Raw genomic sequence first — 144,179 nt, 5'->3', positions numbered from 1 at the left:
GCCTGAAAGTTTTCAAATGCTTTTACACTGACAACAAATGCTGGTTATAAATCTGCCCGTTGTCTCCAGATGTGTCTGCGCCCACACAAATGCACAGTCATGGCTTCTCGTTTCTGCTCCAATCCCTGCCCAGCTACTGTCGAAGCCTGACAGCGCACAGAAAGACGTGATCATCTGACGTGACGCATCCTGTATTTCTCGGAGCTCTTGTAGTGTTGCACAGCAATCCAAGGAAGATTGCTGTTTGATGTTTCTCCACATGTTGCACAGGAGAGGGAGACGGCCCTGGTTTGAATTTATCAATCGCACAAAACTCACATTTCTAAAATCGCTAAACGATTTCTCGTCACGGCTGAAAAATGAGGCAGAAAAAGGGGCACAAGCTATGGTCTGAATTTGACTTGTTATTTAAAGTAATCTCTGCTCTGCACAATAGTCGTACATCAAGAATTAAACTTCAGAGATGGATATAATCTGTACAGCTGCAGGGCACGATTATTTCAAATCAGCACAGCAAACACATAATAAAAAAAAAAACTCAGCACAGCATACTGTTTGTAGTTGTCAAAGTTGAAGTGTTAGGAAAACAGACGGCATATATGCTAAACATGAAACAAGACGGCATCTTACACTGAGCACAAAGCATCGCAAACCATTAAACAAGTGTCTGTCAATTTCAGACCGACACAGTTGTTGTGTATTCCAACCAGCGCCCACACTGATCAAATAAACGCACTCGTGAGCACCCATGGGTGTGTCGGTCTAAATTAGGTGTGGTCAGGCACATTGTTGCCGAACTGCTTCATGAGAATATAATAAATAAAAAATAAATAACTGGATTTCACTTTCATTTGAAGCACGCCTTATCAAGATAGTAACATGTGCCATGGTGGTGGGAATTTGGTGAACAAACGACATACTAATTGATTTCATACAGCAGCATACGTGATCCGTCCATCTCTCAAATTTATATTTCTCTTCATGTTTTTATTTTATTTTTCTGAAAACAAGAAGAGAGCCGCATCAGTGCTAACGAAACATTTGAGGAAGAAACTTTGAATTTGAATGAGAAAATATAAACAGTCACAGTCCGACAGTTTTTTGCAGATTGCTTTTCCCAGTGAGGAGGCTGCAGTCCCCAGTTGCTTTATTTGATTTCACTGGTTTGTGGCCAATGAGATGAAATTTAATGCAGAAAAATGTTTGGGAGCTGGGAGAGACCAAACAACAGCTACATGAATATTGGTCGCCAGAAATACATTTCTGCTGGGATGATAATATCGCTTCCTTTCTGCTGCAGGACCCAATTGTTTGCTGATGCATTAGTTGCAACAATTTGTTATAATAAAGGTAAATATCTGTGTTTCTGACATGGAGGCGAGAGATTGATTAATGCAGCTTTAATGACCAAAATCAATTTGTGTCTCCATGATGCCCTCGGAAACTTGTCCATCACCACTGCCCAGCTGGGTCACCACCGTTTGTGTTACGTTTCAGCATGTGGAACATTGTGTTGTTAAGCAGCAGTGATGATCAAATTACCCAGTTAGACGTTTTCCACAGCAGTATTCAGAATGAGTTCCATCAATCTGAATACTGCTGTGGAAAACGTTTTTTTGCTCCTCCATACGTTGAATCACTCAAACATGATTGTTGATTTGAAGGGCACAGTTAAATGCTGTATGTTTCTCTATCAAATACGTGTCTATAAGAAATCCCACAGTGTTTAGTCTGTATTTGATCAGATTGGGCCCCAGCGGCGCTCGATATGTCCAATATGGCCTTGCTGTGGATTGTTGGCAGCGAGACAGGAGACATCCACCAAGTGCCTTTTAATTATGTCAATACCTCTACCCTTGTACTTTGGCAGGAACCTCCTCTTCATCACTGTGTGGGCTGATCTCTGCCTCTCGTTCTGTCCTCCTTTCCAGAAGGTTAACTGCCTGTAAAACCTGAACATTTCTTATTGTCATTCGTGATTAGATATGACCCAGATTCCACTTAAAACAACATCTATATGGCGCCAGGGAAACTTGCTGAACCCAAACCCTGCATGGACATGAACACAAAAGTATGACATGCTGAAGAAAGGCATGATAAACAAATAGGTCTACAGCTTATAGTGTATATAAAAGATGACTGCTGCCCATAAGTGAGGCCAAATTGTTGGACGTTCACCACAGTGTTGCCAGATAAGAAATGTAGCAGCTTTATCATATTATCGTATTTTGCGGATAATTATCATATGTGACTGGAGTAGAGATGGGATGCTCAATACCGACGTTTTGAAGTGGTGTCTAGATTCCGCACCGCAGTTGTTTTTGAACACTGCTCTATAATGTGGTTAAAAACAGTCATGTCACATGACCATGGCTAAGTGGTGCGTCCCACTATAGGCATGAGCCAAGGGTATGATTCTTGAAAGTCAACGAATCATTGCATCAGATTATAGAGCAAAGTAAAGTAGATTTCATGTGATTGAGCAGAAACTGTCGTCGTGCCCGCGATTCACGTTCATCCTCACAAGCATGATTGGCTGGAAAGACTTCATGTGAGAAGATCTTTATCTTTATCCATCTTTATCTAGAGTCTATGGTCACCTCAGAAAGAAGGGGAAGACACGTAAACGCCGACAATTAGTTAATTTGTCTTTTGAGGAAGTTAATAAAAGCTGTCACTTATTTAACCAACAGTAAAAATAAAACAAACATCCCACTGCCCATTGAGGATTTCAGGGATTTTCAAAACAACCCTTAAAAGAATTCAACTCATTCATTAGTCACATTTCATTATGTATAATAACAATGAACTTTATTTATACATCACTTTTCTCAACATTGTTACAAAGTGTTTTACAAGGAAAAAAAAACCCATACAGATAAAATGACGATGAAACAAAGGAACATGAGCAGAAAGATTAAAACAATGAAATCAAATCACTTGAACAAAAAGGATCAATGAGTTAATAAACCCCCAGAGATTAAGTGTATAATCCCATTTCATTACTTTTATACATTCAACTTTTCAATTACATATAACCAAGTGTTTTATTTCTTTAAGAAAGGCCAAATTGGATTTTATGTATTCTTTTATGATTTTAATCAGGATTGTGGGAGTGGGTCGGGGCCACGGGTCTGCCAGGAACGCCTGAATCTGATCCCAGGGAGGAGGGAGGAGCAGGTCAGAGGAGCAGAGGGATCACAGAGAATAGAAAAGAAGGTGAGACAAATGGAAGGTTCATCATGAACCTAGAAACGTAGAAGATTGGGATGCAGCTCCATCACTCGTTGCCGGGTGGCTCTCCTCTCTCTCTCCGTCAGGTCTGCAGGACACAAACTGCTACCCATCACTATATTATGAGCTTGTTGTATTGTACGAAGCTTTGAGTTTCTCAGAGGTGAGTATCAGAGGAGAGATGTACAGGGTTATGTGAACTGTGGGTTGCTCAGGTAGAGGATACAAAGAACGTGTCCGGACTAACGATCCTGGGATGGAACAAGACAAGCTTTAAAAAAGTTCCGAAGTGGACTTCGGAGGAAGTTTGTGAAAACTTTCTAATCTTATTATTGGCAGCCGAGCTTGAGTTTTACTCATTGGATTTTTGTGTAGTGTAAATTATTAGTAGACGAAAACTTACTGTACGTTGTTTGTTAATGAAAACTGTAGTTGTCGTCATGCGAGTCGCTACGGATGCATTTGCATTCACTTGAGTAAAACAAAATCAGCTTTTGTTGTGAACTGATGACAAATCCGAACAAAATCAAACAAAATCCAAAGAGATGCTCGAACATTTACTTTGAGAGTGTTGATGCAATCATGTCCCTTCTGTGTTGTTTGATCCAGTTTTAATTTGGTTTGGCTTTGAGACATTTTAGATAACTGGTGTCTTTCAGTACATCTGACATCTTTACAGGAAAACTCATTCTCGTTTCATTCATTCACAATTCTCTCCCCTGCCTCTTCTAATCAGCCCTTGGGTGTTGGTTGATTACAGTAATCCAATGACATTTTGCCATGATCTCAATGAGCCAATCATATTGATGCCAACAAACTTTAAATCTGTTGATTCCAAACAGTAGACGTGTTTGTCGCCTCCTCTCACTTTTCTTCCATACATTTTTTCTTTTCATGTATTTGATGCATTTTGAGGCCACAGCTGTCGTCATCTTTGTTTATCCACAAGTCAAGACTGTAGCTCAGTAATTTTATGGAGAAGTCACCCAAGTGGATCTGAAAATGAAAAGTCTGCAGACTGTTAAACAAGCAGCGTAATCAGACATGCAGGATGGAGGCTCCATCTGCAAATCAGAGTAGAAAGAGGCTTTCAAATAGGAGACATGGAGTGCAGGATAATCACCCCGATGGCATGAACATCCAACAACATTCAAACCACTGACAACACACTGAAACGCAGGCATGCAGAATATTTTCTTTCTCTGTCCACAAACTATTAACATCAGTCCTTTTATGCAAACTCACTAGACGTAGTAGAATAAGTGGAAGCACATTCTGATATTCAGAACAAGGTAACTCTGTATTTTTCCTGTTCTCCCACCTTAAGGGTAGTGAACCTTTAGTCAGTTGTATATAAAAGAGAAGACAGTATACATAATTTTATACAAGGCAATAAATCCTGGGGAAGTTTGACTCTCTCTGAAAACGAATGTCCTGTGGGCTGCCCCGAAGTGGACGTGGGAGATTGTTGCTTACATGATCCTGTTCAAATTGATCCTAAATAAAAACCACCATAGTAATTGATACATTCGTGTAAGCTCTTGATGATGGGCGCTGGTGATGATGTCATCATATTTCATTATGCATGGTGAAATGAGTAAATAGGCATATCTCGAAAACTGAAAAGTGCACACAAGTTCAGATGACTTATTAAAATGTTATGAACATTATGGTTCTATACTTAGAAATCATTTAAAACCATTTTTAATGTCATGTAGTATTGTTTATTGACTTATCTAACCTTTTAGCTTGGGTTGTAAATAATGAAAGATTTGAAGAAACTTCAAGAAACTAATGTATGTTATGTGATTTTTCTTTCATATAAACTGCACAGCATGAGTAGCCATACAGGTGATCCATTAAATGTTTTCTAATAATCATAATTCGATGGAACATGCTGTTCTGTCACCAAATATCTATGAAAAATAAATATTTGTATGTTTGCAGCCCCTCAAATGTGATGCCTTACATTTCTTTGAGTTATCGAATACCTGTTTACTCTCCACCTCTAATGTCACATACAATCATATATAAAAACATACACTTTTGTGTAAGCACTCACGTGGGATTAGTATAGATGTTAATGATTTACATTTGTGTGGAGAATTGGAGGTGGATTGTTTGGATGAAGGAGTGGTTTACTTGCTATTCCGTGTCCCATTGCTTCTTTTTAGTATGCAGTGCATTCCTCTCTCTACATTTCTGCATGATGATGCTGACACTCTAGATAATGACGCGTAATGTTTTTCAAACACTTCTCATGCTTCAGCGTTTAAAAAAAAATCCCCGGCCAATGTTCTGGAACTTTGTTTGGTATGAAATTGAAGTATGAATTTTTTTTATTGCATCGTAGAATTTTTTCTCGGTCATCACTTATCAGGCCCATTGAGTTCACTTGAACAGCTCATGAATGTTTCATTCACCTATGGTGAACCTGGGGGAGAACATTGACTGAATTACAAAGTGTCAAAAAAACATTGGCAGAACATCAAAACATTTGTTCTCAGATGCACTGGATTAAACTCACATCAGGAGTCGTCCCACTGACACGGAGCAGTAATAAGAGATGAGCAGTGTCACAATCATCTTCAGCAGCTGACACCTCGGCTCCCGGGTCAACATTCACATGGATACGTAAAAACCAGTGTGTAGGATTCAAGGGGATATATTGGCAGCAATGTAAACCTAATATTCAAAATTATGTGTCAATCATCTATGCGCGTGAACAATTTTCATTATTATCCCTTTATATCAACATCAAGAGCTTGTCCTCCTCCGCGCTGTGTTCCATGTTGGACCATTCTGTTTCTCCAGTAGCCGAGAACTGACAAACCGAACGCTCGCTCAAGTGAGGCCCTTTCCTGTTTTCAAGTTTGCTGAAGACGACCTTAGTTTCTCCTACACACTCGGAAAGGAAAGATAAGGGGAAGGGTATTCGATGCTGGTTGTCACAAAATCCTTCACGCCGTACCTTAAAGACTATTAACATGAATCAGCTTTATAAATTATAACACTGTCAAAGTATGATCAAAACACATCTGCATTTCCAAGCAAAAATTATCATTCAAGAAATGACCTCTGATCTCATATTAAATATGTATTGCTGGTTTTGTAATTGGGTTAATACAACAGTATAATCCTTAAATATAACAGAGCAGCAGGAGGATTGATGATCATGACAGATGAAAGATGATCTTATCTCATCCTAACAGCAGTGAAATTCACATTAGCCTGTGGAGCCCAATGTCCTCAGCACTGACTTTGCAAATTTAAGAGCGTTCTCACTTCATCTAGATGATTTACTGTCTGGAGTTTGTCTCAGTGTGTTCAGCCAGGAGCTCTCTTCATTGCATATTTATTCCCGTACGACATTACAGCTGCAATAATCCAAATTAATGTCTTAATAAGGAATCAAATTATAAATGATGGCAACGTGGTGGTGAACCACACGATTCACCACCGGAGTGCAGTTCCCTCCAGGTCTGCCGAGCATCTTTCAGTTCGATGTTTTAGATCTACAGGCCCCTGCTCTTTACTTGCAACGCTGCCCCCACAAAAGAGAAGAAGAAAGGAACAGGGTCTATTTACAACCATGTGAGAATCATCACAGGGAGATATATTTAGATAGACATTCAGGTGAGGTAGACTGACGAGGAACAAAGTCTGCATAGGAAAGAGACTGTGGTGGATGAATGGGTCAGACACGGGACTGTCAATCGAAAGTTGATGTTTACTTTACTTTATTGTTGTTCTATTCAGTTATCAGTCGCAGTTTGGCCAGCACTAGGCACCAGAGCTACTTGGTGAGGTTAAATAAACCCTTCCACAACATTAACCACTTTCCGGAAAGAACATCCCCCCATGTGACTCATTGTCGTGATCCAGGAGAGACTGAAACCTGGGTGTAAACAGCCACACTGTCTGTCTGTCATAGGGTGCTAAAAGCATTGTTGGCTATAGACCATAGACTCCAAGGCGGCGTTAGCATCTGCCAGTGAAGAATGCATTAACCTTAGGAGTCCCTGTAGTACTGCAGGTGTTTTGAATTATTGTGGTTGAGGATGAGACACAGTTTGTCATGTTTGTATCTGAATGTCAGAAACAAACTATTAAAATTCACTTGAGGCATTTGGTCATAAACCAAAGCACAGGACTAAATTAAAATGTTGGTTGATTACTGTTCATACGGACGGGAACATTAATGTTTGTACCAAAGCTTGGAGCTATAGCCTTGTGTTTTTTATTCTCCTTTCACGAACAGAGGCTTCTCAACAGCTCTTTGATATGAACTAAGAGAGCCGAGCCGTACTTCTCTGAGATACGTTCTTTTGTATCAGTGTGCCCACATTTCATCCTCCGCCTGATCTTCATGAATAATATCCCCACGTTCCCCTCTACAAGAAGGGTGGGGGGGAGGGGGAACTTCTCGCCCTTCATCCATTGATATCAGAGTAAGCCCCTGCCCAGTAATAATGACACATTGTTCCTCTCAGGATTGTTTATTGTGTATTTGAAGATATTTAATACAACCAGCGAGTGTTTGTGATCACTACTAAGACGGCTTTTAATTTGCGACCTGTTTTTGATAAATTAAACTTTCATTCAGGCTACGCTCCAGTGTTTGGGGTTGTCCCCTATATGGAAACTTTTAAATAACCTCAAACTTTTTAAATTGCAGAGTTTGCATGAAATGATAACTAGTTATCTGGCTGACATTAGTCTCCTTGTCCCTGCTTGAATACTGCTGAAGCACACGATTCCTCTTTGTGTCAAACACACAGTAGTGCATGAATTGCATTCAAGACAAGGCAACTTTGTTTGCACAACACATTTAATACATTCAAAGTAAAGTAGATTCACTGACAAAGGGACATGACATCACCTAGTGTATTGTTTACAATGCAGATTATTGACATTAGGTCTGGCAATACCAGTAATTTAGTCCTGCTAAACCACACATGCAAGATGGATTAGACCAATTCGATTGATGGGGTATTGAGTTTGATCAGATCAAAATCTATTACATCATCATTATCCTAGTGGTTATTTTTCAGATGAACTGAGTAACCCCTGTCCCCTTAAAAAAAAGAACGAAAAAACCCCAACAACGAGCCATCTTTTTGAACGGCTCTCAGAAAGCACCGGAGCCATAAGTTCTGGCTCCCTTCAAAGAGCCATAATTCACAACTCTATCTCTGTGATTCTCTGGCGACATGTCCAGGGTGTTCTCCACCCGATGCCCACTGTCAGCTGAGATTGGCTCCAGCCCCCCCCCCCCCCGTGATGTAGTAGATAGTGGATTGATGGATGGATCTGTTGACAACCTCATGATGGTGCTGGAGTAAAATACAGGGGGCCAACGAAGTCACTTGGATACATTCTCTGGAAACCATGAATGTCTGTTAGGAATCAATCCCCTGAGTTACACTATCCCTTGAGCCACCCTACTACAGTGACTAGAAAACATTGCACCACTTTTTTTCTTCTTTTTTCCTCCTTCCACAACTTTGTGAGGAAGACTTGACCCCTTTGCTATTTTCAGCCATCATTTGCATGTTGAAGAGTACCTCCGTGACTAACAGCGATGACTTGGTGCACGTATGAAGTATGGATATCCTCTTCAGGCCTATAATGTTCTTGCTCACATGTACTCTAACATGGAATCATCATGCAAATTCTAAAAGGGGCAGTTCAGGAAGCCGAGGGACCACTGTACATTCATAAAGGGTCCTTTAAAGAGGTCAGGGGCTAATTGGCTGTAAATATGGAATAATCGTGAGATTTCACGAGTCTGACACTTACATGTGCCAGATCCAATGATGCATATATGAGTTCATGCCAAACTCATCTATAACGTTGTTAACCTTTGAATGCAGGGGCTGAGATGTGCTGCAGGATGAAAACTCGCCGGTCTGAGCCCATCTGTCTCACACACTTATATTTACTCTGAAACTGTCTGGCGCCGCAGACAAACCCATTCCCCAAACTGCCTGTCTCCTGTTTGCTGTGCGGCTCCCTGCTCAAATGCGGCCCAGGCAAAAAACGAACAGTCTATCTCTACCCGTCTCTGTCACAGCAGGAACATTTAATTTGCAGGAATAAAGAATGGCTTTAACAATCCGATGAATCAAGGCAGGTCTCGAAGTGTGTGCACAAAGAGACTTTTACTCTGAGCCTCTGCCGGGAGTGTTTCCATACCTCCCTTGCTACAGTTATAGGAGGTGGTTTCCATGACAATGATGCACTGTTGAGGGATAAATGAGAGGGAGCCTGACAATTATCTTTCATATATCGCCACCCTCCTCCTTCTCCTCCCACCTCCGGGCAATAAACGCCTCTTGATTGCTTTTGTCGCGGTGTGAGCAGGAAGGGAAATGTTTAATTTACCATCATGACGACAGGACGCAGCTCCAGAGGAATATGCATACACACATGTTTTCAAAGTGAGATTTCATTTGAGTTTTACTTTTATTTAATCATGTTCTTACTTTGCACCAGTAGATCCTGAATTCCTTTTGGGTTTGTACTTTCATAAGAATCCTTAAATAAGCTCAAAGTGGTCTATAGCCTGTACCATGCCGTGGTTAACAACTGGAAATGTAAAAATGTAAAGCCGCACTAATTGATATTTTAAATCAACTATGTATCAGGTGACTGTGTAATGTGAAAGGCTATAGATTGACTTTGATATAGTTTATAGACAACACTATAGTCTCTTTAAGCTCCCTGTTTCATGGCTTTTATGCCATAATAGAGAGAAAATCAGAGCTCAAAGTAGAGCACATGTAATGGCATTGTCAGTTGTATGAAAACACTATTAACTATTCATTGATTAATGTTATATATACATAACTTTGACCGAGGGGTCTTTCAATTAAAACTATAAAAAGTCCTATTTCGATGGGATCAGGGATCTGTCTTCACCACCATTACTGATGATACTCTACCGAACGTGACTTCATGTTATGGATGAGGTGATCTGTGAAATTTCTTTCATGCTACGACATTAATAATTGTATACAGTAGAAGGAAAGAACAGCCAACTGGGTATCCGTGTGTTTTCCTTCATCATATATTGTTTGCCACAAAACAACTTGAATAAAATTAGGGATTTCACTGAGTTTGAACTTTATTGGACACATTTTAGATAATGTAAGTACACAAGTCAAGAACATTTATAATATATATAGGTCAAGTTGTTTTTCGAAATTTTTAAGAAGAATTGTTACATATTTTTCTTTACTTTAGTGTGTTAAATAGGTTTTTGCGAATGTAAAGGTTCTGCATAGTGAAACCCTAAAAGCCCAAAGCCCTTGGTTAACGCAGCTCCTCTCCCTATCGGGAAAAACTGCGTCCGGAGCTCCTTAAACATCGACTACTTCCGCATCATTGTGTTGTCACATCATGATGCAACCTTTGACTCGTTGGAGAGACCTCCTATGTCCTTGACCCTCAGCAAGAGTAAGGAAAGACCTGATTTACAAGGAAGAAAACGTAGAAACACCAGAAAGAGCCACATGTGAGGGATCCCTCTCTTAGGACTGAGACTTGATGGAGAAGTGCAACAGATGCCACGAGAAGCAGGGCACGTCAACAAAATAACAATATTCAGAACCTTTTATGTGAAAAGATAGCGTCTTACATAAATGGTGAGGTGTATCAATGTTTTTATTTTTTTTATACAAAAGAAAAAGTCTGACTGACGATTGTAATGAAAAAGGTATTGCATCGTAGCAGCCACAATGACGATCCAAGATAAAAAAGAAACAATTAATACAAAACAGCTTTACCTGTTCCAACACAAGTCTTCAACACAACATAAGTAGAGATGAATTCTGCTCCCCACAGTTTGCCTCTTGAGAGCTCTTGACAGAGAAAAGTCTGATTTAGAAAAATTTAATGTGGGGAAAATGGGTCACAGATTTTCAGGGAAAACCATCTACTCGGAGGAGGATGTGGAGAGCAAGGAAATGAAAAAGAATTGTTGAGAGTGGGAGAGCATGAAAGGAAGAGAGAAAGAAGAGCGAGCGAGGAAAGCATTTTCACTTTGCCATCAGGTATAATTTCTATACTCTTGACAAAAGTGTCAAAAGCTTGAGAGGACATCAGGCAAGATGAATAGTTTGAACCTGTGTGTGAGCGGGAGGGTGGAGGAGGGGAGATGAAGAAAATGTGTGGATGAGAGAGAAAGATAGAGGGAGATTGAGATGAAGAAAGCGAGAGAAACCAAGAGAGAGAGAGAGGAATACTGGCAGTGTCCTGTTTGAAGAAAAAAAGAGAAAGAAAAAGCTGCAGGTTGAAGGAAACAAGCCAAATACAAATGAGAAAAGAGACACTCACAGAGGCTGGTTCCAGAATCACCACTATTACCTACCTCACTACGTAGTGATGACTATATAGAGAACTGCGTGGTGAGCTCATCGGAAAAGAAAAAAACACTTCTACAACCCACCAGTGATTAGTCAGTGGTTACAGACACAACCAGAGTTAGAATTTGAAAGAAAAAAAAAAAAATGAAAATGGAGGCAAACCCTGTGGGATAATGGTGATCACATTAGTTGGCCATCAACCACCTCAGCTGGCCACACAAGTCTCGCCTAGGGATCTGTCATTAAACCTCCCCACAGGTGTCTGGGTGAGTGATTTTAACCAGAGTAAACAGAACAAGATTAATGGTGTGAAATGGTAAACAAGGGCCACTGAGCCACTGGAGCAACGGGGACCGTGTCAATGCAAAAGGTTATTCATGTTTGGGAGGGTACAGACAATGTCTCCATCACTCTCGTTGTGTTGAATCATGCTGTACATTGATTGTGTGATGAATTGATATAGTAGAAAACACAGTGTATTCAAGAAAACTGGAGCAGAAGGAATATCGTTAATGATTCACAAAGCAGATGTCTCACTCGGACACATTACCCTGTGACATTTGTCCAGTTTTATTAAACCCGGAGACTCAATGAACCAGAGGGAATAAAAAAATCTGTTGCTGTAGCAAAGTTAATCTAAACGTTTCATCATTGTTCCTGCAGATTTGACAGAACTGATGGGTCCAAATCAATGGGAAATTTAGGATGTCTATGCTCAGCCTGCACTTCATTACACGGGTCAGCGTTATTTACCTGTGTACTGCCTCCTCTGTCCTTCCCTCCCTCCCTCGCTCCTCTTCCTCCTCCTCATGTTCCAGGACAGTGTTTCCTACAAATACTCCACCACACAGTACAACCTGCTCCCACTCAGTGTCACCACGAGGCAGTTCCTCCAGACTCGCACAAACGCACAGTGCCTCATCTATTTCCCCAAACCGAGATCTGAGCGTTCCCAGAAGAACGAGGCAGGGAATGTGGAGTGTTGGTGTTGGTTTCATTTTCTTTCCTTTTTTGTTTTTAATTGACCTAGAGCTTGGGCAGATGAGAAATAAAATAAAATGGATACAGAAAGGGAGACGTGGCCGTGAAATTGGTAACGTCGTAAGAAAAATGCTAGACTGCACAGCAGATATAAAAACTGAAGTCCCAGGAACGCGATGAGAAGAACAGTCAGTGTGAAGTATAATGAGTCCTCAGAGACATTGCTTCGTTTCAGCAGGAGCGGGAGCCGGATCCAGACGCACACAGAGTCTGACTGAACAAACATGAGAGTAATACTTTATTCAGTAGAAACCTGTGAAAACACCTTAATCTACATCACGGCATCACAGTTAACATGGTTAACCTGATGTGTAAATGGAAGCACACTCTCAAACTCCTCTCTGCAAATAGTTAATTGGTGGAGTGCAAGTGCACTTACTCTCAAGCTGTACTTAGTGATCATAATTTTGAGATACTTTGTACTTCATTTATAATTGTGTGTCCATTATTTGCTGCTTTATATTTCTTTTCCACTAAATTTAAAAAAAAGAAATTTTAAATGTTAAAGCAATAATTCACTGCCTGCACATTTCTATCATCAATCATAATAATAAGAGTAAAATGATCTATAATAATCTCACCCTGTAATAACACAGTGTGCTGGTCCGTGTATGAGGTAAAACGATCTGCAGTTGTGTGCCTCATATATGAAAAGATGTCCCTTAGGGGGGGTATTGCCCAATTGAATGGTCTTTAATGAAGATATAAATGACTGTTGATGGGTGTGCTCTTATTGTTTGATAGTCGATGCTGTCCAAAAGCTTTGAAGATGAGCCCTCCCCGTCTGCATTTCTTTATTTCCTTGTTCAGTTTCCATTGTTCAAGTTGGATAATGGTAAAAAACAATCAGACTTTGTGTTACGCTGAATTGTCTCATCTACATTCCATACACCGACAGCCCAGGCAATCGTTAACAGTGTTTATACACCATCAACATTTTTCATTGTGCGGCATGACAACTTCAGATGAATTATACTTCATGCATGGACCCCTTCTACTCAGATGGTGATTGCATTGCATTTAACTTGTATTGGCATATTGTTGACTTTTTGTGAACCAGCTAAAAGCCGAGCGAAGTGAATGGAAAGCAGCTTTTTGCCTTTTGTGATAGATAATCATATTTAGTACCTTTCTTCAAAATATTCGGACCCACTAATCAAATTCCTCAAAATTGTTCTTGAGCGACGAATGAATTCCAGGGCTAGAGGACAGATCATTGTGAAATATGACTGTTTCGTATGTTATGCAGTCGATGTCATGGTTCAAAAATATTTTGTTTTAGAGGAAATAGTGAAAAGGTACTTATTTTGGCCAGATTTAATTTAATATTCTGTCCAACCAACGCTACAAAGAGAAAATAATTGAGTCTCTGAAGACGTCGGTTTGAACCCAGCAGCTCTGTTACCTGAGCAGCTCGGCCTACAGGGTACTGAACATCTGAATCATGTTGATGTTGCAAGAGGAGGTTGTGCTTCTGCCTCCTCCATGTTTACTCACAGCTGTTGGAGCAGGGAATGTCGGCCCACAGAGCGAGGTGGAGACACGGGACTCTGGATTATTCTGCCTCTGACAAATGAGGCAGAACAGGGCTAATTCTATTTGAGCTTCACCACTTGAGTCAACTTTACAGCCCAATTAGCTCGGTGAAACGAGACCAAGGTACAGTAGAGAGAGGAGGTCACACAGCAAAGCCACTTAATTCCTACGGTAGCCTTGGGACATCCTGATATTAATGTTAAGCTCTCTCGGTGAATCCTGGAAACTCTACTGGACATCAAATACAAATACAGTTATAAGTTCTGCATTAACAGTCAGAAAACGATATTTCAGCGGAGGAGAAGTTATAGCTTCAAGGTACAAGTAGAATTACCACCCTGCTGTTGTATGTCTCCACCCACCAGGTCAGTGTCAGTCCCTCCAGGTGTCAGTGATATATTGCATTCACAATAATATATAGTCACTGTGACCTTTGACTTCTTAACAGTGAAATAAAATTGGTTAAGTTTTGACAGTGACAACTGCTCAAATTTTTAAGACATTTTGGAAAAAGCCGTGTAGAGATATGTTTAAGAAGTCATGTTTTGTGAGGCCACTGTGACCTTTGACCCCCCAAATCGATCTATCAATTAATCTGTGAGTGCAAGAGAAGAGAAGTGCTGGATTTGGAAGGATACTCTCTTGGCGTTCTTAAGAAAACAAGTTCACAAGGCAAGAAGGCAAAAGGGTTTTTTGAATGACGACAGTGACCTCGACCTCTTAATTCTAATCAGTTCAACCTTGAGTCCAAATGAAAGTTTCTACGAAATTAGTAGAAATTCCCTCTCTGCATTCCTGAGTTATTGGAAGTACGTACTAATGTACGTATGGACAGAACAATGTGGTTATAATTTTACCAACACATTAAGAGTTTATAGTATGTAAGTCATATTTCTGTCAATGGCTATCTTTTATAAACCAATTTAAAGTATATACAATTATTATTATAAGTATTAATAACAACTCTTGGATTACCTGGTTTTGATTTTTTTGTGGGGCAACACATCTGAATCAGAATCTAATTAGAAACAACTAATTAGTGTCTAAAGCTGCAGTCTTTATTAATGATTTATCCATATTTATGATCACGTGACCAGTTTTACAGCACAGTTACAAGAGTCCATTGTGGGGGTCTCTCTAATGCTGGCCATGAAGACAAGCTAAGTGTGATGCTTATGCTAGCTTACAACTGATTTATTAGGCTTGAGTAAATCAATAATTCACCAAAAATAAAACCACTGTTAAATGGTTTATTCATGCAGCTTATAAAGCCTAAAGAAATGATGCCTTACCATAAAGTGGTAGCATTCTCATCACACATGTAAAAACACAGTAATTATTCTATCTCTCTTTCTAGAAAACATAAAACTTTGAGTGATTTCAAACCTTCGTCTGCCAAACAGTATTGTGCTGAAGAATGACAGTGCCATCGAATTAAATCTACAAAAGGCCGGCTGATAGACATTGTCTATTTGGTCACGATGTGCTTTTGCGTTTCAGCTGCTCGCACTCAACTCTCAGATGTCATGGTGTCCTTAAACATGTCAACAGGACAAATTTAAGAAATTCAGAATTTAAGAACATCAATCCATCCTTGCTGCTGCAGTATCACAGATGATAATGTAACTAGCACAAGAATGAAGGCCCTGGGGGGATGACCGTGGTGATGTATCCGTACGTCCACTTAATAAAACACTAAAAATTGGTCTGTTCTTGCAACAGAAGCTGGCTCTTCATGTAACGAAGAAAACTTTGACAAAAATAAAAGTAATAAATATATTAAAATGATCTCAGGAAAGTTTTTGAATCTTTGCAGGGGGATTTTTGTTATGATTACTGAGATCAAAAGGGAAACAGCTGCCTGGGAGGAAAATCAACGATCTTAAAAAACGCTCTGGGAAAAAAATTCAGCAACGATGTAACTTGTGCAATTTGTAAAATTAAATAGACAGAACCAAATGAAACCACTGCGATGAAAGAGAAAAATGACAAAATTTGCTCAGAGCAAGTGTAAATATGAAAACAGAGAAATCAGAGGAAGCACTTGCATGAATATAAATGAACCGAACAAATATTTCACTGAATATAAATTACTTTTATTGAATTTGTTTTGAAAGGGGACAATTTAGTTTTAATTAGGTTTATTTCACCAGGAATTGTTCTCATTATTAGCAGAGTAAAGGGCTTCCTGTAATTGCTGCTATGAACACAATCAAGTGAGACAAGGTCATGGTTACCGTGGCCAAATAACAATCAATAGACGTAACAAACCCATGTTAATGTAAAAACATTCTCCATTTCCCAGTTTAATGTATACAAGAAAAAATCATTGAGTATCGCAAGAAGAAAATTGCATTACCATTGTTCTCCCACAGTGACAGCCTCGTTGTTCGACCTCAGCGTTTATGTTGGGGCACTGAGCGGGTCGGGCCAGCGAGAGAAATAGTTGTTCTGTAAAAGTGGTTTTACCACATGAATGGTAATCATGTTGCTGTTGGTTGCCTGGCTACCGACACTTGAAATCTGAGGTTGTGGAGAGACAGGAGAGGGATTTCTTCTTTTTTTTTTATCCTCTGGGTTTATTCTATTTCAATGCTGTGGATGATGAGAGCCGCGCTTAGACAGAATTTTATCTTCTTTTGTTTTGTTCATGACATTTGTTAGTGTACTCAAGTATCAAACATGCTCCAATTTCCAGGTAGGAATAGCTGAGAAAGAACCCACACATCGATGACATATTTTGCGCTCCTTCGAAAAATCAAACATGCCCGAGTGAAGTTTCGACCATGCAGGAGAGGTTCAAATTGACTTCATGCAGTTTGATGTGGTAGCCTGAGGCCTCGGAAAGCTCCTAACGAATGCCATTATTTAACTATACAGCAATATCTACATTCCTCACCCATTAAAGAGCCAAGCAGAGTTCAATAACAGCCACCAAGTTAGAGAAACAAACACACACTGAAATCAACAACCGCTCCAGTTAGATCAAACCAGCATTTTCATCTAATATGAACTGAATCAAGAAGGTGATGATGAAATTGTGATCATTACGCTTGAATAATCCAACAACGTCAATGCCTTCTCAGTTTGACATTTGTCTTCTCTTAGAAATAGTCCAGTCCAATAGTTTTAAGCTGTAAAGCAATATATATTTTGATGAATATAAGTCAGGCAAGGTTGCATAAGTGCAGAGTGAAGGGGTTTGGTATACTGGCTTTGACTGGTCCAAAAATGTTAAATGATCCATTAGCCTTTTCAATTACTACAGACACTGTGAGTGTTTGTTCTGACCTTAAAGATAAGAGAGATCCACTAGATTTAAGGATTAGGTAATTAAGGACAACACAACATTACTGGTTTATTTATGACTTCACGTTTTACTCTGGACAGTTATCACAGCTGTAATCATTCAATGTCAAAAGTTTAAATACAGTTTCCCCTACTAACATGGAATATGTGGTTGAGTGGGATTGATTAGACAACACAACAAATTGTTGGATTATGTTGAATTGTTGCAAAAACATTGGCAACCCAGTGCTAGAAAATTCATGTAAAGAACATATACAGCAAATTAATTTGACAATGTGGACATTAGATGTGGGCATTATGATTTGAACAAATTTGCTACAGAGTACTAGGGCCATATTAAAGGAATTTTGGGGGAGCTTTCGAGAATAATGTTGTAGTGTTACAAGAATAAAGTTGTAATTTCTAGAGAAAAAAGTTGTAATATCTTGTGAATAGAGAAAAAGAGGCAAGGGGAACCTGTGATCGTCAGATTTCAAAATCGTAAAGCAATTTAATTGTTTCTTGAGAAATTACAAAACTCTCATGAATAACATGCAGATGTAACCATCATCATCACGACCTCGACCAAACACTTCTCCCACTCAAACAGCTTCCTTCAAATCTGTGTTGATCTCGATAATAGACAAAAGACGAAGCATTTTATTATTCGTGAAATCTAAACTTAACAAGATGCTTCACACTCCTCATTGTAATGCAGGCGACAGGCTGATCCTCTGATATTCCTCCTCTAACACATGACACACAGCCTAATTTTATGACTTTATTCTCGTATTTAAAACTTTCCTGAGATCCACCCAGTTAAAATGAAGGTAGTTTAACGTCATTACCTAAATTAACAATGTCCTTTTTTCATCTTATTTATATTCAGGGGACCGTGGGTAGCATTGACCAGCGGAGGCCTGAATCGTTTGTATAGAAGGAAAGTTCACCTGTGGTTTGACAAGACAGAGAAGTACACTTTGAAAGAAAGAATTAGAATTAGCAACAGTCATTTTGGGTGTTGTTTTTTCGTCTCAGTGGATCAACAATGACAAATGGCCACAGTCAGTCACACTGATAAAATGCTTAAACCGGCAGCTGGACAATTAATTGCTGTATTTGTCGGTCCATAGTAAATAAATCTAATTTGAAGCTTATTTGGATGTGCTGAGCTTGTATTAGTCACTGTGACAGACACTAAAAGCTGCCAAACATATGTGAGCGCACGTTTTAATTCTTCCTGTAATGATCTTTCCTACTAAAGTTGATTTATGGACTTAGGCTTAGTGCAGACGTTCACGGGATGTTTGCAGTGGCATTTAAGGCTCAGGTTGGAGACATCGTTCTTAATCTGAAGAAATACCACGAAAAGACTAAAGCCAATAATTCACTGATTTTAGTAACAGAGAAAACATATGCAGCCAAAACCTGGTTTATCAAATATCTCTGCTGTATATAACTATCAAAAACAGTAAATCCATTACACAGCTTGCTAAATACCCACTCACCAGCTCTATTGCTATGCAAGAACCTCAGTATTGGACAATACACAATAGTTACCTCCACCAAAGGAGATTATGTTTTCAGCCTTGTCTGTTTGTATGTTTGTTTGTAAGCAGGATTTTGTTTACAAAAGCGTTTACTGGGATCTCAACAAAACCTGGTGGAAGAATTAAACATGGACAAAGAAAGAGGAAGAATATCACATTTTTGAGATGATCTGGACAAAGGCAGATCCCGTATCTTTATTTTATCACTGTCATTAAAATTGCGGCATTTTTCAGCGTTGACCTTATTTTTTCAGAGAATAATTAATGGATCTTATTTAGATTATCTTCCATATACAAGGGAATGATATTTATAAGTGTGTGCAATTTGGTCTAAAGCCGAATAAAAATCCCCCAAGGTAATGGGGTTTCATGAGGGGGCTACTTGGCCCCGGTGGAGATAAATTCTACTATTATAATATTAACATGTATTTCGGGTCAAGTTAAGTTTAGGTGACTCAAATACTTGATCAAGACACACATCAAGATCATGGCTCTGGTTAATAATGCAAATGTATATTAAAGGTCTGTTCTCTCTCACATGAAACTCCTTTAACACAACCTTCAATCCCTTGATTTTCACTTTGCATTTGCACTGGATGCAAATCAAAAGAAGCAGAGAATGGACGTAATTGCTGAGGCTGCACCAGCACATAAAGTGTGTAATAATATCTGGATGAAAATGCACCATTTTCCCATTAAAAACTACAGTGTCTGGCTGTTTTAGAAAATACAGAATGTTTTTTTAAATGACGATTTAACAGAAACACAGCAATCGTACACTTGTAACCTTGGCAGAGAGCGGTGTGTCCGTGTTAGGTAATGTTTGCCTTCTACCTTGAAACCATTTTGGCAGCGATGAGATAAAACTGGCTGATGAATATAGAACCCATTTCTCCCTGCACCTGATTGGTGAAAAGTTTAATTTATTTGTTGTTAAAACAAATTTCAAGGCAACAGTCCCCCGTCTTCTGATTATAGTTTTCATTTTCATTTATATCACTTAAAACATCCTGACAGGCAACCGTTCACAAGGCGTCTGCGTCCCTGAGAAGAAAACACTCCAACTCCATCATAGTCATCGGTCACCTCCGACCCTTCTCTTCCCTGACCCTAAAGCTAACCCTACTGTCGGCAAACACGCGGATGCGGAAAGAATCAGTGGTCACATCCTCTCTGAGTTCTCCCAACAGAGACTCTGCTCCATCTGTGGCTGGATGGTGGGTGCAGGTGGGTGATTTCCCTGTAAATGTTAGTCAGTTGGCTGCAGAACTTCAGAGCTCTGCCAGGTTTAGCTGCTTATACCCTGCATATGGATGTTGCTCTGCTGCACGACCGGACGCCATCTGCAGAGTGTCAGCCGTCCTTCTGTCAGTGTGTGTGTGTGTGTGCGCAGTGAGGAGATTTTTAGTATGATTGTTTGTGACGGAGTTGGGGTTTGCTTGAGCTTGAGGATTGTGTTTAACTTCCTGATGGACTCGTCGGGCGACAAATTGTTTTCAGACTCCTGTGTACATTCTGTGACAGGATCCTCAGCCTTCCTCTCTTCTCATCATGATCACACCGGGCGGGAGTGCACACATTGGTGTGGCCCTTTTTCAATTTAATTTCAAGAAGCAGCTCGGGCACAATTACATCTGTTTTACCGTGTGTTCAGACGGAAATCAGAGTCAACAAAAGGACGGAAGCACAGCTTCATTTGCATGCAATACAAATGTTTATGTGTGGGTGTCATGATGCACATAAGATCACAGAAGGTCAGCTGTTTAATTCTTTCCCATACCCACCACTCTTTTCAAACATTGTATTGTGTGCTTGTTTGCTTATGTATTATGTATTATAAGCAAACAAACGCACAATACATTTGTGTCTTATTATTAATACATTTATAAATATCCTTCAAAATAATTTATAATGCTATCACTATAATGTTATGCTCTTAAAAGGTTCAGTGTATAGAATGTAGTGGCAAAGTTGCGTGATGCAGCTGAATACCCGTCACCTCATGACAGAGAACCTGTGGTAGCCATTAGTTGTCATGAAAACTCAAAGGGTTTTTAGTTTGTCCAGTTTGGACGGCTGTAAGGAAACATCATCGTGATCCACTACGGCTGACCAACACAAACGGTGGAAGGAAAGACAGCTAATTGGCTAGGACTGTATTTTTACTTCCTCGTGGGTAAAAAGGATTTGATGCAATTAAGAGGAGACCAAAATTAAACCTCCCGTTAAATTGAAAATAAATTGTGAATATAACGAGGTTTGTTGGAGAAATTTTGGATGATGTAAATACACAAGTTAACCAATATAGACGTTTTTAGACATTTTAATAAAGAAATGTTACATATCATATCGTTTAAATAAAAATGTGAATGCAGGACTTAATCTGATTTGTCATGAAGTGTTGCAACTGACTTTCACTGTCATGAAGGATCCACCTCGGCTGCTAACAGTCATGTTTTTAAATGTAAATAAACATTCGCTTTAATTTAGTGCAGGATGTAGAAATACTGCATTTTGAGCAAATAATAACAACTAAATTGCATTCACATGACATGGCCCAGGTAATGACTTTGCAGCCACTCCACCAGGAGATAATCGTGATGACTCATGTATGAATCATGCAAACTAATGCACATATATGAAATGAACCGGCACACTGTGGATCTGCAAAGGACGGCTAGGAGACCGCGGCAACATATCAGAAGACGGGAGAGAACAAGGGTCGTCCGGAAAACCAGCTGATGAGGGTCTCGTTCAACCCTCACCTCCTTTCCGCGCAGACCATAATGGATGTACGTAAAGAATGCGTCACATCAGAGCATGAGCAGTGTAGAAGCAACGCAGGTAATGGAGGCCACCCGTTCTTAACCTCGCTCCCCATTACAAATCCACTCAATGGGCTATTTCTGCCGCTGCATGCACAGGGAGAAACACATACAGAGGAAAAACAGAACTTAAAACAGATATGTGAGGACTAACGAGTGGACAACAGCGGGTTGTTGATGGGCTGGGTCCATTATATCTTCCATCATGTGTTGTTGGGTGTTTGTATAATTCACGCGGATATGGCGGGTGTTTTTTGTTTGGAGGTCAAGGTACCATCTGGCTAGCTGAGATAAAAGATATATATATATATATAGAAACATATACGTTCCACCCTGTTTCATTCTTATAGGCAAAAATCATAATCTGACACTGTCATAACAAACGAGGTCATGTGAAATGTTGAAATAGGATTTGATGATGCTAAAGAACCCATAGTGTTAGACCTTTATAGTTGGATTTTCCTTGTTTGTGTAACCACAAGAAATTGAGAATATTTCACACCACCCATTAAAAAAAAGATTTTTCATTATCCATTGTTTCCATTGCTGTTGCATGGCAGTGAAGAGTTTTCAAGTCTGATTTTTAAATCCAAACAAGACAATGAAAGCCAGCATTATGTTTGCTGTGATAAACTCCCTCTGTCACACAAGGTCCCTGGAAATGACATTTTTATCCGTCTTCAAAAATCCACCTATCCGCCGAGTGGAGGTTAAATACTTCATCACCATCACAATATTAAAAAAGCAACCTTAAGTTTATAAAAAAATATGTATCTGCACACTTTGGTCCAAAGCAGGTAGAAGACAGTTTGGTTTAAAATGGTCATTTTCATTCTCACAAACAACCCCTCCTAAAAATACCAGGAACATGCGTGTTCAGTGCAAGTCTGAGAGCAGCAGAGAGCAGGAGGATTGAAATGTACACTCGATGGCTGTGAGTTGTCTACGTTCACAGACGTGCAGGTTGGATTCACATGAGACAGTCAGGAGTGCCGCAGTCATTTCACATGCTCAAATTGTCAAAACAAGAGATCTCACGGCAGACTTTTATTTTGACTGACTGGATTGAATACGTGGCTTCGAAATGTAAACACTAGAGGCTGTTTCACAAGTATGTTGCTGTTCCCTGATTCCATTCAAACAAAAGGGCGCACCTGAACAATGATCCTCTAATACACTTTCTCTGTACACAAATAGAAACAGAAACCCAACACTACACTACACAAACAAACACACACACACACATACACACACATACACGCAAACTGCTGGGCTGGGTGGTAATGTGTAATTGGAATTGACATTGTGAGTAATGGGACGTGGAGGACGGATGTCGAGCCGGATCTCTCGCCACCGCTGTGCGACACCGCTGCCACGGAATGCAGGTGCGTAAATCAAACTGCACAGCGTGTGAACCACAAACCACACGGGTTCATGTGGAGCTTCAGAGCGCCACGTCCAGGATCACAGACATCTGAACAGCGTGTTCATTTACGACGGACGGTCAACAGTGAGCGTCCCATAGAACACTGAGTCTTTCCTGTCCTCGGTATCACAGGAAGTGCTGCTGGAGATTGTTTCTTTGCAAGCAATAAAACAGCAGCAGTTAATTTACACCTGCAATTAATAAGTGTCTAGTGTCCACAATGGCATTCAATCTGCATCCATCCAGGACTGGTCACATCCTGCTCTCGATAGTGTGGGTCCAAAACTCAACCAACACTTAGAAGATGTATGTAAAGAGGAGGAAGAGAAGAAGACTGCAGCCAACCCTTGAGCTAATTTATTTGCTTGCTTCTCGATTGCACTCGTCCTTATTGAATATGGAAGAGTGTTGAATCCACTAGCTGAGGACTGAGGAGAGGACTACTTCACATGTTTACCATCCAAAGGCTCCAAGCTGCCAGGCTGCTGGTTTGCAACCTTCGCCAAGAAAGGTTGCAAATTGTTGAATGTAAGCTGATTTCACACAAAACTACTGAGTGGATTACTGAGTAACTTGCTGGAAGGATGCAGTATAGGTCAGGGAAGAGCCCGTTAAATGTTGGTTCGGCCAAAGTTATTTATTCAATCTCTTTAACATCGCAAGAGAGTTTTGTTTTTTTCTCAGAATAATCCCAGCTGTGGGATAACATCTGATATGTTAAAGGAACTAATATTTATGAGTGTGTGCAATTTGCCACAGTTCCAAATAAAAATGTGGATATATAGCTAAAATGTTAGACCTGGCTGAAGTACGCTCACTACTTATGATAGTGGAAATAACGCTGTAGTTACATCCACTAGAGAGGTCATGTCGTTTTTTTGCGTTTGTTTGTTTGTTTGTTAGCAGGAATATGCAAAAACTATGGTTGGAGGAAGGATGGATCAGGAAAGAAGAGTCTAGCAGGTTTTTCGTTTTGAGCATGTCTAGGCCCTGAAAAAGCCCTAAAAGGGAAATAGAAATCCTTCGAAATACAATAGGGCCTCCCACCGTTCGGTGCTCGGCCCTAATGACTGGACGAACAGTGTTGCAGCTGTGTGACCTTTTTGGAGCTAAAGGGGTAAAAAACTGATGTTTAAATAGCAACATGGGCTTTTAACAAGTGAGAAAAATCGGTTAAACTCCTAATGTTTAGGTTGTCGAAGTTGAAACCCTCTGACTCATTCCACTGTGGGGCTGCGTATTAGTGTCAGCAGTGCAGTTGGTTTTTTAATTTCCATGGCTGTTATGCCCTTACACTTGCACATACACACAGTGACACAAGTACTTAGAGAATTAGAGTAGATTAGAGCAGACCTCTCCTGACACGCAGTGGGCCTCAGTAATTACACATTTGCCTCTCTTTTTGTAGCGATGGCTGCCGAGGACACAGTCTGCTGCAACTCCTCCACACAAATCAATTAGACTATTCGTTTTGGAGCCGGCTGATGGTGCTGGCATGTCTTTAGACGTGTTAACAAGAAGAGACGGGTCAGCGTCCATAAAGTCCTGTAAGAAAAAAATCAGGCTGCAAATGAGAACAAGCCAGATTTAACATGACCTGACCCCCGGATACGTTTGTTAGTCTTTCTACATTGATGAGGCAATTTCCCAGGCAATAATTCATCCTTGTTAAGTGGTCTGATATTTAGGACTGTGTCATTTGGTGGATTTGATTGAATCTAAGGGAACTGTTGGGCCTTGGCGGAGGTATGCTCTCTACTGAGTCCCATTCTGGTTTCAAATGCATTTGTCCCCAAAATTAAGCAACGGAGCAAAAGAGATCTTGATGTTTTTGTAAAAACATTTAATATCTTCATGAAACTCTCGTAGGACCATTATAATAAATAATATATTGTATATACATTAACCCACGTACATCACATGCACAGGGGATGCATCGGCCCCTTTTGTATTCTTGTTTCATTAGTTCTCATCTTCGAACTCACGACAAATCAAACTAAGCATCATATTTGTTTAACAACCTGTGACGTCACTCCATATTTTCAGACAACACACAAGTGTGTTCTTTGGCTTCTAAGGTTGCAGGTTCATTTTCCGTCAGCTTGCTAACCCTTGCTATCGTGTCCTCCTGTCAATGGAGAGGCTCAAAAACACATCTTGTATTCACAACACTGATAAAAATGTGAAACATGGCTCCTTCCTCTAGTGTGCCCATCAGCAATCTTTACATCTGGATGCTTCAAGTACGTCCTTATGGCGCTGCTGCCGTTGCTGTAGACTCTTCGCCTTAATTTTGTTCCCGAAGACTTTGATGAAAAATACTCGTCAATGACCTTTTTACCCCACGATGAAGACATGAAACATCACCAGTAGACTTTGCTTTTACACACGTCACCAAAGCGTTTGAGAACCACCGTATTTTATCACCACTTAATACAGAAGTTTGTTGTGGCTCTTGTACAGGAATAACAGTTTTTATGACAAAGGGCTGACTTAAATTGAGTTTACAAATAAAAACAATATTTTGGATCGTCGAAAAAGAGAGGAAACAAATTCCTACTCTCAGCTTCTGGTTCACACTTAGAGGCAGACCTAAAAAACAGGCATGTAATTCGATTAACACCCTCTGACAACATGTTTTGCCTCAGGCTAAATTTAATCATACAGTTCTGGAAGAGCTGTTTTTAATCCCGTTTAACATTTAGCTAAAAGTCACTCTCTGTGGGAAGTGAACAGGCTCAGATGGGGAACCCATGTGTGGGGATTTTGTTGGATAATTGTAGAGGCGAGCAATATGTTTCCTCTTGGGGGCTCTTTGGACGTTTTGTACCTTTTGTCGGCCAGTAGCAGCCCGGCTAATTGACTGCGACATATGTTGGAAATCAACAACAGCTAACGGTGTCCTCGATTTGTGCGGTCCATTCTTCCATCATTCGATTCGCTAGTCATTTGTCACTTCCGGTCACTCCATCATGTCCCTGCTTCACCGGCTCCCTACGTAAGTGTTCAAGTGATGCAAATCATGAATGATGATGGTCTTTATCTTTTTCACAGACAGCAGACACTGTATATGTCAGGTTGGTGTGTATATGTCTGAGATTCTGCCCTTCTATGCACATAAACATATTCATGGCCATATGCTGAGGCAATATGTGTGAGCCTGTTTAAACAAGCGCGTGTCACAGAGTGAGCCACTGAGCAAAGTCATAAAGTGCCCATTAACTTCTGCTTTTCTTTTCACCCCCTCACAAAACAATGTGCAAACTCGCAGCGTTAAGTGGGACGGCAAGTGGCAGCCATTGTTTACATTACCATAAGTGTGTTACAGACTGAGTGGCCTTTTGCTGCTCATCCCTCCACCTCTTCATAATTATAAAACGCTTCTGTGTCCGCATAATGACGGGAGACACAGAAGGTCTGGCTCCATCCAAAGGCAAGAGAATCTAATCCAACACCTCCAAAGTTCATCCTTGATTGTAGCAACTATTCCAGGGTGATCTTATTCTTAGAAATACATTAAAAAAAAAAGGACAGAATGTTTTATTCAGTGAGCATTAAGGGTGCTTTTGGGCAGATTTTGTAAACTTGAAGTGCTTTACCTTGTATCATGTCAATGGATTACAAAAAGTGAAACCGTATCCACAAACAAAAAGGAATAAAAGGTTCCTCATGCTCTTTTTCATCAGATATATACTGTGAGAAAACATATGGATGAAGATGAATGACAGAGAGAGAGAGAGAGAGAGAGAGAGAGAGAGAGAGAGAGAGAGAGAGAGAGACCATGGATGGGGGGGGGGGGGGGGGGGGGCTCTCTCGTCACTGAAAAAGAGGATAATCCCGGCCGGCCCTCTGAAGGGTGGACACACAGTGACTAATACTGTTCTAGGTGCACAGAGAGAGCACTGCATCACGTGAGCACACAAGCTGCAATATACACAGCAGTTCAGCATCCCAACGCGAACACACACACACACACACACACACACACATTCACGCAAACTGTAGCCTTGTACATATGAGTCTTATTTGTAGTGCCCACCAACTGGAGACATTACCCACTAATGCTTGTAATTAGGGCTCTTTGATCAGGCAGAGCGAGCACTCAATAAGTACACCGTGTAGTACTAAAGGAGGTCTGTGTGTGTGCTGGGTGAATGAGTGGGTTCGTGCATTCACTGATGTGCTTTGTCTTCCCTGCTGCATGCCGCTCAGCACAGAAAGGTTAAGAGTATAGTAACGAATCAAAGTTATTATGAAGGGACAGGTTCATGTGACAGAGTTTCGTAATATTGAGGGATTATCCAAATATGTTAAAATCTCACAGCAGCGAGGGTTTGTGGCTGAAATGTTTGACTAAGCCGTGTGGTGCAATGAGGAGTTTGGAGGGAACGCGTTCAGGTTGGAAATGAAAGACTGTCTGAAGTGTCTGAGTGCAACACGCACTGCTGGAACTATGTGCAGTTTGGTTGTTGTCATCAAGCTGCAAAAGCTTCTCCGTGCGCTCAATATTTCACGGCGGCGTTCGAGGATCATCCATCATGAGCCGCAGCCGAATGATGACATGTTTCTGTAATGTAACGGCCAAATAAACTCTGCGATGGAAAAACTTTCAGCATCACCATCACCGCACCTACGTGATTCCGAAGCCAAACCCAGCTGCCTCTGCCAACTGACGGTCAGACCTAATGGAGGAAATGCACAGGCTGTTCAATAAGTCACTGAAACAGCCTGATGACCATGTTTCACTCATTTGCATATGGACGTTTCTGCTTGGGTTTACACTCACACTCCAGGAGCACAAGACTTCCTGATTTGCACCAAATGAATAGAGAGTCAACCAATTAATTATCTGAGGTTTGAATCAAAACGGCAGCATCTGTTAAGAGCTGAATTAATTTGAATACTGTTTCAGAAAGACTCTGTATTATAATGTAGTATAGAATTAGGGAATTATTGAGTCATTCAAACAGAAAAATGATGAAGTCGTTTATACAGGCAGGTCAGAACAATGATGTTGCATAGGGCTGTAGGTTCCCTGAGTTAACTGGATAATGGAAGTAGACATTTTGAGCCAAGCTAGCAACATTGTGTCACTCCCCAAATCCTAATATATTTGATGATCTTCCTCATTTGATGAGCATCCTCATCCTCTGGCCAAAACGTATTTCATGCTATAGGGAGCTGTGTGGCCCAGGGGGTAGAGTGGTCATTCTCCAACAAGAAGGTTGCGGGTTCAAACCCCACTCTTCCCCATCTGCATGCCGAAGTGTCCTTGGCAAGATACTGAACCCCTAAATGGGACCTCATAAAATGTTGAGTGTTGTAATTGTAAGTCGCTTTGGACAAAAGCATCAGCCAAATGACATGACATGTAATGTAACCCACTCAGCTACGATATTGTAAATATGATGAGCTTGTTAGCGTGTTGATATTTAGAATTTAACCAGCAAAAAAAAAGAATAAACAAACTGCAGTGCCATCTGTTATTGCAATTACAAGGCCGCGGATACATTCTAAGGAGAGCCTTTGTTTCGACTTTTTTCTCAGGTGCATGAGGAATTTGTGTGATTCGTCATGATGCCTTTTCACTCCATTGTTTAAAAGTTTGAATTGATGAACAGAACAACTAAATTCTTTTGATTGTCTAGACTGTTTGGAAGAAAAAAATAAAAGCGCGCCATGATGCCAGGTGCTAGAGGAGCGTTCATGGCGGCCGTGAGGGGCACATGAGGACATGTTCCAGAGGGAAGGTGAGGATGATCATCAAACAAAATGGGATTAAACTTCCTGTCCAATTATTTCACAACAAATTTCAGGAATATTTGTCAAAATGACATTACAGTATGGTTGAAATCTTTCTCGTTGTGGTTGTCAACAATCGACAGCTCACTAAGTGCTGGAACTGACTGCTGACAATTTTTAAGGCAACAGGGTTTGAAATTGCTTCGACTTTCTGCTGAGTTTGTCATCGAACGGCAGTCAGGCACAAAATTAACAAATCTACATACAGCATCTTCTACTTTCACTTTTAGGCTCAGTTAAATCTGGTGAAATTGGAGGGTACAACTGACTTTAACAATGTAATTTCCTTATCACCACAGGGACTTAGCAGTTGGGCCCCGTCTCTCACTGCGCAGGTACGCAAATGTCCCAGCATGCTCAGAAAATCATTTAGACACATAATTGGAAGGACTAGCCAGGCTATTGCCAATAATGCCCCCATAACGGTCTCTCATCTCTTTAGTCACACAGGACAGATGAATAATGTCTGACAGTTGGCTTGGGTAGCCACCTCCAAACACCTTGACATACATTTTTTTTTAAACAATGACTCATATCCCCGAAGGAGAAACAAGTGTGAAGAACCTCTGATGGGATGCTCTTATTATTGATGCTCAGCGGGCAAGTAAGCCGTGACACAGAAGAGTGATTTCAGTCACCGATCTAAAATAAGTTGTAGATGGAACAACAACAAAAAAATGTATTTATATATTTATATCAGTAAAGTGTTTAATTTGACAGCGGAGAACTGTCACTGCAGGCAAACTGAGGTTTCATCTGAGGACACAGGCTCAGCAGCATCTGCAATCATCCTGCTGTCATTTTATCTTCTTCAGCAAATCACATATTTGCTTATGGGTAACCTAAATACAACTAACCCAATTGTTGAGTGACTGAGAACACAGGGTAACATAGCTGTAATCATATAATGATAAGATGACACACCTGAACAAATCCTGGGTGTGTCAGAAAACAAACAACAACTCATGACCACATGTTGATTCACAAAATATCACTTAGAAAAACTACTTCGGAATTCATCCTGAGCTTTCAGGTGCATCTAATGACTTTCATTGACGAAATATTCATAAATAATAATATATGATATGATAAATACCATGAGTAGTGTATTTATTTCACACAACTCCCTATAAATCAAATTTTCCTATTCTCTAACTCAAACTACATTATACTGAGTTATTGCAAGTGATAAACCCATATTACTTATTATATGAACTGTGAATACATGTATAAATGTGGCTAAGGGTTGATTTTACAACACATTGCTGTGAACGTTACTCAAGTAAAGTACATCGTTTCCAGAATAATTTACAATGTAGGACAAGTTTTGTCTGAGGCATAAATCAAAGTGGAAACTGATGAAGTAAGAGTTGTGCTGCCGCCATCTGCTGTAGGACGTTTAGTACTGCAGTTTGCCACAGGAGGATTTAAACAGACACAAACAGCCATTTAAATTACATAGTAGCACGTCTGATGAGCAACGCTAACAAGTATGGTACATATTTACACTAAATTATCAATGAGAAGTTATCTACCTGTCTATCTATCTATCTATCTGTCTGTCTGTCTGTCTATCTATTTATCTATCTATCTATCTGTCTATGGTACGGGTTTGAAAAGAACCAATTCAATCTTGGTTTGGATCAAGGGGTGGATCCAGGACTTTTTATGTTTTACTTTCTTTAAAATTGTGATGAATAGGACGTTTATTTTGACACTTTCCTCTGATTCACCACAGAACAATTCACGGATCTCGATGAAAAAAATCAGGGACATATAAAAGAACTGATTGGTGCAGCTAGATTGAATTTAAGGACACTGTTCAAGTTCTAGTCTGGTTCTATTCTATTTGTATTTGTTTTTCTTATTATTACTGCTGACGTATTCATTCATTCATTCAAACGCCACAGACGTACAGGACCATTCAGTGCTTTTATAGATTTTTATTGAGGTTCTCTCTCTGTCAATACAAACATTGCTGTTTGACATGTCTAGAGTGTAATGGACATATGAGTTGTGTTCAACCTGTGGCTACAAAAAAGCTCAGCAGGCTAAAGCCACCTTGAAATCATTTCAATCCAATTTGCTTTATATTCTCTGGTGATTACTGGATCACTTGGTTACCGTTGTGCTCTAGGAGCAGTATTAGGGATTATTCATGGAGAGATGCTCCACATGTTTACTCCTTGGTTTTCATAGCCAGAGACTCCAAGGCAGTGAAGATGGTATGTGGTGTCTCCGTCTCCTCCAGTTTAGCCCTGGCGCAGATGAAAGGTGGGACGTAATCCTGGGGGTTAGTGTTGCCCACGACCCAGTTGAAGGTGCTGAAAGATGAACAAGAGTTTCACTTTGTGAGAAAGATGACTGAGTGATGTTTGATGTGGCCAATACCACAGAGGTCAAGTTTCATGTTCAAAGTCTCAGATCAACGACATGCAGGAAGGGACATTTCTGGTTTGCAGACTACAAACAGCAGAGTGTGTATCCTGTTGCAACATTAACGTTTTGAATTAAGGTGATTTAATATTTGTGTGTGTGATCACAAATTGTGGAACTGTTGACATGTTGTTCATGCTGTTTGTTTTTTTAAATGCTCACGATTAGATCGCCATTCATCATCATCAATTCTCAATTTCGAATTATTTTAATCTGATTATTATTCTTATTTCTCTGCAAATCACTTTAAATTGGCTCAGTAAAAACGTTTACTTTTTATATCGTGATGATAATATTGTATATTTAAAGTTTTAACAGCTTGGAATTAAATATTTCGTTTTTAAAGGAACGCTGCTAAAGGGTGAGTGTCAAAGGTCGGGACAGCAAAGTGTTAATATGAACTTTAGCATTGTGTTGAACGGTGATGTTAAGTATTCGCTCCTGTGGTTTGTCAGTAAACGTTCTCACCTGATTGTCATCCATCCAGATGCTGGAGTGTAGGCGTTGTAGACCATTGGGATGCAGCCAATCTCAGTGAAGATAGTGGTATACTTGCCTGAGGGCAAGAAGTTATATGTGAAGAAATTTACTTTCATAGAAATATGAATTTGCTCTTTTCTTAGCTTCATAAGAATATTTAAAAAAAAAAAATTGTTCATAACAAGCATCGAAAAAGAAGTTACAATGAATAAATGTTTACAAATTATTCAGCAGAAGTGGAAATAAGTGGCATTATTTGCTCCGCTACTAAGCCCAGCACCGCCCATGGTGTCATTACTTAACAAGTTGAAAAAGGACATGAGAAATTATAATTTAATGAACAGCTAAACCAATTCACTAATTGTCAGCAGGCCTTGTCTCTGGGCCAGCCTCCAGGGATCATCTGGGCTGGGCTCCCAGTGGAAGGTATTTGTCATACTGGTTCAGGTTGGGAATTGCTGATCAAGCAAGGGAGAGATACACACATGTTGGACTTCTAGATTATGACCCTGTCTGAATTTATAGCTTTCAGTTGTGGCATCATCATGTGGGACAGCATGTTAAAGGCTGGATGTGTTGTCATCAGCTACAGTCAATATCTGTTTATTTTAAAGATAATAATATATTTTAATTGTACAGCTATTTCTTTAACAAAGTTAGCAAGAGCTTTAAAATAGTATAAAGCAAAAACAAAACAACAGTAAAATGATAAATGATAAATCCTAAAATAATTCAAATTCATCCAGAGATTGAAGCTTTTGTCTTTTTCTTTTTTTTTTACAATGTTTAAGTAGGGATTTAAAAGCAGTAACAGAGCATTTCTGATCTCAGCTGGTACAATTCATGAGTCAAGAGTTTGGTTGCTGGTAGTGCAGAGGTTCAGCCTCAGGGACCGATGAGTCCAACATAACCATATGTATGTCAAAACAGAGACAGATTTCTTTATCTAGGGTTCAATGGTGCCTCTTACCGTTGTTGGGCAGGCTTCCATACCAGTTGTTGACCAGCACACCCATTCCCCAGGAGGAGGAGGAGCCCATGAATACCTGCGCCATGAGTTTAGCATCAGAGGGCACGTGCATGGGAATGAAGGCGTCGTCCAGCATCATCTTCTTGCATGTCATGTTGCTCCAGTCAATCTCATAATAGACTTTCTGAAAGGATAAAGAAAGGAAACGAATGATCAGATCTTCCCATCTTTGATGCCTGATGGGTAAAAAAATGTTTGTGAATGAACCGTATCCTTTTTACTTTCCATGTGTACAGTTTTGGTCTTTAGCATTGTGTTGTCTACATTGTGCTTCATTTGCTGAGCACTGAACAAAGCTTTCTGCAGGAATCTGTTAGTGGTTGTAGTAGTTTTCATTTATTTTTTCCATTTATTTTCTAAATTAAAATGATTATTTGTTATTTTTAATTGACAAGCACTGATTAAATGCAGAATTGTAATAATCAGTATTATTGTCATACTTTGAGATAAGCTGGGGACATGTAGAATGTACATGAGACAGAAAGCTTGTTTTGTATGTAGTGTTTTCTAATTCTTTGCTGTTTCTGACGGAACCGGTTGATTAATCAGGGGAATAAATTAACTGAAAACAATATTGATGATGAATTGCTGAATTGTTTGATTTTAATTTGAATCCACAGCTTTTCTCTCATATCAATGCAAAGTTGTTAATGTTGGGCTTTAAATAGTCGGTCACACAAATTAGTGATAGGAAAAATAAAATAACATGGGGCACATTTCACTTTTTGTTTATCTTTAGGCTAAATAAATAAATAATCCTGTGGATACATTGATACTAATGCTACTATTAGTTAGTTGCAGCCATGCCTTGGTGTAATATTATTTTAATCTGATGTGCCGGGAAACAATGTAGAAAATACTTTGCACAAACGGTTAAGCGTGTAGCAGCACATTGGCATCAGTGTGTGCACTGCTAAGTGAGAAAGATCAGAGTAGAGACCATCATTTGTAGTTGTGGGACTGTATTCCAGAAGCAGAGAATGTAAGAGGTGATGCTGGGAAATGTGGGAGGCGTTTCTCAGCTAATGGGACATATATCTATGTACCAGTTAAGTCTTGGTGAAAGATGAACATTTCAATTTTCTTTCAGTCTCAGAGCAAAGGTGGAAAGCACAGTCCACTGAGTGGGTCATTTCTTCAGGATTAAATACCTGGTTGAAAAGCATGAGCTGGTCCACACCATAGGTCTGATTCCCGTTCATCACATAGTTTCTAACCCGCATCCTCTGACCATAAGCATCGAAGTTGATTGTTCCCGTTGACATTAAGCTGCCGTTGCCACTCATCTGAAAAATAGAGACAAAGAGCAGAAGAGTGAAGAGAAAGACGATACGTGGACACGGCTCCACCCACAAGAGAGACAGGTCAGGGACTCACCACAGAGACGCCTCCACTCATCAGCGGTGGAGAAACTGTGGATGAGGAAATCATTGAATTATTAAAAAGTCTGCACATTTGGTGATTTCATATTAGACAGAAGAAGAAAATGTATATCACCTTCTTGCCATACACCTTGAATTAGGTTACCTTAAATACTAGCTTTAGGCTCATATAACAAAATCAACTTGACCTGCACTCTCACAATATGCTTCAGGTGCTGGTCCCCAGGGTTAGAACACAACTTGGCAAAAAAGAGTTTGAATATGCTGCTCCCTCTCCCTGGAATGAAGGATCTCAAATGGTCACGTATTGTTACTAATAGGGATTTCAAGTCCATTTTAAAGGATGGAGAAAGTAGCTCCTATGATCACGGTGGAAGTTTACCTGAGTTGTGTATGTAGTGCATGGCAGCTGTCTTTGTCGGTTTGTATTGTGTTTACGGCTGTAGCAAAGTTTTTCTGCCTTCTTGGCTAATTTCTAACTTCAATGACACTTTTACCTGTTTAATTGAAGGATACATATACATTTATGTTTACATTAAGTAATAGGAGAAGATGTGGATTTTACTTTTAATTCCAAACCAACACTTACCTGTAAAATCTACAATCATTAATTCAGCCACAAAGAAGAGAAACTGTACAATAACAAACTGCCCCCTCCCCCCCTCCTCTCTTATAGACACTTTATTTCTCTCTTTCCTCATCCCTGAAGCAACAGACAAACTTTTCAATTCCCTTTTTTTTAATTCAGTTTCACACAAGGCGAGGACATGATGTAAAACTGCAGACTGAGTTTTCCTTTTACTCACCGCAGGGTTTGGGATCTTGGGCGACGGCAGCTGCCAGCAGCAGGCCGAGGCAGGACAGCAAGCTGATGAAGTTCATGATGAGGAGGTGTAGGAGCCTGCAGGAGGAGAAGCTGTGAGCGCTTTGGTTCCAGGGAAGGACACAGACCTGCATATATACCTGCTGGCTGAGCCCCCCCCCCCCCCCCCCCAGTGAAGGCAAACCATACCAAATATTGAACCGCCCCCCTATGTAGAAATTGGTTGACATAGTGATAAGATTATGCAATGCATCAGATGTTAGTTTTTATGTTTAAGCTCGTGAGATTTTATGGCGATGATTATGTTTGCCCTTTAGCCTGAGCAAGTGCAGTTTTAGATGCTGTGCCTAACGCTGAATTTATATTAGCCTTGGTTTCTAACTGTATACTTTTGGTCAAAAATAATCCACACGTATATATTTAACTCTTAATAAAACATATGTTCTGAAAATGTGAATAGATGGTAGAGGCACTATTTTCACTTTTGTTTAAAATGCCCTTACGACCTTTTACCTCCACCAAGAGTTGTTTCTTAGCACCATTATGCAAAAACGACTCAAACAATTTCCATGAAATTGAGTGGAGGGATGGAGCATGACCCCAAATGCTCCATCTTTTTCCGATGTAAGTATATGGAGATATTTTTAACTAATTGGTTTGCTTTGCATGTAGCATTATTCTACGTGAAACTTTCCTTCAGTTATTTTCACACCTACAAATTGAGTGCCTTGCTCAAAAGCACAATTCCCCACTATATTTAGGTCTATATAACTGAAAAGTGTCATATATTTTTATGCCAGTGTTTATTTAATTATGTGTTGTTCTTTCTAAATAATGTATGTGTTTGTTTTGTTTTCTTATGTCCTCACATCAGAAAACATTCACACGTTTTACAGAAACATCCATCTGCTTTCTTCTCAGCCTTCAGAGCGGCCGTGTGAGCATGTGAGGTGTTTACTTAACATGTTTTAAAATAAACACTCGTTCCTGCCAGGTTTCCTATGTTGTTGACTGTCGTGTGAATTCCTTCTTATGTTAGATGGCTGCTTAAAGCTGAGAGCTTCAATTATCGGAAAACAAACAAGATATTGAGAGAGTGAACAAAGTAGATTAGTTCCTTGACATTTCTCTTGTTTCTGTGTTCACTGATACAAATTGACAGTGTGTGCAGGGTTTGTGCAGATGTCATAAATATCATGGATCATGTGAAAGTTGTTAATGTAATGGATTACAAGTTGAGTCATAGTCAGGTGCACTGGTCTTATCTGCAGGTTCAGAGAGTCGCTGAGATACAGTCAAGTCAATAATAACAGTGATAGTAGACATTATATTTATGATATAATCAAGACGGATTATTGACACAAGCTGTGATTTCATATGGATTCACGATTCGGTCGAAAGTTAAGGAATTTCTTGAAATGGCCTCCATGATCTCTGCGGGAATCTTTCATGTTCCCTCATTATTCATGAAATTCAATCAGACTAACTGAGAAGATCTGTCACAGTATGATTTCTGGATGATTTTCCAATTCAGAGAAAACACAAATTGTCTTGTTTACAAATCTAAGTATTTGTCTCATCATTCATCTCAAAAAAAATGAGATGAATGATGAGACAAATCTAAGTATTTTCTTTGTGATGTTTCATTTGGTTGAACATTTTTCTTTTGAATCACACTGAAACCTAGCTCAAACTAAAGTGGCACAAACCTCAGCTGAGGCTCAACTCCAAACAAGATGCTTCAAATTACACACACACTGATTTCAGTTCCCCGAATGTTTCTAATCTTTTCATCAAGACCCATTAATTGTTCCCTGGGAAATAAGTGAAAATGTATCACAATGAAAATTATATAATACAAATGTAATATTCCTGGATCCACACCAACATTTAATAGGGTCTTCCGACCTGTACCACATCCATCCAGCGCCTTTCTGTAAGTATGTCTTGTGTTTTTGTGTAACCTTACAAACAAACCAAAACTTGACTTTAATTGGATTTACTCAAATCATATTTGTAAAAACTGACACTAGATTTGACTTCTTCTTCTTCTTCTTGTTTTTATTGTTCTTCTTCTTCTTCTTAATATTCTGTGTATATTAAGTAATGTTGAAATTACTGTGGCTGCAGCTTTTCACACAGTTGTGTCGATGGACTCGTTTTAATTTATGGTTCTCCAAGGGTTGCGCGTGTGAGGTATGAAACCGGAAATGTGACTCCGGAAAGGATGTAGTTAGTGGACCAATCACAGCTTTGCGGGCTGCGTGAGGCTTGCGTAGCTTTGTCGTATAGTTACAAAAATTGGACAATGCACGCAAGCATCTCTGAAAACACAGAAGCATGCGCCGGACTTAAGTGCATCAACCCCGAGGGTGCAAACTTAGAACGAGAATCAAGAAAGCAAAATTTCTTTAAAAATAGAGCAAAACAAAGCTGTATAAGTAAGTGACATTTAAGTGCTACTAAATTGTTAGTTTTTTTTTTTATATTATATTTTAAGACATTGATGCAGCCAATTAAAAATGGATGGCGGGCCGCAGTTGGCCCGCGGGCCGTAGTTTGAAAACCCCTGGATTAAAGGAAGATTTAATGCCTTTAATAAGGTAGGAGTGATGCTCCGGTCCTATAATGTGCTTTGCTGTTTTTGACCTATAATTGATATCTCTCCTCTTTCCTTAGCTTGCTGGACATCTCCTCACAACCCACAAGTTTGTTACGGAGCCAAGCAGACACATCATCAGGTAATTTACCCAACTGTATGTTCCCTCCTGCTTCTAATCTTCAACCATCATCATCATCATATCAGTTTGTTGGTACCTGCTTGCAAAAAAAGCTCCATAAGGATTTGAAGCCCTGATCCACGAATTATTCCCTGGTTATTGGTAAAACTTTAAAAAAATTCCTATCCCACAATGTCAGAAGACAGTGACAAAAAAACTCCCTAGATCCACCCCTTTGTCCGTGTATCCGTACATTTTCCCAGTGTTAGAAGACAAAGATATAAGGGACTGACTTTAGTAATTCAGTTATTGATGAGAATTATATTAAGATAATTATACTCAGCCACTAGTGGCCACCCAGTGAACTGCAGCTTGTCCAGGATGTTGCCCCATGAATTAAAGGAAGATTTAATGCCTTTAATAAGGTAGGAGTGATGCTCCGGTCCTATAATGTGCTTTGCTGTTTTTGACCTATAATTGATATCTCTCCTCTTTCCTTAGCTTGCTTGACATCTCCTCACAACCCACAAGTTTGTTACGGAGCCAAGCAGACACATCATCAGGTAATTTACCCAACTGTAAGTTCCCTCCTGCTTCTAATCTTCCACCATCATCATCATCATATCAGTTTGTTGGTACCTGCTTGCAAAAAAAGCTCCATAAGGATTTGAAGACCTGATCCACGAATTATTCCCTGGTTATTGGTAAAACTTATAAATATTCCTATCTAAAGACAGTGACAAAAAAACTCCCTGGATCCACCCCTTTGTCCGTGTAACCGTACATTTTCCCAGTGTTAGAAGACAAAGATATAAGGGACTGACTTTAGTTATTCAGTTATTGATGAGAATTATATTAAGATATTTATTGATATCGTTTTATTGCCTAGCTCCGTGAACTATTTGCAAACTTTGGCCCTTGATCTTTGTCCACTAAAATCCAAGGGCGGAGTGATATATCAAGAAATGACACATTTGTTTTTATTGTAAGTTTAAGTATTTTCCCCTGAGTGATGCTCGGGTCCTATAATGTGCTTTGCGGTTCCTTTGACCTTTAATTGTCATCACTCCTCTCTCTCCCTGCTGGACATCTCCTCACAACCCACAAGTTTGCTACGGAGCCACAACAGACGCATCATCAGGTAATTTACCCAACTGTGTGTTCCCTCCTTCTTCTTCCACCATCATCATCCTATCAGTTTGCTGGTACCTGCTTGCAAAAAAGGCTTCACCAGGGGCCTAAAGTCTCTTATTTGAAGCCCTGATCCACAAATTAGTCCCTGGTAAAACTTTAAAAAATTCCTATCCCCCCTTTACTACAACTGAAAGGTTGGCTGAGCAGCTCGGGCAGCTCGGGCACAAAAATAGGTTTTTGCAGCTATTCAGCAACTTTTGTTTTTTAACAGCTGTGGAATCTGGTGCAGCATTTGTTGAGCGTATCAGAAAATCATTTGAGTTTCTCTGAATTAAACAATGAAACATTAATGGCCATAAGAACCAATGCACCAAAGTATCTGAGCAGGGTTGTGCCACCTACTTTGTAGATGGTATTTATCTGATTCATTTTTTTTTTTATTAAAATATTACATTCACATTTCTGTAAAGTTTAGTGAAGTAATTCAGGGTAATTTTTTCAACATCAACATTTATGCACATTTTTCTCAGGAACCGATTGGAAAAAGTTCCAGACAGTGTCCGTATCAACTGACACAGACATTTCAGTTCTCATCGTCACCGACTTCTGATAGATCAGCAGAAGGCCAAGGACATTATCTGACAGCGTTCCATTGGCAACATCAAGTTTATCAGCGAACTCTTTTTGAAGCTCAAGATGCAAACGACGCACGCCATGCATGACTGTGTGGTCAAGCTGCTGAACAACCAGGACGAAGAGTCTTTAGAGTGTCTCTGCAGCCTGCTCCCCACCATGGGCAAGGTCCTTTACTTAGCGGAGGCCAAGGTGAGCTGGTGGAATCTTAAATTTATTTTATTACGGTCTTAGAAAAGGTCTGAAGGGCTACAGATTGAAAGCTTCGAATATAATCTACAGGATAATATGCGGCTTGTTTCCCTTTCCAAAACTAAATATTAAGAGAAATGTCTTGTTTGCAGGGATGAAGATGTGATGTGAACTTTTTGATAGCAGTGTTTTTGACATTAGTGCAGCCGAAGATTAGTTCATGTCTCTGCTTTCATCCCAACAAGATGTATTCTTCTGCACGTGTCAAATAAGTGATTTAAGAGCTGATTCTGATTTACATGGACACAGATTCCAAGACTTAAAAGAGAAAAGTTCATCTCAGGCGGTCAGGACTGTTCCAAATGATAAACTGGACAATTGGTCAACTCTGTAGAATAATAATATCTGCAACCTGCTGTCTGGTAGATTGAATGGAGACATGCTGTACATGAACTTCATGTCTCAAATTAACCATCTCTCTCTCTCTGTCTCACCAGCCTCAGATGGATCAGTATTTTAAACAAATTGAAGAAATCGTCAAAGAGGGAAAGATGTCATCTCGGATACGATTGATGTTGCAGGATATCATAGACCTGAGATTGGTGAGTCCTCTGTTTATGCCAAAATAACACAAGCACTGTGTTATTATAACCCACACATGCTCCTAAATTCTCCTTACCTGTCAAAGATAAAGAGCAAAGAAATCTGTTTAACAGTATAGAAACTGTCTGATTCAGGTTTGAAGTCATTGTGGTTCTGAACATTTTTTTTTCTTCAGCACAACTGGGTGTCCACAGGACCCGAGCAGGGTCCGAAAACCATGGACCACAAGGAGGCAAAGATTGAAGAGCAGGAGGAGCCGCGAAAAGTGCAGGAGCACGGGCTCACTGAGGACACCGAGAGACAGCCAGGTCAGGCCTGCAGTCTAAATCCTCTTTAAGGCTTAGAATCACATCGACACAGCTATAGTGACTCAGGAAGCCAGTCTGTAGACTTCCTGTCCCTATAACCTGTAGAGATGCTTTTGTGCCCAACAGCAGCCAGGAAGCCCCCTCACTCCCTCCCATCTGCTAGCTGAGCTATAATATTTCATCTTGTAACGCAGCAAGCCACAGATACAGTCAGAAATGTCACTCTGTCTGCCACTTTCACAGCCGTTTGACTGCACTGTATTTCCTGTGAACTAATCTTAAACCTGTATTTCCCTGTTTGTTTGTTTTTTGTTTTTTGTGTGGGTGTGTCTCCACAGATCCAGAGGAGCAGGGAGATCAGCGCATACAGAACGAGGAGCCCTGGACCACTGTGCCTAGTAGGAACACAAGAAGGACCAACGACCTCAAGAATATCTCAAAGGTCTCCAAAGTGAGACGAGCTGTCCGAGGCTTTGACACAGATCTTACCATTCTACCTTTTTCTAACCTTCTACTGTGAGGATTGTACAAATGCACCGCATACAGGAGACGTGAAGCTGCTATTTACTTTCTGTCCCTCATAGTTGATTTGCTCATATTTCTACATTGGAATCACAAAAACAATATTAAACAAATTACCATGTGGTAACTGGTCGTGTTCCATGGAACCTTAAATCGTTGTCAGATGTGACCGCCGGGTAAAATCTGGAGAATTGGCTACAGACTTCAAAAATTTAAATTACTTGAGCTGAAATTTTGATTAAAGATAGTTTGATCCGAGAGATTTGAAACGTTCATTAGAATTAGATTAAAGCTTGAACCTAAAGCAGCGTCAGGACTTGCTAAGATTCTGCTGTATAATCAGAAACAGCTAATATTTTATGATATTTATACAGATATTTATACAGATATTGGTAAACAAGTTTCTTAGATAAGAGAGGGTATCCTAAATGATATTTATGTTGCCTTACTCATGAAACTCACACAAACTTAAACACTGGAATTGAAAATCTGTTACTTTCCTTTCTTCCTGTGTAAAGCTTATAAACCCTAGGGCGCGGCAACCACCACCCAGTAAGATCATCGTGAGACAGTCTGTTCAACAAATTCACAAGCTAAAGATATCAGAGAAGGCCCGGAAACCAGATGTAAAGAGGGAAAGCCTCCCAGCGCAACCAATTTCACAGGGAACAAAGGTACGACCAAATATACAGAAACTGTAATCCACAAAGCAGTGGGCATACATAGAAATTACATATACAGACTTTTCTGATAATTAATGTTAGTCTACGTGATGGAAGATTTTCAAAGTATTGGATATTCCAGTAAAAATGTTGTTTAAATCTGTAAATATAGGAAAATCATTGTGAGTATTTAATTTCTGTATTACTAGTAGCTTTACAACAGGACTAGTTTTTCATGTGGAGCAAGAGATTGGTCTTTGTGCTTGATGACCTCAGAGTTTAAGTACCTGATATGACCTATTCCCTTCAGGACCTGTTCAAGATGGTGCACCGTATCCTGCACAAGCTGACGCCTCAAAATTTCAACCAGCTGATAAAGCAGTTGATGGTCTTGAACATCGACACGGAGGAGCGGCTCAACGGAGTCGTGGACATTGTGTTTGAGAAAGCCATCAACGAGTCCAGCTTATCGATGCCCTACGGGGAGATTTGCTGCTGCCTCGCCACGGTAAGCAGTTCACCTAGTTGAGCAGAGAAGTGTCTCGTCTTTGGAACGAGAGAGTCTTGTGTTTGTAACGTAATTGTTTGAATTGGACTCGGAGAAGTACATAAATATAGCTTTTTCGTAAACTGCCGCATTCATCAGATGCAAAAAAAACAATGGAGGAATTAACTGATCTTTTAACCATCTACTGGAGGGGTGTGCACACAGTGTCTCAATAGGCAGTCAACCCCTTGTTAAATGTTTATGCAGCAAATGGATCAATTGGTTCATATACAGCTCTGCCTTGATGCAGAATAATGCAGTGAAAAGCAACACAATTCAGTACAGTGTGATGATGAGGTTTCATTGTTTTGATGCCTCTAGAGTCTATAGACGACACACACACTATTTATTAAGGAGTTTGAAAATCAGTCACAAATAATCCTTTAAAACACAATTTATTAAACGTGCATATCCTTAATTATAGACTCTATTAACAAGAGTTCTAGAGAAACCATTACATTTTCTTTCTGCCATCGTTTGGTAGCATAACCTTAAATATATATTAGTCATTAAAATCCAAATAATCCAGATACAAACATTTTAATTTGTTGATATATAAAAACAAATGTTAAACCCGCAGAAAACTTCAGGGTTAGTTCATTGCTTAATTTTTTTTATTGCTTATGTTCACAACTGAAATCGTTCCACTTACTGTTCATGTGCAGCTCAAAGTGCCCATCGCTGACCAACCAAACGAGACAGTGAGCTTTATCAAGCTGCTGCTCAGCCGTTGTAAGAAGGAGTTTGAGAGAGAGAAGGAGGATGATGTGGTAATTAGGGTGAAGCAGAAGAAGCTGGACTCTGCTGCAAGGGTAAGTGTGACGCCGGATCTTTACCGAAACTTCTTTTCGTTTCTGTTTCAACTCTGTTCAAGAAGTTTGTTTTCTTGGTTCCATTAGACGGATCGTCACCGACTTCTGCTAGAGCTGCAGAAGGCGAAGGACATTATCCGGCGGCGTTCCAGCGGAAACATCAAGCTCATAGGCGAACTGTTCCAGTTCAAGATGCTACCGGCGCCCGTCATGCATGACTGCGTGGCCAGGCTGCTGACGAACTACGACAGAGAGTCTTTAGAGCGTCTCTGCAGCCTGCTCACCACTATCGGCAAGGACTTTGACTCAGAGAAGGCCAAGGTGAGCTGGTAGTAGTACATTTGACATAAATCTTAAATTAATTTTATTACGGTCTTAAAAAAGGTCTGAAGGGCTACAGATTGAAAGCTTCGAATATAATCTACAGGATAATATGAGGCTGGTTTCCCTTTCCAAAACTAAATATTAAGAGAAATGCATGAGTGCAGCCGAAGATCAGTTCATGTCTCTGCTTCATCCCACCAAGATGTATTCTTCTGCACGTGTCAAATAAGTGATTTAAGAGCTGATTCTGATTTACATGGACACAGATTCCAAGACATAAAAGAGAAAAGTTCATCTCAGGCGGTCCAGACTGTTCCAAGTGATAAACTGGACAATTGGTCAACTCTGTAGAATAATAATATCTGCAACCTGCTGTCTGGTAGATTGAATGGAGACATGCTGAACATGAACTTCAAGTCTCTCCCTCTCTGTCTCACCAGCCTTGGATAGATCAGTATTTTAGGCAGATTAAAAAAATCGTCAGAGAGGGGAAGATGGCGACTCGGATACGGGACATGTTGCAGGATATTATAGACCTGAGATTGGTGAGTGGGTCTTCGCGATTTTTCTTTCATTTGCACAATTGTAAAGAGTCCAACATTCAAGTTCTTCAAAGTAAGATGGGTTTTACCATAGAGATTTATTTCACCATATCTGTCTGATGACCAGGAACATGATACTATATATTCTGGTCACATACTGTTCAATGAATATCTACACTGCTGTTTTTAAGGAGTTATTATGTGGTTCTGTACATTTTTTTTTTTTTTTTCAGAACAACTGGGTGTCCAGAGGACCCGAGCAGGGTCCGAAACCCATTTACCACAAGGAGGCAAAGATTAAAGAGAAGGAGGAGTCGAAAAAAGTGGAGCCTCAAATGGACAAGAAGATCCAGCAGGTCTCCTGGGCTCAAGTCATAATGGTGAAGGGCAGCGGTGGAGGAGCCAAGGCCGGTGACTCAGGTGAGGTCACATCACATGACTTTCAAAGCTGTCGGATCACTGTGCAGTTCACACTACATGACCTGCTGATCAGGAGTCTTGTAACTGTTTCGAGTTCACGATGGAAGGGTGTCACACACTTCACAATGTTTCGACTGTTCCGCTCTGTTTAGCTGTAGTTGTCACTGATTCATCTAAGACAGTGGTTCCCAAACTTTTTACAGTCTCGTACCCCTTCAGACATTCAATCTCCAGCTACGTACCCCCCCACCCCCCCCCCCCCACGCACGTATACAGCCTATAACACTTGAAACTTTGAAATTGTCAGGGATTTCAGGACTTATAATAATCGTAGATGACAAAATAATGTCATCTACGAAATTCTTAAGGATCAATTAATCGATTGTCGATTAATTATGCCCATCCCTAGTTTTGACTAACGGTCACTAACCTACCTGTAACTTTTTTTGGCAGTGTAATTATTTTTGCTGAATATGGGTATTTTTGGCAATGCGAGTTGGCTATTCAGAACATTTAATATTGCATGATTATTTATAGCTCAGTTTGAAAATGTAATGGGCTTTTTCACTTTGAAAACGCAGATAAAATGTTCTCCCCACGTACCCCCTGAACCACTTCGCGTACCCCTTGGGGTACATGTACCCCAGTTTGGGAACCGAGGATCTAAGATATTAAGCCTGTTAGAAATCTGGGAGTCCGATAGTCTTTCATATCTATTACATTTTACGAGAATTTCCTTCATTTTGTTCTTAAAAAGGTTTTAAATTTAACTTGATGAAACCCTGATATAAAACAGTAACAGCATATCCTGTATACGGAGTCAGGTGAAGCATCTTCCTCTTAACGACTGGACCTTGACTCTGCTCACCCACAATCGCTATTTTTCACTTAATCTCTCTTTAAACGTTTCATCTCTGCGGGCCTCAACCGCTTCTCAGCGCTTCAGTCCAGCCCCTCACCTCAACCCTCCAACACTCCTCAACAGGACCCAGACGCCATGGAAACTCTGGGAAGGTATGAAATGATAACGCTGTCTGATTTGAAGGATCCTGTTGGTGTTAGGTTTCTCTGAAACATGAGGAGAGTGTCTCTGTGATGCTGATATTTATCTCTCCTGCTAGCAGGATATTTATAACTCTGATTAACTAGTTTCCATTGACTTAAACAGAAATCGGTTTTGTTGTAAGTGTTCTGTTTTACTTCTGTTTAGGTCAGTGATGATAATTTGTAGTAGGTTCCAAATTGGTTGAAAAGCTTGATATTCAGAGTTTCTCATTTACACTGACATCCTTCCTGACTCTTTGTTTATTCATCCCCCACCTGTCGTAGCAATACCGGAAGAAAGCGCAGGAAGCCGCTGAGCGCTGCACCTCCTTTGTCTTAGCCTGAGCCATTCACCAGACTGTCTGCACAACCAGGACATCGTCTGCGCACTGCATATCTGTATTAGACATAGATCATATTTTTGTTTTAAATTTCAAGTTACTTTTCTTTTTCTCTTTAATTTATTAACAATAAAAGGTATTTAAAAATGCTCGTTCTCATGATTAGTTCTTTCCATGGTTTGGTGCTTAGAGGGGATACGACTCAGTGTGTATGTGTGTGTCTGTGTGTGATGAACTGAGACAGTTGTGTGGTGTTGGAAGTTGCCGTAGCATCGTCAGAAGACCTGTGGGATCAGACCAGGAGAAGCAGCTGAGCGATGAGCTGCCGTCGCCTCAGGATCAACAACACAGGTTCCACTTGTTTGGTCTGTTCAGTCGTCGAAGCCCAAACAATCAAACAGCACCGTGTCGTTGAAAGTGTCTCAGCAGCTTGTCGCCTCATATATTTCTTATTTGTACCATCTTTTGTATGTGTGTATCTAGATTGTGTGTTTATGACGGTATGACATGGATGAGTGTTGTCCGGCATTATGTGATTACATGACCACCAGATCGCCCAGAACACACCCACTGTGAACATGGATACCCGAGACCTATTGGTTGACTGATGATTCAATTTATTGGCAATTATTTTGGTAATTCCCAAGCAATAATCTTGAACTGTTAAATATGACTGTTTATAATTGTTTGACAGGTATTTTCCAGAACTGAATATTAGACCCAAAACCCTAAAATATTCAATTTACAGATGAAATAGTTGCCCATTAGCTCCTGATAATTTTTGTTTACATTTAAAAACCATCAGAGCTCAGAGGAATGACGTTGTCTCCCTCCAGATGGTCGGTAGGCTGACTTCAGGTCAGTGTCTCCATCGCAGCACACGCCCACGTTCTGTCACAAAAGCTGCTTTATAGGTGCTTTTGTCCTTCACTGACCACATCATTCAAACCCTGAGTGTGGGAAACTGAGAGGCTTTCTACACACACCATCAGACACAAGACGACACAGCTGCTGCATCTGGACACAAGGACAACTTCATACATTCAATCATTAATGGAAAAAAATGAATAATGATATTTGATATGATATCTGATGTTGATCTCTAGTTTCCTTATATTTTCGGCTATATATGGAAAAATGTATACAATATTAAAATATCCATTTGCAATCATTTGATGCAAGCGTTTCATTTTTTAAGGCAAACGGCATTTCTCATTGTGAGAAACTTGTTTTTTTTCTGTCTGTAGCTTACACAATATGTGCAGCACCCTTTAATCGTTTGCGTGCCGCCACGCCCCCCTGCCCTGGATCGGACTGTTGACAGTGCGACTCAACCGCGTCGCTCAGGGTTGGGGGGCGTGGCAGCTTGGTGGTGTTCTGAGGGACGTGGCGGCGTTCTGAGGGACAGCTGGCAAGTCAGGGCTGAGAAGTGCAATACAGTGGGCCATAGTCCATTATATTACATTACATTTCATTTAGCTGACGCTTTTATCCAAAGCGACTTACAATAAAGGCCGGCGCATGGTTCTGCAACTGCGGCTGTAGCTTTTCACACAGTTGTGTCGATGGACTCATTTTAATTTATGGTTCTCCAAGGGTTGCGCGTGTGAGGTATGAAACCGGAAATGTGACTCCGGAAAGGATGTAGTTAGCGGACCAATCACAGCCTTGCGGGCTGCGTGAGGCTTGCGTAGCTTTGTCGTATAGTTACAAAAATTGGACAATGCACGCAAGCATCTCTGAAAACACAGAAGCATGCGCCGGACTTAAGTGCATCAACCCCGAGGGTACAAACCTAAAACAACGAGAATCAAGAAAGTACAATTTCTTTAAAAATAGAGCAAAACAAAGCTGTATAAGTAAGTGACATTTAAGCGCTACTAAATTGTTAGTTTAAAAAAAATGTTTAATTTATATACAGTTAATATTTTTAGTTCCAGTTTGGACTTCAACATCACCAATTTGTATCATATAAACCTGAGGTTATAAAGCAAATAGTAAATCTCTAGGTCACCCTCACTTCATGCTGGCTAATGTAGACATTTATATTTCAGACCCTTTTTATCCTGAGTCCTTTCATACTTTCCATTTGTCATTAATTACACTACAGAGGTTAGATATCGTCTAATGGAAACAATCAGTGGAAACAGATATGGATCATAAAAGCTGTGAGCTCAGCGTCAGGTGCTGCTCTTTATCTGAGGATTTATAGCAGTTAATCAACAACACACAGGAAGTCCCACATTAGATGATCAACAGGTTGGAGGTGATGACTTCTGGTTTTTATCAGTGACAGTGCTGAACGTCAGGATGTCGGTTTGATCCCCTGAAGAAAAACATAAACCTACTTTATGAGACCACTGTGGCCTTGACCTCCGGCTAACATAATGGTATCTGTTTACCCTTGAGTCCGAGTGAATGTTTGTCCGACCAAATGTGTGAGGATTCAGATTTACATTGACCTTGAAAAATTGTGTTTTGATTGGCTGTTGCCGACATTCCCTTCAGTTTGTCTACTTTGAATTCCAAACTTTTTACTAGATAATTTCTATGTTGCCAGCTGATTGTTAATAAGTGAGGTAGCACAATTAGTTTTAAGTTGAGGGGAATCAGTTAGCACTGGATCTCACAGAGCCACTTGCACATTATGGAAATTGTGTCCTGTCAAAATGTCCTAGATAAAGTATTATCAGATGTTTACTGTCCAGTAAAAAAAGGGTTTTAGAAATATTTTACCAAAACACGGTCGTCTCTGAATAAAATGCGGGGACAAATATGGCGACGCCTGCGAGCTAGTTCTGGCAGGCAACTCGAGCTGCGCTGCGCCAATCATATTACATACATCATGTGACATACATCATGTGACATACCTCAATCTCCACAACCATCTATAATACACACCCACCTTATCAGGTGGTCTATTTAACCAGAGAGACATTTCCCATCAACCCCTCTTGCTCGCACTGCTGCTGCAGTATTGCTACCTGTTGCTTCAGCGTCTCAGCGGTTGACCAAGTGACCGTCGTTCCTCCGTGGGTCGTTTTCTCTCTCAATCCGAGTGATTCCTCCGAAATTTCGGCTCGGTCCTTCGAGATCCAACTGCTCCCTCACCTCGGGATGTTGTCCCTCGGAGGCAGAGGAAGCGCGCCTGGATCCGCTGGGGCTTTCATCCTGTTTTGTTATTCCGGAAACATTCAATTATATAATATAATATATATATGTGGGTAGAGTGGTCTTCCTCCAACCAAAGGTTGGTGGTTCAATCTTCAGTCTTCCCATCTGCATGCCAAAGTGTACTTGGGCAAGATACTGAACCCCTCAAATGGGCCCTCATAGATGTTGAATGCACTACTTGTAAATAACTTGACTTTCTTATATAACTTCTGGCATGCAAGGGTGTCGCAACGGACGGGCCATGTGCTATATTTGTCGCATTGCACATGCCCGAGTTTGAGGGATAGGAAGGGAGAGAGATGGCTCACTCCTCAGCTACTTCCATCAGCACCTCCGGTAAAACAAAGTTTATTACAGCTACACGAATAAACACACGCTATGAGGTAACTAACGAATGATCGGCTATCAAATTCGCGGGCAACTATTTTGTCTTCGCTTTGTCGACTACGATCTGGTCCACTTTGAGGAAATAAATGTCAGAATCTACTGTTGGTGGTCATAATCTACTTGTGGTGTGAGAAACTGTTCACAGACACACTGAGCAGTAAATGTTTCAGGCATCTTTGCAATTAGAACTTTTCTAATACTTTAAATAATTAAAGTAACATTATTTTGCAGCATAAATAATACAAATTAGGTTAACATTGTCACCGATATAATGCTACAGCTTTCTCAAAAAGAGCCAAGATGTGGCATATCTTTAATGGAACAAAGTTTTCAGCTGACAAACACAGGGAAACTAGTCTGTTTTTTCACCTGAAGAAAAAAAAAAAAATATTACCATCGGCCAGTATCGAACGTGGACATTGGGTTGTTATTCTTTGTCGAGTGAGGCTCTCATCCAACAACAGCACAAACTGCCAGCCTTGTTGATGTCATCAACAAGCTGTAGCTCTATGTATGGTGCTATTCCGAATTTGGTTATGTACCCGGGTCTTTTCCGCAGATGAACGTCTTGGCGATGTCCGATTCGGGAAACCTTCTTTGAAAATTTCTGAACATCCTTCATTGGATGTGAGAGAGTGGTGGTTTAATGTTGTGTCGAGACACCACAACACTTCTGCGCGCAGCGTTGGTGTAAGGCCTGCACGATTATGGCCCAAATCATAATCACGATTATTTAGATCAATATTAAGATCATGATTATTCCTAAATTTTAAGAACAATATATTTTTATTGCATTTTCATGTTTAAATGCACAAGAATACTGCTTTCACTTCCATGTTGTGCTACATTCCAGCTAATGTACACATCTTTGATCAGTTCCTGGTCAATCGACTCTCCTGTGGGTTCTTATGGGAAAAAATGACGTCTGTAAGCATCGACTCTTCATTGCAAATTACAATCGATGCAGTGAATTGTTAGGGACATGTACGGCTCCATTGTTGTGCTTGACCATAGGTCAGTCGTAGTCGCGAAAATACTCTACAGCTGTGACATCCCTTTGTATTTACCCCAACGTTTTATTTTTATTTTAGTGCAGGTAAGTCCTGTTTGGAGAAATAATTGCGCCTTCATTGCTCAAAGTATTTATTGGACACATGTCTTTGGCCAAATGAAATGCGATCGCATCCGTTATTTCAGTGTGTCTTCGGGAAGGGGATGGATACGCTGTCGCGCTATGCATGGTCGTTTATGGTTTTCTCTGTTGACGTTGGACATGGACGGAGATTCAGTGAGGTAACGTTAGCATTAGCCTTAATGCACTCGTCGTACTATGGTTTGTGGGGATTTTTCAGGTGGTTAAACAAGGTAGTTGTATTGCTATGCGGCGCAGACACAACTCTAAACGCACTCTGTGCATGATTTGTTCTTGGTTATCATCACTTGCCCTAAATTCCAAAACTTCCAAACAACGGATGATGATCCTTTTTGAAGGACTAGCTCCTCGCCTTCTGCTCCTGATATTTGATTTACCTTTCACATGATACCGTGACTGTCTACTCTCTGTATCTCTACTCTTCTAATAAATACCGGAATCGGCTGCAGACAGGACTTTTTTTCAGGTTACCACTGCAGGGTGCGTGCATGACACCTCTCATCTTGTTCTCTCTCTGGTGGTTAGCGAATGTTAGTTGAGAGAAGCACTTGATTTAATATGTAGCAAAGCACACATTTTAAAGGTTAATATCGCTGACGATCATGCAATTCGATTAATTGTGCAGCCATAAAAATAACCAGTAACTTACATACAACTTCAGCACCAGACTACGGATTTGTGTTGAGAAAGATGAGCATGATAACATGCTCTGGGGTCAAGTCTGATAGATCTTGTAAAGACTTCTGAATTATCATGCTAAGAATAATACTGCTTTCTGTTCTTTCTCCTCTATGATCAAACGCTTGCATCCCTCTTCAACCCATCTGACGACACCCTTGCCTACCAACAATGGTTGAAAATGCATGACGAGATCTCCTCAAAGCTTCGCCATCCCTGCCAGAGCTGAGGCCTAACACCTGGATAATGTTTTCCGCACTCCCTAAGATGTGGCACCGCTATGACTGCAACACTCCATCAGCAATGCTACTCATGCTATGTTGGACACCACAAGAAGGGATATTGACTCTCAAACATCATCTGCAGCCTTGATGTTTTAAAATTTAATCTCCGCTGCATAATTCCTTTGTTGCATGTCAGATCGCGGGATCCATCACGTCTCTGCATCCGGGGTAGTCACAGGCATGTTTCGGCGCGCCTTCCTCCCCTCAAATGGTGACGACACAATGCGAACGATGCCAAGGGATTCATTGCACCCTTGCCGTGGCATACATCCGTTCCTGTCCATCCTGGGAGAGGGATCCCTCACATGTGGCTCTCTCTGAGGTTTCTACATTTTCCCCTGTTTATGGGTTTTTTTGGTAGTTTTTCCTTACTCTTGTCGAGGGTTAAGGACAGGATGTCGCACTCGTTAAGCCCGATGAAACGAATCATGTTTTGAATATTGGCTATACAAACAAAATATGTGAGTGAATAATTTGTATTTGCTTTGCAGACTGATTATATTATTGCATTTCAGGTGGTTTGCTGGGCTTAAAGTGTGAAACTCCGGTGCATATGTTGCCACGTTCACTATATTCCCATATAGGGAACCTCACTAGGTAGTATATTCCCCCGCAGACAATGTGCCTACAGCGAATGACCACGCCGCGGCGGCGAATGGCTCACATAACAGGTTCACTAGGTAGCATATTCTCCTGCAGGCAATGCGTCTACGGAGAATGGCCACTCCGCGGCGGTAAATGGCTCATATAACTTCAGGGTTCCCACGGTACCTGGAAACCATGGAAAACATGGAATTTATTTTTTCATTTTCCAGGTTTGGAAAAGTCATGGAAACTGAGCAAAAGTGAACACTTACATGGAAATTGAAACAGTTATCCTGGAAAATTGTATTGGATGATGTGTAAAATAGTAATAAAATGAAACTATTGAGCACAGAATTAAGATAAGTTTATAAAAACCCTTTACATGTGAACAGCTCTTACTGTAGATAGAAATGGATGATCCCATGTTGTAGAACATGCTCTTGGCATCCTATCTGGTGTATTGGATGTTGGAATTTGATGAGGCAACCTGGTGATATGGACTTTAAAAGTATAGTTTCGGATTGGTGGACTTCGGGAATAATAACCGAGAAACATTACTCGCGATCTCAATAGAAGGGTCAAATACATGCATTTCCCAGCCAACACGGGAGCCTTGACATCTACAGTGAAACTTCTTATGCAAGTTTATCCTCAAATGTAAGAAGCTGTGTTTCAACTGTGTGATAAACCTGGGTTTATCAACGTTAGTTAGTAACCTGTGCAATCTTGCTAGCTAGCAAGCTGCAACTTGCTAGCTTCAGCTTACACTAGAATTGTTGACATAATTTTTACCTTGCTTTTAAAATACTAGAACTATGTTCGATCCCCATATGTATTTCACTCACTGACTTTTCCTAAAACCGTGTTATTCACCACATTTAGGGGAGTTTGTTTTGAATTTGGATTCATTAATGATGGTTAGCAAGCACATGCAGTGCAATCTTGCTAGCCAACATTCAGCTTGCTAACTAACTATCAATCAATCAATCAATCAAATTTTATTTGTATAGCCCATATTCACAAATTACAATTCATCACATTGGGCTTTAACAGGGTGTGACATCCTCTGTCCTTAACCCTCAGCAAGAGTAAGGAAAAATTACTAAAAACCCTTTTAACAGGGTAAAAATACATAGAAACCTCAGAGAGAGCCACATGTGAGGGATCCCTCTCCCAGGACAGACAGAAGTGCAATAGATGCCACGTGCAGGAGAACATCATCAATAATCAAAGTCTCTAGCAGCATTTGATGAGGGTAGACATCCCGAAGGACAACCCCAACATGACATGCCAAGCAGTCCCGCTGGAATCACAGTCCATGCTCAGCAACCATCTAGACCACGATCCACCATCCAGACCAGACGCCACTCCAGTCCTCAGTCACCGTCCACCGCCGCCCACCAGGACCCATCACGAGCCACCACCACCGCGGTGGCGCACACATAGCAGATACCGATCCGTACGTCAGGCTCCGAAAATGTGCAGTTTTGGGGGGTTAAAAGTATTTGCTCATCACTCCCATCATTCCTGTGTAATCATATGGGGGAGTGATTAAGTTGGAGCCTAGACGCCAAACACTAAATCTGTTGTAATAAATATATTACATGATCGAACGTGAGTTCTCTGACTGAACTGTCAACTAAAGCAACAAACGATGCAGAAAGAGGTCATCAAGGAAATACCTTGAATTAGAACGTGTGGGTCCACAGTAAAATGGATTTCATACCAGCTTTCATTTTTCAGTTTGCACGTGCTTTGAACATATTCATAATGGAAAAGCAAACACCACCTGAGCAAATATCGACTTTGCTGCTGAGAACCAAGCACGGGGGCCAACTTTGACCTCTACAAACAATAAGAGATCACGCTACAAAACATGATGCATATAATATTTATTTTCCAATATGCATGTTACATTAGCATCACTTTTCTTTTAGATTCCCTTTGCATATCAAGTTGGATGGCAATTGCTAAACCAAACATCTTCTGAGCAAGGAGTACTTCAAATGTTTCAGTGCAAACAGCTAAAGCCAGGTTAATTGAAATAGGAGAGCCCCCACCCCCAAATCTTTAAAAAAAAATCATCTTTTAAAAGCCAGTAGTTGAGATTTATAAACGAAAAGAACAAAGCTGATCTGGTGACCATCCATACAAACAGGATGGATTTTCTTAGGGGAAACCTTTTTTTTTATTAGGTTCCCTTGTTTCGCAGCAAAGCCTCGATTTACAAATGTCCACTTCATATACATATATTAATATTAACACTGTGAATAATATTATATAATCTTGTTACACTTTCTACATTAGGTCCCTATTAATGAAGTGTTTTTATAATTACATGAGGTGAAGTTTAGTCCATTTGGAGTTCAGGATCACTCGAGAATTCTGCGTATCCACGTCAGGATGACAATAATCTCTTGCAGTGGTTTTGGAGATTGTCTTTTCTTCGTCATAGATATCGTGTTGCACACAGGAGCTCTGAGTCCTTTACGTGTGACCTTGTGCGAGCGGAGGCCGGTGGCGTGTCGGTGGAATGATCGCCCTCTTCTCCGCAGTCACAGTTCATCGAACACTGGTCGAAAAGGCATCGTCTTTATCTGGCATCATTTCAAACAGCAGAAACATACGATGTCAAGCACCCAGACGCCGTGTCTCACCTTCTCTCCTCATTTTACAGTAGATATCACTGGTTCATCTCTTTTCTAGTGGGCACACCTCCATATCTTTATTTCCATAAACCCACTTTTCAAATCTTTCTACAAATTAAATTAAAACATCTTTCTCTTTAAATATGAATCAACCCCTCCGTCCTGCTTCCAAACACTGGTCCAGCCTCTCTACATTCAGATTAAACTCTACTCTGGTGTCTACATGGAGAACTGTTCCTCCCTCCCTCCCCTACTAAACTCCCCGCTTCACATCTATGCTAAACTTACTTAACTTACTAACTACAGTTCAACTGCACGAGTTTCTTACTTTTCTTTTCAGTGCCCTGCTACCATTTCATCAAGTCACAGCTTTGTTTGTGTACCAGTCATTCTAACGCACAAGCAGTACACACACCCCAACACACGCCCCACACTAGAAATGAATGGACTGTGAATTACAATCGAGTGCAACACGGCTGTACGTACAGAGATGCACATGACGATTCAGAGATGCAGATGGAACATGCAGGCGATCTGAAGTGGGGAACTGGAAGTGGATTGGTTGAGTTGGTCGCTGTGGGAGTTCACCTTTTGGCAGGCAGGGATTCTGGCAACAGGTCAGGTTGATGTAGAAGTGATGTGAAAAACACAGAGTGGCAAATTCTTCGACAACCCTTCCTCATTTGGAGGATCTCTCTGACCCGGTGGTCAGAATGCGACAGATGATGCCAATCCCAGACTTGATGAAATTAAGGTTCAACAGTTTAGAGAATCCACTGGGATCCTCTACAGAAGAGCAAAAACAGTTGTTCAAAGTTTCCGAAGTCGCAGGAGCAACGTCCTGTAGCCTTGACGATTCATGAGCCTGTGATTTGTCCCTTGTTCTTGGTTAATCTCCGTCTACTTCTCAGCGGCCCTCTGTCAGCAGTCTGACACTTCAGAGGTGTCACTGGTGAGCTTCCTGCGTTGCCTCACAGATTTCTCCTCATCCTGCCGAGCAAAACAGACGGTCAAAAGTGTAAGGCTTTCATTCTTAAGAGCTCAGTCATTTCCAGCTGGTAAGTGGACTTTTGTCAACAACTCAAAGCACTTTAGTGCCCAAGAAACATTCATCCTTTAACACACATTAACACATTCCTACTTTTTCTATCACACTCCAGAGAAACACATTACTGGCACAGCTGATTAAGGCAATTCAGGATTCACGTCTTGCCCCAGGACACTTCAGCATGCACATTTGAGGGATTCAGAGATTGAAACACCAGCTTTCTCTTTAGAGGACCACCTGCCTCCCTGCTGTGGTAAATATGAACTGCGACAGTGATGGAAGTGTAGGTGGGACCGAGTCAAGATAAACTCCATGGCTTCAGGCTTTAGCTACACTGACAATAAGAAAACTATGGGATCACCAGACATATCCTTAGTTCTCTTTTTGTGAGCACTTACACTCTGGAAGACTCCATTCTGCCCCCACTCTCCAGGGGAGTGGTCGTCAAGGTCTTCTGCCTCTTCCTCCTCTTCCTCACCCTCCTCCTCTCTCACCGTGTCCATCCCGTCTTCCTCGTACTCCGTCAGACAGTCCGACTCCTCTGCTGAATGGAAAGATTAAGGGGAGCTGTGACACATAGGATTTACTGTGTGTCTGAGTGACTAAATTATATTGGCGACATCACCTACAACATTTCAATAAAACAAACCAGGTGAACGACATGACCACTTCTTTCTAACACGTATTAAATCCAACATGATTTTGAAGAAGTTCACGTCTAGAGAGGGAGACAGCAGCAACAGGGACTTACTTACACGATGTGTGCTTAGAAACAATAATTTGTGTTAAGACTAAACCAGTGTTGAGTGATATAATGAGAAGAAACATTTTAACCACAATAAAAGGAACTGATTCCTCACCATCTGCAGCTACATAGGTTTGGACCGGCTCTATCCTGGACACAATTTCTGCAAGGTCAGTGAAGTCAGCTGCCGGACACGTGCAGGACTGCGAGGCAAGAAATGAGAATATTATGTATAAACATTTATGTACTTATTTATTTATTTATTTATTTATGGTATAAGTGTGTGTGTGTGTGTGTGTGTTCGTCTCACGTCAGTCCTCTTGCTATTGTTGTAGTCGGCTGAGTGGTGGTCCTTCAGCATGTTCTCGATGATGTCCCCTCGGGCCCAGCCAGTGAACACCAGCTTGCCATGCTGGAAGCCCACATCCTGGGGTAGAAGATGATTTTAAGTGTTTTGAGTTGACATATACTTGCTATACACACTGCACTACATTAAGTCTCCACTCTTTTATACTGAGTGTCCAAATTGTATCAGTGAGTAATCTTATGCACTATGTGGAGCCCTCAGCAGATAATGATGTGTCACAAATCGATAGTCAATACTGACTGACAACTGACTCAAATAAATGAGTGAATTAATGAACTCAATTCATCTTAAGGCCATATTTAGAATGTAACTCACATAGATCTCATCAAACTTTCCAAAGTCCATGGTCTTGAAGCGGTCGATGGGCGGTCTGATGTACTCGCAGTAAGCACTCTTCTTCACCACCTCTAACTGTCGCACACAGGACACATACGCCAGCCGAGACTGGATCTCTGCCATGTCTGGCACCTGCACAAATGGAAGTGGAAAATAAAATTCACTATTGACCCCACAGGAAACGGTCAGAGACTCAAATGGAGCACTCTGTGGTTATCATCTTGCCGAGTCATCAAAAGGACCAGTGCTTTGTGCGCCACACCAGTACAGTACCTTCACTTTCTCTGCCCAGGGATTGATCCGTTTCCACAGCAACCACCAGCCGGACAGGCTGTCGCCATAGTTACAGAGGTCAGTCTCATCTTGGCTCCCCACGTCAATGGCAATGACTGTTCTGGCTCCCATGTTCCTCGCAATATCCGCTGTTTGGCGCGTAGCGTATACACCAAAATTCACACACGTGCACAGACACACAAACACAGCACGAAAAAAAAATCCAGCGGCAGAGATGGTCAGACAATGAGTTCTTGTTTCAGTGTCATCTCACTTTCTTTAACACTTTACTTAAAGAGCCACAGTGTTCAAACAGACTAGCAACACAAAAACATCACTTTTTTAACTTGGCAGACACTTCAGGGTATTTATAGTAAATTTGGGAGTTCTGGAATTAAATGGAATCTGGAATTCTGGAATTAAAATATATATATATATAAAAATGTAAAGTTTTCTGGCCAACAAGCAGAAGGCCTGACATCATAACATCTCTAACTGACTTGTTAGCGTTAAAAACAGCCTCGGGGCAGTGAGCGTTTTTGTGGTGCTAAGACTATTCAAAGTCAGAAATGGGAAGACATCCCAAAGGCCCAAAGCACTGATCCGGCGTGCCAAGAACAACTATAGCTGCAGCTGATGGAGCACAAACAGCACAGCAACAAACTTCGGAAATGAAGAATGCTGATTTTACTATAGGCTCCCTTTCCATGGATCAATCTTTGGGCCCAGAAAGAACCATATTTCACAAACCTCTGAGACGTGTACAGCTCAGGAGATAACGACACAATCCTCAGACCGAACATAGAATTACAATATCCCAGCACAGAGTTTGGTGAAATATGGCGTTGTTTCATTAGGACAGAGAACAATGTTTATCAGTAATACACACACAGACATTCGGGGGAGTTTTGTCTGCACATCATAATGAAACCAAAATATAATTCATCTCACGCAGCTGTTATTTTGCGTAAACATTACAAAGATGTTCAAATTCAGTTTGCAGCAAATCCTTCAAAAATACTTGCACGTAATGTAGATGTATATAATGGTTCCCAGACAAAAACACTTCCCCTCTTTCGAAACAGCCTGCAATCATCTGTCCTCTCTGGTTATAGAGGCAAACACTGATTTCAGAACTGAGCTTCAGCATAACAAAGATGTAGAGCTGGGCGATAAGGATGAAATCATTCATGACAATGTTAATTAAGATATTATGGGATATTGACAAATAAATGTGTCAGAATGTGGGACATGTTTGCAGGTTACACCAGACCACACTCCTTGTATGTCAAATTTTATGACTCGTTTTTTGGGATATTTAAATGACAGCTTGCTTTTGAACAATTTGTTTGAAAAATTATATGATGATAAAAATCAAAACATAATTCTGATAAAAGTCGATAAATGATAACATCGAATTATCGCTCAGCCCGACACGAAAAGTGCTCACTTCAGTATGAGGGGAACTTTAACCTCAAAGCAGACTGGTGTCATGTGTGTCAAATATTCTAAAGGTTTTCTTAAAGTTTTCTAAAAATGTTTAGTACGTCATAGATCAAATGTGATTCGAGAGGAAACCCCCCTAACCCCAATTTAAATTTCACACATATCTGACGCCAGGCTGTTTGAAAGACAAATAAAACATCCCCCATATGCAGTTTTATTTTATTCTTTCAGTGTTTAATTTTTTTTTTTAAACCACAACCATGAATTATTGTCAGGATGCTGACTTTTCCCCTTCTAGTAAAACACTGAACTCACTCGTTTTATAATGTTATTTCATCTTGATTAATATGTCTCAGCAGATAAGTTTATTAACTCATGAAATGAAACAGCTTTATCTTCAGTCGGGGAAAACTCAGACCTTCCTCCACCAGTATTAGGAATATATACTTACCCGACCTATCATAACTTCCATCCTATCTAAACCCCTCCTAAAAATTGTCCTTATCCCCCGCTCCACCGCCCCTCTCCTCTGGGGGACAGGAGTCGGGTGGACACTTAAGGATCGTATAGTATACTGATGGAGGGGGTGAGGGGGGTGCCACCTCTACTTGCCTGGCAGATTGTTGATGTAGCCACCGTCCATTAGCAAGTTGCCATCTTTGGGGTCGCAGAGAGGCGGCAGGTACCCTGAGAGGGTCATGCTCGCCCGCACATAGCGCCACAGAGAGCCTGGTACACCAGGGAGGGGAGGGAGGAAGGGAGGAAGGGAGGGAGGAGGAAGGGGAGGGGGGATAACAGCTCAATATTGTTTGCTACATGTTATTAAGTTAGTGTTGACAGACCACAATCCCAGTGCCAGCTGGGCCAGGCTGGCTAAAAGAATGTAGCAGGTCCCTGCAATGGCTTGTAGGACTGTGGCTCTGCTCACCTTAGACTCTGTTGTGCACCACTGCAAACCTCATTACCTCGCACAGAGAGCCTGTGACCTGTGCAGAAGGTAAGTAAGTAAACTGCAACCAACACAGAGCAGAGCAAGGCTGTTTGAATCTCCAAACTATGTCCCAACAACAGCGCTTTGAGGAAAGGTAATCAAATGAATTATCTTGTGTTTCTGCAGAATCCACAGATACAGAGACCAATCAGATTCAGTGGCTTAAAGAGTATGCCACTGTGTCAAGACAAGGAGCAGCAGCTGGTGTTGTGACAATGTTTGGAGCAGTTGTCACCATGAACATGGCAGGGAAGCGCCAAGCCTGCTCAGTCCTGCAGTGCATTCTGTGCCAGCAGGGGGCATGAGCAGGCTGGGCGCTGCATGGGTTGGAAGGATAAGGAGCACCCCAGAGAAAAGGAAGGAGTGCAACTGTGTGTGGAGTAAATACTGAGGTCGAATTATCCTACTGGAATAAGGTTGTAAAGGAAATACTACCGCCTATTTTCATTTCTTTGCCCTACATTTAACTTAAAGGCTTCATTCGGTTTTTAACAGGGGGCTACGATTGACAACAGCAGGATCCAGAACACATATACCCAAATAATAAATAATAAATATAAATATGAATAAAGGGTAATATATGCCATCAATATATGTTATATTGATAAGAAATATATAGATAGGCTCACTGTATGCACATAAAAGCAAGCAAAGCCAGGGGGAGGACAGGGGCTGTGCAGGAGAGACTGAGCATGATCCTGTTGGTAGGGATGACTGAAATGAAACCACTTCACAAAGACATTGTCAAACGAGCTGCACTTCAGTCCAGAGCAAAAAAAGCTTTACGCTCACTTTAACGCACCATGTTCCCTGCAGCAGTAGCGACAACAGGCAGATGTGATGGTGACATGGGGCAGCCCTTCACTATCTCCAGGAAGTATCATCCAAAACACACTGTGCTGCCTCTAGAGCGTAACGAAAACAGCTTTGGGCTTGGAACCAGGACGACCAGCTACAACAGGAATCGTGACCATTAAAGATTGGACCTACAGTCCACAAAAAGTTTTTGAGAAGGCAGTACACATCCATTGTAAATGATCCCTCAACATCCAGTGCTTGAATCTAAGTAGTAGAATGTAGTAATGCAATATATTAGTGTCTTGTATGTATGTAAATATGATTTAATATAGTGTATAGTCTCCTAACCTACTATATTAGTGTAACAATAATGTCGTCATCGACAAGCTACAGTACTTCGTTCCTAATTGCAGCAAAGGGAAATCATGGTTGCTCTGTGGTAAACATAACATAATGCTAAACGATCCGTTAGCAACATATTATGCGGTTGAAGTATTGACCTCCACCAATCAGACATTAATATTACTGACGATTGTGGGTACTATAGTGCTTCCTGAAATCGCCAATGAAAACAATTTTTTCCTAAAAATGCAGTTGATATCATACCAACTACAGGAGCCCTGAAAGTCTCTATTCAGATAATGAATGGGATTTTTACTTCCTGAACTGACACACTTCCTCAGCTGTTGAGCTCTGTGCACCTGATCTCACATTGAAATTCCAACCAAATCCAAGTCAAGTCTGATTTGCATCAGCTAAACAGAGCTTACAGCAAGCAAATGCCTTTCTGTTTGTAAACTAAAGATCTGAAGAAGGGACATTTTGGCTGGAAACACAGGTCCTTAAAAAACCAGAGCACCATGGATCTCTCTATGACCTGTAGATGTCCAGATATTCTTTGGAAACACCTCACAGAAATGAAGGTCAGCAGTTATATTCACAGTTAGGGCAAAGTCGTTTGAAGAAAGTGTGTTGTGCATGTGACTAACAAAGCCAATGGGAGAGAGAATATGTCCTATTTTTCAATATGTAGTGAAATATGATGCACAGATCAGATCTGATCCTCATATCTTGGAATTTGTCTTTCCTTCCAAACCATGGGCTCCCGGATGTCCATCTGGTCAGGATAGTTAGTGAGAGGAGAAGACAGAGGAGGAGGGGAGCCAAAAGGTTGACTGTCGACTTAGGGATGGGGAGGTTCCGGTGAGTGGGTGTTTAAAAATCTGACCTGGGACATTGTTAACATAGCAACCATCCACAAGCAAGTGGCCATCCTTGGGGTCACACAGGGGAGGTAAATAGGGGGTGTAGGAGGCGCTGGCTCTAACATAGCGCCAGACGCAACCTGTCAGGAAATGGAGATGGAGAAGGAGGAACACATCAAATACCGGCCAGACTCCATGTCACAGATGGAAATAGAGAGCGACAATAACAGAGAGAAGCGTTGAGGAAGAATGCAGAAGAGGAGAGAAAGAGGAAGAAATGATCGCAACAAGGAGAGGAAGAGTGCAAGAAGCTGCCGAGAGCAAGACAGAGAGGAAGAGGAAAACAATGTTGACAGAATAACTTATGTCTATGGTTTCTAGCCAAAATTCTAGAATAAGGCCAATATAATCCTGTGACTGTGATAACATAAAAAAATGTAAATATACAATCAATGCTACAAATAACAAGTGAATTATAACAGATGTGTCCAAATTAACTTCATATCTTGAGAACATTGATGCAAAGTTCATTTTTATGTGTTGATTAAGGGTATTAAAAGTATATTAGCGCTGTTAGATGACTGGATTAACAAGCAAGTGGAAAGTGGAAGAAAGACAAGTAGAGAGAAAGAAGGAGAGAGAGATTGAGTAATACTGTTTGGACTCAAACTGAATTCGCCAAACTAAAAAAAAATTAAAATGGTTTTACATGTTTCAATATCTCTGTTTTGGTATAGTCTCTCTCTCTGGATGAAGCCAAAAGATGTAATGCAAACCCATGACACTGTGTACCTGTTCTCTTATCAAAATGGCACACATTTACGTTGAAGCCAGAGCGACAGAGTCGTACCACATTAGTGATGTTTGACAAACACAGACCAGAGAAACTACGGGACGCACAGAATGGAGGTGAAGGAAGCAACGGGGGATGTAAATAAAGAGCAAGGAGGGAGGAGGCGGGGTGCAGTGTTCTGGATCCTACATGTTGACACGGACAGGGGAGGGGAGTCAGCTGTTTGGGCTCAGCGACTACGTTACGGTTATTTTGTCTACGTAGTAAACTATAGATAGAGAGCTCTGTGGTCAGATATATCTATGATATAACCTAATAAGTTTAAAACACAAATACTACAGACAAAAACGCTATAGCTTAATCAATTTAGCTTGTTAAGATGAAGAAGTCAGAAGGAAGGAGGAATTTAATAGAATTAATACATAGATGGAGTCAGAAAGATATTTTACTAAAGAAAGAAAGAAAAAGAAAAAGGAAACTGAGAAAGATGATTGGAATCGTGAGAGAGAAAGGTTTTGCTCCAGCAGTTAGTTCGTACACATGCCGAGATGCAAAGTAAACCTGTCAGACCCATAAACCCTCAAATCCACTCAGAAGCCTCAATGATAGTGAAATCTAATTTAACAATAACACCAGTTATGGCTTCATTTAATGCAAAACACTGTAAATGAAATGATAGCTTTACACTGAGTATCGTATGAAGTTAAACTGCATTTAAAATGGCTCATTGGATTCGTTGGTTTCGTTTGGGTTAATTTCCAACAACTCGTTTCAGCTAATGTTATTGATGGTGCACTTTTTTGCAAGTCAAACAAAACACATTTACCCCTGTATCAGTAAATAAAGACACAAGCACTTGCAGTGCAGCAGACTCCAGACCATATTGAAAAGCAATTTTGAAAATGCAATGTTTGCGAACTCAAATAGGTGGTTTGCAAGTAAAGTGGAGCAATTCAATTGGCTTTGATTACTTTGATGTATGCAGGCAGGTCATTCAAACTTATTTTGGTCTTATTAACTATTCAATTACATACTCTTGTTTGCCAGCCATCTATAATGTGATGTGATGGGCTTCAGTTTCCTGCCTCATGTTAAGGACTTATATCCATTAAATTATTCTTGTTGTTTTTGTGACGCTTCAGCTTCTTTACTTGCAGCACAGGGTTCTCCAGCTGGAAGCGACACTATCAAACAAACACAACTAGAGTAATAGTGAATGAAGTACCATTTGTTCTAAGTGTTATATTCAGAACACATCACGTTCAATTCAGCCTTGAAGCTTTAATCTGAATCCATTCAGTCTACTAACGCTGATGCAAAAGCCACTCCAGTGATTGTGTTGCTCCTAATAGAATATTCATAGACTTGTCGTATAAAGAATACAAGATATAACAGCGCCTCAAGTTACTTATGACAGTTGAATGAGTGCAAAATAAATCATTAAATGTATATACACATAGTTGATGGTTTTACTAAATGTGCTATTTTACTTCTGACTGCTGCTGCAAGCATTACTCAATGTTTAATTAGGGCCCGAGCACCGAAAGGTGAGAGGCCCTATTGAAATTGTAAGGATTTTTATTATTAGGGCCCGAGCACCGAATGGTGAGAGGCCCTATTGAATCTGTAAGGATTTTTATTATTATTATTATTATTAGGGCCCGAGCACCGAATGGTGAGAGGCCCTATTGAATCTGTAAGGATTTTTATTATTATTATTAGGGCCCGAGCACCGAATGGTGAGAGGCCCTATTGAATCTGTAAGGATTTTTATTATTATTATTATTATTATTTCCCTTTGGGGGGCTTTTTCAGGGTCTAGACATGCTCAAAAAGTTATGAAACTTTGCAGGAAATTCAAGGTCTGCGGATATTTTAGTATTCTGGAGTAATTGGAATTGGGCGTGGCAAAATGGCTCTACAGCGCCCCCTGGAACCAGCCCCTAGGTTTCCACATAACGGATTTTCATCAAAATCTGGATATAGGTGTATCGTGACCAGTCATGAAAAAAAGTCTCATGGAGCATTATGAAAAACGCAACAGGAAGTCCGCCATTTTGCTTTTAGTGGCCATTTTGGCAATATCCCACATTTTTACTTTTCCGTACTTGTCCCAGGGCTTTCATCAGATCAACTTCAAATTCAGATGAGTGTCATCACAACAAGATGGAGATAAAAAATGATTGAGGGATTTTTTTTTTATCACACCGTGTGACCGTGGCATGGCGTTAAAAATTGGTTACACGCCATCAAAACACGGGCATCTGTATCTCGGACATACATGTTCCAATCAAGTCCACACTAGACATGTAAGACAATAGTCCCCGCCTGATGACATCTATGCATAAATGATGACTTAAAACCGCAGCGCCCCCTGGTGGCAACAGGAAATGTCTTGTTTTTTGCTTGTCTTACACTTGGATGAATTTCTCCTCATCCACTGACCTCAACCATGTCAAACTGTATCAAATGGGTCCCAAGACATTGACAATGAAGACATAAGATTACCGTGACTTTTCGTCAAACGCCATATGAATGGCGTGGCATTAAAGTTCATCAACTCGCCGTGAAACACGAAATTGCTGTAACTTCAGTGTTCATGATTCTATCTCTCTCAAACTACATGTGTGTAACAACAGCCCCCCCCTGAAGATATTCACATGGTTTTAAGAAATGGGCGTGGCAAAAAAACTGACCAGCGCCCCCTATAGGGCAACCCCGGCACTACGATGGCCGACATTTATACAAATCTATCGGGACATGTGTCGTTTCATAACAAACAAAAAAATATCTTGGATAGGTATGCTTGACCAAACAGGGAGGCCGCCATTTTGGATTAAGTGGCCATTTTTTTTCCGTATTCCACATTTTTACTTGATGCACTTGTCCCAGGGCTTTCATCAGATTAACTTCAAATTAAGATCAGTGCCATCACAACAAGATGGAGATAAAAAGTGATTAAGAGATTGACCTTTCGTCACACCGTGTGACCGTGGCGTGGCGTCTTGAGTTTGATTAAACGCCATCAAAACACGAGGTTCTGTATCTCGGACATACATTGTCCAATCGAGTCCAAACTAGACATGTAAGACAAGGGTGCCATCCTGATGACATCTACACAGAAATTATGACTTGAAATTACAGCGCCCCCTGGTGGCTACAGGAAGTGACATGTTTTATTCTTTGATGAACTGCTCTTGGCTGCTTTAAGATATACAGCTCAAATGAGCTCAGTCAAGTCAATGAATCAAGGTCAGAATTGTGACATTTCCTCAAACCATTTAAACATTGAGGTGCGGCGAAGGATCATCCTTCGCCAAAGGACACGATGTTTTCATAAGTCCACTGTGCATTGTCCTATCACTACCAAACTTCTGTCACATGATAAGAGTACAAGCCTGAACAGCTCTATGTGTCAATATTTCCTCAGTGTCATAGCGCCACCTACTGATTCGCCAGGAAACAGGAAGTACTTTGTTAATCCACTCTGCATTATCCAACCGGCTCCAAACTACTGACCTATGATCACAATACTGATCTGAACAGCTCCACATATAAATATTAGTTCAGGGTCAGAGCGCCACCTACTGATCAGTGTGAAAATTAAGTTGTGTTAACATTGTCCGATTGACACAAAATTGCTCACGCTGTATCAGAGCGCCTACATGAACAGATATATATGTCTGTGCGTAATAGTAGTGATGGTGCCACCTACTGGCAAACCTACTGCCGCAGAGCGCATTTAACGTGGAGAAGTGCATGCTCGATCGATGATGTGCGCTTGGTCATCGATCGCTCTCTCCACCGACCGCAACAGGCTTCAACGTGCGGGTGCTCGGGCCCGCAAGTGCTACAACGTAGCCCTAGTTATTATTATTATTATTATTATTATTATTATTATTTCCCTTTGGGGGGCTTTTTCAGGGTCTAGACATGCTCAAAAAGTTATGAAACTTTGCAGGAAATTCAAGGTCTGCGGATATTTTAGTATTCTGGAGTAATTGGAATTGGGCGTGGCAAAATGGCTCTACAGCGCCCCCTGGAACCAGCCCCTAGGTTTCCACATAACGGATTTTCATCAAAATCTGGATATAGGTGTATCGTGACCAGTCATGAAAAAAAGTCTCATGGAGCATTATGAAAAACGCAACAGGAAGTCCGCCATTTTGCTTTTAGTGGCCATTTTGGCAATATCCCACATTTTTACTTTTACGTACTTGTCCCAGGGCTTTCATCAGATCAACTTCAAATTCAGATGAGTGTCATCACAACAAGATGGAGATAAAAAATGATTGAGGGATTTTTTTTTTATCACACCGTGTGACCGTGGCATGGCGTTAAAAATTGGTTACACGCCATCAAAACACGGGCATCTGTATCTCGGACATACATGTTCCAATCAAGTCCAAACTAGACATGTAAGACAATAGTCCCCGCCTGATGACATCTATGCATAAATGATGACTTAAAACCGCAGCGCCCCCTGGTGGCAACAGGAAATGTCTTGTTTTTTGCTTGTCTTACACTTGGATGAATTTCTCCTCATCCACTGACCTCAACCATGTCAAACTGTATCAAATGGGTCCCAAGACATTGACAATGAAGACATAAGATTACCGTGACTTTTCGTCAAACGCCATATGAATGGCGTTGCATTAAAGTTCATCAACTCGCCGTGAAACACGAAATTGCTGTAACTTCAGTGTTCATGATTCTATCTCTCTCAAACTACATGTGTGTAACAACAGCCCCCCCCTGAAGATATTCATATGGTTTTAAGAAATGGGCGTGGCAAAAAAACTGACCAGCGCCCCCTATAGGGCAACCCCGGCACTACGATGGCCGACATTTATACAAATCTATCGGGACATGTGTCGTTTCATAACAAACAAAAAAATATCTTGGATAGGTATGCTTGACCAAACAGGGAGGCCGCCATTTTGGATTAAGTGGCCATTTTTTTTCCATATTCCACATTTTTACTTGATGCACTTGTCCCAGGGCTTTCATCAGATTAACTTCAAATTAAGATCAGTGCCATCACAACAAGATGGAGATAAAAAGTGATTAAGAGATTGACCTTTCGTCACACCGTGTGACCGTGGCGTGGCGTCTTGAGTTTGATTAAACGCCATCAAAACACGAGGTTCTGTATCTCGGACATACATTGTCCAATCGAGTCCAAACTAGACATGTAAGACAAGGGTGCCATCCTGATGACATCTACACAGAAATTATGACTTGAAATTACAGCGCCCCCTGGTGGCTACAGGAAGTGACATGTTTTATACTTTGATGAACTGCTCCTGGCTGCTTTAAGATATACAGCTCAAATGAGCTCAGTCAAGTCATTGAATCAAGGTCAGAATTGTGACATTTCCTCAAACCATGTAAACATTGATGTTTGGCGAAGGATCATCCTTCGCCAAAGGACACGATGTTTTCATAAGTCCACTGTGCATTGTCCTATCACTACCAAACTTCTGTCACATGATAAGAGTACAAGCCTGAACAGCTCTATGTGTCAATATTTCCTCAGTGTCATAGCGCCACCTACTGATTCGCCAGGAAACAGGAAGTACTTTGTTAATCCACTCTGCATTATCCAACCGGCTCCAAACTACTGACCTATGATCACAATACTAATCTGAACAGCTCCACATATAAATATTAGTTCAGGGTCATAGCGCCACCTACTGATCAGTGTGAATATTAAGTTGTGTTAACATTGTCCGATTGACACAAAATTGCTCACGCTACATCAGAGCGCCTACATGAACAGATAAATAGATGTCTGTGCGTAATAATAGTGATGGCGCCACCTACTGGCAATCCTACTGCCGCAGAGCGCAAAACGCATTTATTGTGGAGAAGTGCATGCTCGATCGATGATGTGCGCTTGGTCATCGATCGCTCTCTCCACCGACCGCAACAGGCTTCAACGTGCGGGTGCTCGGGCCCGCAAGTGCTACAACGTAGCCCTAGTTATTATTATTTCCCTTCGGGGGGCTTTTTCAGGGTCTAGACATGCTCAAAAAGTTGTGAAACTTTGCAGGAAATTCAAGGTCTGCGGACAATTTAGTATTCTGGAGTAATTTGAATTGGGCGTGGCAAAATGGCTCAACAGCGCCCCCTGGAACCAGCCCCTAGGTTTCCACATAAGCGATTTCCCCCAAAATCTAGACACTGGTGTAACGTGACTAATCATAGAAAAAAGTCTATTGGAGCATTATGAAAAATGCAACAGGAAGCCCGCCATTTTGGATTTAGTGGCCATTTTGGCCAAATTCCACATTTTTACTTTAATGTACTTGTCGTAGAGCTTTCATCAGATCAACTTAAAAATTAGACGGGTGTCATCACAACAAGATTGAGAAAAAAAATGATCAACGGAATTTTTTTCCGTCACTTCGTGTGACCGTGGCGTGAAGTCAAAATTTGGTTCCACGCCATCAAAACACGTGCATCTGTATCTCGAACATACATGGTCCAATCAAGTCCAAACTAGACATGTAAGAGAAGAGTCCCGGCCTGATGACATCTACACAGAAATAATGACTTAAAATCACAGCGCCCCCTGGTGGCACCAGGAAATGTCTTGTTTTTTGCTTGTCTTACACTTGGATGTATTCCTCCTCATCCACTGACCTCAACCATGTCAAACTGTACCAAATGGGTCTCAAGACATTGATAATGAAGGCATAAGATAACTGTGACTTTTCGTCAAACGCCATATTAATAGCGTGGCATCAAAGTTCATCACCTCGCCGTGAAACACGAAATTGCTTTAACTTCAGTGTTCATGGTTCTATCTCACTCAAACTACATGTGTGCAACAACATCCCCCCCCTGAAGATTTTCATATGGTTTTAAGGAATGGGCGTGGCAAAATAACTGACTAGCGCCCCCTAACGGGCAGCCCGGCACTACGCTTGGCCGACATGTACAAAAATCGATTTGGGCATGTGTCTTTTCATAACAAACAAATAAGTCTCTTGGATAGATATGCTAGACTAAACAGGAAGCCCGCCATTTTGGATTTAGTGGCCATTTTGGCCCTATTCAACATTTTTACTTTGATTTACTTGTCGTAGAGCTTTCATCAGATCAACTTCAAATTCAGATGAGTGTCATCACAACAAGATTGAGATAAAAACTGATTAAGGGATTTTTTCCCCTTCACACCGTGTGACCGTGGCGTGGCGTTAAAGTTTGGTTACACGCCATCAAAACACGAGCATCTGTATCTCGAACATACATGGTCCAATCAAGTCTAAAGTAGACATGCAAGACAAGAGTTCCGGCTTGATGACATCTACACAGAAATTATGACTTGAAATCACAGCGCCCCCTGGTGGCAACATGAAGTGACATGTTTTATACTTTGATGAACTGCTCCTGGCTGCTTTAAGATATACAGCTCAAATGAGCTCAGTCAAGTCATTGAATCAAGGTCAGAATTGTGACATTTCCTCAAACCATATAAACATTGATGTTTGGCGAAGGATCATCCTTCGCCAAAGGACACGATGTTTTCATAATTCCACTGTGCATTGTCCTATCACTACCAAACTTCTGTCACATGATAAGAGTACAAGCCTGAACAGCTCTATGTGTCAATATTTCCTCAGTGTCATAGCGCCACCTACTGATTCACCAGGAAACAGGAAGTACTTTGTTAATCCACTCTGCATTATCCAACCGGCTCCAAACTACTGACCTATGATCACAATACTGATCTGAACAGCTCCACATATAAATATTAGTTCAGGGTCATAGCGCCACCTACTGATCAGTGTGAAAATTAAGTTGTGTTAACATTGTCCAATTGACACAAAATTGCTCACGCTACATCAGAGCGCCTACATGAACAGATATATATGTCTGTGCGTAATAATAGTGATGGCGCCACCTACTGGCAAACCTACTGCCGCAGAGCGCAAAACGCATGCAACGTGGAGAAGTGCATGCTCGATCGATGATGTGCGCTTGGTCATCGATCGCTCTCTCCACCGACCGCAACAGGCTTCAACGTGCGGGTGCTCGGGCCCGCAAGTGCTACAACGTAGCCCTAGTTAGGGCCCGAGCACCGAATGGTGAGAGGCCCTATTGAATCTGTAAGGATTTTTATTATTATTATTATTATTATTATTATTATTATTATTTCCCTTTGGGGGGCTTTTTCAGGGTCTAGACATGCTCAAAAAGTTATGAAACTTTGCAGGGAATTCAAGGTCTGCGGATATTTTAGTATTCTGGAGTAATTGGAATTGGGCGTGGCAAAATGGCTCTACAGCGCCCCCTGGAACCAGCCCCTAGGTTTCCACATAACGGATTTTCATCAAAATCTGGATATAGGTGTATCGTGACCAGTCATGAAAAAAAGTCTCATGGAGCATTATGAAAAACGCAACAGGAAGTCCGCCATTTTGCTTTTAGTGGCCATTTTGGCAATATCCCACATTTTTACTTTTACGTACTTGTCCCAGGGCTTTCATCAGATCAACTTCAAATTCAGATGAGTGTCATCACAACAAGATGGAGATAAAAAATGATTGAGGGATTTTTTTTTTATCACACCGTGTGACCGTGGCATGGCGTTAAAAATTGGTTACACGCCATCAAAACACGGGCATCTGTATCTCGGACATACATGTTCCAATCAAGTCCAAACTAGACATGTAAGACAATAGTCCCCGCCTGATGACATCTATGCATAAATGATGACTTAAAACCGCAGCGCCCCCTGGTGGCAACAGGAAATGTCTTGTTTTTTGCTTGTCTTACACTTGGATGAATTTCTCCTCATCCACTGACCTCAACCATGTCAAACTGTATCAAATGGGTCTCAAGACATTGACAATGAAGACATAAGATTACCGTGACTTTTCGTCAAACGCCATATGAATGGCGTGGCATTAAAGTTCATCAACTCGCCGTGAAACACGAAATTGCTGTAACTTCAGTGTTCATGATTCTATCTCTCTCAAACTACATGTGTGTAACAACAGCCCCCCCCTGAAGATATTCATATGGTTTTAAGAAATGGGCGTGGCAAAAAAACTGACCAGCGCCCCCTATAGGGCAACCCCGGCACTACGATGGCCGACATTTATACAAATCTATCGGGACATGTGTCGTTTCATAACAAACAAAAAAATATCTTGGATAGGTATGCTTGACCAAACAGGGAGGCCGCCATTTTGGATTAAGTGGCCATTTTTTTTCCATATTCCACATTTTTACTTGATGCACTTGTCCCAGGGCTTTCATCAGATTAACTTCAAATTAAGATCAGTGCCATCACAACAAGATGGAGATAAAAAGTGATTAAGAGATTGACCTTTCGTCACACCGTGTGACCGTGGCGTGGCGTCTTGAGTTTGATTAAACGCCATCAAAACACGAGGTTCTGTATCTCGGACATACATTGTCCAATCGAGTCCAAACTAGACATGTAAGACAAGGGTGCCATCCTGATGACATCTACACAGAAATTATGACTTGAAATTACAGCGCCCCCTGGTGGCTACAGGAAGTGACATGTTTTATACTTTGATGAACTGCTCCTGGCTGATTTACAATATACAGCTCAAATCAGATCAGTCAAGTCATTAGATCATGGTCAGAATTGTGACGTTTCCTCAAACCGTGTAAACATTGATGTGCGGCGAAGGATTTTCCTTCGCCAAAGGACACGATGTTATCATAAGTCCACTGTGCATTGTCCTATCACTACCAAACTTCTGTCACATGATAAGAGTACAAGCCTGAACAGCTCTATGTGTCAATATTTCCTCAGTGTCATAGCGCCACCTACTGATTCGCCAGGAAACAGGAAGTACTTTGTTAATCCACTCTGCATTATCCAACCGGCTCCAAACTACTGACCTATGATCACAATACTGATCTGAACAGCTCCACATATAAATATTAGTTCAGGGTCAGAGCGCCACCTACTGATCAGTGTGAAAATTAAGTTGTGTTAACATTGTCCGATTGACACAAAATTGCTCACGCTACATCAGAGCGCCTACATGAACAGATATATATGTCTGTGCGTAATAATAGTGATGGCGCCACCTACTGGCAAACCTACTGCCGCAGAGCGCAAAACGCATGCAACGTGGAGAAGTGCATGCTCGATCGATGATGTGCGCTTGGTCATCGATCGCTCTCTCCACCGACCGCAACAGGCTTCAACGTGCGGGTGCTCGGGCCCGCAAGTGCTACAACGTAGCCCTAGTTACTTTTGAAACCTGTTTTGATGATTATGCCACATTAGTTCTCCCTCATTAAGAGCAGTATTATTGGATTGAGTTCTGTTAAATGCAAAGAAAGACGTAAGCAATAACTCATGCCCTTAATTGTGCATGTGTATGTATGTGTGCTACAGATAGAAAATAATCCTGGTCGTTCTGTAGTATAAAGTACTATAACAGTAAAGCAACGTGCAAAACTACTCTCTTGAGCTTGTCTAAAAAATGTACATGTATCATAATGGTGTTGTAATAGAGCAGAATGGCAGCATCTGCAGTTCGCTCAGCTGTCACTCACCATCCTGATGAACGCGCATGGCGGAGGCAGTGATGTCAGTGGTGACATTGAAGTATGGCAGCCACAGGTCCTGGGGAGACAGAAATATTGTTATTGTTTTTGATTCGTTTCCCAATGACAAGACCTCCTGCATTGATAAATCAATTCCATGTAAAACGTGTATATTTGACCCCCACCTCAGCTTGTTTGTCCTGGAACACTTTATAGATGCTGGTGTTGAATGCAGAGCCAGAGAACATGGAGGTGATGGGGTAGGTCAGGTCCAGGACTGTTTTAAAAACAGAGTTCATTGCCTAATAAAGGAAGGAAAATGGGTCTGTTTATTATGGGTAATTCTTTTCATCTCATGAGGTTTTTCTCTCTGTTTTCATCTTGGAGCAAAGTTCACCAGCCATCTTAAAATGAGAGCAGCGTTTTGTACCTTGGACCACTCTCTGGCTCTCTGTTTGGTTCTGACGGCACTCCTCTCTTCAGCGTACAGTGCACCAATGAATGAGCCGATAGAGGTCCCACCCACTATGTCAATAGGAATCCCCGCTTCCTCCATAGCTTTGATAACACCAACGTGAGAGCAGCCTCTGCACGGGGAGAAACATGTTAGATACCAGGATAGTGACATAAACTGTGCATGATGCATACGCAGAGGTTAAAAAAAATTCTTGGTGTTCCTGCTCTTCTTTTAATTTTGTACATGTGAGTGATAAGACGGGTGTTTTAACTGTATTCAAATCTGTACATAATGGAAAACTGAAGGTGTTCTTAGGGCTGCTGAGACGTTAATATTCACATTAGATGTTTAATCAGCATTGCTATCAGAGTATTTTAAAATACTGAACTCAAAACACAAAGTGCACTCTACAAGTCTCTATGGCCACTTGTGGTAAACTGTTCTCACCTGGCTCCACCTCCTCCCAGCACCAGGGCGATGCTGTTTCCAGTCAGGACTCGGGCCAGCCGAGAGAAATCACTGTGCCTGTCTGCCGTCTTCTCAAACACCTTCTCGTAAACATCCCTCTGCAGAAATATTAAGCACATGGAACTCGTTAACTTTCCGTCAACATTAATAAATGCTGGTTTAGCATAGCAGGTATAGCATAACATAGTACACTATATATTAAGTATTTTCCTACACCTGATAGATATTTGTTAAAAACACAGCTACACGTGACAGTGCAGTTTGGTTTAATACCAGTTTGCTGGGGCTGCGTCTGGAGAACACCCGACGGGGACACTTGAGGTGAAGATGCCCAGAGCACCAGCTGCGCATGTTGAGCCACTCCACCGTCCTCGAGGGGCCCGGCCCGTCCTCTTTGTGCAGCAGGATCAGCTGCTTCAGAGCACGGACTGCTGTGTTCTCCAGCATCTGCTCCAACTGACGGACAAGAGAAGAATAGGAAGAGAGATGAACACAGTGAAAGTAATGTACAGGTATTGTATTTCCACATTGCAATCACACACACACACACACCTGTCCCAGGGCAGGTTCCTGGTCCCCCAGGCCAACAATGAGGATACAGTCAGCCTGGCGGATGCAGCGCTGCGTCCACGGGGTCATGGTGTTGTCAGTCTGGTACAGGACAATCCGATTGATGTCCTCCTGCTGGGCCAGCCAGCCGGACAGACGGTACTCGTGGACACTAATGGACAGAGAGGTCATTAGAAACAAGGTCACAGAAAAGGACTTTTAATTCAACACAACATACACGTACACTGACTGAGAAGATAAATAGATATAGACAGAAAGAGTGTAAATGATAATTATCTATAAAAAATAAACTTTTGGTAAAAAAAAAAGCAGGGGGTAAAAAGTCACAGATGGGAAACTTTTATGTAGGTGGTTGAGGAGTCTGAGAATTGAGAGGATAAGAGTGATTGTCACACTGACCTGTCCAAAGCAGAAGCCCCCAAACGTTCTCTGATAATTTCACTGGTTAACAGCAGAGTGGGCCCTGAATATGTCCGACAGAGGCAGTGCAAAATGTGTAAATACAAGAAACAGTTAAAAATGTAAAAGACACACTAATGCATATTCTACTAGCAGTTATACATGTTCTTCTGTTTTGACCAGGCTGTGACGAGATAAATACCCACCAATGGCACTGAGGGCATGGCTGAGCTCCAGGTTGAACGCGTTGATGGGCACCTCATCACACACAGGCAGCACAGCCACAGTGGAGAGGTTGCTGGCAGGGTTGGTTACGTCAGCACTAGTTGTCATACTGGGCAGACTCAGAGCTGAGCCTGGGAAGCACAAGCACAGTGTGTGAGAAATGCATTAGGTTGGACAGACAAAGACATGAAGTTGTTACTGTGCAAAAAATGTATTATAGATAACTTTTGCATGTCAAGAACGTAAAGAAGATTTCACTTGTTCGGCGTTGGAAAATGTTCCACTCTGTAAACACAGGTACCTTACATGAATATATGGAGCAACCAGGGAGTAGCAAAAAGTAGCCAGCAAAATAAACTTTAACTTTGTTCACACAATAATTAGAGCATTGATAAAATATACGATGTGGAAAAACATATACACCAATTCATATACAGTTCATTATAGCAGGAAGTTCCATTACATCATATTTCACTTTTAAAACATGATTTGGTTATGTTTGCATAATCCGACAGTGGCAGAACATACAGATGAGTTCTGGGAGATCTTAAATTGTGTATGTGACAGGCATATTCTGTATTGTCCATATTTGACAGAGACCTGTTACTTTACCGAAAAGAACAATGTTAATAAAGATCATCTGTTCTTTCATCAAACCCATGAACGTATTTAATCATCGCAGTGCTTTTAATTGACTATACAATCCTCAAGTTGCTGCCACTGGTGTTTTAGAGCCTAATTAATGCACTGTCAATGCAATTCTTATTGCGTTGTGTCATTAGTTAATGTTCTAATAATTATCAAATTAATGTACTAAAGGTAAAATACTTTATTAGGTAGTCAGCTGTTTGGCTAGGAACCAGCGCTTTTAGAAAACTCAGGAGTCACCCCTCATACATTTTCACGTAAAAGCGCTACTGAGGCTGCTGAGAAAAAGAGCAAGTGTGTAGCTACACATCTTTAACCTAAAGGAATATTTTCATTTGGCTCATTAACTTCTTTCCTTCTACCTTTCAAATAGCCTACGGTCTACATCTAACAGTTAATAGTCAAATAGCCACTGTGCTTACAGTGTCACACCTCATTCTCCTCGCTTTAGGTTCCTTTCAGACCTACACTGGTGTCAAACTGCACCTCTCTGAGATATAAGCGACAGAAAACTGTCGTCGCAAACTCAAATTTGTGCTCACCTGAGAACGGCCCGCGGCCCTGCTGCAGGTTGCCCAGGATCTTCTGGCCTAGTAAGTGGATCAACCTTGTCACGACCTACAATACAGACAACAAGCATCAGTCAATTTCATTAGTACACAAAACCTCAACCAGACGACAAGTTTCCACAGATGAAGTTGCAAACCTGTGGATATCGTCTTTTGATGTTGTTCAGTGTTCCCTCCGGCAGCTTGACCAGCTCTGTGTCTCTCACAGCATGGACAGTGGTGGCTCTTGGCTGCCTGGCCAATGCCTCCACCTGAAGTATAAAGAAGAACAAAACAAGACACTGTTTTTACAAAAAAAATGATAACAGAAAGATGAACGGTGATCAATTCCACAACATCAAACTTAATGAAATATAAAATAAATGATAAATTCTACCAATTTAGTATAAAATTACACCTTAACAAATCTGTCCAACACCTCATATTGCATTATGATCATTGAGAAACAAAATCTGCAGTAAAAGCCCATGATGCTCAGAGGCAGATGCCCGTGGTATGTTTCACACACTGTGTTAAAATAAGACATATGCTGCTTGCAGACATGCACTGAACTGTGGACAAATTTTGGGATTGAAAAAAGTGATAATCAGGAGGAAAATGACCAGAGAGCTCCTTGCCAGTTGATCATTGTTCTAGACAGATGCAAACTGAAAAAACTAAAAAGATTACGAACATCTAAGGATGAAAGAATGGTGCCTCATAAAAGTCACAAACGATGATGTCAACTTAGAAAGACAACATGATTCAAGAGGATTTGATGATAAGAACCGACTCTGGTGTCTATGTGCTTCACACATAAATACAAGATTTCCACAGCAGTATTGATTTGTCCTGTCCTGCCTCCTTCGTGCTCTTACCAGACGCCACGCCTGATTGCTTTGGACATTCTCCTGTTGTTGTTAACACGTCTGACTCTATGACATTTTCTGGAGTTCATGTCTGATTGCTGCTCATCACTTGAGAGATACACAGGTTTGTTTCTCACCACTCCAATGAGGTCTCCTCTGCCGTATTCCCCAACTAGTTCTTTCTTGCCATTTGCTTTACGGATGACTGAACGCAGACGTCCGTTGAGAACGATGTAGGTGCAGTCTGATCGGTCGTCCTGTCTGTGAACACAGGCATCTCAGTAAATATGACATATTCATGAGCAATGATACAAAAAAAATGTAAATAACAAATACTGTAATGTTGAGGTAAATATAGTTTGAGCAAACAAGCAAAATTAGCCCTCTTTTTTTGTTTTTATAAATACAAAATTGTCTTAAGTAGAGTACCTGTAGAGGGCTCTGCCAGCCTCCACAGCCATCCAGTCAATAGCAAAATCCATCTGCCTGACAAAAGGAGACATGCGAATGGCAACTGTGTGGGCTGCACTCAGCACAACGCTGGGCTGTTCCCTCATGATCCTGCAGGGGGCAACACACAGCACAGACACTAGTAACACCGGAGAGGTAATACTTGCATTGTTAACCAGCAGATGTTTTATTCAGAACTACAATTCATGAGTCGTATAGTAAGAAGAAAGACTTTGGATGAATGTGTGTTTGCATTGTAGGAAATGAAATGGGACACCATTGGCTTAATGACAGCTTATATATGATATTAAACTTGCTTATATGACTAATTATAAATAAATATTTGTCATTCTTGTTTCTTCCACATTAAAGATGATAGTCTTACTCGTAGAAATCCGATTTTGAAATCTTGAGGTAAGTGCAGTCTCTGACAGCCTTGATGGTGAAGATGAGGGGTTCTCCGGTGAGCACGGCCAGTTGGCCCACCATCTCCCCCGGGTGAGTCACAAACAAGCACACAGCCTCCTGCTTGTTGATCATCCGCTGGTAGACGTGCAGACAGCCTGACAGGACAAAGTGCAGACTCACGTCCTTTAGCAGCAAAAAGGAGAAGAAGGAGAGAAAGCAAACACACAGGAGGATAAGAATACATTAAACATACAAAATACAGTAGGAATTAAGAAAATATTGACAGAGACAAAGTAAATAGATGTAGTTTATGAATACTAGCTTTTCTTCTGTGGATGCTTTATTTTCCTGTTGGAGTATTTAATGATCAAAAGCCAGAGAGCAGTATCTGATTGTACTATTTAGATTGTCTGGCGGGGATTCTCACGGGTGAAGTAATGAGCCTATAATTAAATCAAAAGGTCATTACAATCTTTGATCTGTTTCACAGTTTTACAGTCTGACAATGTTTAACTTCACTGAGTCTGGGGTTACTGCATCTGCCTTTGTAAAGCAGTATACAGCCAATAGGGGGCAGTATTCAAGGTGTCGTATGGGTCCTGTGTGTTACCTGGTCTCCCTGTCTGGCTAAGACAGCTCCAGCTTTTGCATGGTGCAGAGTCACTCTCCCATTCAACAAAGAAGGGTCCTGAGAAGACAGAGATAAGAGTTAAGCGATCACAGGCAAAGTAGAGAAACAAAGTGAGGGAAAGGTTTCCATGCTCCTTTGTTTGTACTTTCCATGAAGACCGTTCTGTAACATAAATTTCAACAAGCATGGTTCTATCTAGTTACGACATCAAGATGTTTTGAAACATTAAACAATGTCTTCTAAGAGCACAAACCAAGGGTTTATGACATGTTGCGTCAAATGCATGTATTACGTTGGATCCCACTATGACTTCATGTGTACCACAGAAGCATTTACTGAGTTTAATTTATCACCACAGTGGTGTCAAGTTGAAATTAACTCAGGTTTGCCGTCATGTGTCTGGATTTTGAAGTATTATTGTGAGATTAATTAGTATGCATGTTCTATTATTGTAACTCGTGTCTCAGCCTGTGAGACACTGTGAGGCGACACTGGGACGTGACACTCCAGCCCTCTCTCCCTCATCATTTACACACTGAGTCCAGCTCCTGTAGAGAAGACCCGCTGTCTGACCTCCTTTCCACATCATAATCGCTTAACAGATGCTCCAGGGAGATTTGTGACAATGTGTTCATTCATGCAAAGAAAGAATAACGTGATGAGCCTGTTATTATTTCTTAATCCACGGGAATTTGGTCAGTACAGTTTATACTGCAGTGTAGCTGCACTAACACTGCACTAGCTGCACGTTTTGACCCTGATTGAAAACATGATAATATGAAAAAAGGTATGATAAAAACATTTGTCACACTAGAGTTCAATACAATTAACACGAGTGATGGTTTAAAGCAACACTATCTAAACAGTCAGATATGGTATATAACTGTTGGGCTCCATGTCCAATTGATTAAGTGGTTTTGTAAAAACAAAACCTAACGATCTCTCAACTCTGACTCTGGATTCCCTTAAATGACTTTTATTGATATATCTTTGTCTGATGTAAACACTACTGTTGTTCTTTTAAGCGCATGTTTTTATTTTCTTTCATTTTTTTTGTTCAAAGTTTAAGACTTTGTGTCATATTATACACACTGTGTCAGTTGACACCACTATAAAATAATAGAAAACACAGTTTGGTTTGAGAGAAAAAAACTAATTCAACAAACCTCAATCTTCATGAGCTTGAGGATCTCCTTCTGAGCGTCCTCAAACAGAGCACCACTGGATCGACTGGTTAATGGTGTGAAAATACTGTCCACTCCCGGATCTTCTTCTGGATACAGGTAGATCCCTGAGGGAGCTTCATCTACTGTCACCCTCCTCTCCCGCTGTTCCTGGGACACAGACTGCAACAACATACATTTGTATATATAAGAAAACAGTGTTATTGTAAAGCAGGAAATCAACCTAGGAATAAGACAAATTGTCATGATGAGACAATCAACTAAGAATTGTTGCTGTCAGTCTCACAAAGGGTGTTTTGAAAAATGGTAATATTATTAACATCACACAGAGGAGAGCAAAAATTATTTAACAGATAATCACTGATACTCAACAAGACAAGAAAAGAGGACAGATATTTTTACATATTTAATGTATTTTATATTCTGGATTACTTTGTGTTTGCTCATGCTCTGTGGAAAACATTTAATCTATGTTGCATTACTGTGACTGCTGCAATTATCACATTTATGTAAAGCTGCTTTCAGATATGCAGTGAACTCTGCAGTCCCTCCGTATTTTCTTCACAGGAGGTGCATGTGAAAGCAACTGTCCGACTGAGACACTCTAGTATGTTGGTAGAAAAATTCAGGAGAATTTAAGGAGAGAACACAGCACAGGGACTCTCCCTGTGGATTCACTTCGAGCGAGAGTGTGTGTGTGTGTGTGTGTGTGTGTGTGTGTGTGTGTGTGTGTGTGTGTGTGTGTGTGTGTGTGTGTGTGTGTGTGGGGGGGGGTGGGGGGGGGGGAAACGAAAAAAGATTAAACAAAACAAATATCTCCGGGTAAAAACGCGTTGACACACATATAGAAGACGCAGACGGGATGTCAAGAGAGTTTGTCTGTGCTGTCAAGAAGATCATGTGATCTTGGCAGCGGAGTTAATACGTCACTTCCTACCTCTGTCGGCTCCACCCGGCTGCTCCATGTCTCGCCTAAATTATGCAGTGGATTTGTTGCTGTTGCGGACGCGTCTTTGCAGAGAATCTCCTGCTGTGTTGTGCATGTGGGAAAGGTAAACTCTGGGTAAACTCCGTAATCAATTCTCCGCATTTTACCGAAGGTGATGTCTGAAAATGGCTTAAGGGAGTCAATAAAGTCGACCTCATCTCCAGATTACTGACCCGAGTAAAGCTGGGAGGAGTGTTGCCATCCTCTGCAGAGACTGAGATCCGTCCCCGCTCGTACGCCATGTCAAAGTCTGACCTCAGGCTTTTCTGCATACCTGCACAGACAACATTACGCTAGCATTCTTTAATCATAATTGGTAAAGCTAAATAGCATCAAGGGAACTTAACAGAAAGAGAAAACCCTCACCAGCGATGTCCACAGGCATGGAGATGGTCCTGCTAAGAGTTGGCACAGTTGCTCCATCCTTCCCAGGTTCTCCTCCTGTAAATGAGTGAAATACGAGGAGTTTAGCAAGCAACAAACTTAGAACTAACTTTTAGGAAAATAAAACTAATAATTATAATAACTTCATTTTATAGCACTTATCTAAACAAGGTTACAATGTGCTTCACAAAAATCCAAGGCAATATATGAATAAAAATGTTTCAAGTCATTTTCATTTTAGGTGCCAAAGACACCATTCAAGACCATAACATCTATAGACACACACAACAGTGAAGTCAGAATTAATTACGTGGCATTTCATTTTCCTGACCTGCAGCCTCTCCTCTAATGGCAGCTTCTCTTTGCTCCTCAGTCACTGTCAGGCTGCCAAAGCGCTTGCCATGGCGGATGGGACTGGTGCGAGTTGGGTGGGGTGACGGAGGTGGCAGACGTGACGGATGCATTTCCTATAAAATGAGTGCAAGCGGTGAGTAGTGTGATTGGTGTCGGGAACATAGTTTGTTTATGAAAAACACATTACACACAGCTTACATGGCTGAAGAGCTCATTGGTGAGTCCCAGATAGTTGTGCAGTGCTAGGACTGTTACTCTTTGGAGACGAACCATGATAATCTGAACAGACGCAACAGAAGAAAAGTTATATTTCATTTTAAATTTAGCTTAATGTCTTCTATCAGTTCAGATAAATAGAAACAAAAACAGATAACAAACATCACACAACTCACCTGTACTACGCGCACGAGGCTCTCAGGGTACTTCTCAAATATAGCGAGGAAGGCCTCTACAGGTAAACGGAGAACAGTGGAAACCTCTACGACCCGTGCTGACACCGTTTTGTAAGGCTTCTGGTGGCCCTGCACACAAACATACCGCACATTTTAGATTTCCTAAAGATTTAAAATATATTTTCTAGGTCCATTTAGACTTTAAGACTCAGAATTTGTTTGTTTTTCATGGACAAAATCGGAATTTTTCATTATTCATTCATCATTACACCTGAATCACTTAAATCTAACTAGATCTAATTGATTTATGACTCATGTGTATGCCAGTAGTGGAGATTTGGTGAGTCAGCTGGTGAATGTGATTGACATGAGTAACAATGAATTTGTGACTGGAAGTATTGGGGCCCAGCATCCACACCTCATTTCCCAAGGCGTAATAGAGTATTATACAGTGTATATGGGCTGTCTGTGCACACAGGGTTGAAGCAGCATCCTCGTCTGTGTAGAGAAAAGTGTGTGTAACGTACCGTGATGACATCCAGGATGCTGAGGAGGCTGTGGACGCTGTCTCCTGGGAAAACCTCCTTCACCACACTCTCTTTGCCATCCTACAGGACAGAGATAGGCAGCAGCGCACATATCAAGCAAAATAAACTGTTGTGTGTTAAGATGTTTTTCTTAGAACTTTAGCAGCTACAATCACATTTACAGATAAAGTTTGAACAAAAATTTCTGTAAGAACAAACATCCTCTGTGAGACTTGTTTGAGTCTCAGTAAAACGTCAAAGTCTCAATGAAACTGGCTGTACCAAAGGTCATTATGAGAGCACCCATGTCCCCTGCTTCCCTAATGAGATTATCTGAGTCAGACGTTAATAGATGCTAATGAGTAGGTAAAGCCTGAATTCCCACAGTAAAACCTGTTTGTAGATTTGTGAGCATTAAGTTTAGTATGTGTGTAATAACACATACTTGACGACATAATCCTAAAATACAAGAAAAAGTGTTAGATGCTAAATGCATGACATACCGTTCCAGTAAGGCACAATTCTAGTTTTCCGTCCTGCACCACATAGATGCTGCTGTCAGGCTGGCCTGGCCTGAAGACGTACTCCCCTTGTTGGAACTGCAGAAACACCATGTGTTTACACAGCTCCAGGAAGAGGGGCTTCTCAAAGTGACCCAGCACACTGCAGGAAAGGTCAACAGAGGAGAGGTTATGGAGGTTAGGTGAACACACAACAGCTCTGTACACACTTGGTTTGTCAGCACTGCACAGCTAACCTCTATGGGTTTCAATCATCAATAATCAAAAGATGAGTGTATTAGTACAGCTTCACGGAGGAAGTTCACCTGTGTGTAGGAGCAATGCAACGTTGTATTACTCATGCACATCAATTATCAATGTACGGACATGTTTGGGCCTTTTGAGCACTGCTCTATACACTGTAAATACAATGTGAATGAATTGTATTTATATTTCTCTTTTCCAGTCTTATCGACCACTCAAGTGCTTTAATGTACAAGTCACATTCACCCATTCACATTCATACAGCATTTTATTATGACACTGCTCATACAATGTCGTCACAGCTGTTAGGGGAAATTTAGGGGATCAGTATATTGCACAAGGACACTTCAGAATACAGATTGGAAGAGTCAGCGATCGAACCACCAACCATCTGGACCCTCTCTACCTCCTGAGTTTCACTTGCCTCAAAGGATGTTGGCTAATGTACATGATACCACAATTACACAAACATCAGACAGAGAATGAACCTACCGGACATTTTTGAGCATGTAGAGCACCTCGGAAGGGAGGTGGGAGTTGGCCACATCAAATTCTGTGAGGTCCGCCTCCAGCACTGAGGGAGGGGGCTCCTTAGCCTGAAGGATGGGCACCTCCTTCTTAAAGCGCAGGATCCTGCACAAGTGAGAGTCACAGAGACAGTAAGATATGACGACAAGGGGCAGGGGGCTCACGAGTCATCATGGTTAGGAAAGTAATGGAGGCTGGTGAGAAGGAGAATTTTGATTTACTTTTTGGCAATATTGAGCATCTTCTGCTTCTTCTTGAGGCGCGGCCGAGAGGAGGAGGATGTACCCACCAGGGAAGAGGTAGACTGGGAGACCTGTCGTGAAACATACTGGTCTGAATATTACTCCAATCGTGTAATTGTAGCATTACGTACTATCTTGGAAAAGTAAATATGACACATGACTCACTGTGAGTCAGAGCCAGCCCATAATTACTCTCAGCATACTGGGTTCCTGTCAATAAACACTCACTTTACGCAGCATCTTTCGTCCATAGAACATGACTTTGTCCCTCTTGCGGAACCGGTATTTTGGAGCCTCCTGAGCTTCTCGATCTGCGAATGAATATAAATATGACAAATAAGCACGTTACCATTTTTTATGACTATCATTTTATTTTCCAAGCACATGTTGAAAAATCCATATTAGCAGCAACTGACTCCGAATCTGGATCCTCCGCAGGATGAAGAAGATGAGGATGGCGATGAGAACGATGGCGATGCCTGCACCAATCACCATCCCCATCATCTGATGAGAAAAGAAGAAAGAAGGAGGGGAGCCGATGAGTGTACAGGGTCAAAGGCTGAATGTAATGGCCTGTACTGGCTGCAGAACTATACCTATTGAATACTTTAATTCAGTTTTATGCCTGCCTGCTTTTACTCTGTGAACAAAATGTATTTTCTAACTTACGCTGTGAAACGTTTGGTGGTGACAACATTTTCTGCTAGAATGACCTAATAGCAGCAGAATGAAACTGAAAAAACGTTTTCGCATTGCACACTCACCATGCTCGTTTGTAGTTCCTCCTCCACCAATGGCTTGATGTCATTAAACCCGACCTAATGTAACAGAGAAATAAAGAGAGAAGTTTTTAATCTGAGCAACTATTTCACAACTCCTGCAGCTAGCATAGTAAGTGCTTCAAAGCGTACTCCATGGCTGCGACCTCATACAGTATATCCAAACTGAAATGCTGCGTAAGGCTGGGCCTGAAGGCTTCAATTTCACTGGAGTGTAATGGAATGTGGGTATAAGGGCTTTGCCCTGGAGGCATGACTGTGACGCTGTCAGTGCCCGCGAGGCAAGAAGAGAAAGAAATAAAGATGTACTACATTTTCTGACCTTCCCCACATTCATGCCCTTACATTTGTCATCCAACTATGTGTCTCAGACTTTGATTTGCGATTTCTTCTAGATTAGAAAGAGTATAACACAGAGTCAGCATTCCAGACGTAAAGCTGAAAAGCTGAAAAGGCACGAAAAAAAAGCACGTAAGAGAAATGTTGCCTGATATTTATCGAAAGAAATGTGTCACTCGAATGAGTGTTAGCTGCGGGAGCAAGTTTATTTTGCTGTAACAGATCCTAAGAATGAAGATGATACACATGCAAACTCTGCCTGAAACTAAAACGTCATGCTAGTCTGGTCCGGAGTTCAGCAGAAAGGCCACACAAGCCAATTCTAACTTAAGTTGTTCAGACAGTTGGACTTTGTGCAGAGTATGCAGCTATGCACCGAAGAAAGAAAGAAAGAAAGAAAGAAAGAAAGAAAGAAAGAAAGAAAGAAAGAAAGAGAGAAAGAAAGAGGGTACACATGTTCAAGATCAGGGAGTACATAGTTACACAGCAGATTAGGGGAAACCAACACTGTCCTTGCAGGGATTGTAAAGATCCTGTGGTCTGATAACCTTGTCTGGTTTACTGTGTGTGTGTGTGTGTGTGTGTGTGTGTGTGTGTGTGTGTGTGTGTGTGTGTGTGTGTGTGTTCTTCACAACCTCTAGAGCCATCAGACGCAGTATTGTCAGAGCAGGAGTAATAGGTTTTTAGTGTTCTGGCTGAGCAGCCAATGGGATTGCATGTCTGTTATCAGAGGTTATTGATTTGCGTGTGAGTAGCTGAGGGTTATTTGGCAGTAAAACGCCTAAGATGGACACTGTCACTGGGGATAATGACAATGGGGCTGACAGATGGTGAGTACAGGCAGCATGTGTGCGCACAGAAATTGATGTGCAAAAGTCAGCAAAATTAAAAAGACAAAAAAATCTAAACTATACTCTGAATGTCAAAAGAAAATATTTCACATGTTGCTAATCATATGAGGACATTGTCATGTAGGCAATTATAGGTTATATCACATCAGAAAAAAATAATAAAGTGGATCTCTATTTTGAGACTATCATATCTATTTTAAGTGACTCCTTCACAGTTATGAGTCATGAACACACATGCACATAACAGTTACTGTACTTGTATACTTGGGTGTTCCTCGTGTGTTTTACTATGATGCAAATTGTAACAGAGAACAAACCAACCTCGGGGGTGTGGCCTTGGACCTCTTGTTCTGAGGTACTCTGTCCCATTGTGAACCTGTTTCTTCATAGGGATGGTCCATCAACGGCCACTGGAAACACACACAGAAATGCACACTCATCAGGGAAAGCACAGGTATAAATAAATAATATAATCAATGTTGGCTCTCAGGATCCCTGTATAGTACATGTTTATTTAAATACATTACAGGCAGTTTAAATGTATTACAACATCTGTGATTCACCTACTATAAGAACTAAAGACGTCAGCTGTTCAAAGAGCGTCTTACAGGTGAAAACCCTCTGAAGTTCATTCATGCAAAAACACAAAAAGGTATAGACATTTTTTTTTCTGACTTTTCATCTGCATCTGCTGAAAGAGGTCCGCTTCCTTGGGAACTCAACATTATTAAACACTGTCTCACACCTCAGTCAAGAGAGTTTGTTTGTGGCTGCTTCCCATCATATGCAGGCCTCACCTTAAGGCAGAAGGTTTGAAAGGCCCTGACTAACGTGTTTGCATTCTTTACTGTCTGCTTGTAAAAGCCCTTAATCTCTCCTTAGACTCTGACTGATGAGTGACGACAAGAATCAGACGAATCAGATCAGTTTTATGCATGCTGCTGCAGCACAATGCCGGAAAGGAATGCAACTGTTTTCACAGTAAATAATGGTAAATGGTATCAACTCTTTCAAGTTCTAACAGCTGTTGTAAACATGTCTAAGCAACACACTGAAAAACTCCTGGTAAATACTGTCCATCTGCCAAAGTTAGCTCAAATATCCAAGACTTTTTTTATCATAAAAAACAAAGACAGAGCCTACACTGCAGAAAATGTTCAGTCTCCTAGATGGATCCGTCTGTGTAGATGTATTTTTGTTTTTTTAAGATGACACAAGAAATCTTGATGATGTAAATACTCTCCTATACAAGAATCCTAGATTTTATATCCAATTATATCAGTTGTAGTAGTATCAGCGTCTTCTTACTCATTTCTATTTATTGAATTTATGCATGGGGACACTGCATATACCCAAATTTTGCTTTTGCATCCATCACAAACACAACAGATAAAAGCCCGTCCAGATGGTCACCCCTTCCCCTCTTGTATCCATCCCTCTCTGTTAACCTCCCTGTGGGATGATCTTGTCCCCACAGATTGGTGACGCTTCGCCTGGGGATTAAGACGGACAATTTAAGGAAACCCAATGTGATGAAAAGCTTTCAGACAGATAATTTTAAGTCGCTGACCGTGTCAGTTCATATTTGTTTGTTATTATGTGTAGTTTCTGTTTTTGCCAACACACACAATGTGATGAATATGCATGGAAAGCAGTAGAAGACCAATACATATCGTTTTTTGAAGGAACCTGCACTGCCAGACCCGTTCAGGAAGTATTTTTATTTTTGTGTAATTTACCAGACAAAAGATTTCGAAATCCTTCTCTTCAACCACTTCTCTAAACACGGTCCCTGCAACAAAACAAATAATACTAATAATACTAAATAGTGTAACTTTTAACCTATTTTACAATCATATGATCATGTACATTTAACTGGGAGCAGCCCAGTATAACCATAATCCTCTGATGCTGCATGGCCACCAAACTACTGCACTAAAGCAGTTACTCCTAAAGTTCATCCAGGCCGGCTGCATACCACCTCCCTGCTCACATCTGCCTGTGCACACTGATTCAGCTGACACAGGCGTGTGAGCTGGAGCCAGGATACCAAGCACCATTCACTGTCTATAGTCAGATAAACAGCTATGCTAGGTTAGCTCGCTTTGACAACTCTAGCAGAGGGAAGCTAGAGGGAAAACAAGCTGCTTGACAACATGGACTGTGTTTGCTGGGGGGAATACAAAGTAGATCCTCTGCACAAGCAAAAGAGCTGTATGAACGACCAAATATCTCATGGCTGATATAACTTCACAACCATTAGTGAAAAGCCTTTGGATGGACTATAAACAGGACCACTGTTCTGTTTCCTGGAAACATATTTGAATGTACAATATCAACATTGACACATGAAGAGGAAAAAAACAAAGATTGATGGCCTCATTTAAGAATTAATCCACTCTGATTCATATTCTTGAATAGAAATCTACTTATTACACAAATATGTTTATTATTATTATAATTATTATTACTATATTATTATTATCATGAAGGGACTGGACTGTAACTAGAGCTGAAATTATTTGGTTGTTAATTAAGTGGTACATAATTGACTCAAAGCTTATTTACCACGTTGATCATAAATTGATCGTTGATATACGTTGCAAAACTAATTATCTGCTTCCAATCTTTTAATAATTCACCCTATTATTCATAGTGCCAATAAAATGTCTTGTTGCAGCAGTGATTCACTATTTTTATTTTTATTTAATTTGACAGATATCTTGTTCAATTCTCTATCATTTATTCAATAAATGATCAAAATAAATTAAAAACTGTGTCAATTACAACTTTAAAGAGCCCTTGGTGAAGTCTTAAAATATAAAATGTCTTGTTTTACCTGAATTTAACCTGAACAGATCCAGTTAACAGATATATGAAACAGAGATGCAGCAAATTAGATGGTAAAAGAACGTGGAACCTGAGAATGTTTGATGATAACAATATTTATGCACGATGAATAACCAAAATGAATGATTAATGATCGAAATACTTCTAAATAATTTATCTGTTGTTTAATCAATCTACTGATGGTTTTGGCAGAAATAACAAACATCCACTACATTTGTGTCGACCGTGTTGACCTCTACAATGATTCAGTAATATTGTCCTGACCGTATTTAGAGTAAGAACATAGACCGACATCAGCTGCATCTTTGGTCTAGTGCATTTCCTGCTTAATGTCAGTGATGGGGAGGGAGTGGCTGAGCTGCTGCATGGATGAAATTCAATCAGTGAGAGGATGAGGATGGAGTGTCATGTTACATGAAGTAACTCGAAGGGAACCATTGTTTCAGGACCATAATGTAGCAAAAGAAAATCTTTGGCATTGATTTAGCCTATGCTATCTTTATTTACAAGATTTGAATTCACTAAATGATGTGCCTTGTAAAACTATATAATGTGAATCAGTTATCTTATAAGTATTATTCATACACCATAAGAGGTTATACATTCTTTCCAGAAAATGTGAAATAAATGTTTAAACATCATTATTATTAAGTTGTCAATTGATGTCAATTTGTTATTATATGCCCATCTTTGTGGAGATGCAAATCAACACAAGCTACATATTTGACAAATGAGCCAGCCATCATTTGCGAGTATTTTTTCTCTTCCTGTTTAGATATTGATCCTCCCTGGTGGATTTGCGGATGTAACAGTTATCATTGCCCCTGGTGCTGTACAACATCTCTGTAGTCTGTCTCCTGTGCAGCAGCCTCTGTGACAAAACTTTCATTATTCCAGACATGAAAGTTGACCAATTAGTCAATCAAATGTTATTTGTATAGCCCATATTCCCAAATCACAATTTGTCTCATAGGGGCTGAACAAGGTGAGAGATCCTTTGTCCTTAACCCTCAACGAGAGTGAGGAAAAACTACCAAAAAAAAACTATTAACCGGGGGGAAAACGTAGAAGCCTCAGAGAGAGCCACATGGGAGGGATCCCTCTCCTGCAGGACGGGCCGAGGTGCAAAAGATGCCGCATGTAACTGAACACATCAACAAAATAAGGGGATTAACCAAATTGATTAGAAGAAACAGTTTGTAACACAATGGAAAAGTGTGTCAGTGATTAAAGCAATTATACATAACCAAATGTCTGATAAAGATGAAGGGAGCAGCAATGACAAATGAACTGAGGAGTTATTGTCAGTAATAGTAGAGTATGTGTGTACTGTATGTAGAGCAGTCTTGTTGTAATCGTAGTCCACGATCAGATGCCACCACCATCAGATGCCACCACCATCAGATGCCACCACCACAATACATCATCAGGATCCACCATCATGTGTCAAAATGTGTTGCCACAAGTTGCCTCAGATCATCTCGCTCAGCCTTGTGTGTGGTAATAGCACTTTTAAGAACAGCACTGGCCTCTCCGTCCCTCTGGAGATGAGACAGTAGCCAACATCGAGCCTTGGAGCAGTGCCTCCCTCGGTGCAGGCCTGCTCCCATTGTTCTCTTCTTACAATCAAACCAGTGTTGACTCCACTGTCCTGGGGCAGACCTGGCCTGACTCCTAACACAGACATGTCTGTTTTCACCTGACACAATGCACACTCCAGTCCGTGGGGTTACTAGGCAAAACAAATGTGCATGAATCATGAGCTGTAAATAACGATACAGTTTTATATAAAGGATTTGAATATATATCAAGAGTGGTTGTAGGATGTTTGACAGTCATATTTATACTGATTTAAAAGATTACTACAGAGAAACAGCCACAAGCCAATCAGTGACCTTTGACCCCTTATTTCAAGCCATACAAATGGGTTTCACTTCTCACTGGCTTTTACAGAATCAGCTCTTGAGGTTTGAGTAAATCGACTTTAAAAAAAAGAAATCAAGATGTAACATTAGAAGCCCTGAAGGATTCAGCAGCAGGGCACTGACCAGGGGGACATCAGCTCGGGTTTCGCTCCAGCCAAAATAGTTTTCCGTGTTTTGCAACCAGAGGTGTTGCCTTACTGACTTCTCCTAAATCCCCTGACAGGTTAGTTTGTATGTGTTGTCTACAGAGCGACAAAAACCATACACAACTTGGAACTAAACCGCGTGAATGAATTCCACGGGAGGGAGTTTGGAAGCAGAGGTTAACTGTTAGCTAGCAGCAACATAAAACATTAACAATATGGGTGGTTGACCAACATAAACACAGTTGTTTAGACCCAGGGCGAGGTGAAACCTCCACTTACCGGAATATGACAGGTTTTTGGTGATATGAATGCGAGTTTTGGGGTTAAATTCTCGTGGTTTACCGTGAAACATCTTTCCACCCTCCAGGAAAGAGGCTCACTCTCATCCATAACGCAACCTCAGCTGCCGGCTAGCGCTGCCGCTGATGTTAGCTAGCTGCCGAGCCTTTGAATGGCGGTTTCCTGTGTTGACCATCGCTCATATGGGAGCGAAAACAACACGTCAGAAATGTCTCAACAAACGACGGCTTCTGATGATGTCTTGATTTCTGTGTTTGACCTCCGCAAGAGCACTGAGCTCCTCTACGGTTATTGACACACACACACGGAGCGGACCGCTCCTGCTCCCAACGCGGCTTTAACCACAAGCCCCGCGGGGGAAACCTCCGTACAGCTCCGGGCCCGTGCGCCACAACACACAACACTGGGAATATGAGGGTGGACGATAAACGCGTGATTTATAAAAAGACGTTTACCTGAGCTGATGGACTCGTCAATCGTCAGCGACTGTCAAATAACATACAACGGAATTCATCTGTCAGGGAGATCCTCCTGCTTTTATTTCCACCGGAATCTAAACTAATCAACGCCGAGACGCTGCTGGGCTGGGCCAATCAGAATAGCAGGTCCGGGGCTAGATATCCCGCCCACTTCATGTAAATAGTCGATGGGGAAGAGGAGGGCAGTAGAGACGTGATTGGGCAAGAGAAATGATTGACATGACGTGGTAGCCGGTATAAGCCCGCGAATAAACATTTCGTAGGTGAACGTGTGATCGAAGATTTATCATGAATTACACTAAGATAATTACGTCAACTCCACTATTCTCCATCTATGTCATCCTCTGTATCTTTAAACTGCTGCTATTTTAAATCAGGAAGGGGCTAGTGAATGTCCACAGTAACACATTTGCATCAGGTTCCAATGTTTACAGATCATAACCAGGAAGAGTAGATAATAATAAAAGTGAGTAAAACTGTAAAAATATGAAGTTATTTTAAAAGTTTAGGATTACCCTCCAAAGTTTACCCTTCAAATAAAACTACTGCAACACTGCCCCCTCGTGGGCACTGCCTACAAATCACACACTATTACTTGCATGCACACACTGTGTTTATTTATTCATTTATAAAATAATGAAGTCATCAAACATTCCGCTTTAAAATACATAAACTTTATTGTGAGGTGAGGGCCCAGGTAATAGGATTACAGGTCGGAAATGGGCTTGTGGGGCCAGTAGGGATATTTGACCTTGTCCAACTTGGTCTCAGGGAAGGTGTCATTGAGGTCTTCAATGGTCATCTGATCGAAGGGGATCATGTTCTTAAACTTGTTCAACTGAAAACACAGGAAAAAGACCAGGATGAGATTCAAAGACCAGCCTCTTCTTTAATGAACATTTCTTTAAAGTCTCAATGAAATAATTTAGCAACTAATGCTTTTAGAATCTCACCTCTGTTTCATACTGAGCGATGCGGGCCTTCGATCCCTCCACATAGGCGGAGGCACTTTTGCCCTGTTAGAGAAAGTGATATAATTAGGTAGGAAAAACAGAGCCCAATCGATATGGATTTTGGAAAACATAAATACAACCACATATATATTTAAATATACATATAAGTAAATATAGTTTCTATATCTGCAAACAAACTGAATATCTTTTTAGAATTTATGAACATTTAAAGTTCTGCAGTTTTGATTTATTGTTATTGTCTTGGTCTGCATAAATTTAATCAATTGTATAGCTAAACCCAATAGTATAACTAAAGTATTTCACATTCTGATACAAAACATACATATTATACGACTGCCATGTTGTTTGACATGTTTGGCAATTCATTGTATTCTCATTGGTTAAAGTAAAAATTCAGGAAATGAATAGAGCTGTTTGAGGTCGTCACTTACAGACTCAGCCTCCTGTGCGTTGATGGTACTCGTCTGTGTGTCAACAGGCTCTGGGATCAGAAGGGCACTGAACTGCGAGTAAGAAAAAAAATAATATGAGTTACCACTGACAGGGAAACGCATGAAATATCTACAGAATAAGATACACGGTGTCGTGTAGATTGATACCAGAGGAGGTTACTAGCAATGACAACCTCAAAGTGGTTAAAAAGTTATATCCTGAGTTCTAATATGACAAATTTTCGATGAGATCTGTTAGATTCAGATGTCTACAATGAACTCCAGGAGGTTCCATTATATTTACTGTGGACTTGGATTGAGGAATGTTATTCCATTAATGTGAAAAGTCTGAGACCAACCACTTGCCAGCTCAAGAATATGCCAACACTCATCTAAGTAAAAGTTGCTATGTCATGTCAGTAGTGGGCTTCTGAACCAATGCCTGTCTGGCTACTTTCACAATGTTCTGATGATGTTGAGCTCACCTTCTTCTCAAACTCATCAACCATCCCAGCTTGGGCCACAGCACCCCTGTAGAAACTCCAGTCAATGACTGTAGCAGTCTCAGGTAGGGAAGTTAGTCTGATATAGGGAGAGAAAATAGAGTTAATAAATTAAATGTGTTCATAAGTTGATATGATGGTTTATTAAAAAAAAAAAGAAGTAAAACAAGGGGGGGGAACTGAAGAGAGAAACTTAATAGCAAGAGATAACTGTGTGTAGGAACAAATATTATATATTTTCAAGGACAGGCCCTAATAACCCTATTCAGTTTGCTGATAGTATGGGTCTTACACAAGGCATAAAAGAGGGGGGGAAATACTGACAGTCAGCCTACATTATCCATGTCTGCAGATTTTGGTGTCTGCAGGTTGGGCACCTCAATTTGGTCAAACTACTTGCTAAAAATGTTCAAGCAAACTAACAAAATTAAAAGCAGATAAAAGCTATGATGTGGAAATTCAAAAGAACATCAAAACTCAAATTCTGCAGATGGTGTTGTGATTCCCTAACATTATCTTGAAAAGCCTCTCAGGCAGGTGAGCAACAGTAACTAGCTCAGAAGCCCTGTTCCCCACCATTCTTTAATCAGGCTTTATATATAACTTTTAGAAGAATGTCCTATTACTTACCAGGAAGACCATACTAATAAATTACTGGTATAAAATGGCAAAACTGAAAGTAAAGCAACATTATACTAAGAGATTAATTTCTTCATTAAATAAAGATGGTGTGTATAACTAACTTGGCAGCAATGGCATCACTGCGAGACTTCAGTGCATTGAACATGCCCCTCTGGTTGGGTGGAACACGCTCGGCAAAAGCCACCCAGTCAAGGGCCTTGAGGGCTACACGACGACTTGCCATCCTTACTGTCTGAGAGGAAAGGCAGAAGAAAATTGTGTTTAGTCCATAATTTAAACCCCCAAATAAATAAAAACATTGTGGTTACATTCGGCTGAAAAGTAGATGATAAATATATTGCCAGGTTACACACATGCATGAACAGAGTTTAAAATTTAGAAAAGACCTCTATACTCAAGGTCCACTCGACTACATTATTTGAACCCTAATCTCCAGAAAGGTGATTTATTGACTGCTTCATTAAACTGCATTCACGTTAACTGGGAGGATGAAATTACGAACCTAAATCCCAATGCATGTTGCCAATGTAGCTACTTCTGCATTTCACTGATATATGTGTATGTGAAACAGGTTTAATAATGGTGGTTGCTTTGTATGTGCATGTTGTTAATACTGTGACGTAATGTGCAGGGACACTATTTAAATGCACACAACCAAGAGAATGTTCTTAATTTATAGCAAGTACATGATGTTATTTTGTAAAACACTGAGGCCTAAAGTTCACCTTGTTAGTTGGTATAGTTCGAGAAAGACAAGGACGTCCATGTCCAATTGAATCCTCTCTGAGTTGTTATTTTTTTAATGTAGTAACTCACTCAACTTGTAATGAATGACTTTAGGACCTGGGTCGTGATATGACAGAATAAATACTGCGTTAAAGCGAACATTGAAACAGCGCAGGGGCTTCTTCACACTAACAGCTAAGACCACGGTCCAACAGCAATGGCTAAATCCTTGTTAACAACTATGTGAGGATAAAACATCGTAATGAAGCTTATTTGTCTCAAAGTAACCAATGACGCAGGGTCCTTGACATTTTGTCCAACTCAGGACCTCGGCAAAGCCTGCTAACGTCGGCTAGCTCCGTTAGCTTGCTAGCCAAGGTCAGATAAATCTCTCTGCAAGTCGTGAGGCCGAGTCAACAGATAGTTCACATTTCTACCTCGTTCACATGTCTAAATGAGCAGGGCTAACAAATTCTCATCTCAGCTGCTGCCAGCGAACATCCTTTCATTCAATAAACCTCTGCGTTAGCGCACTCACCTCGCTGCACCAAGTGATGTCTGACAGAACGGAACACCGGAAGTGCCTTTTCTTCGTCCGGACCGGGAGAACTAATGATCCCGTCACTGCCCTCTGCAGGACAGAAAGAGAACCTACAACGAGCTGCGCTGACATTAAACACTAGACAACGTGGTTCTTCTAATCTTCCACTTTATATCTGCTCCGCGTGTCTCACTATAGGTCTGTATCTGTATCTGACTGCTTTGTTAGGATATAATGGTGTAAATGCCTACAGAAAATTAACTATAAATCCTGTTTGGGTGATTATGTTTAAAAAGGATCTCCCTTACGGTTTGCTTTAATTGGGGAAAGAGAATGAAATCAAATTTAATCCAATAATGGTTCATATATGTATTAAAACTAATATTCAACCTAACACACAAATAAAAAAGGGATCAACACAACCACGTCTAGATGTTTATTTAGAAACAATCAAAATACATCGCTTTAAAGATCGCCCGGGTCATCAACAATTATTTCGCCCAGATTTATTGAGCTGTTGACTTGTGCTCGTCTAAAGTTATTTGTGAAACGCTATTCAGCCCCATGCGTTTTGGCATTATCTACTTTAAATATAGCCTTGGTACGCATCCAGTTTTATTATGTGGCCTGTCATAGATTCATTTTGAATTGTATTAACTTTACAGTAAGTAGACGTGCACGTGTGTGAGCTCAAGTTTTTGTTTTACAACTTTGCGTTTTGTTCACTAGGAAAACACATAAAATGCATTTTCAGTTACGGTGTTGAAATGTAGGAAGATGTGTGCTGTGTGCAGGAGGACATGTAGAAACCTGCAGTTTCCTGAAATGTCCTTATAGTGTCTGACTGAAATCTACTTTTCAACAAAAATTATCATAGTATTTAAGAAAAAATGATTATTAATCCCGTGCAGAAACGACCACTTATCATTGGAAAAATTACACAATCGCCGGGCAGTTCTTGTCAGATAATTACAAGAGTCAAGTAAAAGCAGGTCGGACCCAGAGGTTTTTGGCATGCTTATCGAGGAAATATAGTTTTCTTTGGCATACCAAATACATAAAAAGAAACAAGAGAACAATTGTCGGCAGATTATAATTATCTAGCTTTAGGTATATATGCCAGTTTTTGATTATGTATATTCTCCACTTTTTTAAAGTAATCTATGTTTCTTGGAGAAGTACTTTGTCTAAACATCCATACAATTGTCTGCAGGTTACAATTATCTAGCCTAAAGTAGTTTATTTATATCAGTTGTTATTGTTTATATTCTCAACTTTTTGAAAGTAAGCTAGGTCATATTTCTTCGAGAAGTACGTTCTACAAACTTCCAGACTCCTTTCCATAGGCTTAAAAAAAGATTATTTTATTATTCATATATGAAAAACAGAGAAACTTTCAGACCTTGTATAATGTTTATTTTCTAAGATCAGTCTTTACAAGTAACTGAACATTTATATAGAATGATGTATGTACACAGTACAGATACAAAGATATTCAATAAATACCACTTTTCCTGCCGCTCTTGAAGCGAGGCTGCAGGGCTTTATGAACACTACACATTTTTATTTACATTTACAGCAACATTCCCCAAAAGAAAATCTAGGATCTCTCCCGTAAAGGCCTCGTTGAGGGTAACAAAAATATCTAATACACGTCTTGTTTTTCTAAAATATAATTTTGTTCCAAGTTTATAAAATAGCCCTGTGTAGACACTGTGACAGGAACCACTGGAAATACAGACATTCAAACAGCAACTGTGCGTGGACAGAAAACAGTCAGTGCTGAATGAGCAGGGACAACTTCAAGTGATACACTGGGCTTAAGGCACTGACACAATTTAAGTACTTATGAGCAGAATACTGCCTCCTTGTTTGATCCCACTTTCAATATCCACCTTCACAAACTGCTGAGGTGAAGGGACTGGAATGAGACGTTTAAGGCATGGCGTTTAAAAACCTGACATTTACAATTGGATTATTGCCTGAAAGGCCTGTGGATCCTCAAGCCACAGCACTTGACACAACATGCGCAGAACAAGTGAACGCACTCAGTTCGATTACGCACGCACTTGTTATATATGTCAAAACGTGCGCACGATTGTAATTGTCTTTATTGCTGCATGTTAGAAATGTTTTCTTTAAACTCCAAATATAAAATATAAATTTCCAACGTGTTGAGGACGCACCATCCTCATGCGCGTATTGCAAACAGAAAACTGGTTTTCCTCTTAAAACCACACACACACACACACTCACGCACGCACACACAAAGGATAACTAAGACAAATAGTACATCCCATAAGTGACGGGTCCACTGAAGAGTCCTGGGACCGGCATACTGGGCCTATGGAAGGCGTTCGACGGGCCCCACGTTGGAGAGCCCATGTGCGCACCGATGGGGAACGGCAGCGCGAAGGCGGGCAGCACGGGCTTGGAGGCCAATTTGTACTTTTCCAGCTCGGCCTCCTGCAGTCTCTTGGCCTTGGCCCTCCTGTTTTGGAACCAGATTTTCACCTGAGTCTCCGTCAGGTTGAGCGAGTTGGAGAACTCGGCTCGCTCGGCAATGGAGAGGTACTGCTTCTGGCGAAACTTGCGCTCCAGCGCCAGCAGCTGAGAGGTAGTGAAAGGTGTCCGAGGTTTCCTGTTGTTTTTGTGTTTCCTTAAAGTACACGGAGGTGGACTTGTGCTGCCTGTCACAGGGGAAATTACAGAGAAAATAAAAGGTCAGACTCAATTTAAACTTGGTAATGAGCCTTAAAGATTAGACGTGAACACAAACACGACTCAGTAACAATAAATAGGCGTAACTGTATTTTTGTTAACACAATCTCCTACTTTATATTTGCTGTGCCACTGCGTGAAACGCTATCATCCTCACATTATTTAATTATTTTCTTACATTAATAATTAGTAGAAGAAAAATATAAACTAAAATACAAGGAAAAAAATGCCTGTCAAAAAAAAATGCTGCAGCCAAATATTATCTTTACGCACAGAGTGGCACAACTCTGTGCTAAATATACATCTAGTCTTTGAGATATTAACACTAACGTTACCGTGAAAACGGGGAAATTATAGTTTTGTGATCACACATTATCAAAACACGTTGATACTCTCGCAGCCTCTGTTACTGACAGTAAAAATGACGGATGAACGCTGTGCGCCCTTGTTTGGGAGCTCAGTGAACTCCGGCATCAGCGGAGGGACGGACTTACGAGGAGGTGTAGAAAAGGAGGACGGCTGGTACCAAGTGCTCTGATCTTTCTCACAGAACTGCGGGCTGTCTTCGCTGGAGCTACTCGAAACACCCTGCGAGCTCTCCGCGGCCACTTTACTCTCCGCGTAAAAAGTCCTTGGAGAGAACTGTCCCGCCGCGGGCTTGGGGAGCACCAGTGCTAAGTCTGAAGAGGGATAAGAAGTCCGACAGGTGGGCTTCTTGGAAATCAGCGACTCGACGCTGAACGGGAGGCTGCTCCGCTGCTGTTTGTATCCTTTCTCGGTGGTCATGTCTTTGGGCTGCGGCTCCTCTCCCTCGGTGTCCGTCTCCTCTTTCGGATGGAGCTGTTTGGCGTCCTGGGACGGCGACCCCTGCGCGGGATTCATCGCTAAGCAAGGGGATGGGGCCATGCACGTCCGTGTGGCCCGTTCAGGAGGAATATGTGATACGCTGAGGTGTTACAGTGTCCAATAGGTGTGCGTCTCTGCGCGCTGTCAGCGGGGCCCGGTAGCTTTAACGCGCCGGACGGGGTCGTCTATAAACCGACAGGGGCCGTCCTCCGTCCGCGCTCCCACCAATCAGCGCGTCGGGTTGGCCTCGTGACGTCGCCGAGCGCGGTTTTGATTGGCCTGCTGCCTTCCAAGGGAACATCAAGAGGCCTTTGAAAGGAAGGAGAAGTTAATCATACAGACCCCATGCGGCGCGGGACCATTGATGGCCCTCTCAAAGTAGCTTAGACCAATTTTAGCGCAATTAACCAGTGGGGAGGATTCTCTTGACCATTTACATCCATTAGCTGGCCACTCCGTCCTTAAGCTACTATTGGCTGAATTATTCACCTACTGTAAAACCTGCAGGAACTAAAGAGTCACGAGAAAATCAAAGTGATACCTTTTATCAAAGGAGACAGGGAAGCAGGCTCATATATGATAAAGTAAAAAAATAAAGTGGAAATCGCATTGCAGAAATAAAAGAAACAGGTCGCATGAGTCGAATAATTGATCTGAAGAAGAAACGAAAGAAGAAAACGTGCGCAGGCAGGATAGAAATTGATTAGGTATGACTGTTGGTCACACAGCATTACTGCAATTTAAGGCCTGTCAGAGGCTCCTCTCGCCTCACAATGGCCTCGGTTGAGAAGCAACAGGCGTTTTCTCTTTCTCCAGGTCATACTATTTAATAAGCCAGACAAGTTGTGTTTTGCGAGGCGCCAGGCTCGGCGGGATCAAAAAGGAAGATACCTCGGGGAGAAAAAGGCAACGGTTAACTCCACTTAACCAATTGTCCTCCGAATATTTCATAGTCCACTGCATGGAGCTGCATGTGAGGGAGCTGCTGACAGTTAACTGTTTCATGTCTGCAGGCTGAAACACAGCAGTCACTCTGACTCCTCCTGACATGTTTTTATTAAAAGGACAATATCCACAGAGATGATTAAAAAAAAGCTAAAACAGCACCATGGAGTCAAAAGGAGGAAAACAGGTTTATGTCTGGAAATAATTCAGGTGAGGAGAATTTATCTGAGAGAAATAGAATCATGTATTTTGTCATTATTGTTCTCAGGAATTTTAACTTAATGACTACAACTTACTTTTCAAGACAATTGCCATTGACTGATTGTCATAATTAACACTTTGTAAAATTAGTCTTTTACATTTTAAAAGTCTCAGATTATAAATTTCATCTGAGTAAAACAAATGCAAAAGTGCATTTCTAATCAAATTATAGTCACAGATTAAAAATAAAACGAATTATTCTATATGGCTCCATTCAGTGTCACATTATCATATTTGTTAGACAACATTCTGGATAATCTGCACATAAATAATTAACCTAACCATAAACCATTGCAGACGCTGAAGCTGAATTTACATACCATTGGATATATGTTGATAATAAATAATCATATTTTATCAGATGATCATATGTGTTTTGTAAAATTAAAGTCTGCCATAAACATAATCTAATGTTCATCAGTCCGAGAAACCAACATCCCCACTTCTACGCCACCAAATTACTTTATTAGCCCCCCCTCATGCTTAATTGCGTCATTGGGTGAAACAATGAATAATTAACCTGTTAGAATAGGAACCACAAGTAATTGCTCAGGTTTAACTGCCCTATCCAGCAGCATCTCACCACCAAGCACCCAAATTACTTAATTTAGCAGCTGTTTCATAATAAAACATCACATTCTACGTCTGACTTGAAACTTTTGTTTATTGTGATCAGTGATGGTTGGCTTCTTGACAGCTCTCAGGTGCAAAGAACAGTTTACATCTCATCAGGTACGAGGCAAAACGTTTGGCTGATGATTCAGCTTGACTGAATCCTGATGTGGAGCCCGCTCCTTCATTTCCTATCCGACAAAGCCGGCCCTCACGCAGCGGGGGCCTCTCGTCACCCAGCTGGTTTGGGTTTAAATCCCAGTGATCGTGTACCCCTTCCCTCTATCTCATCTCCATAGTGTTGTGCAAAAGAAAGGAGGGGGGGTGAGAGTCAGCCCTGTGGAGTGCGCTGACTCAAGGACATTCATCCGATACAGGTACACGCACAGATAAATCTACACAAGTACAGTTCCCTCTCCTCCCCTGGTGTTTGGGCCAGTGTATTTAGCTTCGGGCCCCCTCACCCCTACCCCAAAAGACATTTCTGTAACAGCATGCAGGCGAGTGAACTGTGTCAGAAGGTGTTAGTGAGTTTGAAAGCAGATCTGTCCTTCAAGGTCAGTGCGAGCGAGCTGGGAAGTACATTCCCCTCCGCTGGCACCAGAAATGAAAACTTTCTCACATGCATGTGCAGGGGGCCAATACTCTCATGCATCGATGAAACCACTTAGACAGTTCATAAAGTGCAAGAGGCAAGTGGCGGCACGACAAGCTATGAGAGACGACTGTTTCATGCTTTTTCTCATTAAGATGGTTCTTCTGTCTCGTTTGTTTCCCAGGTCCGAGGAGGATCCGGTCCATCTCTGAGCGAGTCCAGGCTCCGCGCTCTTCAGGTGCCACGGCTGATGAATTCGGACTTTGTGGGAGTCCAGGGGTGAGCCGGTGTCCGCCTTCCATCAACAGCGTGTGAATTGCCCGCTGTAGCGAGGCCCTCTGACAAACAAACACATCATTTGGGGGGAAGCGAGCGCGCTGTGGAACCCAATCCCTGTGAGATGTGTCGACAGCGGCACAAAGACCTGTGGCAATAGGCCTCGGTGAGATGGACACTTTGCTGACATGACATGAGCCCCGAGAAGGTAGGGACAAGTGTAGTATTCTCAGTAACATCCCCACATGTCGCTCTCACTTTGCTCTCCCTGAAATCAGCAGAGATAAGCTCCAAACTTCTGGTTAAGTCGCTGAATACTTCAAAATTTCTGCAGGAAATTTTAGAAGCAGTCAAATTTCCATCTTAATGCTCATTATTTAAATGTTCTGCTTCTGTCTACACCCTCTAGTCGTTCACCTTTCCTCCCATGAGGTGACTGGCACTCTCCATCTAACAGCAGTTTAAAAGGCAGCTCTTTGGGTCGCTGCAGCGCTGTGGAAAAATATCTTTGACCTTTCATTTGACTTAACAAGTTGATCCAATCCACATCAGACTGGCTTCAATCCTGCACTTAAACGCTGGTTTGACGTTCTCTGCCAAAGCCACTTCCTCTTGTGGCATCAGAGTGCTCAGTGTTGGATCGCCGGGTAATGAGGGAAATATTCCTGCCACGCTGAAGCGAATTGCCTTCATCATGGCTTCGCCCTTGGATCGTGTAAAAAAGCAATCAGAGGACGGAGTGTCCTGCGGCCTCACAGCTGCTGTTTTTTTTAAAACTCAAACCCAAACACAACAAGATTATTTAATTTGTCTGTGATGGTTGAATTTGCATTTCAGACTGAAATCAATGATTGCTTATACACTGGTGGCCACGTAAATAAAAAAAAAAAAAGTATCTTTAACAGTGTTACCCTCTTAAAGCGTCTTCAAAAACAGATGTTCCTCCTGAACTCTGCTTGCCAACAGAAATCGTTCAGAGGAAAAAACCACGAGAGGTGACAATGCAATTGGCAATCCCGTCTGGCTCGCGATCGGCCATAGAAATACACATTCTTGAGGAAAGTCTAGAGACAATGCGAGTGGGCGAGTTAGGGTTGAGGGCTGGGGATGAGGAACTTTGTGTGGCTACTCCGTGGTCTCATTCACAAACCGAAGAATGTCACCGCAATCTCATACGCTCTTTGCAGCCAAAGCCCCGATACAGTGTACTTGGAAAAAAAAGAAAAAAGAAAACCCAACGCAGCAGCATCAATTTTCCATTTTTTTCACTGCTGGCTTCAATCCCGGCAATATAACCTACAGCAGTTTGCTAGGAATTATATGAAATCTGTGCTTTTTTCACATCATAAAAATACTTTAAGTGGTATTTAAACTATTTGAGGAAAATTTTTAAATTTGTTGCAGCCAATTATCTTATTATATCTTATTTAATCATCACCTTTAACAAAACTATAACTGAGATGATCCTCAACTCTTAAAAGTACTCACATTATCAGATTCCACTGAGTGACTCATACATGAGTGATTTTAAGATTTGAAAATTTGCCACAGAAAATACATGAAAAACAATAATCATCAGCATCAAAATGACAAAAAACTAGTTCCACATGATATACTTGTATAACAAGGCTAAGTCCTGCTCTCACACACATTAAGAGTCAGAATTGCGTTTTTCCCTTCGAGAATCGGTACCAGCTACAAAGCACATCTGAAAAATCCAATCAATTGATGTTATTTGTTACAGGACTCTCATATCTGGAGCACACGGAGTTTAAATTTGCTCAGACCACAACTTCCTCTTATTATTTTTATGTCAACAACTATAAGTCATTAGTTTCAGGCCTCATTTCTTAGTCCCACTCGTCACATACGTCTCACAAGGGGTTGAAAGCATTGTATGGACCCGGACTGGCAGTGCTTGTCCCATAGCAATAATGTTATTGCATGCACCAGAGGTCAGAACAAATGTGTGTGTTTGAATGTCCTGAGATTACAATTTCAAAGTTCTCCCCATGAGAGGTCGAACAATGGAGAGGGTGGGAAGTTAAAAAAGCGGGGTCTCTTTCAAATAAACAAGCATGGGTCGATCCTGAATGGGGCTGCGACCGAGCAGCCGGATTGGTTCTCAGAAGAGTGAGTGCAGGGACTGTGCCGGCTCTTCTCCTCCTCCACCGGCTCCCAAACAAACTGACGTAGTAAACACAGCCAACCTGATAGAGCCTCACGACTGTAATTTAGCACTTTGCTCCATTTCACTGTCCCACCTTTTATCTCCTCTTGTGCTCGCCTTTCTCTCCGGCTGAACAGAGCGTGGACGGGAAAGTAGATGGGGGGTAAGAGCTCCCCTTTTTGTGCCATTGCTTAATGAGCCTGAAAATACAATTGCAGTGTTCTGACTGTGAAAGTAGCCTGCAGGCTGTAGTGTAAATTAGCAGCGCAAGGAAGCCCAGAGGGTTGAGTCTTGCTGAGCGGCCAGAATGGAGGGATGCGGTGAGAGGGGGAAAATCCTGTTAGGGCCGTGCCTGTGGAGGAATCGCGGTGGGGTTGTGAGCCGGTCGGAGCCGACAGGGCCACCTGTTGCCGCGGTGGACCTGCAGATCCATGGCAATCCCACTGCTGATGTGTCTGAACCACAGCCACGAGCACTGGCACCCTTTATGTGACATGTCAGTTGTTTGTCTCATCTAAAACCCATAATTCCAGTTAGCTCCACACAATGGCCCTTTTGTGCCGCTACTACAATCATCATTCAATTTAATTTTCTATTCTTCTGTAGGTGGCGAGGCGAGGCGGCGGCAGCGTGAGTCTCCCACATTGCATATGTCCTCTCACGAGCTCGAGGTGCTCTTTTGACCGCTCCGCTAGGCATCTGTTGCCCAGAGCCTGCCCATATCTGCATTCTAATGCACATATCCTGCTGGGATGTTAACTTTAGGCCCTCAGTAATTGATGGCTTCCACACTTCAGCCGAGTCCCCCCTTTCTCCCTTCTCCCTGCCGATTGTTGGTATATCTCTGTGGTTTGGGGGTCTTTCAGTCACCTATTGTTCTTTTATGGGGGAATTATAATAGACTAAAGGAGAAGAAGAAAAGAGAAAGAGAGGAGGGGGCACAAGAGGGGAGGGGGAAGACTCGCTGCTGATATTTAGTGAACTCCGAAGGGGGAGTTTTCATTCTCATTCTGCAAGTTTGGCACATGCCTTCTGTTACTAAGTGGCAGTGCACTGAAAGAGCGCCTTGCATTTTCCATTCTGCGGCTCCGCTAGGTGCCTAGACTTACAACCCTGGCAGCTGTTGGGCCTTCTATGCAGCCATAGACTCCTCTCCACAGGTGAGCTCCCCTACCAAACTCCCAGTCTCCACTTCACTCAATAGGGCCTTTTTCAAGTCCTTTTATCAGTGGGGAGAGGTTGACTTAATGTGTGTGCCACTCACAGAAGTGCAATTCATGCTCCTCAAGATTGCAAATAACGTTATCCATTGTGTTACACACGCAGTTCAATTTGGCGTCAGCGTGATTTATATCTTGTTTGGGCAACGTTGTCCAAAGCTCATTTGGATGCAAGATGTTCACATATTTAGATTTTTTTTTAAATTTGTGTATACAGTTATTACAATATCCACAAACTAACGCGAGCCTCACAGAAACAAACTCATTTTGTGGCAGGAGAGACGGTTCATTTTCTGAGGCATATCTGCAATAAACAAAAAGCTAATTTGTGGAAAAACAGGAGCACATTTAAATACACACTTTTTGTAATTTCTTTCAAATTTGTCATGCTATATTGCTGTATACAGTTTGTGTTTATGTGATAGGCTCGCCAAAGTAGCCAGTGGTTGAGGGTGTATTTCTATAAGGCCACAATTACTTTGAAAACCATGGGTTGGATCGGTAAACCGCTCTGAATGATGTTGTTGTTTTGGTTTGGGCATGTTTCAGCACCTTTCTTCCTCTGAAATCAGTGGCAGAATACGCTCTTGTTTATTTTCTTCTTCTCTCCTTTTTTACTCTCTGTGATGTGAGCTGTTACATATTACTCCTGAGGTGTGGTGCCTCTTCCCTCAAAGGCCTCCACTGTTTCCCCCAAACTGCTGCCAAGCTGGGCTATCTATTCATTTGGTTACTTAAGTGTAATTGCTCCCCTTTGAAGCCTCAGAGAGGCAAATCATTTGCTTTGGCCCCGGGGCAGTAATGGTCACCGAGCCAGCGACCCCCTCCCGGTCCGAGAGCGTCGGAGGGACCGCGAGAGGCCAGCTCCCATACGGAGAAGAAATAATATGGCCAGGGCCGCTCAATTTCACCTCCCTTTTCATCCCATTCTTTGAAAACTTTTTATTAACAACAGCTTTCTCTCTCATACCGGGGCGCCAGGAGAGGGGAGGAGAGGAGGCAGGGAGGTGGGGGAGGGAGGGGGGGTGATGGTGATGGTGGCATGAGAGGATATCGGCAGCAGGGGAGGGGAGAAGGGCGGAGGGGGTGCCTGTCCCCCTGTAGATGCCTGCTGGATTCTCACACACTCGCATGCACACACGCGCACGCACACTTACACGCACGTACACACACATGCACCCATACACACATCATCAATAGTGACAGGTCAAGGAGGCATTGAGAAAACAGCCTCCCCCTTCCCTCTCCCCCATGGTTCACACTGCTAAACAGGGACTCATGTTTCATATGCCACAGGCCTCAGTGCTCTCTCTCTCTCTCTCGCTCTCTCCACACGCACACACACACACACACACACACACACACACACACACACACACACACACACACACACACACACACACACACGCAGGGATGATCCCTTCTCCATCGCAGCATGTCATATTAAAAAAACTCCAGCTTGACTTGTATATATATATAGTGCTGTTTATATGCACATGTATCCATATACCTGCTTATCTCGTAATACATGTGAGAATGTATCTGACTCGTTGCCAGGCCGCCCTCTTTCAACCTATGACAGGCCACGGAAACAAACAGCAACATGGTACACAAAGAGCCCATTTAATACCGAAAATTACTCCACCACTTACTGTAATTGTCACAATTCTGAGCACATTGACATAGTAATCTCATAATAAGGTAATGGAGGCTGAAACTGTGTACAGGAGTGCGATTAGAAGAGTGAAGGAAAGTGAAAAAAGGGGGTTAAAATGTCAGGGGATAACATTTCCCTGTCAGACAGACGGATGTTGCATATTGTGTGTTTGTGTTCTTGGAAGGTTGCGCTGATGAAACCAACCAGATGTATTTCACACCGATACCAGACCTTTGCTTTCTACTTTATGTCTGTGACTGGAAGGCTGGAAGTCACTTTTTTAGAACAAGAATAGCACATTTCACAAAGAATGTATATAAGATTGTATTCGGACGCCACAGTGTGTAGAAAGAAAAAAAGATTGCTTCTAAACGTTGTCTTCAAGACGTCGTGGAGCCAAATCTATGTGGACAGGCGTCCATAAAAAGCCAACCTGCTTATGAATGCCGCGTTTTCCTTGTATCATTTTGACTTTGAGGTTTTTAAGAGAGTAGCATTCCCTGCAGTCAAGCCAGATGGTAACAATTCTTAGACATATTACGAGCTGCTCTCTGCCAAATAGCATACCTTTGGGCTATGTTTTCAGTGGGCTATAAAAGCCAATAATGTAATTTTGATCTATTTTATCAGATATCACCCCGGCCTCGCTACGTTTATATAAGACAAAGTTTAAAACGGGACAAGAATTCTCTCTGTTTTGCTTTTCACTCTGTAAGTGCACCGTTTTCAATATCCGACCCGCTGCGTGGCTTTGCTTGTTTGACTTCTGCGTCGGACTGAAATGTGCAGCGGGCCAAAACTGTGAGGTTAGCCTCCGTGTAGTCAGGCATATGGCACGTGTAAAAATACACTTTACTATAGGTGCGTGGTTGTCCACAAAAATGACTCGTGCAGCCCAGCACGGAGAGAATAGGGGATTCTTTGTGCAGGCAGTTGAAAAGCTGCAGCCTTGACATCTCTTAATGTAACGATGACACGGTAGCAAACTATCTGCACCACACTCCCCAGTGGTCTCTCATCAGCTGCATGACTCAACGATGACCTTGAAATAACTTTCCAGCACTCCTCCAGACCCATTTAGGAAATCTTAAGGGACTGTCACATGTTTCAGTGTTCCATATGAGCTCCTATAACGCTAAACACACCTGAGAATCTGCATTCGCCTGCATAAACACACACACACACGCGCACACACACGCGCACACACACACACACACACACACGCACACACTAACACACACACACACACTCCACAGAGCAACAGGGCCAAGGGATTATAACCCATCTGCGGGCATTTCTCTCCCATAATGTCTCAAGAATGTAATTGCCCCAGAAAACAACCACAACAAGGTGGACAATCAAGGACATTAGCTCAGGTTTTCCATGGTGAAGCCTGTTGTTTTCCTCTCGTCCGATCACATGCACAACTGGAGGCCTGCTGTGGGGAATTACTCGCGCTAATGGCGCTACACACTTTTGTTGCAGGAAATCGGACAGCCGCACTGTAACTGCTAAAACGGTGATTAAAAAACCCAAATTGCATCATGATGTTGGGCAATTTAGCAGAGAGTGAGTAAAAAAAAAAAGGGAAAAAAAGCGTTCCAAATGAAGCGAAGGGGATTATTGACCAGTTATGGGGATGTGTAAACTTGTCTCATGCAGCTACAGCCCGGGCCTATTGGATTTCTGTTGGAAAAATATCAGACTTTGAAATAACTTTTCCAAATCCGACGTCAGCCAGTAAAGTCTAATTAAAGGTCGCAGTATTAACTCTGTAATTTGCTCGTCTGTGGGGTCATTAAGTGTCTCCCTGGCTCACTTTAACTGGATACAAACTGCAGTTAATGAGACAATAGTTAGCTGTAGTTACGCCTGGCTGGCTGTTGGCTGTCGACACATGCGAAAGACAACGCCGAGTCAATTTGAGATTTCTTTGTACTCTGAAGCTGAGAAGCAGCGGCAGAATCCTGTGTGTTATGAGTGTTTTACTTTGCAGTAAATTTCATGTAATTGAAGGTGGATTATGAATTCCAAAGAGCTGAGGTACAAGAGATAATACGCTTGATAAAAAAGAGAGAATAGCTGATGTTGCATCAGTTAGGTGCCAGGGGTGAAAACAGAGGAAAACTGTTTGTGAGCTGCAGCAGCTTTTAATCATATCTGACCTTTTTGTAAAAACATGGCCTTAATTTAGAATCAGAGAGGGAAAAGTACAGCACTTTTATCTCCGTACAGTCATATCCCCTTGTTGCTTGCGGTGCTTGTTAAAAGCCATTTTCGATAACAAACATAATTTTCCTGTGATAAAGTGAGTAAGACGAGGGGGGGGCCTTATTGAGTAGACTGCACAGAACTGTCTTTGTCTCTCATCTTAAGCGGCCAGTTACAAAGCCAAGCTTTCCCCCCGACGGCTGAAGTCGGAGTTAACTAAACATTTTTTTCCTCTTTTATCCCCCTTCTCTCTCTCTGTGAATTTGTGGTTGTGTGCAATCCTTTAACGAGCTCCATCTTTGACCTGGGTTGTATGTTTCCAGAGATGTCATGTCTTGTAAGTCAGGGAAAGACTTTAATGTCCACATGATTTAACATTAAAGCAAGGGATTCCAAAAGCGGGGCACGGTGCCAGGGAGGTAATAATATCCCCATAAATGAGAAATTGCAAATGCTAAATACATCCTACAGATCATGGGAACCGACTGGGAGCAGGGATATGAATCCACATCCAGTAGGCTTCTGTGTTCTTTACATATAAAAGCAGAATAACAGCATTGGCTCCACATTGCTGAGTCTTTCTTGTCTCACTTTCCTTCTGTCACGTGATTACTAAATGTGAACTTTCAAATGTGGATCTAAACAAGAAAAACATGATGTAATTGCTCAACAGGGATTTCAGTAACTCTATCCAAAATTAAAGCCACTATATTCAGCTTTTTTGTTTATATCAGGATTTTTCCTCCATGCAGCCCAGCTCCTTTTTTTTTTTTTTTACTGAAAATTTGTTCTGCGTGCTTCCTTTTAAAACACATGACTTAAGTCTTTATTCGTAACTTCAGATCATAAGGATGAAAAGAAATAGAAGGGAAGGAAAGAAAAGGAGGAAAAAAAAAGGACTCTTAGAGACAGACTTTGGCTTGGGACCATAAGTGACATTCTTGCCACGGCATTGTTTGAGGTTTTTTTGGACCTGTAATCAAATTTAGGAAGGTTTGGAAACCTATCGTCATGGTGTGCTCTCCAAGACAAAATGATGTCCAGTAAAAAAAAAAACAAGGGGGGGGAGAAGAAATAGTTTTGTATACATGTGCTTGTCCCGGAGAAAAAGCTCCTTTAAAAGAAATACGCTTCACAGAAAAGCAATTTCCATGCACCATGAAAAACGTTCCTATTACAAATACAGTTGTTATGTCCTTAAATCTGTTTGTTTTGTCATAATGCTCCGGGGCTGTTTCTCTTTCAGGAACCCTGCTTCAATTAAGAGTGATGGAACACATGTGTCCCTTATCGGGGGCCAACATCTTCTACCGTTGGCCTTTGAAACGACACCGGCTCCGCGGGATAATTGGGTTTTGAAGGGGGGGGGGGGATTCTCCCGGGGTGCCGCTTCTCGTGCCTGTTGGCGAGGATCAGCTGACACCCGTAGTGTCTATAGATTTGTTATAAGTGATCATAAGTGGTTGTGCATGTAGTGGTATAGCTGCGGGGATGATAGCGTTCCCGCAGACCACGCAGCCCTCTTTTATGTGAGGCCCCTGGCACACAGGCAGGCACAGGCGCGGCCCCTCGTAGGTGTGCGGGTCTGATCAAATTATACGGTTGGGACTAAGTGCAGGTTCATCGCTGAAGGTTTACACTTTGTGCCGAATGGATGCGTGTGATGGTTGTGACTGAGTTTTTGTCAAAATGTCGACCTCACGTTAAAAAATGCACCGCTACAGAAGTATTACATATTTGTAAACATTGATTTTGATTTGATTTTGATGATTAAAGTAAAAAACTACACAACAAGAGCTCAATGCCTACTTGTACAACCTACTCTGACACACTCACACACACACACACACACACACACACACACACACACAAGAATGACTCAGCTGCTGCCCTTCATAAAGACATGATCCCCAAACCTCTGTCGACTTCCCACAATGGGCCAGTGTTTACTGTTCTGCTCCGTTTGAGTCACGTCAGGAAAACAACAATTTGCAGTAGTACTTGAACAAAAGACTTCATAATAAAAGCTTGTGACAGCGGGTAAACTTTTTCGTCTCTTGGCTTGCCGACTAAGAAGTTCAGGGAAAAAGATAAAAGTTTATCCTCCTCGTCGCAGAGGAGCCCCCTGTGACAAGGCAGGCCGAGTAGAGTGGAAAACCGATTCCCTGCAATCATCCCCTGTCGTCTTTTGTCTCCGCCTGGCACCACCTTGGCCCACACCCCAATCCTCGCTGCGTGGATTCGCTCCTTTGAACAGACAAACTCATTTTAACCCTTTTTGACTTTGTTTATTTTCTTTCATATGCTGTGTTTATCTTCTTGCATATGCTTTACGGCGACTTAAAAGCTGCAAATTAGAAACTCAATCGCCGCGCTGTACCGAATAACCCGTGTGCGAGCCACTCACAAATACGCACGCTTTGACTTTTTTTCAAAGTCATTTCAGCTAACTATGGAAACATCCTAAAGCGCTCTCATAATAGCTCGAGACTTAGAATAAGGTTTTACACCAGCAGAGCGAGGAGCTGCCCGGGGCTCAGAATAACTGCGTGAGCCATCAACAGGAAGAGGCTGCTTCATGACTACAGGCCCACAGCTTTAATTGGCCGTCTGCAGGAATTTCTGCTGTGGCAAAGTAATTGACCCACAGCTCCCTGGTGCTTTATCAACGCGGGGAAATGCCACTGGGCCGATAACCAGCCAGCCTTGTAAACCAATCTATAACCAATGGCCAATTTGAAACACGTGTTATTGGCTATTTTACGACAGGTCCCGTCATCTACCTGACTGAGACGTTCTGGTGAAATGTACAAACCTTCTCAGGTTCACACGGCAACGCTCTCTCATTGACAAGCACATACATGGTGGTAAGATGTAAGCCAGTTTGAGATAAAATGCAACCAATCATAATAATAGGGGTGTGTGTGTGTGTGTGTGTGTGTGTGTGTGTGTGTGTGTGTGTGTGTGTGTGTGTGTGTGTGTGTGGAGATAGTTTGTCTTTGCTCTGCCACTAGTGTTTGGTCTGGTGTTTTCTCATCCCAATAAAATACAGATGAACACAGCTATGATAAAAGAATTATCTTAAAGTTCGAGAGAGTGGCATTTTTTTCAAGTAACTTTCTGATCATTTCTCTGTATAATCCACAGAAGTCAATGTCAACTTTTTTCTTGGAGACTATTTCCTCTATAGAGTAGTAGTAGTTGTTGTTGTTAGGGTTAGTTGTTATTACAACAAACACAATTCAACAATAAAATGTGTTTTTCATCTTTTTTTAAAAGTGTTTGGACCAAGACAAATTTTCAAAGAGAGTGATTATAGTGTGTGTTATTAATGTGTTTTTGCTACAGTCAACAAATACTATGAAAGAGGTCAATGTCAACAATGTATCCTTCTCTTGATACTTTCTCTACTGCCAAGAGGTCTTGAGTCTGCTTTATATTTACATCGGTGAGTGGTATTTTGTTCACCAGATACATGGACCTCTAAATGGATTGAGTATTTGAGGTTTTTATTATCGGAATGTTGTGTTGTTGTGTGGAGGTAAAAAATATTGAGCAGCACCCAACATAATGTCAATAACTTGAGATTAAACTATGGTGATTTTCTTTTCTTTTTTACATTGAATAAACAAAATACTTACATCATATATGTTTATTGCAGCCTGACAGCTGCAAACATAAGAAAAAAATCACCTGAAGATGATGAAGGCACCTACTCCACAAACATCTGTCTGTCTGTTTGTCTGTTTTTATGTATGTATGAATCTGTATGTTTGTTCCTGTATGTTTGTATCTATGTATGTATGTATGTATCTATGTATGTATGTATGTACATGTTTACACTATCAGGCAATAAAAGTTATGTAACTTGTGAGAGTTATCCAGTGAAACCAAAAGATCCCAAGTGGTGCCTTACACATTCATGGTGGTTTAGTCAAATGTTTATTTATGGAAGCAGGATGATGAAAGGTGGGATTGACTGGAGGTCTATAGATACATATAATACAGCGCATCATGCTTGATTGTATTGACATGTTTAAGATCAGTTGATTGTTGTTGCTTTTTTGTTGAATTACTGACAACAAATAACATCTCACCAGTCTTGTCACATGATATTCAATTGGTTGATTTCCTTTTAAGTGAATAATTAAAGATAATACCAAAGTTAATTGGAAAAATATGGACATGGTTTGCTAAACCAACACATTAAGTTAACAGAAGCTGTAAATGGCAGGACCCTGACTCGCTGCTCCGTGTCACCTTCGCGTCAACAGCGACACGTTGGGCCGACACGTGCTGCGAACACGATGTGATGAAAAGTCACGACCGAGGGGTCCGGTCCGCTCGCACAGACCAGCTATTCACTGAGCTTTCCCAGATCGCCTGCGAAAAATGATGCCATAAAATCTGTGAGTGAGTGTGACAGGTCCTGATCGAAGCCAGCTGCCAATTAACTTAATGACGGGATCTATCACATTCAATTAGAGGGAGTCTATGAGTTGTCAATCCAGCTCGTTAAACAAAAACACAGGCGGAGAATGATCACTTTAGGAGGCACGTCTCTGTCTCTGTGATCCTTATCTGACGGGCCCTGCGTCCCATTCGAGGCAGTCGGCCCTGACAGGTCCCACGGATAAACTGCCGTATGAAAGGGGTCACCTCAACCTCTGGAATCCATCGTCAACTTTCTGTCTCGCACAACTGACAAATGGTCTCCAGCAGCTTTAGAAAGGTATTCCCTGACGTGTGTCTGCAGATAGAACAAGGGAGAGAAACAAAGAGATGAAGCGAGAGAGAGAGAGAAAGAGAGAAAGTGAAAAAATGAGATAGAAGAGAGAGATGTTTAAGTGAGATAAGTGAACCAAAACAAAAAAAAAGAATGGGAACCACTTTCCCTCAATTGGCTCCTTACTTTGGCAAAGGGCCTACTGTAATCCCCCAGAGGAGCTGCTATCTGGCAGGAGTTTGCTCCATGGTCAGTGTCTTTAACCCCAGATGATAACACTTAGCCCAGCCATAAAGAATAGGCCCTTTAACTGATCCATTAGCGTCCGATCCCCGAGAGTGAACCCACTGGTGTCTACTGAAACTTACCAGGAAGCCTTGAAGGAAAACAGCATGGCAGACATGCAGTGAGATCAAAGGCAAACCTCCCCCTTTCTCCTCCCGCGCCTCCCTCTTCTCCTCCCCCCTGGATCCAGCGCTCTCTCCCTCTCTCTGCCTATATCCCCCAGGAGTTTATCCACTTTATACTTAAAAATGCATCTTTTCATCTCCCCCTCCACTAACCTGATGTTGTTCTAACTTGGGAATTAAGCATTTAATACAATTGTCTCGCCAATGTGCATGAATCAGGAAACACAAGCATTGCATTTTAGTGTGTGGACATGGGAAACAAGAGCCGGCTGCACCAGACGCACAATAGTTAGAACATAAGTTCTTGCTAAGTGGAGATTCATGCATCACAGGCTCCACTGTTAAAACTAGTTAATATGTAGAAATTAGCTTTTACAAAATAATGAAACACAGTAATAGGAACAGCAGTAAAAGGTATGAAGATAGTTCAGATGATAGAAGTATTCTCAGGTGCCAATACACAACCCAGTACCTTCTATATAAGAGCAAGACCCCCCCCCCCCCCTCCCCCCCAACAACTGTAGTATTGTCTCTTTGTAGTTATTTTATGTTTCCTTTCAGTTGTTATGTCCTCATTTAATTTACTTTCCAACTATAAATAATGACAGTATCCCCACAGGTCATGGTCCCCTGTAAGTCTGTTCTGATATGACCTCGTGACAGTGAAGGTAAGAAAGCTGTCACAACATAGCTGATCCGACGATTCAGGTGTTGTCATCGACCTGTACTCATTTGTCAACTACGTTCACAATCATGAAGTATTGGTTTGATCAGTGTCTCTGCACATGTTCAAATAAAATACAGTTTGACAAGGTTTTCCCTTGGCCGGGTCTGACCAGTGTTTTTTGGGCCTAAACTGAACCAAATGTAAGCATAGTGATCACAAAACAATATCAAAGGTAATGACTGAAAATGTAGCTTTGGAAGGAACTGACATGGTTTACTTTGGACAACTTGTCCTGAGCCATGATCAACAAGCATCATAAATTTGTTTACTTTTTACTTTTTTACTTGTTTTCATGTTCAGTTGTTCAAGAACAGAAAAAAAACTCCAAACTGACTCAATGAGGTCGAAAAAGAAGAGACGACGTTTTCAGTGTATTGAGGATTCTTTGTTCACAGAAATAAAAAAATAAAATATCTGAAAATTAAAGCTGAAGTGTAGTTTTCACACATAAACTACCCTACACTAGTCTGACTCGCTTTCCCTCTCTATCACCTTCATACTGCCCCACCTCCCTCTCCTCCCTCTCTTTCACTCTATCTATGCGTTTCTCCTTGAAATTCCTCCTCAGCCTTTCCTCCCTTTTCTCCCATCGGCATCCTCTTTACTCCGTCTTTTCCTCTCCTCCTCCTCCTTCTCCTCTCCTGCCTCTATCATCAAAACTTCTTCCTCTCCCTCCCTAGGCCTCCCCCTACACACACAGCCCCCCCTTGCTCAGTCTGTCTCCTCAAAGGCCTCTTGCCTCCCTCTCTTTACTACCAACATCCCCCTGTCTTCCTCCCCCGATGTTTTCAATTTAGCGCCACTATGAACCAGTTCAGATTGTAACGCTATCAATTAGTCAGCGACCCCAGCACATTTATTTAATGGGGCCGGGAGTGAGCTTTGGTGATTTACAGGCTGCCAGGGAGATGTAAGGGAGAGATGTGCAGACAGGGGCTGATATGGTATTTTTGGGGGTCTGTGGGAACGGAGCCTGTGTACTGTACACCTTAAGGATTTGGTCCTGCGGTGGAAGGTCCCTGTAGTAATGCGGTGAAACCTCCATAAGATGAAAAGGCTCAGAGAGGAGGAAAAGAAATGCAAATGAAAACGAGAAAATGTTCTTGAAGGCTAAATGCCTCTTTTCAAATGTATTGGATTTCAACCACAGGCTTCTCTGTGCAAACTCTGCATTCTTCTGTTACACTACGAAATTGCTTTAAGATAAAAAATCAAACATACATAAGATGTAAATACAACAAGAGGATTTTAAAAGAGAAAATACAACTCAAATCCAATTTCATCATGGAAGATATTAATCATATAATGATGCTACCAGACAAGTTTTACGTGTCAACTATTATTCTTAATATGAGCAAATCTGCTTTTTCTCTTAATATATAATATTTGTTCATTTGTCCACAAATTCACAAATATAGTTGAGGATGAGTCAGGTGGTAGTCTCCTCCCATAAGATCAGACCTCTACGTATTCAGTGGGTTCATATTGCAATGTATTTACACGCAAACACACACACACACACACACTCACACACACACACACACGCACACACACACACGTCACAGTTACCTGGTTTGTTAAAAAGATGGGTGTGTGTTTATCAGACGCGTGCAGGTAACACTAGGCCTTTTATCTTTTAAAATGTCCATCATCCAGGTTCATACAAAACCCTCTTTTGTGGCCACAGTCCCACATACAGACAGATACAGTATGGATAAAGCTACGGAGTCGATAGTGATGTTTACAATAAATTACTGTAGTGTACTGTTTAGTACCGACACACAATGATATGTTGATTTTTGTAAAGCTATTGCCATAAAGAAATTTACAAGAAAAATATTTCCTGAGCTTAATTTACATTTTTTCTTGTAACTGTTAACAACAGTCACACACACAGTTTATTATGTCCACATAGCTACTCTGAAATGGGGAAGACAAAGAAACAGTCCTCAGTACGATGCACGACAGTCAACAGGCAACATGGCCGCAAAATGGTCAATGAATGAACACCTCTTCAAAACTGTTTCAATAAGACTGAATTTTGCAGATGTTGAAATTAATTGAAGGGCTGTTAAATTAGTCCGTGTTTGTTATATAGACTTAAAAAAGTGACAACTGAGAATGTTTCAATTATTTCCAGATGCAAAAACATAATTTCTTCAGTTATCTATTGCATTATGCAATAATATTTTGATGATTCAACATAAAAATGGAAATATTCAAGAGTAATTACCTCCATCAAGGGGCTTATGTTTTCTCCCCTGGCCATTTGTTTGTTGTTTTCTTGCTGGTGTGGATCAGGATCAGTAGGTTGATTCAGGAATTTTTCCTTTAACATTGTAAGATGGGGCATTTTTTCTTGTCCCGTTAAAATGTCTATCTCATCATCAGTCCTATTTGTAGTATTAATATTGTGCTGAACAAGTCTATTGCCAAGATCTCCCATTGGCAGCAGCGCTAACAGAAACAGACCTCAGATGAGCAAACAAACATGTCAGACAATCAGATGTTCAAGATTTGTTAAATCTATTAAGATAAAATAATACTGAACTGTAGAATTATTGCAATAACTGTGAACATCCATCACAGACTCCCATCCTTATTCATTTTTGACCTTCTGTGTTTGCAGAATTCACACAACAGTTTTCTCTGTGCTTTCAGGACTATTAGTTACTTTTCATGTACATTCTGTAAATGATTGTTACAAAGTATTGTCACTGTGAAGTAGTTTGTACAATTTTATCAGAACTATTAGAACCAAAACTGGGAACATAGTTGCTATAAACTATTTGTGTGTGTGCAAGTGTGTGAGTGTGTGCATGTGCATGCGTGTGTGTGTGTGTGTTTTTGAATGCAGCAGTGCGGGGGACCAGCCTGGAATGGGAGAACCAGAGAGGGGTTTGTTGGCTTGTCAGTGCACACAGCCAATGACCTGTCGCCTGTCACCAAGTCCCCACCATGTCTCTCAGTGTCTTCCTCTTAATTACCCATCATTCCTCTCGTGGCAAGGCCCCTCACAAATTACAGTGCATTGTCCCCCGGCGATCGGCCTGTCATCACGCGGCTCCACGTTTCAGAGCGAGGTTCATTGTGGACGGAGAGCAAAGCTGGGGGGCAGAGGAGGGACAACTACACACACACACACATGCACAAACACACACAACATATGCACAGGACCACTAATGTGTATCTGCCTGCACACTCACCGATTAATTTGAATAGATGTGCATGCAACAAAACCATTAGTGTGTTCACAGATACACACACACAGTGGCGGACTCAGGGGGGGGGGCAGGGGGGGCGACCGCCCCCCCTCGTGCCTCCTTGGTTGTAAAAGCGCGCTAAAGTGCCGTAAAGAGTGGCGAATTACGAGAGAAAATCCGATAACGTGCTCAATGAGTGCCCTTCTAATGCCCTTACAGTGCCTACATGGTTGAAAAATTGCTCTCTAGAGTGGTGAATATGAGAGAAAGTGCCTTATTGGCTGCCCTTGACATAGGAAAACAATTATTGAGTGCCCTCTATGGTAACCCTTCATACAATGAATTATGATGATGTGCCCTCTAGAGCAAGAAAATCCGATCTAGAACAAGAAACTCCGATAACGTGCTCAATGAGTGCCCTTCTAATGTCCTTATAGTGCCTACATGGTTGTAAAAATGCCCTCTAGAGTGGTGAATACGAGAGAAAGTGCCTTATTGGCTGCCCTTTACATAGGACAAAAAGTATTGGGTGCCCTCTATGGTGCCCCTTCATACAATTAATTATGATGATGTGCCCTCTAGAGCAAGAATATGGCAAAAAGTTCATTCTATGCATGGAGATTACCACACCCATTTTCAATGAGACTGCCATCGCATCTGCTTCACTGCAGAAGAAACACCTTGACTTGACAACATCATACACCATTGTGGAGGGAGTTATACAGAGAGTAAAAGCAATGAGGAAGGATGAGGAGTTCAAGGTCCTTTTTTCAAAGGCAAAAGGGAACTCAGAGGCAGCAGGAATTGAGGTTCCAGATGAAATTCCTGGACAAGCGAGACGCAGAAAGGTACCCCAAAAGTACAAATACAGCACCAAATCTGCTACGGAGGACTACCAAGCCCAAGACCTGGAGGAGCACTACCGGGGAAAGGTTTTCTTTACCTTCCTTGATACACTCTCCCAGGAGCTACACCGGAGGTTCAAGGGGAAGGATGAGACACCAACTGGGTTAATTCTTTCAGGCCTTCACTGCCTTACCATCCCAAGTCACTGGAAAGGCATGACAAATGACAGAGTTGCTCGATCTGTCAAAGATGTATGCAGATTTTATGATGTGGAGGAAGAAAATGTTGTCACCGAGCTCAAGGTGTTCCACTCATCATATGCTCTTCCCCCCAGCAACGTGAAAGCTGTGTTAAAGTGCCTGAAAGACAATGATGTGCAATCAGTTTTCCCTGGTCTGACTTTGCTACTAAAAACATATGCAACAATCCCGGTGACAACTGCTTCAGTAGAGCGATCATTCTCTAAACTGAAGCTAATAAAAACCCAGCTCAGAAACCGATGTGGGGAAAGTAGGCTCTCGGATCTTCTGCTGCTTTCCATCGAAAGGGATATTCCAATTGACTATAACGAGGTCATTGACATCTACAAACACATGGCCAAAAGAAGAATTCTCCTATGACTCCACCACGCACCATCTCCGTCCCCTGACAACTAAGCTCCCAAATCATAGCTTTCATTGTCATTATCACATCTGTTTGTGAAATACATGTTTATAGTTCCCTCTGTGTTTTGCTGTGTTTGTTGAATAAATATTGTAAATGTTTTATAGTTTCCTGTGTGGTTTTATCATAGAGGTGTAGTTATAATTGTAATTGTCAGTACCACATCATTAATTACTTTTATCTAGATCTCCTTATAATTTAATGCTTATCTTAATCAAGGATGAGGACTGTTTCATCATACATGATGCATCATAGCTTTTGCACGCTGGTGGGGGCCCGTGTTGGGCAGAATGTGCCCTTTTAATTTTTTCGCCCCTGCCCTTCAAACAGTCTGAGTCCGCCACTGCACACACATACACGCACGCACACACACACGCACGCACACATACAAACACACGCACATAAATACACACACAGACACACAGACACACACACAGAGGCCAGGCCCATTAACTCTGGTGCCAGCTGACTCTGTGACCCAGACGGTTTTCTGCCATGTCAGCACGACCAAATGACAGTGCGAGGGTCCTAATATGTCCTGTCTCTCTCTCTCTCTCTCTTTCCCACACAGACACACACACACACACACACACACACACACACACACACACACACACACACACACACAACACACGCATTAGATGTCTTCTCTGTCGATCAGCTACATGAGAACAGTGTCCATGTTCAGTGCAATGAAAGAACACGTCAGCCAGTGTGACAGTATCTCCCTGATGTGTTTTCATGGTTTTCATGGTCGGTCACACAGACAGAGACAGACTTGTTAGCAGATTTATTTATCCTTGATATGAAAGTTCAATTCCTCATTTAATGGAGTTATTGGGTTTCCCGTTCAAAAGATGCAGGAAGCTGCCTCGCATAAAACTGAGGAAGATATTCACCGTCCTCCATTGGGCCCTCGCTGCAGCTCGGTTTATCTTGCACGAGGAACCTCTGTGTCTGCCAAGCTGTTGCATCATTCCAACGTTAAAAAGACTTTTGAAAAACAAACACATAGTAAAATTTAATTGTAGGCATTTGCCTTGAGTACGACGGCTCGCAGTTTTACTGGTTCTCTATTATAACCCAAAATGCAGGCAAAAACACTAATTAATAATCACAAGCATATGGTGGCTGAAGAGTGGAATTCTTTTACTGTGGCATTAGGTGCAAATGAGATTAAAAGTGCAGTAATGGCAGCACAGACCCTGCATCCAGCACGATCCCTTCTCACTGCCCCTCGGCCTGTTTCTCTTGGAATACAGACCAAAATCGTTCCTTCTTATCTCTGAGAGAACCAAAGAGCGTACGGTGCTTTTGGTCAGTTTTTCACTCAGGAGATTTGTTTTGCCCTGCAGCGCTTCTAACATGACAAAGAAAAAGTGCCATGTGCATGAGGAGTTTAGCACCCCACAGCTCCCAAACAAATACCTCTTAATTAAAAGCAATTGGCCCTCCTTCCCCTCCGACCGCTGACTGGGACACATGAAAGCGTCGGTAATTGTAAGAGCTGCTGCGTTTATGGGGGGGGGTTGGGGGGGCGATGAGTGAATATGAGGTGGCCGTAAAAAATAAAAATGGAATGCTCTCATTGAATTCAATGACTTCCTTCCTCTCGTTCCCTCTCTCTCTAGCTGCCTATGACGCCCGAGCTGGGAAGGAGAGGAGAGAAGAAAAAAATCTCTCCATTTGGCACTGATTAGGGAAGACGCAAATTTGAAGGAGGGAGTTTGGAGACCACAGGGGTTACACACATGTATCTGAAGCCGCGACACTCCAGGCCCCCTCTAATTTAGATGTCTAAGAATTTGCCGTATGTGCTGCCTCATGCCAGTAAGTCTCAGCCTCACTGTAAATAAATGGCACAGGGCAGTGTGCAGTCACCCCATTTGTAAGTCATTAAAATATTTCCTTTGTGACATATTAATTTGGCTGTAGCATCTGTGTCTCCTCGCCTGCGTGTGTGTCAAGGGAACTGAAGCCCTGCATGCTTGCTAACAACAGTTGTGAGTTTTTGTGTGGAATAGTTAATGTTAGTTTTTGTGCTACACGGGGATAAGATAGCGCAACACTTATTTTAACCATCTCCAACTGGCTCATTGTTGGCTACTGATATTTATCTATATCTGCGATAAACTTCATTACTAAAAACTACTTGAAACACTGGGGCCCCAGAAACATCATCAGAAAATGTTGATCTAAAAAAAAAAGAAAAAGCAACAATCAAGAATTTTAAATGTCACACTCAATCAGGTCTATTTCTGTGAATTCTGTTTGGTGCAGAACAGCTCATGTAGCAGTTCTTGATTAAAATAGCTACTTGCGGCTCTCAACTGGAGCTGCTTTCAGACGTGAACGCCACAAAGAAACTGGGTCTAGACATTTCCCATTCGCATTAAAAAAACACAAACAAATATATCCAGCACAATCAAGCGAGGGGTGGCATCTGGTTAGAGCACGCGGGAGGCAGCACATAAAGCACAAGTTTTCTTGCTTTCTTCCTAAAATGACATTATCGTCTGTGTTGTTTACCTTTTTGCTTCCTTTTTTAATCCTGAAATATTTGCATGTTACTAGTTTTGCTTCATTTGCTTTTGAAACGTCATCAACACGCCAATTCACTCACTGCACATTTTCCAGATATTTTCCTGCTGTATTCTCACATGGGCTTACATTTTCTGGACATTTTACTAGGAGGCTGGCAAGAGATGTTCTGAAAAAGGTCTGCATCAACTGCCTCATACATTTAAGTTGTTGTTCATTGATTGATCAATTAATTGATTGATTGATTTTTTAAATCGTGTCATGCACGTTTTGTGCTCAGCCTAAAACAGGCTTACAAGACGTCTTAAGAAAAAGAAAAAGGAATAAAAGTAGGTTTTTAATTCTTGAAAAGTAAAATTAAGAATGTTTAAACAGCAAAATTTGCATTATAGTAGGACACATTTTTATGATAAGAATTTTGAACATTTTAGAAAGTTAAGATTTTCTCTAGATGGTTGATACTGGATGTAGCAAAGTGACATATACTATTTATATTCTGTTATCCAGGTCACTCTGGGGAAATATACTGCAAACATATATTTATTATTTTCCTAATCCACCTTGTTGAAGAGAAGAAAACCGTGGGAGATTAAAGTGTGCCACAGTTGGCAAACTATCTGGCTAAGCAAAAGCAAATCGATTTCAGCTTTACCTCTTTAAACTGGAACTAATTGAAATAGAATTCCTAGATCTCACAATCTCTTTCTGTCTGAGCTACAAACACGACGCTGATTTCCCTCCAGCGTATCCTCTGTCTCTCTCTCTCTTCATGACCCTTATCTCGGTATCTTTTGGCCCCGCTGGGAGAATTATGGCCTTAATAACTTTCATTCGAAGCCCCTGTAGCATCAGTAAAATGTTTACTACGAGAACACAGCGAGGTCCTCTGGTGAAGCCATGCGTTCGTTACAGGGCCTTTGACTCAATTCAGTGTGTATAAATATATCCATTTCATTATGGAGGCCAAATATTTGTTTCAGCGGTTTTCCCCCCATATAATGTAAATTGCTGCAAGCTGTTGCATTTGGAAAATGTTTTCTCATAATGCTTTTCTGCCTTCACATAAATCACAGCTAAATGTTGCATTCAAATGACTACAGACAGGCAATTTATTCTTGGCTTCCCCTCGTCCCCCCCGAGAGAGGCTTGTGGCGAGCGGGTCGCTCCGGTTTTTAATAGCGACTGTCATTATTTGTTGACAGTTGCTCATCATCGTCTCCAAATTTATGGAGTTCTCCTGAAAGTATTCCATTGTTTTCTCCGCCACTGTCAAGTGAAGTGAGGGGTGAAAACATGTCAGGAATTAGGCCACTGTGAGGCAACGAGCACATGACATGACATCTTTTTTTACGGTGAGGTTAAGGGGGATTCTTATACTAAGCGTCCTCGGGAGAATCTTCCTCAAGAGACATCCCTATAAATACCAATAACCTTTAAACAGAATTTATTTCCCTTTTTTCTTCACCGCTCCACCATTTAACCAGAGCCAGAGACGTGGAACACCACCTCTAATCAACAGTGACATTTTCATTAGCCTTTATAAAGCAGAGTAACGTAAATGGTTAATCATGTAAGAAGATCCAGCGGAGTAGCTTTTGCCATCTAATAACAGAAAACCACGACTGTCCCGCGCAGTGTGAGTTATCTGTGCAGCTCTGTGTGTCAGGTTTAACTGAATCTCAGTGGGGTTCGCTGAGGATCGGCTCGGGCAGCGAGTAGCCCAGAGTCCCCCCTCTCAGGGAATCTGGGGAATCTGGGGAATCTGTCAGCTGAGTTAATCCAGCAAAAAGTCCTGCCTGTTAGGAGAAGTTCTGCATGATAATGACAATGTGGAGCAGAGGTGCAACCGATGATATGTTCTCCAAAGTGCAACCACTTCTGAACGTGGTGTGGAGAAGTGGACCCACCTGCTGATGTGGGAAAAGCTTTTAATACAAGCTGCAGGTGGGGGAAAGACCTTTAAGTCAGGCTCCTTGTAGCAATTACATGCAGGATCTGTGGGATTTAAACGCACCTCCAATAAAGGTTGAGGACAGCGCGCACTGCCTTTGAGCTCTTTACGGGAAGTAACTGTGGAAAAGTGAAAACACTTTAGGACAACAAGTTCTCAGCGATCAGATCAGAAAATTCAAACGTTGAAAAAATGAATTTGCATACTTACACTGAAACTAGATTAAAAAGTCTTACAATTTAGAAATGTTTTGGCTCTGATCCGAATGTAGTGCAAACTAATTTAAAGACAATACAGCAAAAAAATAAATAACAATTGTTTGTTTTCACTGTAATGTGGATTAAATATATTAAATAAAATATATTTAACTCGTTGAGATTAGCAGCTGGTTCTGCATTAAAGCATTGCAGATGAAAGTGATGTCATTATGAGAGCATAACTCAAGACTTAAGAAAACTGTTTAGAAAAACATTGTTGAAATGTGTTGTTGTTTGTCTAATGAATTAATCATGGGACAAACTAAGATACCATTGTGAGAGTCGTCTCATCGATCCTCACACAGCAGATGTTTTTCTCCAGCTGCTGTTCTCAGTTGACCTTTTTGTCGCGCCCTTAATGTCGGGCTCACGATTTATTTGTGTGTTTGTTGAGCCTGTTTCAATTTCACTCGCATTTTACTTTTTGCATTAGTAAAGTAGATAAACATACACAATTCAAAAGAGGAAAATTTTATTTATTATAGTGGGTAACCGGATTAGCATTAAAATAAGCAAAGAAAAACTAAATTACACTGAACGTATTTGCGGAGTCAATGAAAGGAAGAATTTGTTTGGTCACACATGTCATGAAACTGGGAGTTTAACAATGTCGGCTACACAACAGCTGCCATAGAAGCTTGAAACTGCACTTTTCTTTTAAAAGGCATTTTAAACAGCCTTTAAAGTGACATAAAAAAAGTAAAACAAACAAATGATCATTGATGGTTTTCAGTGGTTCCTTTTTTATGGGTTATGATGATATATGTCTTTTTTTTTTCTTCTTTTTTTTTTGGGAAGCCCAGATCCTGGACCGGGTCCCTGGAACATGTCAAGGATTAGAAACTCGTTGGGGGTTTTGAGATGTTGTCAGAGGTCCCAGAATCTGCAGCTGCACCCCGCCCTGCCCACTGGAACTGGTATACTTGTCATATTCCTCAAAACTGCTCTTGAATTAACAGGCAGGAAGAAAAAGCATGAGAAACTTGATTCATTTTAAAGATCAAATTTCAGTTTCAACACAAATGTTTAGCTGAGGAGTTTAGTGTCAGTTTGTAAAGGACATTAGATGCAGACAAGTGGTCAATATTTGGAGGGAGAGAAAGAGTCATATTATTAATTTGTTATTGCTACAGTCAAACAGATGTTGTGTATTTTCAGTCAGAGAGGAGAGAAAAGAGGAACATGAGAGAACAGGAGATGTGATGATGATGATGAAGCCAACTAAATGTTCTCTAAACTGTGCGAAAGAAACTAAACAATAGAAACTCACAATACATAAACAATATTCTTAACAGTATAGTCACTGGTCAAATATATATATATACTGTATATATAAATTATGTTATCTAGACAAATCCTCTATATCATTTTTCATCAGTAAACTTCATGTCTATTCGTGGTGGCATCACAAATAGCTGTAATACACACAACAGATCAAATTAAATAATTGATTTTCTTGTAGTGGAAGTTTTAAAATAATGCATTAGCTGAATATCAGAAAACAAGAACAATATCATCAGATAAGAGGATCTATATATTGATTATAAATGAAAAATATTTCCTGAGTTCCAGCGGCTCAAATGAGATGATTTGCTGCGATTCTTAATCTTATTAAAAACTGAATATTCGTCTGTTTATCCCAAAAAAGCATTTTAAGACATCAGCTTGGACACGGGTATCAACAGTCCTCACTACTATCTAATAATTTATAGATCGAAACAGTAAGTTGCAAAAAACAAGTCATGTTTCCTCTTTAGGTGCTTTCAAATGTCTGCTGATGAGTTCACTAATTTCCATGTGTAAAATCACATTAAGTCATATGAGCCATCTATCAACTCAATAAAAAGAAATTGCTCAACGTTATAGAAATGTTTTGCACTCCCGTCACCATGATGTCAACATAGTGCAATAAAAAGTGGTGATGTTGATTAGCAGTGTGCTCACAGACAGTATATTCATCTTCATAAAAACACTTATACTACAACTCTGGTGTTACATGACACACAAACCAGAGCTCATGTCTGGATACATATACAAACCATGTTGTTTCACAAATAAATGTGAAACTCTTTGGTAAATTTAACTTTGGTTTGAGTAAAAGTTTGACATTATTTTCTTTCTTTTTTTTTCTCAGAGTTCCCATCACTCAAACTGCATTTCTGCTGCATCACCTTCTGCATTTTGCTTCACATGCGAATCAGCTGATCAGTCATCCCCTGCTACGTCTTCACCGGCCGATTCATAGATTCAACCGATCGCCATTAATCACCCTGTGACCTCCCTCTCAACCGGGCCCATCTAAAGCTCATTCATCCCCATTTGCCATGCAGCTCTGTGGGTCGATAATTGCCAAAGCAAAACACAGATTAAACCCAATTTGGAGGGTTTCGACTTGAAGCATAGCAGAGACAACCGAGCTCTGGCTAGACTTGAGTTCACTGCGCTCTGGTCCTCTCTGCCTGTCTGAGGCTGCTCCGGGAGGGGACCGCAAAAACTAAATCAAACCAGTCTGTTCTCTGTTTGTGTTTGCACGAGTGTGTGTATATGTGTGTGTGTGTGTGTGTGTGTGTGTGTGTGTGTGTGTGTGTGTGTGTGTGTAAAACCTTGCAACAGCGCACATCTCCTTGCAATGCCATCACTAATAGAAACCAACTTCCAGCGATCAAACTCCATTTGTCTCATTAACCTATTAGCTTAGAGTTTAATTGCAGGATGTCGTAAAATGATTTGGTCTCTGAGTAATGACAATATTTCGGCTCCGTAATGGCCAGAACAAAGCAAACAAAAGCTTAGCTAAGCACAGCCGCCCTTTTTTTCCTTCCCCACGGCAGGTCTGGGCCGCAGCTCTGGGCCTGTACCTCGCCTTGTCTGTCAGATAATTGTTTACTGGCGTGGTTCTCGTTGCGTGAGGGCGACATCACTGCAGGATAACAAACTAATAACCAATTTCATGGCTTTTGAGTCATTTAAAAAAGACCATTGCGAGGACCGACTTTGAAGAGCAACTGTGGACTGTGTGAACCAGAAAGTGTCATTCCCTTGTGAAGTGAAAAATAAAAGGATATTAAGACAACTCCCCTCTGAAGGAGTTTAAGAAAACGTGATCCACTTAAACTCTGCTTATCAGACTGGTGGTTTCAAGAAGAAGCGAGAGGGGGATCACATTCCTCTCTGCAACCGTGGGAGATTACCCCTAGGTGGCAGCGTAACTCATGAAACCTCCACCACTCTAACAACAACACAACATCACTCCAATTACAAACCCCATCAATTATTCTTGCTTTTTATTTGCTGTGCACGGCAACTAGTCTGGATGTCAGTGCGTCCAGGCGCTCGATAAGTTATGATGAGCGGCCCCGGCTCTCGCTGCCCGCCCTTTAAACAGCAGCTCGATAGGATCTGTGAGGCGCGCTGGGCATGTATAGTGTTACTCCCATCAAAGGGGCCTGAATGGAGGATGATGTGTGTACTGCCTCTGCTTAGTGGAGGCATTTCCAGCTGGCGCCAGGGCAGAGGAAACCCACTGAGACACACAACAACACACACAGACCCTGGGGTCAGCCTGGATTCACCCTCCTCCTCCTCCATGCCTCTTGGCCTCCTCCTCTTCCTCTACTGAAGCCCCCCCCCCCCCCCCCCCCCCTTCACCTCACAGGCCTAACCACCTCTCATCTGCTCTTTCTGCCCTGTTCACCCGCTTCTCTTTCTGATTCCATCTCCTTCTTACTTTCTCTCTTATCAAATGTCTAATAATTACCTAAAAAGTTATTTGCTGAGAATAAAGAATGGGACACATTTATTGTGTAGGTTTCATCATCGATCATCTAGAGATAGATTTGTCCTTTATTTGCCAGATAACGACATTTACATAAGAGTTCTGCAGTAACGATTTTTAAAACATCATAATTTTATTCGCGTGGGTTCTTGTATATTGCCACCAGCTATTACCATATAGACTTTACAGCAACCGAATAATATAGATTTTTTATTCGTATATGATTGTATAAAAAGGGAGAAATAACTGGAAATTGGCTTGACTGAAGAAAAGGTTGTTGTTAGAAAATTCTGTTTGATATCATTTTGCACCACAAAGGCAGATATTGAATATATTCAATAAGTTGTATTCTTGTACTTCATGCACACCTGATGAATACAAATCAATGGTTTCACATAATAATAATCATAAAGAAAAAACAACTTTATTCACACTTTTACAGTAGCCTAAGTATTGACCTACAGCACGTCTTATGGGGGGGGGGGGGGTACAAAGTATAAATATATAAATATTTAAAAACAAATTTGTTTTGACATTTTGGTGAAAGCTCTATTATCACCAAATGTTTGATGCCACTCTCATCTGCGATCTAGCAGTTAGCTTAGCTTAGCACAAAGCATGGAAACAATGGGTAACAGCTAGCCTGGTTCTGACCAAAGGTGTCAACATCATCCTACGTTTCTCCTAATCTCACCGATAGACACATAGAAACTGTTTTCTCTGAGGTTATGCTGAAAACTTTCTACAACTCCAAGTCGTGATTCACCGCTAGCTAGCTGTTCCTCTGTGGCCACAGCTTTTATGCTAAGCTAACTAGCTGCCGTTTATACATCAATGTGTGGTTTCAGTTCTGACTTTGAACCCGCCACTCCTTTAGTTAAACAGGTAAAAGGTACTTACATCACCAGGACTCTTCCCTCCTTCTCTTCAACTTCTGGGTGACATTAGGCTTCAAAAGAATCAGATTCCGGTGGCACGTTAGCGGCTAAATGATTCTTGGCTCGGTTTCTACCTTCACAATTTCCAGGGGGAGTTCAGGGGAAGGAGGACAACCTGCTATTTTACTGTTCAGATCTATGGATGCCATAAAGCAGGACAATGGGGCTTGGCTGCTTTTACGTGACTACTCAAGTGATTTTACGTGATTTTCCCCCGGCCTTGAATCCAAGCCTTTTTGGCACAACATGCGATGCCTTGACCAAGCATGGGATCTGTAAATGCTCTAATAAATATTTCTTAGCACTTTATTTAGTTCCATGCCCTGGGCCAACCGCGTCTAAAGCATGTCACCCAGTAACAGAGGAGAGAAGAAAAAACCCCAATGGCTACACAGGGCGTAATGTAGATTTAATTAACAAGCCAAGCATGGGCACGCAAACACACACACACACACACAAAAGGCATAAATACACACTCTAACAGACACAGAAGCTCTAAGATGTGTGTGTGTGTTGAAACAAAGAAACTCGCACACTAACTTTCATGGCTCCAGGTTAATGATTTCATAGCAGCACTCACACACACATGCACACACACACCTCTAACAAGGCAACACTCACTGGCACAAACCCCTCCAGCCACACATCCCTGGGTTTAGAGCAATGGTGTGAAAATATGTGAGTGTAAATGAGATGCAGACAGGCTCACAGCAGTGCACCCAGCAAACAGCGAGAGGATGTGGCTTGGCTTTGAATTGCTAAACTAAAGTCGGAGAAGAAGGAAGGAATCATATTTTGAATTCTACGCATACTGATGATCTCCGAGCGACTTAGTGTAAAAGGAGTTTTTCTTTGGCCGGTGATCCAAGATAAAATCTACACTAAATAGAAAATGTCCCACAAGAACGCATGCATTGGCATCTTTGTCTTGTGTAGATCTGAGCGCATGAAATCCACATCCTTAAACCAGTGAGGCACATACCTCGCCTTCCACGGCAGCTCAAATTCAATAAAGCCACATCAAACTGCACACGCTCATAGATATCAGTCGGCTCATAATGTTTCTTTCACTTTGATAAATTCACCAAAGTGTTGAAGGTAACAAAAGTAGCAGCTGAAGGTTATAAAAATACTCCACTATATGTTAAAGTCATGTTTTAAAAAATTTGACAGAGCAAAAGTATATTATTTAACGTTTTGTAATGAAAACATGTAGAAATGTTCACTATGCAGAACAGCCCCTGTCACTGTTATACAGATAAGGCTCAACTATATTAAACACAGTACCTCAAGAACGAGTGAGGTGAAAAACAAGTCAGGAAGTACTTGATCATGACTCCTGCTGTCCATTTTTATTTATTTTTTGTAAATATGAATTAAAAAATGTAAATATTAATAAAATAACCACTTAATAATAAGTAAAGATGGACTAAATGTAACTTCTGAGTATAATGTATCACTTTATCTGTAAGGGCAGAAAAAAAGTTAATTAGTGATGAATTAGTAATTACCAATTCACCAACCTCATTGACATATTGCACAGAGATAGTACCTCCTGCTGTTTTCATAAAACTTACATTATCAACTAATTTCTCCATTCATTTCTGAAATACAGATAAATGTACTTACAGAGTGGCATAAGTTGGAAAGTACACGTCGCCCAAAAGTGAACAAAAGCAGTAAATATTTTTACAACCTGCCTTTATGCTGTTAAATGAATTCACGAATAAAACATATGATGAGCTTATGTACTTAGCTTCATTCAGCTACTGATGCTATGCTGAGGTGAGTTGTCAGGTTCTTGTGAATCATTCTCATGAATCATCAGCCATCATTGAATCGTTAAGTCATTACCGAGGCAGTGAATCTAAATCAATAGGGCTGATAGTGAACAACAGAAGTCAACACTTCAGGCTTTTATTTGTGTTCAGTCGGTGACATCAGAGCAGATGGGTCTGATGTAAGCGTTTGGCACTTGGACCCAGGGGGACAGGCTGTGCTGCACATTCATCTCTTCTCACATGAAGAGTTTGGTTTGTTAAAACATGGTAAGACAAAGAGAAAAGGTCAAAAGGCGTGAATCGAGACTTGCCAGGTAACATCATGTTATATCTGATAAGTAAAAAAAATTGTTTAAAAGTTGTTTAAAAGAAGAATTTCACATGATAGGCTTGAACAGAATACTTTACAACATTTGCAAACACAGGTTTTCCATTGAAAAGACACTAAAAACAAAACACATGAATAGAAATAAATAGAACATTGTACAGACTGTAGGTCGTCCATTATAAGCAATGACTATAGTAGATCCTGCATGATTAAAGAAGCTACTTCATACATTCATATAAGGACCATAGTAACCCTGTGATCATTTAATTTACACATACTTAATAAAACTAGTAACTAAGCGTCATTTTCTAGTTTTACACATAAGTTCACACATTAATATTATTTAGATATTTTTATGACAATACATTAATGTCTCAAGTTGTATCCATAATTACAGTAGGCAGCACACACATTATGTAAAAGAAGCTTCAAATGGAGTCTTGTACAGTGGCTTTGGAAAGTATATGCAGGCCTCTTTAATTACTGCACACTTTATCATTTAGGAGATTTAATTAAAAATTGATTAGATTTACTAGTGGATACTTTCCAGAGTCACTGTGCGAGTCTGCTTTAAAGCACACAGACCACTTGTGGTTGTGTAACTCGAGTCGCTCGGTATGTAAGAGCAGTACTTTCACTTGACTTTCATTTCACAGGACTGTAATTTGCAGTCGTGGGCTGATAAGATGTAGGATCAAATCATTTCAGCAAATATTAAAATCGACGGTTATGGCTCCTTGTTTTAATGGCTGAGGTTTGTGCACATTCCCTGCTGATCTCATATACACTCCCCTCCAAGACTGAATGAACAGACAGTGAGATAACAAGATGGAGCGATGAGGACAAACTCCGCGCGATCTCATTAAAAACTTGTTATCTTCACTTCTCGCTCGGAGCTCTCGCCTCGCTTCTCTTCTCGCACTTCCAACTTTCTCCAACAAGCACACAAATCATTCAGTGTATGTGCACACACTCGCACACTGCATGTGAATGTAAATGTGCATTTACAGTGTGTATATGTGCACACACACGCACAGAATGCAGATGGAGGCGTTTACACATGACTCAGTAACACTGCAAAAGTCAGCCACATTCTCCAACACTTTAATAACATACATGCCTCTAACCACAGCAACTCACAACACACACATACACACAGACACACACAGTTACACACACACACGCACTCGCGCACACGCACACGCGTCAGGTATTACCTTTTAAATATCATCTACTAGCTATTAAACCGATATTAGCTATTAAATATCAACATAACATATCTGGAATGAAGCTAAGTAAATGTGTGCTTTATGTTGTTGATTAAAAATTCTGACAGATATTCAAACACTTTTAAGGTGTAGGAGCACCACACACACACACACACACACACACACACACACACACACACACACACACACACACACACACACACACACACACACACACACACACACACACACACACACACACACACACACACACACACACACGGCACTGCCCATCCTCACCACGTCCTCCTCTCACACCTACATCTCCATCAGACCCTTCACTCCTCTCCCTCCTGTCCTCTTTTCAGCGGCTCGCTGCCTTGCTTCGCCACCTCGGCCTCCTTTAGAGAGCTGATGACTGGTAACCAGGGTGATGGCAGCTCGGGTCCAGGCCTCTTGAGTTGACTGAGAGCAGCGTACAGCGTACAGCGGCTGGTGCCACTGGTGACGCCGGGCTCGTCCTGCTGCTGCTGCTGCTGCTGCTGCTCTGGGAAGTACATCTCCAGAGCTGTCGGGGAGCAGTGCTTCTGCTGTTATGACAGAAAGACAAGAATAACTTCATTTGTTGTCATCAAGGGGACACACTGGTCTGAGATTAACAACACATGTCCACCACCGAATCAACAGAGAGATCAGAACTGCTCCTGGTTTCAATTTGTGAGCAGTAATGATTATCAAACATGGAGATTACATTAGAAAATCAGACATAGTTTTTGAAGCTCTAAGATGCATATCAACTCTTACTGAGCTCTCAGTCTGGTAGAATATATTGTATTCTTGTGTATATGTCAGGGTCAGAACTTCAAAAAGTCCCAGGGTAGATATGTCAGCGCATTTAAAAATAATTCCTGAAGCAAGAGCTTTGGTCTGTGCCTTTGACCTTGTTCACATTTTATACAGCAGCGTGCGCTCCCGAGAGCAGACTGGTTTCCTTGACAAGGCCGTAGTAGAGATATAACGCAACATGTGAAGACTCTCACAGAGTTTGATTATCTGTGGTCACTTTACAGAAAATATTCCAGAAAAAAAATTCCAGCATTGCTCAGGAGGTGATACAGAAAAGAGAGGAAAAACAAATCAAAAGATCAGACAACTGAAGCTTACGTCAAGGTTTACTGATGTTTTTCAAGAGCTTCAAATTGTGTCTCCTGAGCAGATTACGTTTGCTCAGTAGCCCTGGGCTCAGCTCATTTCCAACGTCAAGACTTCAGTTTACTCTGTCAAACGATCTCCAAGGGCAAGACCGACCTTTCGCGCTCAAATTAAAAGTTGATCCAGAAGATAACACACACGTCTGAAATCCACGTGGACGCGTCACAGTGCAAGGAAACGTCAACTGACTTGTATTTCCAGGTTTTTGAAGGTTTCACTTTGAAGTTGCTCTAATGGAACACTGACTGTGGTGACAGTGAAGTGAAAGATGCTCTGATAAAACACATTTTTAAACGTACGGCTCATTAGAACACAACTGTTGGGAAACAAATGAGAACAAACGTTAAGATGTACAAGTTCTTCTTTAATAATCTGCATGGCAAATGTTTCGTGAAAATGGCGTGAAATCTCCTTTGACAAAGTTGGTTTATCTTCCTCTTTGAGCACAAACTCCGACAAACAAACACAATGTCCAGTCTGTTGATGTTGTGTTTTGGAAAGAGCTCACTGACTCTGAGAGTTTCCCCCTCAGAGGATCCACTCAGGTCAGGTGACCTTCCCTCAGCAGCGAGCGGCCGGACCTCTCAAAAGCACAGCAGTGACTGAACGCCACCCTGCGTCCTCCATCCTCACTTCTCTCTCTCTCTTTTTATGTCTCCAACAACACATTAACAGGGAAGGAAAAAATGCTGAAAGCCACTGTAACCGGCAAAAACTTCAAAAGCCTTTGCCGGAAGGCCCCCTCCGCTCCCTCCCCCTTCCCTTCCTCGCTTCCCCCCTCACTGCTAGGCCTTTAATCACAGTTTAGTCACGCTCAGTCCTAATTAAAGACCCCTCCGATTCACAGGCAGGCGTCCCAATCTCTGCCTGACCAGAAAGAGGGCTGTGTCGCTCCCTCTCTCTTCTCCCTCTTTCCTCCCTCCCTATGTCTCTCCCAGTCTCTCATGTTCCTCTGCGAGACCGACTCTTCAGCTGAGATGCGTGGCAGCGTTGACTCCGTACACCATGTCGACAAGGTGTCATTTGGAGATAATGAGTGTGGGTCTTCCTGTTTCCTCCTGTACGTGACTGATGTGAGGGCGTGTGGAGAACCAAGCACCAGAAGAGCTGCATTGTGGGCTGTTAAAGTACTTTTATAGTAGGTGCTGCAGTGAGCGCTGCACAGACGCGATCTGGTTGATGTAATAACCACATGACAACAAAGTAGCTGAAAGATATTTAGAATAACTGTCTTTGCATTAAAACCCACATATATTTTGTGTGTGTGTGTATGTTAGTGTGTATGTGTGTGCGTGTGTGTATACCTTCAGGATAAAACCCTCTGGGCAGGTAAGTTGGTCGTACCACATTGCTTTGTACATGAGCAGGAGGAGCAGGCTGGTCAAGAAAGCCAGAGTGATGAGGATCAGACCTGTGATCTGGACGACAACAACAGACAAATGAACACACACATGCATAAAATATAGATACATTAATAACACTCCAGTAAAAAGCACCGTCAATGCTTGAAGTATAGGGCTGGCAATATATGTATATATATATATATATTAGTCATTGTCAATAAATGCCAAAAGACAAGATCCTGCACTTTCTGATTACCCTACCTTGTCTAAGTCCTGACTCCAGTGGTCCCTTACATTGATGTAATTCTCAAAAAAAGGCAATTCATATAATTTTTTTATTTTAAAAGATCTGGACATTGTTCTATTCTGCAAATGTTAGTCAAGCAGAATAAAAACTTTATGTTTGCTGGGGACTATTTCAGGTACAGATGAATTTGGTGCCTCACTGAGTATATAAGGCTTAATTTTTCATGGCACTGACAATGCCAAAATTTAGGATTATCCTTAAATAAGAATTTGTGTAGATATCCAGTTGTTCGTTACCTTAATTTTCTCTGAAACATCACTGTAGAAGTTAATGTTCAGTTTCTTAATGTTCGGCAGGTACAGCTTGTTTTTCTTCTTCTGCTGCAGCTGGTATTGTGTCGTCGTCTTCACAATGATCTGAACAGGAAACGATGTACTGTCAATGACTAATGGTAAATAAAAACCTCTGAACTCCTGATCAGGAGTTATTCATTCGACATTAAGTCAACACTTTAAAAACATAAAGTGTTTATTATTTGCTTTCTTTACCCAATATGCATTCAGACAGGAGCTCACTGTGTGGGCTGATGCCAGCGTTTTTACATTACATAAGGACAAGGTGAGTATACCCACAGCAATTTTATCTGTTAGTTATTTCTGTAATGTAATGGATGGTATTTCAGAGGAAAACATGGTGGGCAGGCACATTTAACACACACTTGCAGGCTGTATTTACCTTGTCCGCGAACGGCTTCTGTAGCTGGTGGACCTCCAGGGGCGTGATGAGCGGAATGTTATCAAAGCCGTCGTCCGCAGACGGCTGCTTCTCCAGCTTCTCAGACAGATTGCTGCCCAGCTTCACCATGGCTGCCTGGAAACAGAAAGCAGGGATGGAACAGACTGATTGGGTCAGACTGACTCAGACTCTGTTTAATGAAATGTGACAGCAGTGTGTGTAGAGCTGGAGATTCTGCCAGGACATGGAGGAAAGGGGAAAATCGAAAAGGCGGAAATATTTCTGAAAACAACATTTTGGTCTGAGCCAATCCTAGGAGAAATGTTACATGGAATGGCATGAAGCTGTGTGCAGGCATTTTTCATATGATCTCATATGGATTAAACAAATATTATATAATTGTTAATTAGTGAGCTTTAGAAGTGAGAGGTGTTTTTTGGTAAAAGCTAGCAGACCCAGGCTATTCTAATATTCCTAATTTTCAATATAAGCTAACGGCCATATTGATGAATAAGACCAAAAAATGTAATTTAGCAAACAAGCACATTTTTAGCTATTTCATTAATAAACTGTCTTGTATATAATTCAATGAGTTTGTGATGGGCAGAATTCCAATTATGCAACTTATAATAATAAAAACTTTTTTGGAGCCATAGTGAAGCATGTTGTCTCCATGTTTATGTATAATATATGTATAAACCATCTTGCACCTAAGCCCCAAACTCTTTCACCAATGTCTTTAATGTTTTGACGCACTCAACCATCTCTGCTCCGAACGCCTCTTTGCTCTGACTCTGTTCTATTTCCTCTCCTCCATCGAATGTTCATCTAAAAGTGGAGGGAAGAGGTGAGGAGCCACTTATCTCATTCACACAGTGGAACACAACACCTTCCCCCAGCCAAGGACCCCACAGGCCCACTGACGCCAATGACTCACAATGATGACACACACACACCAGCAGGCAAAGAGCTACAGTCTTTATGCAGCAGGAGAATTCCCCGGTGCACAGGAGATGTGCTTTTGATAAAGGAGACAGGATCATTATCACAGGCCACCGGACAGATACAGTACATACTGTATATGTGAGAGTGTGACAGGCTCTGTTTAAGTTTGAATGGCCTTTTTAATGATGTAATCATTCAAGATTAATCACCTCTATATTGCAAAACATTATTAATCTATTATACATGATTAGTTTGCTAAGACCTGTATCTTTCTTTATTTTTCACAAGTTGGAGAGCAGCTTGTGTCAGTTGAATCCAAAGTACATTACTCAAGACAACACTGTCCTTGGCCAGTGGGCGTTTGAAGTGGTCATCTGTACAGACCACCATTCTCCCCCCCACACACACATTTGTGGTGTGGGTACGATGAATCATCCTGAATCTGTGATGAACAGGCGAGCGCTGCTGCTGTCACTCAGACAGGAAACAGGTCCGGCAGCGGAAAGAGCTGCACGATGATGACATCTTTCAAAATGCTCAGCCACTGACTTTGCATCACATTGCATCCACTGTCAAATACTGATGATATCGGAATGACGCATGATTTGACGAGTTTAACACACCTTGATACCTTTACATGCATTCCTACCGAGGCACAGCTTTCTGGAGAGGAATGTATGAGCGGCTGTAAGAGCTGTTTGCATTCTGCACTTCTCAAGTTCCTCACGCTTCACTGACCATGCATATCTGAACTTGCTGCATTGAGGACTGCTGCGACAACACAGGCTGTGTGAGCAGAGAGCCACACACAAACACACACACACGCACACACACGCACACACAGCAACAGCAGTCTGTCATGAAAAAGGGTAAAACCACATCATTGTGCTTCTGAATAAAGTAAGAACCCATTTTAGACCACGCAGTCCACACAGGGGGGGTTGTTTTTTGAGACTTGTGGAATCAATCACAGCAACTTACAGCTCGACATCCAAAATGTGAAATCGGTGAATAACCTCTCAGTTAATGTGAGATGCGTGTATTCTCTAAAGTAGATGACAAAATAACGAGAGGCTGCATGAGATGTCTTCATGACATCCTGCACAGAAACATCTCACACGACCAAACGCTGCGCAGCTGTCCGCGCTCTTCACGTCTGCAGCACAATCCACGAAGAAAACACTCGAGGGTAAAACCAGAGGAGACGAACTTACTGTGGCTTTGCTCTCCGCTTCCTCTCTGCTTCTTCTCTGCTTCCTCTCGCCTTCCTCTCGCCTGTGGATGGTGGGGTCGCCGCGCACGGATGCTGCTGCCGCGGGGACGCGCTGTGAACGCCGGTTGCCGTGGTGATGCGAGATCCGCGGCAGGCCCGCGCATGTGATCGCGCCCGGAGCGGCTCCGTCCTGCGGCGGAGGAGCGGCGGCGCAGCGCGGATGGATGCGCGTCTCGTCCACGGCTCCAGCGGCGGGACCGCGTGGCCCCGCAGGAAATTTGCGTTTCGTCAGCGGGACCCGATCACGCGGGCGTTTATCTGAGAGTTAGTCATCAGCAGTGAGGCTCGAAGGCGCGGTGTGTGTCTTTAAATGGAAACACACACACACACCAGTACAACAAATAGAATAAGTTATAAAACTATTTATTTATCAGCTGCAAAGTATTCAAGTGTTTTTGAATTTATACTTGAATATGGGGCATAGATTAAAAGTAATGCAAGACAAAAGGTTAGGCCATGTTTAAACTGTATAGAGGAGAAATGGTGGTTGGATTTATTTTATACTGCAAATTTGAAAATGTCAACACAAATCTTAAGAGCCCACCTTTCCTGATTTTTTGTTTTAGTTACGTCCAAACTGAGTTCAACCTTTTATTCAACGCAAATATCTGGACGGTTCAAATTTGTCAAAGTTAGATTTATAAAAATCCACAGCATCACGTTTGTTTTTGAGTCTGCTCACCTGCAAAGTGCTGGAAAGCAACTTAACTTAGCTTTGAGGTACTTTTACCTGAGTTTACTTTACGTGTCTATTTACTCTCAACTCCAATAATTTTCCAATTTATTTCAGTGTACCTTCTACTTTATTATTGCTAAGTTCCCCTAACCACAGATACATTTAAAAATGCTATTGTGTAGCTGTGTGCAGAAAGGAAGCTTCTTCTTCCAACTACATTGAATGACATTGTGAAGTGAAGTGTTGCCCTCATATTTATTAATGTCTAATATTGTTTATAATATGAAATCAATCTCATTTATTATTACAATTTACATAAAATATATGATCTACGTATACATTAAACTGCTATTGAGACAGTATAGTGAATATTTAAAAATAACATTTACATTCAGCTAAAATATAAAAATTTAGAGTACATAATAACAATTCACTAATATAATTCTGCACAGGGGCCATTTAGCATAGTGAGAGTGACTATATTTTACTTTTTAACATGTTCCTGCTAATACCTCAGTTTTTTTCCTAAAGTAGAGTTATGAATTGTATTTTTACTTTGAGTTATTGTTTCTTTTGCTCAAGTAAAAGACATCTGATCCTTTGGTTGACTAAAATATTCACACCAAAACTCATGTGATGTTTTGAGAAAGTGATACCTTCAGGCACAAACAAAATTATCCAGACGTCTTTGAGTATTATTTTACACACATTTACCTGCAAGTCACAATTTCCCCGAGAGGTTAAAATAAAGCTCTGAGGTTTCAAAACAAGAGTTTGTAATTATGGACAGAGGTCAAAGGTCAGCAATAATAGCTATCACAGGACCTCGATGACCTGAGGATTTTTCAAAGATGCTTTAAAGCATCGGTGTATTTCTGGGTTATTCACCCCTGAACGAGGAATGGATGAGCTGTGAGGAAGGGTGAGGTGGAGCAGCTCATCGAGGGGGTTTTAAATGCACGATGAAGTAAGAGACATTTCTGAGCACGTATTCATGCGAGTGTGAGTGTGAGACAAGCCTGTGTTCCAAAGAGAAAGGATGTGTCGGAGAATGAGTGGGAAGACGGAGCCAGGCTCGTCTGCAGATTCAGATCCACCTTTTCATGGAAAGAGGACTCACGCTGTTTCCCTCTTTGGCCGTGACTGACTGTATGAATTCATTATGCCTTTAGGGGAGCACTCGTCCAAAAATCAGCACAGAAACCCCCGCGCCCCCCTGCCAACCCATCAATTGGGCCTACATTTATTATTTTGACCTTTCCTTTGGGGGGTGGGGGGGTTTGGGGGGACATCAAAGTAGATCCTCGCCCCGTTCCTCTGTGAGGAGACGGACGTGTCATCCTCACAGTGTGAGCGGCAGACTGCTGGCCTGCACTCGTTTTGTTGTCAGTGAAGACTAGAGACTAGAGAGTCTGGGTCAACATAATTAAAATGAGAATCAATTAGGCCGTAGTGTGTGGAACAAAAAAAAGACTGGATGAAACCAGGCATGTTTCTATTTGTGGGCATGCAAGTGTTTACTTGTGTGTGACCCTGTGTTTATTAAACTCTTCCTGATCATACTGCCTGATGATATTCCACATTTTCATTTAGATAAGCATCAGTCAAGTTTCTGTCTATACACAAGGCTTCCACACTGTGACATGTTTTCCTTAAAATAGCTGTTCTTTATTATGTAAAAAAAAGGATGAATCACATTTGTTCTAGAGAGTCAAAGAGTAAAGCAAGTTATAATCTGAAATCTGATTGAAAAGAACTTTCATTACTGGTAATTCAATTTTCTGAGAAAGGACGGATGAAGAAGTTTCTGTTTGTCCAGTTCCCCACAGGCTCCACATGTATTTAGCTCTAAAGTGTGGCAAAGTGAATTTTTGACATTTGAAGGTGAGTTCACAATAAAAAAAAATAGAAAAAAGGTTAAATCTTTAAAACACAAAAATCTGATCATATTATATAAATGTATTCTTTCGATATAATTAAAAATTATATAGTGTGACAAAGCTTATAGTTTTGCCCAATTTTAAGAGTGAATTTTATGAAGTGAATTAAATTGCTTGTATTGACCTCGAGCAAACTGTGGATTAAAAGTGTTTGTGTAGTTTTATTTGAGGCAGAGCAGTGACGATGTGGTGAAATGAAAAAGAAGATCAGACGTTGGTGTTCACCATAAAATAATAAAGAAACAGTGCTTTCTTGTGTCTCCAGTGTTTGGGCAACACACATTGAAAGACTTGTTTTCAAACACAGGATAAACATATGAAAAGACCTCTTCTTGAAAACAAATTTATTTCTTTAAAAAAATATTTTACTTCAGGTTGGTGTTGGTTAAGTTGGTTATGCTAAAGTTTTGCTCATGTTTGTTTTTGCTCAACAGTTACCCTGGGACCTCGCCCTCATTTTAGGACCTATTAGATGATATTAATTTTCATACAAATAATCATCCTTGAGATAAAATGCATTGATTGGTTGACTGCAGCATGTTATCAAAATGCCCAGTGCTCATGACCTGGGAGACAAGTGGATGAAGCAAGAGGAACATCTATGACACTGCTCAGCAGAAAAAAGGTTGAGAAAACCAAACAGTATAGATAAAACTTAGACCCTCATTATTAAACCACATCTGTACATGTCTGTGAATTAGACTTTAAGTGAAGTAAGGTACAAATATCTAAATTTCAGGAGTCTCTAACCTGTAATTCTGGAAACATAAGACGCTGCCCGTTGCATCAAGAGTAAGATATAGAGTCCCTTCCCCTGTGGCCCCTTCCCTGTTTACATTTCTCCTCCGCCATCCACCCTTCAATCTTCTTCTCTCAGCCACAGCACTCATCATCAATGCCTTCCCTCCTGGACGGAAATCTTCTAAACAGCATCACCCTCTTCCCACAGAACATTTCTCCTCTCTTTAAATATCCCATCTGTCTCTCTTCCTCCGTGTCCCTCTCAGCATTCACTCCTCTTCGTCTTCCTCACTCCAGTACAAGGACACCACGGCTCATTGCTTTCCCAATTTAAGGCTTAGATAAGTGAAACTGTAGCAGTGGCCGAACATAGTATATGAATGAGCTGAATGCCTGAAATGGAGTCATGGAGACACAGATGCTTGACGGGCCTTCACATGCTTTCACGTGAAGTGACACATCATACTGGTAATGTTTCTAAACTGTCCTCTAAATATTATCAGTTATTTTAACCTCACACTTTGAATTTGACAGTATTACAGTTTTTCTTTTAGCTTCACGACGCTGATGGCTCTAGCCGGTTTTCTTTCTGCTTCCTGTTCGCTGCACAGGTTGCAACAAACGTCATAATGTGATTATTAACTGTGGATTATATAAGATGGCCACTTAGTAAAATATACGAAATAAATTGCGGAAACATGCACAAATTAATCTTGGGCAGAAATTGAATTGAAAAATAAAATAACAAGAAATTACCCAAACTTTATATTAATCAAACTTGGTGTCTTTTAAATAGAGGAGCAAATTTCCAGAAGTTGTCAAAGCTAATTAGATCAGTTTCAACTGCTTTACCAACAGGGCCATCTAGTGTCTGATTATTAAAATGACAGCTTTCAGTTCATCCATGTGAGAAGGGCCCTGGCGTTTTCTTCTTCAGCAGATGGCAACACAACATTAGTAATAACAGTGATCCAGCATGTTACCATAGTGTATAATGGGACAATGTGAAAATAATACTTATCTTTCGAACACTTAAAATAAGGATATTAATATGATTCGCCAATTTACTATGAATTATAAAAACGACAAACTAATTCATTTCAAACTAAAATGGCTCTCTTCCGTATCTTCACCAAGGCCCACCGGTCCCCTTATGAGACATATAAATCTGTAACGTATGCATTTTTGTTGGATCCGCACCAAATTGTATCAAATGTGTTAAACTAGTTAAAATTAAAGTAATCGGCCAAACTAGTAGCCACATTAATATCTGGGTAGACTTTGTTTTGGAAAGGCAACCTCACAAAGTCGTCCCACTCATCGGTACCTCAGAGGATAAATTAGTTTCAACAAAGAAAAACAAACATTGAGGCTGATGGCTGTGTTCTTTACCACAGGGGCATGTTCACACCTTGTAATGATGGACGATTGCACGTTAAACCACAGGTGAATTCCAATCAAAGCTGTGAAAAACACAATTTAACATCAACACATGATGCAACTATCTCCTTTGCAGATGTGAGCCATGAGCACAGCCAGCTCCGAAAACAACAATGTACTTTTTGATCTATTATTTATGTTTCTTTTATGAAGTTGTATTTTTGTCCTTTTGTATTAGATTTTGTATTATATCATGAGCTGTATATGATTTTAATGCTACTGATAATTCTGCTTGTTGCCTTTGATGTTTTCTTGTTTCTATTTGTCCTTTTTATGAGGCCCTCTGTAACAACTGTTTTGGAAAGGTGCTTTACAAATAAAGTTATCATTAGAGCCCGAGCACTGACAGGCACTAACAGACAGTGAGGCCCTATTGAAGCTGTAAGGATTATTATTATTATTTGTCAGGCAAATGAATTGGCTTTTTGAGGGCTTTAACAGGGTGAAATTCTTACAAAAAATTGCAGATATTAGAATGTGCTGAAAAGACACAAACACAAAGTTGATGCCAAAATCAACATAAACATATATAGGTCGCCTGTTCATTAGGTGAATTCTCTACATGTCTTAGACTCAATAAAAGTCGCCAGAGCTGAAGCTCACATCTGAACCAAACTGTGTCGAGATAGATAAACATCCTGGTCACTAATAAGATGGTAACTGGACTGAATTTATACCACACATCTCTGGTGGTGTAGACCACTCAAAGCACTATGCAGTACAAGCCACATTCTACAATTCACATGAATTCA

The 144,179-nt window shown here is 41.2% G+C and overlaps 5 protein-coding genes across 13 annotated transcripts; all 5 read right to left on the bottom strand.

Annotated features, from left to right (window-relative positions):
- Window positions 1–30,999: 30,999 nt before the first annotated feature.
- On the bottom strand, window positions 31,000–35,332 carry LOC128436914 (ependymin). The gene is made up of 6 exons (XM_053418836.1): window positions 35,206–35,332; window positions 34,395–34,429; window positions 34,169–34,303; window positions 32,958–33,141; window positions 31,976–32,063; window positions 31,000–31,395 (listed from the first exon to the last, which is right to left on the bottom strand). Exons 1-6 carry the CDS (start codon window positions 35,279–35,281, stop codon window positions 31,251–31,253), a joined length of 663 nt encoding a protein of 220 aa, XP_053274811.1. The 5' UTR covers window positions 35,282–35,332; the 3' UTR covers window positions 31,000–31,250.
- Window positions 35,333–54,162: 18,830 nt separating this feature from the next.
- On the bottom strand, window positions 54,163–92,300 carry pnpla6 (patatin-like phospholipase domain containing 6). Of its 9 annotated transcripts, none has more exons than XM_053417909.1 (38): window positions 92,167–92,300; window positions 86,812–86,900; window positions 85,286–85,339; window positions 84,938–85,025; window positions 84,750–84,832; window positions 84,501–84,592; window positions 84,244–84,384; window positions 83,491–83,650; window positions 82,988–83,068; window positions 82,461–82,589; window positions 82,267–82,347; window positions 82,046–82,181; window positions 81,697–81,771; window positions 81,504–81,604; window positions 81,280–81,372; window positions 80,325–80,504; window positions 79,138–79,215; window positions 78,505–78,710; window positions 78,099–78,230; window positions 77,807–77,930; window positions 76,959–77,072; window positions 76,795–76,870; window positions 75,586–75,735; window positions 75,380–75,443; window positions 74,963–75,131; window positions 74,684–74,866; window positions 74,390–74,508; window positions 73,916–74,072; window positions 73,671–73,787; window positions 73,495–73,564; window positions 62,168–62,284; window positions 59,763–59,879; window positions 57,705–57,853; window positions 57,411–57,563; window positions 57,039–57,155; window positions 56,844–56,931; window positions 56,382–56,527; window positions 54,163–55,925 (listed from the first exon to the last, which is right to left on the bottom strand). In XM_053417909.1, exons 2-38 carry the CDS (start codon window positions 86,857–86,859, stop codon window positions 55,857–55,859), a joined length of 4,257 nt encoding a protein of 1,418 aa, XP_053273884.1. In that variant the 5' UTR covers window positions 86,860–86,900; window positions 92,167–92,300; the 3' UTR covers window positions 54,163–55,856. The 9 variants fall into 9 exon arrangements, with proteins under 9 accessions (XP_053273884.1, XP_053273886.1, XP_053273885.1 ...); XM_053417911.1 differs by having other exon boundaries at window positions 56,382–56,524; XM_053417910.1 differs by having other exon boundaries at window positions 81,280–81,369.
- A 542-nt stretch (window positions 92,301–92,842) lies between these two features.
- On the bottom strand, window positions 92,843–96,091 carry atp5pd (ATP synthase peripheral stalk subunit d). The gene is made up of 6 exons (XM_053418521.1): window positions 96,005–96,091; window positions 94,842–94,972; window positions 94,081–94,177; window positions 93,596–93,667; window positions 93,144–93,206; window positions 92,843–93,028 (listed from the first exon to the last, which is right to left on the bottom strand). Exons 2-6 carry the CDS (start codon window positions 94,961–94,963, stop codon window positions 92,897–92,899), a joined length of 486 nt encoding a protein of 161 aa, XP_053274496.1. The 5' UTR covers window positions 94,964–94,972; window positions 96,005–96,091; the 3' UTR covers window positions 92,843–92,896.
- Window positions 96,092–98,284: 2,193 nt separating this feature from the next.
- LOC128437196 (homeobox protein MSH-C-like) lies at window positions 98,285–99,634 on the bottom strand. Its single transcript, XM_053419251.1, has 2 exons — window positions 99,223–99,634; window positions 98,285–98,697 (listed from the first exon to the last, which is right to left on the bottom strand). Exons 1-2 carry the CDS (start codon window positions 99,632–99,634, stop codon window positions 98,285–98,287), a joined length of 825 nt encoding a protein of 274 aa, XP_053275226.1.
- Window positions 99,635–131,461: 31,827 nt separating this feature from the next.
- On the bottom strand, window positions 131,462–138,669 carry caly (calcyon neuron-specific vesicular protein). Its single transcript, XM_053418737.1, has 5 exons — window positions 138,572–138,669; window positions 136,413–136,547; window positions 135,974–136,093; window positions 135,392–135,505; window positions 131,462–133,465 (listed from the first exon to the last, which is right to left on the bottom strand). The coding sequence occupies exons 2-5, from the start codon at window positions 136,539–136,541 to the stop codon at window positions 133,214–133,216; spliced, it is 615 nt and encodes a 204-aa protein (XP_053274712.1). The 5' UTR covers window positions 136,542–136,547; window positions 138,572–138,669; the 3' UTR covers window positions 131,462–133,213.
- Window positions 138,670–144,179: the final 5,510 nt, after the last annotated feature.

The sequence above is a fragment of the Pleuronectes platessa genome, chromosome 3, assembly GCF_947347685.1.
Source record: "Pleuronectes platessa chromosome 3, fPlePla1.1, whole genome shotgun sequence".
NCBI lineage: Eukaryota > Metazoa > Chordata > Actinopteri > Pleuronectiformes > Pleuronectidae > Pleuronectes > Pleuronectes platessa.
Note: the sequence above shows the minus strand (reverse complement) of the source record. Positions and strands in the feature narration are given on the sequence as shown.

Excerpts from the sequence above, each read along its gene's own strand:
- LOC128436914 (XM_053418836.1), bottom strand. The coding sequence starts at position 35,281 with ATGAACTTCATCAGCTTGCTGTCCTGCCTCGGCCTGCTGCTGGCAGCT. Across the intron at positions 34,430-35,205 it reads CCAAGATCCCAAACCCTGCG|TTTCTCCACCGCTGATGAGT; the intron begins GTGAGTAAAAGG and ends CCTCATCCACAG. Across the intron at positions 33,142-34,168 it reads AGCTCATGCTTTTCAACCAG|AAAGTCTATTATGAGATTGA; the intron begins GTATTTAATCCT and ends TTATCCTTTCAG.
- LOC128437196 (XM_053419251.1), bottom strand. The coding sequence starts at position 99,634 with ATGGCCCCATCCCCTTGCTTAGCGATGAATCCCGCGCAGGGGTCGCCG. Across the intron at positions 98,698-99,222 it reads CTCCTTTTCTACACCTCCTC|GCAGCACAAGTCCACCTCCG; the intron begins GTAAGTCCGTCC and ends CCCCTGTGACAG.
- pnpla6 (XM_053417909.1), bottom strand. The coding sequence starts at position 86,859 with ATGGGACAGAGTACCTCAGAACAAGAGGTCCAAGGCCACACCCCCGAG. Across the intron at positions 84,593-84,749 it reads GACGAAAGATGCTGCGTAAA|GTCTCCCAGTCTACCTCTTC; the intron begins GTGAGTGTTTAT and ends GTTTCACGACAG. Across the intron at positions 79,216-80,324 it reads TCAAGCTCATGAAGATTGAG|GACCCTTCTTTGTTGAATGG; the intron begins GTTTGTTGAATT and ends CTGTCTTCTCAG.
- atp5pd (XM_053418521.1), bottom strand. The coding sequence starts at position 94,963 with ATGGCAAGTCGTCGTGTAGCCCTCAAGGCCCTTGACTGGGTGGCTTTT. Across the intron at positions 93,207-93,595 it reads ACGCACAGGAGGCTGAGTCT|GGCAAAAGTGCCTCCGCCTA; the intron begins GTAAGTGACGAC and ends TTTCTCTAACAG. Across the intron at positions 93,029-93,143 it reads TCGCTCAGTATGAAACAGAG|TTGAACAAGTTTAAGAACAT; the intron begins GTGAGATTCTAA and ends CTGTGTTTTCAG.
- caly (XM_053418737.1), bottom strand. The coding sequence starts at position 136,541 with ATGGTGAAGCTGGGCAGCAATCTGTCTGAGAAGCTGGAGAAGCAGCCG. Across the intron at positions 135,506-135,973 it reads ATGTTTCAGAGAAAATTAAG|ATCACAGGTCTGATCCTCAT; the intron begins GTAACGAACAAC and ends GTTGTCGTCCAG. Across the intron at positions 133,466-135,391 it reads CAGAGGGTTTTATCCTGAAG|CAGAAGCACTGCTCCCCGAC; the intron begins GTATACACACAC and ends CTGTCATAACAG.